The sequence below is a fragment of the Bos javanicus genome, chromosome 5 (assembly GCF_032452875.1).
Source record: "Bos javanicus breed banteng chromosome 5, ARS-OSU_banteng_1.0, whole genome shotgun sequence".
NCBI lineage: Eukaryota > Metazoa > Chordata > Mammalia > Artiodactyla > Bovidae > Bos > Bos javanicus.
Window position 1 is genome coordinate 115,458,694 of NC_083872.1, and position 141,591 is coordinate 115,600,284.

General features: G+C 55.1%; 1 protein-coding gene across 2 annotated transcripts; it reads right to left on the reverse strand.

Moving 5' to 3' along the window:
* Nucleotides 1-5,092: 5,092 nt before the first annotated feature.
* On the reverse strand, nucleotides 5,093-86,503 carry SHISAL1 (shisa like 1). 2 transcript variants are annotated; one of them, XM_061418816.1, is made up of 5 exons: nucleotides 86,088-86,503; nucleotides 56,510-56,605; nucleotides 52,659-52,872; nucleotides 42,580-42,897; nucleotides 5,093-10,932 (listed from the first exon to the last, which is right to left on the reverse strand). In XM_061418816.1, coding segments are annotated over exons 2-5 (597 nt in total). In that variant the 5' UTR covers nucleotides 56,574-56,605; nucleotides 86,088-86,503; the 3' UTR covers nucleotides 5,093-10,931. The 2 variants fall into 2 exon arrangements, with proteins under 2 accessions (XP_061274800.1, XP_061274801.1); XM_061418817.1 differs by lacking the exon at nucleotides 86,088-86,503 and adding an exon at nucleotides 85,329-85,478.
* Between the last annotated feature and the right edge of the window lie 55,088 nt (nucleotides 86,504-141,591).

Here is a 141,591-nt window from a genome sequence, read left to right on the forward strand (position 1 = left end):
GAATGTCATCCAATCCATGAACACATTATATCTCTTCATTTATTTAGAACTCCTTTGAATTTTTTAATTTTTTACCAATATATGCTCTTTAGCTTAAATTTTCCTTTAAGGACTAATTTAACTGTACCCTACAAGTTTTAAAGGGCTTCCCTGGTAGCTCAGCTGGTAAAGAATCTGCCTGCAGTGTGGGAGACCCCAGTTCATTTCCTGGGTTGGGAAGATCCACTGGAGAAGGGATAGGCTATCCACTCCAGTATTCTTGGGCTTCTTGGTGGCTCAGCTGGTAAAGAATTCGCCTGCAAGGCAGGAGACCTGGGTTCAATCCCTGGGTTGGGAAGATCCCTGGAGAAGGGAAAGGCCAGCCACTCCAGTATTCTGGCCTGGAGAATCCCATGGACTGGATAGGCCAGGGGGTCACAAAGAGTCGGGCACAACTAAGTGGCTTTCCCTCACAAGTTTTAATATGTATCATTTCTTTCATGCTCAAATATTTCTAATTTCAATTATGATCTCTTCTTTGACCTTAGCCTATTTGTTTTCCAAACAAGTAGGAATTCTCTAGTTATTACTTTTCTTCTTAGAGTTTTACCTTAATGGCATTGTGGTCAAAAAATGTCCTTTGAGGTCTGTTGACACTTGCTCAATTATGTGATACATGGTAACTCTTTACTTTATATATATCAGTTTTGGAAGAACTGGCATCTCTACCACCTTGGGTCTTCCAATGTTTCAACAAGGTACATTTTCTCATTTACTTAGATCTTTGATCAGCAGCATTTTGTAGTCTTAGTATAAAAGTCCTGTACATGTTTTCTTAGAGTTACACTTTAATTCTTGAAGATTTTTTATAGTCGTGGATTTTTATTTGTTTAATTGGCCGTGTCAGGCCCCCGTTGCCATTGTGGTGCACGGGTTCTCTAGCTGTGGTGTGCGGGCTGCGGTAGTTGCGACACAAAGTCTCTCTGGTTGTGACCTGTGGACTCCGGAGCATGCTGGCTCAGTAGTCGCAGAACTATGGCTTAGCTGCCCTGATGTCACGTCGGATTTTAGTTCTCCAACCAGGGATTGAACCCATGTCCCTGCATTGCAAGGTGGATTCTTAACCACTGGACCAGCAGGAAAGTCCCTAAAGCCTTTGTTGAATTTGTTACAATATTGCTTCTGTTTTGTTTTGGTTTCTTGACCAGGAGGCCTGTGGGATCCTAGCTCCCTGACCAGGGATTGAACCCACACCCTCTGCCCTGAAAGGCGAAATCTTAACCAATGGTCAGCCAGCAAAGTCCCCATGCTTCAATTTTTAAAAGAAATTGTAATTTTTTATAACCAGCCTAGATAGCATATTCAAAAGCAGAGACATTACTTTGCCAACAAAGGTTCGTCTAGTCAAGGCTGTGGTTTTTCCTGTGGTCATGTATGGATGTGAGAGTTGGACTGTGAAGAAACCTGAGCACTGAAGAATTGATGCTTTTGAACTGTGGTGTTGGAGAAGACTCTTGAGAGTCCCTTGGACTGCAGGAAGATCCAACCAGTCCATTCTGAAGGAGATCAGCCCTGGGATTTCTCTGGAAGGAATGATGCTAAAGCTGAAACTCCAGTATTTTGGCCACCTCATGCGAAGAGTTGACTCATTGGAAAAGACTCTGATGCTGGGAGGGATTGGGGGCAGGAGAAGGGGACGGCAGAGGATGAGATGGCTGGATGGCATCACTGACTTGATGGACGTGAGTTTGAATGAACTCTGGTAGTTGGTGATGGACAGGGAGGCCTGGCATGCTGCGATTCATGGGGTCACAAAGAGCTGGACATGACTGAACAACTGAACTGAACTGAAGTGACTCATATGGTCATTGCTAGTACCTAGACATACAGTTGGTTTTTGTGTGTTCATCTGTGATCTTATAAACTCACTTATTGGTTCTAGAAGTCCCTTTTGTAGCTTCCTTGGCTTTTTTTTTTTTTTTTTGATAGACAATCACATCTCTACGAATAGAGACAGTTTTAACCCTTCCTTTTTCATCTGCATGCCTTTTATTTCTGTTTCTTGCCTTTGTTGCACTGATTGGAACTTTGGGCTCTATCCTGACAAACAGTGGTGAGAGCAGACATTCTTGCCTTGTTTGTCTTTAAACCCATTTTGTCATTGTCCAGTCGCTCAGTCGTGTCCAACTCTTTGTGACCCCATGGACTGTAGCACGCCAGGCTTCCCTGTCCTTCACCATCTCCCAGAGCTTGCTCAAACTCATATTCATCGAGTCAGTGATGCCATCCAACCATCTCGTCCTCTGTCACCTCCTTCTCCTCCTGCCTTCAATCTTTCCCAGCATCAGGGTCTTTTCCAATGAGTTGGCTCTTCTTATCAGGTGGCCAAAGTATTGGAGCTTCAGTAAATTAAACCCATTTACTGAGATCTTAATTTTGGTAATTATACTTTTACTTCTACAATTTCCAATTGGCTCTTTTAAAAACTTCCTATATAATATTGTTATAATATAGTTATATGATATAAAATACTTACATATTTTATGCATTTGGTTTTCAATTTTTAGACATAATTTTATGGGGTTTGAGTATTTTTTGTTGTTGTTTAGCCTCTGAGTCATATCCAACTCTTCGCAACCTCATGGACTGTAGCCCACCAGGCTCCTCTGTGCATGGGGTTCTCCAGGCCAGGATACTGCAGAGAGCTGTCATCTTGAGCTTATTAAGGGCGGTTGTTTTGGAGCCTCTGCGGGCCTCTCCTGTGATCTGTTTCTGCTGTTTCTTATGCATATTGCTGCATCCTGTGCCTGGCTACCTCTGAGGGTATAGAGACTTGATAAATGGTTTGCAGAAATATGTTGAAGCCTGGGATGAGGAGATCCCTCTGGGGGAAGATCAGTGTTTGCTGCTATCAGTTACGTGGGCGTGTTAGCAATCTGGGATCCCCTTAAAGCGATTTCAGGATTTGGGTGTCTCTGGGCCCCCAAGGGAAGCAGAACTGAGCTGCAGGGGCTCACCCTTATTCTCCTGGTGCAGGCTTTGGGGTCCCCTCCAGAGGTCCTGGACTCCCACACTTTCCCCCAGCCTGGCTCATCCTCCCAGCCCTTCTTTCAGAATCAGTAAGTCCCCAGGGGAAAATCAGCCCAAGCCACCTCCTCTTTCTGTGTTTGTTTTCTTCCAGGCCTTGAAGTCAAAATTCTCTGTCACCTTGTCAGCTCTCCAGTGCTCTCAGGTAGTTTTAAAAAATGCATATGGCCTAAGGTTTCCAGCTGCTCTCACGGGCCGGGCAGGGGCTTGGGGCGCAGTCTGATCATTGGAGGTGCGTGGTGGGGTGTGCCTTTCAGACGGCTGAAACGAAGGCCTATTCGAATGCTGTGGTACTGACCCACCAGAGGGGGAAACCCACGATACGAGATTGAAGGGGGTGTTGTCATAGATAACGGGGGATGGAATCTTGAGATAGGACTCAGCATGGCCGAAGCCTGGCTGCTTCGTTTTGTGGTGGCTCGGAGCCGGGGTGGCGTGAGGACAGTCATCCTGGGAGGACCCCTTGGCCCGCTCCCAGTGTGGAGGCAGGTGGCCCTACTTCCTGCAGACATTTCTCTTGGGGAGGAAGTAGTGTCTGTCCAGTATGGACCACAGGCTGTGCTTCCTCGCTAAGGAAGCACCGGTCGGCTGTGCCCAATGGCTCAGGGACCAAGCAGGAGAGGAAGGGGGTACAAAGAAGTGGAGCGGGAGCCAGCACAGCTCAGCTTCTCCACTGTCGTCTCTGATGGCCTCCAGCCTACGAAGTTCTGCCAGAGAGTATCCTTTCCAGGCCCAGACCCTGCTGTCCCCCAGGACAGATTGATCTTGTCTCTCCTGTGCCCCCGGCCTGACCACGGCTCCGCGCTGCCCATCGGATCAAGTCTGAGACATTCGACTGGGCACCTGAGATCCTGAAGCCTCTGGAGCCACCACTGTCCGTTCTCATGTTGGCACCCCTGTCGGCAGTTGGAGCCGGAGCTAACCGTAATGGGGGGAAGAGACCACTGGGAGACAGAAGGCAGCTTTCCAGCGGAATCTTTATTCAAAAGGTTATTCTGTCCCCCTCCCAGCACCAAGGCAGGGAGGGGTGTGTGTGTGTGTGTGGTGTGTGTGTGTGTATGTGTGAGTGTGCATGTGTGTGGGCATGAGGCTGCATCCTGGCCTGGCCCTCCTTGCCTGGAAACAGGGGCATGAAAGACCCTCCCCACAGCCTCTCCAAAGATCCTAAACTTACCCCAAGGACGTGCCTGCAGCAGCAAAACAGTGACGTCAACCCTGTCCATCCCCCCAAGCTTTGCCTGGTCCTTTTCTCTGCTCCAGCCAGGAAGCTTGGTGCGGGTGCTGGGGGGAGGTTTGGGGAGGAGGAGGGTGTGTGCTCAGAGTCTGGACCTTGGGGTGGAGCTCAAGTCGGGTGGGCTGAGGGGGAGGGTTTGACTAGCACCTGAGCGCAAAACCCCCGAGCTGAGCTGGACCTACCAGAGGGCGGCCGCTGCTCTGGGCCAGGTGGGAACGATGGGGTTGAAGACTGGGGGAAAGAGGCTCCAGCGTGGCCCCCTTGGGTTGGAGGCACAGAACCCTATTTGCCCAGTAAGCGTGTCTGTCCCTGGTGGAGCGCGGAGGCTGGTCCTCCACCGCGGACCCGCCAGCCTGAGGGCGGCCCCGCTGTTGGGGGGCTGTCTTCCGAGCGGGGCCCGGAAACCCGCTGACCAGCAGAGCCGCCCTCTGCCTGCATCGTCCATGGGCACGGGCAGGGACGGCGCTGAGTCCCCAGCAACTGTCACTGACCCGCCCGCCACCCACCAGTGCCCCCCTGGGCGGCCCTGTCTGCTTTCCCACCCGGTTCTTGCCCTCTGGAAGGTGGTCATCATCTGCCCTCTCGATCTGCCCTCGGCTGTGGACTCTCTGAAGCTTTCTGGGGGGATCCTGTGTGACCAGCTGCCCCTAACGCCACCCCAGGCAGCTCCTCGGCTGAGACCCTCCAGGCCCTGGGGGTCCACCCTCCTTGATGGAGCAACAGCAGATGTGAGCGCAGCCGCCCCCCAGGGACATGGTGGAACATGAAAACAAATTTGAGGACAGGGAAGAGTTGATGTGACACTCCTTTATTAAAACCTAAGGACATCTTTATAAAAACTACTGTATATAAAGACAAAAGCAGTGCAACAGCGGTCCGTGTAAAACACATTATTGTTATTACATTATATTATTATTATTAGGAATATTATTGGTTTTTGGTTTTCCCGGTTATCAGCTCTCAGAGAGACCCCATGCCTGCGCATGTGAAACGGGGGCTTACAGGAGAGAGACACGTCTGTCTGTGCCCTTGTCCAGCTGGGGGCAAGGGGGTCCCGCCTGGTCAGGGGCACTGGGCCCCTCACCCTCGCAGTCCTCTCTTAGTTACTGCCCATCACCTAGACTCTGACTGGCTAGCTGACCGTGACATAGCCCACTAGCTTTAACCCAGAAGATGGGGAAGAGGCAGGAAGGAACCAAGGTGAGAACCCGAGGTGAGGCTCCAAGAAGAGACTCTCTCAGGGTCACCAGTTTGGGTCCAGTTGCAGCCACGCCGGATGCCCGCAGAGGCCACGGCATCTGCAACTTTTGGTCACGCGCGTGGTGACCCTCTTGGGGGTTCACTGGCTTCGATGGGATCCTGCACATTTCAGAGAGCACTTCAGGGCAATTCACAGGGCAGCTCACTGCACCAACCCAGGGGCAGCTGTTCACAGCGCCGTCTATAGAAATGGTGTCCCCTGGAGGCAGGCACTGCAGCAGCCCTGACTTTCAGTCCGTCAAGGGCACATGGTCAGGGCTTTGATGGGAAGATAGGAGTTTTAGGTGCAGTGTAACTGACAGTCAAAGCCGCTGACTCACCGAGCATCTATCTAGCACCGACTATCTGGCAGCGTCTTGGACTGGAGGCTTGGGGGCAGGGGGAACAATGTCACCTCCAAGGTCACTTATTCTCCCTGTGGATTTGAGCATTCCTAACCATCAGGCACAGCAAGTCATTTCACAGGAGGTCCCGGCCTCTCCCTCAGACACAGTGGGTTCCCCCGCCTTCTCCATCTGCAGCAGGAACTGTTCCCAGAGGGGCGCTGGGTAAATTTTTGTTGAACAGATGTATGAAAGCATGTACGAGCAAAATGGATTTTCTAGACTCTTCTGTCTCACCTGACTGTTCAATCAACTCAACTTTTGAGTGTTCAGGCCACGGGCCCCAGAGCTGCATACGATCACTTAAGTACCATCTGCCACTGCATTTATGCCCTCAGGAGTTGCTGGGGAGCTTGGAGTCGGTCACACGGTCACACGGTGTGAAGTGTGGGTTTTCCAGAGGGGACAGAATATCACCCCAGCCTGGTGGTGAGTTCTGGGGCTGCAGATGGCAGTGACCAGAGTGTCATCCAGTCACTGGGTGGGCGGCTGCCCCGCTGACCTTTCAGAAGGCCATTGAGAACAGGCAGAGGCTATCTGAGGCTCACTGATGAATGGTAAGATAAGAATCCCCCAAAGTTGCTGCAGAGAGGGGGGCCAACCCAGACGTCTGTGTAATGACACGGCTGCCCCTCAACACTGACAAGCAACACCGCCAGCATCTCTGCTTGAGGCTGTCAGGTCAACTGGGGTCACTGCCGAATCTGCAAATTCACCTCTCAGGACCACCTAGGCCAAGACTCCTTCTACTGGTGGGGGCCAATCAGCCAAACTGAAGAAATGAAAATAAACCAATAAACAATTTTTAAAAGCCTGAGACTCTGGGAAGCTTGTCTTCTTTCATGGCATGACCTCTAGTAGACACACTAAATGGGGTGTCAGAGGAGCCAGGAGACAGGGCTTGAGCAGGGATTATGGTCTGCAGAGATAGCCAAGTGGTGGGACCCCAGCCTGGTGTGGGCAGGGGTCTGGGCATCTGCTGGGTACATGGGAGATGGTGCCAGGTCCAGCCACACCCATAATCTCGGTGGAATGGCCTCAAGGGAGCCAGAAAGCTTCTCTTAAGAAGACTGCCAATCCCACGCCTGGTCATGTTTTCCCTGATTCCCCCAAGTCCTTTCCAGCCTGGGGGCTGAACTCGCCTGAAGGTGTTGGATGAAGAAAGGAAATGCCACCACTCCAGGAACACTAGCCGCCTACCTGCTATTTCACTATAAAGCGTCAGAGAGATGGGCTCTACCTGCAGATTCATGTGTGTTCACGTGTGTGCGTGCACACGTGTGTGTGTATGTGTTTTCAGTTAAGGACTGTTTCCTATGGGTCCCGGTAGCATCAGATGTCGGGCGGACATCTGGCGGTCCCGGGCCCTCCTGTATAGCAGGCTGCTCCTTGAGTTGCAGGGGGATCTCCGAGGTTCAGGCAAGGGCAGAGAGACCCATGGGTGCTACCAAGTACTGGTTCTGCGTAGAGATTCCAAAACGCACAATCACACTAAACACAGACGAGAAGGAAAGCATAAAACTGCTTGTGATAACACACGGTTCCCAGTGGGAAAAAGTCCTTACGAATACAAGGGGTTAAGGACAGATTCCTCAGCGGATATATTGCCATCTCCTTTCTCTTCTTTTTTGTTTTTCTTTCCATAGTATTATTATTGTTGTTGTTGTTATTTTTGCAAAGTACGTGGTAATAGCCAGAAGCTCACAGTAAAAAGTAAAAGTAGGCAGCTTGAAAAAACAGGTTTGGGAGTCACTAAAAAACACTAAGTCTGTAAATCTCTACTTGAACCTGTTGCTACCCTGAGCATCTTCTTCTCAGGGGCGCTCTACTCACTGGCACGTCTATCTGCCATGGTAGGATGGGACAGGTTTTTGCCAGGGTGGCCCATCCCCCAGGGGCTTTGAAGACCTGTGGACACCAGGAGGGACTGAACAGCATGCCTGCATTTCAAATGGGCATTCACACCACCCACACGGCCCCCACCCCTCAATCACTCCAGCCACGGCCCCCACCCCACACACTGGCGAACCTCAGAGAGGTGAGGCGACTTGCCCAAGACCGCCAAGTGGGGACGGGGCAGGGCTCTGGGTCCCCACGCTCTGCCCCTGCATCCCAGGCTGCCCCGCTGCTTTGCTGTCTGTGATGGCTGCCGAGCTACATGGTGAGGGGCCCCCTGCTTACAGCAGAGCGTTCTGATCCCTTACCGGCTGCGACCGTGAGCACCCAAGGGGTCATCAGTCCCTCCTGGAGAGACCTCTGTGGGGCCAGGAGCAGCATCCTGCAAGTTATCAAGCTGAGTAGCACAAACCAGGGGGCCGCAGCCCTTGCTGGCCTCTGTGACAGTGACCCTGGGCCTGGTGTTTGTGGCAGGGAGGCAGGGCCACCAGCTCCCTCTTGGCAGAGGAAGTGTCTCCATGTGAACAGCTGCATGAGCTCCACCCGGAACCTCAGGAAGCTGGAGATGCAAGCCCCTTAAACACCTGGTCCAACCCCTTCCTTTTAGAGATGGGGCAACAGACAGTAGAGGAGGCACAGGACTTCCCGAGGCCACCCTGATCTCCCTACAGAGCTGATGTCAGTCTGGGCCCGTGCCCAACCCCCTCCCCCCGGCTGCGATTTCTCTGACTCCCAGGGTTCTGTGCATGGGATGCAGGTGTGGGCTGATCCAGCTGTGCCGAATGGCTGCTGAGCAACCCTCCATGGCAACAGCTGCTCCACTTGGACAAGTCCCCGGGGCAGGTCCGGGGATGACTCAGCATCCAGGGTGAAGGAAGCAGCGCTGATCCCTAAGCAAGAGCCAGGCAGAGGTTCTCCAGCTTGGCCTCCGCCAAACTGTGGCCCTGGGTTCTGGCAGCACTGTCTGGAGGAGATGAGACTCAAGCCATAGGTCGGGGTCTTCCTCAGCTTGCCCTTGTGACCTTGGGCAAGTCACTTGATCCATCTGAGTCTCAGTATCCTAGTCCATGAAATGGGAAGAGTCCCTTCTCTATGGGGTTGATGAGCCAGGCTGGATGCAGAATGCTGATGCCCTTGAAATGTCCTTCTGCTTTATCAGAGGGTGGGTGTTACATCTGTCCCGCTTCAGGTGTCTCAGTGAACCACAGTGTCTGGGCTCTCACTTGCCTCTCTTCCCATCTTTCTTCTGCATCCGTGCCAGCCTGACTTTCTCTTGGTTCCTTGAGATCATCAAGCCGGTTGCTGCCTCGGGGTCTTTGCACTAGCTATTCCCTCTGCCTGGAAGTCTCTTCCCTCTTCAATGTCCATGGCTGGCTCTTGCTGACCATTCAAGTCTGGGCTTAACTTGCTCAGAAAGGCCTTCCCCGACTAGCCAAACTTAACCCTCACGAACGCCGTTTCAACTGAATTCTTGGCTTAGGGCTCACTGCTGTTACTACCTTCCTATTCACTGCTTATTTCTCCCCTGTCCTCTCCCCCAGCTGACCAGTACCACGGGTCTGCCTGCTCTCTGCCACGTGTGATGGATGGAGGGTCTGTTGGAGACATTGGGTCTAGCTGAGTAAAGGTACTTGAGCAGAGGAGCAGGGACCCACCCACCCGGGTGCTGGGGGAGATTCTGGCATCACTAACACCAGCGGAATGAGGGTGTCTACACTGCCAGTTTGGCCTTCAGGGATTTATGTGATCATTGCCCAGATCATGCCCTTCCACGTGTGCGCCCTGGGGCAGTGGGGTGGATGGCGGTGGTGGTGAGCTCAGTGGACAGATATTATGAACACCCAGGTTTGCATGGAAGTCTCGCCTTAAGTGGGAAGGGCTTCTAGAACCTTCCCTTCTGGGTTTCCATAGTGCTCATCACTCTGTCCAGCAAAGATTTGTGTGTCTCTTTCTTCCCTCTGGGGGTAAGGAGGAGGCCTGTCTGACTCAGCTCCTTTCCAGATCACTGCCCAGCAAGCCTGATATACAGTAGGTGCTTAAACAGAATATGCTGTAAGAGGGTCCCGGGGCAGCAGTGGTGGAAAGCTTGGGACAATGGCCCATCCACTGAGGAGCCACTGGGGAGATGCTCCAGGGACTGTACTGTGGGTACCCTGGGCTGGGGAGCTTTGCCTTTGGGTTCTTAGACCTCTGAGGTCAAGCCGAGAACTGGTCTCCTCCCTGGGCTGGGGAGCTTTGCCTTTGGGTTCTTAGACCTCTGAGGTCAAGCTGAGAACTGGTCTCCTCCTGGCTGTGAGACCCAGGCCATTTCTGCAGGGAGTTCATCCTACTCACTTCCCAAGTGATGAGAGTGGGTGTGTGTGAAGACAGTCTACTGCCTGCCCCGTAGATGGCCTGAGATGTGTCTCTCATTATCACTGTCATTACGGGAAAAAAATTCCATAAGAACGCATCCCCACTGGCATTTCCACATCCCAAGCACCCCTGGAGGCACAGTGGGGCTGTACCCCATGCTTGCCAACTCCATCTGGCTCATAGCTGCCAGCAAGAGCTGGCCGGGACCCCCACCACAAGCAGACCCAGGCCCATCAGAGAACTTGGGGGACCCCAATAAAACCAATCAAACAAAAAGACACCCCTAATCATACACACGCACACACACTCACGCACACTCACATTCAAAATTCTGACATGGATAGGCCCACGGACCACGACTGGAGGGAGCAGGGGCAAGGGAGCCATGGACAGGATGCACAGGCCTGAATCCTTCTGCTTCACTTGGCCTGAGCAGCCGTGTCGGTCATCCTGAGTCCACAGTGGTGCCACCTCTCAGAAGCCACCAGCCCAAAGTGGGACTATTGCTCGCAGACGGGTGGCTCAGAAGCCCCTTCCTGCACCCTGGCCCCCCACCACTGTTTGCTTCTAGTCTTAGAAGTCCAAGGAAGGGGGTTTGGGCACAGGTAGCATTTTCTCCTCCAGCACCGCCACAGCCGTCTTGGCTCTCCCTGGCGTCTTGAAGTTGTTCTTCTCGGAGGCTGAGCCGGGTGCTTTGGGTCTCACCTCCCCCATCCTGAGGCACGGCAAAAGGGTTTTCTAGGAAAGCAGAAGGGAACAAAGTATCACATGGTGTCTCCTCCATGGGGACATTTCTGTCTGGCCTCAGTGACAGGAGAAGCCAGGTTTTCCTCTGCACACATGCCATCTTTGTCTCCTAGACACAGAATTGTTTGACTTTAAGGCTGGAAGCAAGAAAAGCAGGTCTGCCATCACTATGGTTCCATACAGCACTACTGCCTCTGACTGAGTGAAGTCACTCAGTTGTGTCCAACTCTTTGTGACCCCATGGATGGTAGCCTGCCAGGCTCCTCCATCCATGGGATTTTCCTGGCAAGGATGCTGGAGTAGGTTGCAATTTCCTTCTCCAGGGCATCCTCCCCATCCAGTAACTGAACCCGGGCGGGTCTCCTGCACTGCAGGCAGACTCTTTACCATCTGAGTCACCAGGAAAGCCTCTGGCCCAAGCAATAAGATAAGAAAAAAGCATAAAGAGTCAGGAATGAAACAGAAAAACCCTAATTACCATTATTGGCAGATCATGTACATAGAAAACCCAAGAGAATCAACAAGCTAATTATTAGAACACAGGGTGCAGATATAAAGATACAACTTTCAATCTGTAAGACATCAGATCAACTTACAAAAACCAACAGCGTTTTTCTGCCTCAGTGACTACCAGGGTTATTATAATGTCTTGGCTTAAGACAGTCTCAGTTAATACTTATAATTTTCAATACTGTTCCCCTTTTATCCTCAAAAGTACTCTACTTTGGATATTAAACCATATGGTCACCCTTGTTATAACAAATAGAAGATATTAAGAACAGATGCTGATGACATCCATAATAAAAATAAAAGAAAATATTATGAATCTTGGAGTCACACCACTGAATATGACCATTATCATAAAAACCATGGAGAGGAAACCAGAACAATGCTGGCACCTGGATGGGTCAACAGATCATTGGGAGAAGATCAGGAGAGTAAACATCAGCCCATGCTTGGCAGAGTTCAGTTGCCATTGTCCTTTCTCTCCTGGAGGTCACCTCCAAATAAGGATAACGAGGAAAAGAAACACAAACTCCACCTGCAGCAGACACAGTAACCCCCCAGTCCTATATCCATTTATAGGAGCAATGACCCAGTCACAAATATTCAGCTTCCCATATTCCCTTGCAGACAAGGGTGGCCACGTGACCCACTCTGGCCAATGCCGTGTAAGCTGAAGTCTCCTGGGAAGGGAACGTGGATCCAGAGAAAGAGCACGAGAATGGCAGACCTTCACTGCTGCGGGAGGAGCGGGAAGGGAGCAGGAGGAAACCTGGCTCTGGTGACAGCCCCAGAACGTCTGCCTCCACACCACGGTAGCCGGGCTTCTGCTACGTGTATCTGATTGGACTGCAAGGAGGTCAAAACCGTCATTCCTAAAGGAAATCAACCCTGAATATTCATTGGAAGGACTGACACTGAAGCTGAAGCTCAATTACTTTGGCCACTTAATGTGAAGAGCTGTCTCACTGGAAAAGACCCCAATGCTGGGGAAGGCTGAGAGCAGGTGGAGAAGAGGACGACAGAGGATGAGATGGTTAGACAGCATCATCAACTCAATAGACATGAGTTTGAGCAAAATCCGGGAGATACTGAAGGACAGGGAAGCCCGGCGAGCTGCAGTTCATGGGGTCACAAAGTGTCGGACATGACTTAGCAACTGAACAACAGATAAATCATTTTCAATCAAGCTCTAGTGTGTGTTCCAGGGTCAAGGGTGTGGAGTTGATGGAAGGGCTCTGACTGAGCCAGTAAAGCCCATGTTTCCAGAGTGAGTGATGCTCTGAAGGGCAGAGCCAACACCCCAGTATGCATTACTGGGCTCTGGGCAAGAAGGTCTGTGGAGTTGTCTTTTCTATGTCACAAGACTGAGCCAGGTCCCCCAATCACCTGCTTTATCTTTCTCCCTAGACTTATCTCAATCCAGCACACCAAATATTTTACTTACTGGCCTAGCTTATCATTTGTCTCTCCCAACTAGATAATAAACTACATGAAGGTCATGGCATTGGTGTATTGTGTTCATTTTTGTTTTGCCAGGGTCCGGAACAGTAACTGGCACACTTTGTTGAATGAATGAGTGAATAAAGAATTTAAGGCCCAGATGAATCAGATTTTAAATATAAAGTCAGCAGAAAAACGTTTAAAACACATTTTTTAAATTGTAGCTCTCATGAGCCCTTCTTGCATAAATTAATAGAGGATACTCATAGGATTTCACATGCTAGCAAGATAATGCTCAAAATCCTTCAAGCTAGGCTTTGATAGTATGTGAACCAAGATGTACAAGTTGTGTTTAGAAAAGGCAGAGGAACCAAAGATCAAATTACCAACATCCATTGGGTCATAGAAAAAGCAAGGGAATTCCAGAAAACCATCTACTTCTACTTCATTGTCTACGCCAAAGCCTTTGACTATGTGGATCACAACAATCTGTGGAAAATTCTTAAAAATATGGGAATACCAGACCACCTTACTTGCCTCCTGAGAAACCTGTATGCAGGTCAAGAAGCAACAGTTAGAACTGAACATGGAACAACAGACTGGTTCAAAATTGGAAAGGGAGTACGTTAAGGCCGTGTATTGTTACTCTGCTTATGTAACTTCGATGCAGAGTACATCATGCGAAATGCCATGCTGGATGGAGCTCAAACTGGAATCAAGATTGCTAGGAGAAATATCATTAACCTCAAATATGCAGATGACACCACCCTAATGACAGAAAATAAAGAGAAACTAAAGAGGCTCTTGATAAAGGTGAAAGAAGGGAGTGAAAAAGCTGGCTTAAAACTCAACATTCAAAAAATTAAGATCATGGCATCCTGTCCCATCACTTCATGGCAAATAGATGGGGAAACAATGGAAACAGTGACAGACTTTATTTTCTTGGGCTTCAAAATCATTGTGGATGGTGACAGCAGCCACAGAATTAAAAGATGCTTGCTTCTTGCAGGAAAAGCTATGACCAACCTAGACAGCATGTTAAAAAGCAGAGACATCACTTTGCTGACAAAGGTCCATATAGTCAAAGCTTTGGTTTTTCCAGGGGTCACGTAAGGACGTGAGAAACAAAGTGAAGTTGCTCAGTCGTGTCCGACTCTTTTTGACCCCATGGACTGTAACCTACCAGGCTCCTCTGTCCATGGGATTTTCCAGGTAAGAATACTGGAGTGGGTTGCCATTTCCTTCTCCAAGGGATCTTCCCGACCCAGGGATCAAACCCGGGTCTCCCACATTGCAGGTAGATTCTTTACCGTCTGAGCCATCAGAGAAGCCTGATGTGAGAGTGGACCATAAAGAAGGCTGAGCACTGAAGAATCAATGCTTTTGAACTGTGGTGTTGGAGAAGACTCTTGAGAGTCCCTTGGACTGCAAGGAGATCAAATCAGTCAATCCTAAAGGGAATCAGCACCGAATATTCATTGGAAGGACTGATGCTGAAACTGAAGCTCCAATACTTTGGCCACCAGATGTGAAGAGCCCCTGATGCTGGGAAAGACTGAGGGTAGGAGGAGAAGGGAGCGACAGAGGATGAGATGGTTGGATGGTATCACCAACTTGATTGACATGAGTTTGAGCAAGCTCCAAGAGATAACGAAGGACAGGGAAGTCTTGTGTGATGCTGTGCATGGGGTTGAAAAGAGCTGGACATGACTGAGCGACTGAAGAGTAACTCTGGCAAGTGGAGTAACTCTGGCAAGAGTACTGGCAAGGACAGTCTGTTTAACTGTAGGACCATGTCTGAAACTAATGTACTGTGACTGTTATAAAAAAAGAACAAAAGAGATAACAGAAAACTGATATAAACTATAGGAGGGAGGTGGAGGTCAGAGGAGGGAGGTAATATATGTAAACTGTCTTCTGTGTTTATAGCTAGAAGTCCAGAAAATCGTTTCGAGATGGAAATAATATTAGAGGTACAAAGGCAAATGGAAAAACTAATATAATCAGCTAAAATCACTTGATGGAAGAGGGAGGAGGAGAGGGGAAAGCAGAAATATTCTGATTCGGGCATCACTCATAGTAGGGAGAAAATAAACATTGTCTAAAGAAACAGAGGATTAAAGGTGTCATATGACAGTATAATTATGAAGATAACTATGGGATGAAAAACACAGCCTTCCAAATTGTCAGAAGACATATACACAAAAAATAAAACAAAGAAAACAGAGAGCATATGGTGAAAACTGACAACCCCCACAAAAGCTATAAAAGCAGAAAGCATACCATAAACTATGATGCCAGAACTAAGACTAAATGTAGCTGCCATATTAGTAAATGTTAATGAGCCATACACACTTGCTGAGAAAAAAAAGACTGAGACTGGATTACAAACAAAAGTCACTAGGGGTAGAATGATTCGGAAAGGTTTCCTGTAGTAGGATGGGTAGATGACGGAAAAGTTTTAGAGACGGATGGTTGTGAAGGTTGTACAATGAATGCACTCAATGCCTGTGAAAAGTACAGTGGTTAAAACGGTAAATTTTGTTATGTGCTTTGCCATAATTACACAAGAAAGCATGGCCAGAAACAAAACAAATGCAAACCAACAACGAGTCCCAGAGCATCGTAGGTCCCTCTCGCTCTCTCACGTCCACCACCAGCCCACCAGTAAAGCCTGCAGGTGTGGCCATCAACCCCGCCCTTCCTGCCTCCTGCATCGCTCCTGCTGTGGCCTCCTCACTAGCCCAGCCCTTCTGTCTTTTCTCCATACAGCAGCCAGAGGGGTCCAGTGAAAATCCACGGTATGTCGGGCCATGTCACTCCTCCGCTCAAAACTCTCACTGGCTCCCATCTCACTCAGAGTAGAAGCCAAAGACTGTCCATGCTGTCCTCTCTGGTCACACCCCTCATCTCCCCTCTTCTGTTCACTCTGCTGCAGTCTCGATGGCTTATTCTACGTGTCAGCCTGACTGTGCCGTGGGGGTCGTTGCTGTTGTTCAGTTGCTCAATTGGGTCTGACTCCTTGGGACCCCATGGACGGCAACAAGTCAGGCTTCCCTATCCTTCCCCATCTCCCAGAGCTTGCTCAAATTCATGTCCATCGAGTTGGTGATGCCATCCAACCGTCTCATCCTCTGTTGTCCCCTTCTCCTCCTGCCCTCAATCTTTACCAGCATCAGGGTCTTTTCCAATGAGTTGGCTCTTTTCATCAGGGGGCCAAAGTATTGGAGCTTCAGTTTCAGAATCAGTCCTTCCAGTGAATTTTCAGGGTTCATTTTCTTTAGGATTGACTAGCTTGAACTCCTTGCTGTCCACCGGACTCTGAAGAGTCTTCTCCAGCCACAGTTCGAAAGTATCAGTTCTTCAGTGCTCAGCCTTCTTTATGGTCCAACTCTCACATCCATATATGACTACTGGAAAAACCATAGCTTTGACTAGGCCATCCCATCACTTCATGGCAAATAGATGGGGAAACAGTGGGAACAGTGGCTGACTTTATTTTTGGGGGGCTCCAAAATCACTGCAGATGGTGATTGCAGCCATGAAATTAAAAGATGCTTACTCCTTGGAAGGAAAGTTATGACCAACCTAGACAGCATATTAAAAAGCAGAGACATTACTTTGTCAACAAAGTTCCATCTTGTCAAGGCTATGGTTTTTCCAGTGGTCACATATGGATGTGAGAGTTGGACTATATAGAAAGCTGAGCACCAAAGAATTGATGCTTTTGAACTGTGCTGTTGGAGAAGACTCTTGAGAGTCCCTTGGACTGCAAGGAGATCCAACCAGTCCATCCTAAAGGAGATCAGTCTTGGGTGTTCATTGGAAGGACTGATGTTGAAGCTGAAACTCCAATACTTTGGCCACCTGATGTGAAGAGCTGACTCATTGGAAAAGACCCTGGATGCTGGGAAAGATTGAGGGCAGGAGAAGAAGGGGACGGCAGAGGATGAGATGGTTGGATGGCATCACCAACTCAATGGACATGAGTTTGGGTAAACTCCGGGAGTTGGTGATGGACAGGGATGCCTGGCGTGCTGTGGTTCATGGGGTCGCCAAGAGTTGGACACAACTGAGTGACTGAACTGAACTGAACTGACTGGGCCATGGGGGTGGTGCCCAGATATTTGATCAAACACGGTTCTGTGTGTGTCTGTGAAGGTGTTTCTGGATGAACTTCCCCTTTGAATCCGTAGACTGAGTCAAGTGGATCACCCTCCCCAAGGCAGATAAGCCTCTTCCAATCCACTGAAGGTCAAGGAACAGCCAGGGGAAGGGAGGGTTCCCTTTCTGCCTGCCCATTTTTGAGCTGGTCATCAGTCTTTTCCTGCCATCAGACTTGGGACTGGCATTTGCACCACTGGCTTTTGTGGTTCTCAGGCCTTGCAGACTCGGACCACACCAGGCCATCAGCTCTGCTGGGTCTCCAGCTTGCCACCTACAGATCTTGGAACTTCTGCATCTCCAAATCTGCAGAAGCCAATGCCTTAGAGTAAATCTCTTTATATATATCTCTATGTAGATCGTATACATTTTATCTATATTACAGAGATATCTATTTATATAGAGATATCTATCTATATCTAGATTTATATATAGAAACCTACATCTGCATCTTCACTCTATCTATATCTATCCTGTTCATTGCGTTTCTCCAAGAACTTGGACCAATTTAGCACCTGCACCAGCACACTGCCATCTCTTCTCCCAGATAAACACATGGCTGTTGATGCTTTCAAACTGTGGTGTGGAAAAGACTCTTGAGAGTCCCTTGAACTGCAAGGAGATCAAATCAGTCAATCATAAGGGAAATCAATCCTGAATATTCATTGGAAGGACTGTCACTGAAGCTGAAGCTCCAGTACTCTGGCTACCTGATGTTAAGAACTGACTCACTGGAAAAGACCCTGATGCTGGGAAAGATGGCGAGCAAAAGGAGAAGGGGGCAGCAGAGGAGGAGAGGGCTGGACGGCATCACTGACTCCGTGGACATGAGTCTGAGTAAACTCTGGGACTTGATGATGGACAGGGAGGCCTGGCGTGCTGCAGTCCATGGGGTCACAAAGAGTCGGACGCAACTTAGTGACTGAACAACAATATTCCCTCACGTCCTTCAAGTCGCCCATTACTGAGAGCCTCTCTGACCACCCCTTCAAAAGCTGGAGTCCACGATCAACTCTCTCCCTGCTCATGGGGTTTTTCTCCCTAGCACTTATCACCATCTGACACTCCATGCATTTTACAGATGCATTTTACATCATCTTTAGGCTCCATATAAGTAGGACTTTTCAGTGGTTCTGACCCACTACCCTGCCCCCAGGACCGACAACGACACTTGGTACAGAGCAGGTACTCCATAAAGATGGAGGGGACGGACAAATAACAGAAGAAAGAGGGGCCTACCCGCTCAACTCTGTCCAACAAAGTCAGGAAACTCTGATGAGATGGGTGAATTTCCAAGAAAATAGAAATTACCCAAAGAATCTCAGAAGAGAGAATCTAAACAAACCAATTGCCAAGAAGAAAGAAACTGTCCAATCGCAAAACCAAAGTTTATAATGAGAGGCATGCCAATGAAAGCCATAATGGGAAAGCGTTCCAGAGCACAGACCAGAGGAAACGTCCACATTCCTCCACTCAAGCAAGTCCCGCAAAGGTCGGAAAGGTTGAGAGAGCACCATGTGTGTGCTGGTTTGCGGGGGCGGGAGCCTCTGCCTTCTGCGCTGGTGGGAAGGACATCAGTTCACCTCTGGAAGGCAGCTTGGCACATACCAAAGTCACAGATGCACACGCCCTCTGACCCAGTAATTCCACTTAACCATCATCCAACAAACACACCCACAAGGGCAAAATTCTTCTAAGCTCATTTACTGCAGCACTGTGGGTACGAGTCGAAGATTAGGATCAAAGACTTGTCCATCATTCGGGAACTGGTTCAGAAACAAGGGCTTCCGTGCAAGGGAGACCAAAGCAGGACAGTGGCATCTGGCAGCCCCTGCGGGTGGCATCTTCTGCCAGGCCTGGGCTGCGTGCTGGGGTACAGACCTGCCGGGCATGGGCCCAGCCCTCCAGGACTCAGAACCAGCGGGGAGCTGCACTGGGACCCCCAGAACAAAAGCAACAGATCCAATCAAGTCAGCCCTGAGAGCCTGGGGGCGTGGCCTGGATGAGGGCGGGGACTCAGCGGAAAACTCATTGAGGGAAGTGGGCGAGGGCACTCCAGGAAAGGGAGCTGCCTTAGCAGAAGCCAAGCAGAGGGTCGCAGCGGGTGACATGGGATCTTCCAGGCGGCGTGAGTCTAGGATCAGCTCATGCGTGACCCCAAGTGCAGACAAGATCCTTCTTAATTCCAGGCAAGGCCAGTGTCAGGGCTGCTGTGATGGGGGATTTCTCCTGGACCGGGCGCTGTCCCAGCACTTTCCAGCCTCATCTCACTTTGCTTTCCAAAAACCCTAGAAAATGGGACTTTTACTTCCTCCATTTACAGATGAGGAAACCGAGGCAAAGGGAGGTATTGTGATTTGCCCAGAGTCGCAAAGTTACTGGGGAGACAAGACAAGCACCTGGCAATTTGAATAACAATGAACACTTCCAAAAGGCTGAGATCAGATCAGATCAGATCAGTCCCTCAGTCGGGTCTGACTCTTTGCAACCCCATGAATCGCAGCAGGCCATGCTTCCCTGTCCATCACCAACTCCCGGAGCTCACTCAAACTCACATCCATTGAGTCAGTGATGCCATCCAGCCATCTCATTCTCTGTCGTCCCCTTCTCCTCTTGCCCCCAATCCCTCCCAGCATGAGTCTTTTCCAATGAGTCAACTCTTCGCATGATGTGGCCAAAGTACTGGAGTTTCAGCTTTAGCATCATTCCCTCCAAAGAAATCCCAGGGCTGATCTCCTTCAGAATGGACTGGTTGGATCTCCTTGCAGTCCAAGGGACTCTTAAGAGTCTTCTCCAACACCACAGTTCAAAAGCATCAATTCTTCGGCGCTTAGCCTTCTTCACAGTCCAACTCTCACATCCATACATGACCACAGGAAAAACCATAGCCTGAACTAGATGTACCTTTGTTGGCAAAGTAATGTCTCTGCTTTTGAATATGCTATCTAGGTTGGTCATAACTTTCCTTCCAAGGAGTAAGCGTCAGAATGAGTCTTCTCCTTCTTCTCCAGTGGACCACAAACTTTCCTTCCAAGGAGTAAGCGTCAGAATGACTCTTCTCCTTCTTCTCCAGTGGACCACATTCTGTCAATGACCACATTGACAGAATGTGGTCCACTGGAGAAGGGAATGGCAAACCACTTCAGTATTCTTGCCTTGAGAACCCCATGAACAGTATGAAAAGGCAAAATGATAGGATACTTAAAAAGAAACTCCCCAGGTCAGTAGGTGCCCAATATGCTACTGGAGATCAGTGGAGAAATAACTCCAGAAAGAATGAAGGGATGGAGCCAAAGCAAAAACAATACCCAGCTGTGGATGTGACTGGTGATAGAAGCAAGATCTGATGCTATAAAGAGCAATATTGCATAGGAACCTGGAATGTCAGGTCCATGAATCAAGGCAAATTGGAAGTGGTCAAACAAGAGATGGCAAGAGTGAATGTCAACATTCTAGGAATCAGCGAAATGAAATGTACTGGAATGGGGGAATTTAACTCAGATGACCATTATATCTACTACTGCGGGCAGGAATCGCTCAGAAGAAATGGAGTGGCCATCATGGTCAACAAAAGAGTCCAAAATGCAGTACTTGGATGCAATTCCAAAAAGGACAGAATGATCTCTGTTTGTTTCCAAGGCAAACCACTCAATATCACAGTAATCCAAGTCTATGCCCCAACCAGTAATGCTGAAGAAGCTGAAGTTGAATGGTTCTATGAAGACCTACAAAACCTTTTAGAACTAACACCCAAAAAAGATGTCCTTTTCCTTATAGGGGACTGGAATGCAAAAGCAGGAAGTCAAGAAACACCTGGAGTAACAGGCAAATTTGGCCTTGGAATATGGAATGAAGCAGGGCAAAGACTAATAGAGTTTTGCCAAGAAAATGCATTGGTCATAACAAACACCCTCTTCCAACAACACAAGAGAAGACTCCACATGGACATCACCAGATGGTCAACACCAAAATCAGATTGATTATATCCTTTGCAGCCAAAGATGGAGAAGCTCTATACAGTCAGCAAAAACAAGACCAGGAGCTGACTGTGGCTCAGACCGTGAACTCCTTATTGCCAAATTCAGACTTAAATTGAAGAAAGTAGGGAAAACCACTAGACCATTCAGGTATGACCTAAATCAAATCCCGTATGATTATACAGAAGTTTAAGACTCGGTAATAATAATGGCTTCGGGTAAAAGCAGAGGAGTTAGACCAGCAACAGGACTAATTGCCAGGTGAGCTGCAGATAAAGCCCCTCAGCACTGATAAGAGCTCCCCCGGAGACCAGGAGCCAGGCACCGGGGACTGGAGTTTTCAGCTCAATTTCTAGAGCATTCTCACAGGAACTTTAGAGGTTACCATACTCACACTGTTACCACATCTCAAAGAAAAGAACAGTACAGGACCACTGCAGGGCTAAGAGGGCAGTCCCCCAACCCCACCCCAGCGCAGCGCTCTCAACAGCAAAGATGTGGTCATGGGGGGCTGCATGGAGGAGGTGTGCTCGTGGAATGATGATAGAAAACTACAGGGGGCCACCCTCCATGCCCCTGAAATAAAGGGCTAAGATGACAAAGACATGAGGAGCTGGGGGAGAAGGAACTCTCACCCACGACCCGGGGAGGGCAAAGAGGTTCAGCTGCTTAGGGAAACTGACCGACCACACGTGCTGAGGCTGAACATACCCCTTGTCCCATGACACTGTATGTCCCCCTGGGTAGGCACAGCTCAGGCCCCCAAAGAGGTCCCTGTCCTAATCCCCAGAAGCCGGGGATGTGGCTGTGTGATGGGGAGACTGGTTACCCAAGAGGCCCAGGGTCATCCCGAGGGTCCTTGAAGAAGGCGGGTGCAGGAAGGTCAGAGTCAGAGGAGATGTGCGGATGGAAGCAGAGGTCACAGTGATGCCACCGGAGGAAGGGTCTATGAGCTGTGGACAGAGGCTGCCCCTGGGAACAGATTCTGCCTGGAGCCTCCAAGGGACAAGCTCTACGAACACCTGGACATCAGGAATTCATAAGGCTCCTTGGGAACCTCTGCCCATCAGAACTACAGGAGGGTACATTTGTGCTGTTCTAAGCCACCGAGTGTATGGTCACTGTTTACAGCAGCCATCAGACACTCCTAAGCACCCAAGAGAACTGTGTCTACCTGTTCACCGGAGCATGTGGCCATGGGTGTTCAGAGTGGCCTTATGGATAATCACCCCAAGGTGGAAACAACCCAAATGCCCTCAACAGGTGAAGGGATAAGCAGTGTGATATGCCCAGATAGTGGAGTACTATACAGCAGTGAAGAAGAACAGATTCTTGATATGAGCAACGTCATGGCGGAATTCATTTCATCGAAAAAAGCGTTGTGTGAGAGGTGCTGACCCTAGGGTCCACACCATCCAGTTCCAGCCCAGGGAGAGCCTACAATGGGGCAAAATGACTTAGGGGCTGAGTGTCAGAGAAGTGGTACTCAGGGGTCGGGAGGAAGCCTTCTGCATGTTAGAACGTTCACCATCTCAGACTGAAGTTCACCAAACTGTACTGTTAAGATGGGCACTTCATGTACTTTAATTGGGAAAGAGTGAACAGCCTCCGGAAATGAATTTCTGGTCTCAGCTTGCACACCCCAATGATGGGGAGCTCACTACCTAGTAAGCAGAGCAGCTCTGCTGTGAAGGAAGGCTGCCTGGAAAGAGGTTCCTCCTCTGCTGACCCCACAACCCGCTTCTGGCCTGCTCCCCTGCTGCCAGCTTGGCCTCCCTCCAGTCCTGCAGACACAGCCAGGCTCCACGACCCCCAGAGCGATCAGGCTTCTCTGGGTCAGGGCTTCCTTTCATCCTTCCCTGCTTCCAGCGAGAGCTGTCAGGAGCAAGGCAGGCCGCAGGCCCCGGGGGTCCCTGCAGACCCTTGGCGAGCGTCCGTGTTCACTCCTACCACCAGCCAGCAGTCACCCGCCTCTGGGAGCTTCCGTTTACTTTTCTGCCAAGTGAGGACTTTGCCAAGGTCACAGGAGGCAGAGTGTTAAAGCGCCTCGCACAGAGTGAGCGCTCAGTGCATGGCTGTCTTAAGTGGGGAGAAAAAGTATTTCAAAAGGGGGTTTAGAGACCCTCTAGGGCATTTTTATTTTGCCTTTAGCAAGACATCTTGTTGGTCCTCTAGACAGTGAAGATGGGCAGCTCTGGGTTACCAAGTCTCCCAGAAAAACGAGAGACCATCAAACTTGGGTCTTGTTTGTGGACAAATTAGAATGATTTGGGGTCTTCTTAGGCAATGCTTCATTTTTAAGCATCTAACGTGAAACCTCACTTCCTTCCCCAAAGGGAGAAGCCTGCTGTCATCCTGGGATCATAAGAGGCCTGGCGGATGGGGGTGGTCATGGCGTGTTCAGAGGAGCCCGCTGACTGTATCTCTGCATCAGGCACGGGGCATCTTAGGAGCAGTGGGCAGAGGGCGGGGGTCTTAGGTCCTGGCATTTGAGGCTGGGTCCCCACAGCCCTTCGGCCCGACCCTGCTCCTGCAGGATCACGCCCCTCCAGGCCTCCTGCGTCCCTTCTGCCTCGGGACTGCTCCCCCCACACTTCCTTGCTGGCGTCGCTGGTCCCTCGCCCCACACTCCATCCTCGCCCCAGGTCACCTCCCGCCCCTCCACAGCGCGATTCCGTGACAGGCCCCTTGGCCAAATCCAAGCTGGGATTCAGCCCACATTCCCCACCCTGCCCCCCACCCCAAGCTCCTCCCTGACTTGTCTGCAGCATCACCCCGTCCATGCTCACAGACTCCAGATGGCTTATCCCCGAACTCAGGCCTGCCCCTGGGTCCCCATCTCAGGAAATCCCACCAGCATCGCCCCAGTGGCTCAGGCCAGAGTCTGGGACACGGTCTTTGGAGCCCCTCATTTCCCCACCACCGCCTCCCCAATCCACAGCCAGTCCTGTGGGCTGTCTGCCCCCACCTCCTCTGCTCTGGCCACAGCCCAGCCTGTGAGCCAGTGCTGGCCTCTGCTGGACTCACTGCCAGGGGGAGCTTCTGAAAAGGCCCCTGACCCTCTCCTGGAGGGCTCCCTCCACCCCTGCATCAGGAGCCTCCTCCTCACCATGACCCTGCACCTCAGACCCCCGTGTGTCTCCCACCCCTCCCCTCCTGTGCTCCCCTTCTCTCTGCACACTCCAGCACCCTGATTTTGCTTCTGATGCATGAATACACTGCATCTGTCTGCCTCAGTGCCTTTGCACAGGCCACTCCCAGTGCCTGGAACATCCCCTGATCCCACCTCAATCTCCTCCAACCTCAGCAGCTCACTCCTTTCATCCTACGGGACTCAGCTGCCCAGAGAAGCAGAAGCCAGATCACGGAGGGCCATGGAGGCTGAGCCGAGGGCCTGTTCTTATCCTGCAGGTCACGGGTGCCTCAGAAAGGCTTATGGCCGAGGAGGGCTACCCGCATGCCTCTGCAGACACAGGGCTGGAGGCCGCTTTGGCAGGGGGAGTAGAGGAGGGGTCCGTGGGGAGCAGTGCCTGGTTCCGGGGACATCATTGCTCACACCCTACACACACCCTCTTGCCCATCGTTTCGCCCTCCTGCCTTGTAGCATTTTGCAGGAAGCTCGGGGTCTTTAAACCTCTGCATCCTAAAGGTGAATTTTTAATGCTGCTTTAGTAAATATTTGATGCCGTTGCTTTCCCGGGCGCTCTGCATTCCACATTAAATGCCACAAAGAGCTCCGGAAGCGGTCCTTTTCATCCGCAGCTCTGTCCGCAGCTCCCCTCTCCTCCCACCCCACAAAAGGAAAGCCTCTCTCCCTGGCCTTCCTGCTATGAATTTTTCAAAGCGCTTTCCACATCTGTTCTTGTCCCTGTCCGCGTCTCTGTTAGCCAGGTAGAAGGTCGGGGAGGTTTTAAATTTAAAGGCACCACGGAAGCATTCTGTCCCTTCCCCTCAACTGACACGGTGAGGACAGTAAGGCTCGGGGAGGGAAGGGGCTGCCCAAGGTTAAACAGCAGTCAGCAGTGTGCTGGGGGAACAAGCCACTCAGGGCTCGTCAGCCACCCTGACTCCCAGCCCAGGGCTCTGCTCCGGGCCCTGGGATCCCCAGCAGGACTCAGACTGTCCTTGCTCTTGCCCAGTCTAGTGGGCACAGAGGAGACAACAGACCACGTGGTCCTGCCTGTGATGGGAGCAGGGACAGAGGTCCTCCAGGGGCTGGAGGAGAGCGACCTGAGTAAGGTTTTGAGGGTTAAGTAGGAGCCCGTGGGGAGCTGGGAAGGGAAGCCACAGAGGCCAGGCTTGGGTGAGGGTCTCATGGGGTCTGAGACAGGGGTCTGATTCATTCCGTGTCCATAGTGTGGCCCGGGGCTCAGGGTTTGGTCCACTCTTTTGTAAATCCCTGGGAGGTGAAGGTGCCTCCTGGGAGCGTTTGCACCTTATCCTAGGCTGTCCGTGGCTCCTGGCCCCAGGCCCTGGCGCCATTCACACCGCTGTGCTCCCGCAGGCTGGGCGCCGAACTGCCTTGTTTCTTTCTTCCTTCACCCCTAGCTGCCCTGGCCCCTCCTCCATGCCCCTTGCCCATGGCTCTTGGGTCAGGACCGAGGCGGCAGGAGGGGGCAGAGGGGGCAGAGATGAGTGTGCACACTACACACACATCTACACACACATGCACACCACGCCCAAACCACACCCCTGCACTCTGCATGCACACATACCCCCACACACTATACGCTATGCATGTACACGGCACCCACACCCGCCTGGCAGCGGGGCCCTGGGCATGGCGGCACCACAGGGCTAAGCACCGGCTCTGTGTCAGGCTCCTAACAGGCACCCCCTCTGTCCTCTTGGTGCCACTGTTTTCACCGACAAGCAAGCAGGCTTGGAGGAGTGAGCGATTTACCCAAGGTCACAGGCCCCACGGATCTTGTTGGCCGGACCCAAAGCCCTCACTCATGCACCTCGCTGAGCTGCATCCTGGGCCCAGAAAGAGTGGGTCTAGTTCACTCTGGAAGTGCACTCTCAGGGATTTTTTCCCCAAACCCTGCCCGAGGTATATTCACCCCGAGGCTGAATACCTTGATCTTCCAGGCAAAGCAGGCGGAGGGGCAGGATCGATTTCCGGCCCAACACCGGCCAGTGTTCCCTGCAGGCAGGACTAAACCCATTTCATCTTTCTATCCCCAGCACTCAGCACCGGCCACGACCTAGTGCCGACCTTGGATAAAGCGCTGGTTGAATAAATCTGGGAGTTCACGGTGCCTGCTGCCGGCTCTTTCAGAGAAGGAAGGGCAGATGGAATCAGAGGGTTTGCAAAGGGATGCCGAGAGGTCTTCCCCGGGGGCTGAGAGCCAGATGTGTGGCCAGAGGCCCGACCAGGCTCTGTCTCCTGGCCCCACCCACCCCCTTATTCCCTGCACCTGAAGGACCAGAATCTGGGAGGGTGGATGAACCTCCCCCAGAATCACCTTGTTTCTCATCCTGGCTACTGCTGCTGGGATGTCCCCGGGAGCGCCAGGACCCTGCCTTCACCTAAGAAAACGTCTGCTTCTCCACAGTAAGCAGACCACTGGGGCAGGCAGACCCTGGGAGGTGCCAGCATGAGCCATGCCGCACAGCGGTGAGCTGGTAAACATTTAGCGACCAGTCCTGCAGGGGAAAAGCAGCCTGGTTTGTAGCATTTACTGCCCATTTCTATGGCGCAAACATAAACACTGCCAACATGATATTGCTGAGTGCGGAGCCCCGAAGGGGTGGGCGGCGGTCACCATCCTGCCCGTTTCCACCACACAGATAAGCAGACCTCAAGAGCACAGCGAGGAGCAGACACAGCAAAACAATCAGGAAGTGAAGAGTTTTGAATATCTGTCACCTTTGCGTTTAATAGGATCTACTGAATTGGAAGTGTCTATCGTTGAATTTTTATAGTGGCTGTGTTTTACAACAGGCTCCGAAAATGTCTCAAGATTTAACTGCCAGTTCTACTGAGCTTCCCTGGTGGCTCAGCTGGTAAAAAATCCACCTGCAATGTGGGAGACCTGGGTTCAATCGCTGGGTTGGGAAGATCCCCTGGAGAAGGGAAAGGCTCCCCACTCCAGTATTCTGGCCTGGAGAATTCCATGGACTGTATAGTCCATGGGGTCGCAAAGAGTTGGACACGACTGAGCGACTTTCACTTTCACTTTCTGTTGAGGTGGCCCCCCCCCCCAACTCCTGGGTATGTTTATGGGTTTGTTTTATATATACTAGGAAAAATGTAACTTTTTAAAAAAATTGAAGTATAGTTGATTTACTGTTAGTTAAGTTGTGTTAGCTTCTGGTGTACGGCAAAATGTTTCAGTTATATGTATATAAACATATATAATGTCTTTCATATTCTTTTCCATTATGGTTTATTACAGGATATTGAATATAGTTCCCTGCGCTCTGCGGTAGGACCTTATTGTTTGTTTTATATATACTAGTGCGTATCTGCTAATCTCAACTTCTAATTTACCCCTCCCCGAACCCTTGCCTTTTGGTAACTGTAAGTTTGTTTTCTGAGTCTGTGAGTCTGCTTCTGTTTTGTAAATAAGTTCATTGTATCACATTTTAGATTCCATATATAAGTGATGAAAGTGCAAGTCACTCAGTCATGTGCGACTCTTCTCAACCCCAAGGACTTTAGAGTCCATGGAATTCTCCAGGCCAGAATACTGGAGTGGGTAGCCTTTCCCTTCTCCAGGGGATCTTCCCAACCCAGGGATTGAACCCAGGTCTCCCGCATTGCAGGCGGATTCTTTACCAGCTGAGCCATAAAGGAAGCCCAAGAATCCTGGAGTGGGTAGCCTATCCCTTCTCCAGAGGATCTTTCCGACCCAGGAATCAAGCTGGGGTCTCCTGCATTGCAGGCGGATTCTTTACCAACTGAGCTCCCAGGGAAGGGATATCGTGTGACATTTGTCTTTGTCTGATACTTCACTTAGTATCATAAGACCCATCTCTAGGTCCATCCAAGTTGCTGCAGATGGCACTATTTCATCCTCTTTTACGGCTAGGTACCACCCCATGTACAGATGCGCCACATTTTCTTTATCCATCATTTGGTGGCAGCACAGGTTGTCTCCATGTCTTGACTATTGTAAATAGTGCTGCTATGAACACTGGGGTGCGTGTATCCTCCTAGATTAGAGTTTTAGTCTTTTCCGGCTACATGCCCAGGAGCAGAATTGCTGGATTGTGTGATAGTTCTAGTTTTACTTTTTTAAGGAACCTATACACTGTATTCCAGAGTGGCTGCTCCAATTTACACTCCCACCCATCGCATAGGAGAGTTTCCTGGGGAAAAAGTAACCCTGAAATCAAAGATATGAGTGCTTAGAGCAAGTCTGGGTTTTCTTTTTTTTAAAATGGCTTGATTTAAGATCAATAAAAAATGTAGTAAGTAAACAGTACAAGGGAGAGAGGCACACAGGCAAGGGGAACACCCAGGAGCTGAAGTTTAGGAAACACGTGCTGATGGAAATGGCTTCAATTAGTTCCTATTTGGGGGTCATGGTGAAATATGTGGGCACCCCCACAGGAGAGGAGGCTTCCCAGGTGACGCTAGTGGTAAAGAACCCGCCTGCAATGCAGGAGATGTAAGAGACATGTAAGAAGTTCCCCTGGAGAAGGGCATGGCAACCCACTCCAGTATTCTGGCCTGGAAAATCCTATGGACCGCAGAGGCTGGCAGGCTACAGTCCACAGGGTCTCAGAGTCGGACACGAATGAAGTGACTTAGCACATACAGACGCCACAGGAGAGGAAATACAATTACTTAACAGATGAAAGGCAAGGTGTTTGACCCCATTAATAAAATAATAAAAAAAAAAAAGCAAACCTCAGGCTGGAGAAGGGGCTACATCCCCAGAAGCTGCGGGTGGGGACAGTCCGTTTAGGAATGAGGCTGATGCTAACACAAAGAGCCATAAACCTGTCACACGCCTGCACTCAACAATCCACTGGCCTGGAATCCATGCAGAGGACATACTTCAAAAAAGGGAAAACCATAAACATGTAAAAGTGTTTGTTGCCATTCCTAACTTGCCAGAGTATGTTCCTCCCCTTTGCAATGTTTTCATCATAGTAAAAAAAAAAAAATACACACACACACACACACACACACACACATATATATAGTTAAGTTGTGTAAATGCCTTGCTGGGGTGAAATGGCTGATTTAGTGCCAGCATATGGAATCTGGACCACCGAGAAGCTGCTACGATGATATTTAGAAAAATTAAGTCAAAACCACAGGGTAACGGCTAATTTAATGTTAGGTGAATAAAATCAGAACGCAGAACTGTGAGTACAGTCGTCCCCCCATAACCATGGAGGAGATACATCCCAAGACCTCCGTGGGTACTTAAAACCACAGAGAGAACCAAACCCTACGTAGACCATGTTTTCTTGTATCCATATGTGCCTATGATAAAGTTTAATTTATAAACTAGGCACAATTTAAGGTTAACAACAACTAATATTAAAATAGAACAATTATAACAATACACTGTAATAAAAGTTATGTGAGTGTGGTCTCTCTCTAAGTACCTCATCATACAGATTTAACACCTTTTCCGTCTACAGTAAGCACTGAGGAGGCCCTGCGGCTGTTACTTTTGCAGTGCACAGGTTCCTTTTTCCTTTTTCACAATTTCCCGGGTAGAAGATTCATTCTTATCATAGAGCTTAGCAAGATCTTAACTGTGTTTTCTTTCCTTATTGAGAACTTCCATCCTTTCACTAAGAGGAACCGCTTACGGCTTCCCTTTGGCACAGCCAACCCGCCAGCATCACCGTTCTTGCCCCGAGAGCCCATTATCCAGCACGTGAGGGTCGCTTGAACGCGAGCCCTGCAATGACCGAGAGGCCCGAGAGACGGATGGTGGAGCACCCCACATGAAGGGACGTTTCACATCCTGGGTGGGACGGCGTGAGATTTGATCATGTCTCTCAGAATGGTGAGCAATTAAAAACTTGTCAATTGTTCATTTCTGGAATTTTCCAGTTAATATTTTCAAACAAGGTTGACTGCAGGCAACTGAAACTGGGTAAAGGGAACTTTGGATAAGGGGGCCTCCTGTACATCACTCATGGAAGTGTGTAAAAGCACACGCACGAGAAAGCAGAAAATGCAAAACACCTGTGTATGTGTGTGTGTGGCGGGGTCGGGGGGCAGTGATTCTGTGGCTTTTCTTCTCCACTTTCATTCTTGTACTGATAACACACCAATAATTACAATGAGCATTTATGGAGGCTCCCATCACAGGCCAGGCCCTGTTCTATTCCTCACAGTCAGCCAGCAGGGTCAGTCTACTGGGCCCATCCTACAGATGGGAGAGCTGAGGCTCAGAGAAGTGAGCTAATTTGCCTGAGTTCCCCCACTAGCAAGTGGAGGCACAGACTGAACCCAGCTCTGACTCCAAGACCATGCAGCTGGGCTCTCTGCAAGCTTGCTGGCTGAGGCCGTGAGATTCTCGAGGCAACGTTTTCTATAACCAGCCTGCACTGCTTTGCTGCTGTGTAGCCGGGACCTCCTTGGATGGGGCAGGGTGCCTGGAGGAAGGAGGCAGGTGGCGAGCAGCCAGGTGGGGGCGTGGGGCTCCTGGCTGCTCCAGCCCCTCTTTGGGTCTCCAGAAAGATTCTGAGGGCTGAAAGAGACCCTCACAAATGGTGCAAGGGCAAGGAGGAAGACCCCAAAACCAAACCCAGCCAAATCAACCACGTAACCCCACCACGTACGCGTGGCAGCCTTGACGGAGCTGGTGCAGAACCTGTATGGTTTCCAGTCGATACTGCGTCCAGGCCAGAGAGGGCTTGGTGGGCCAGTGCCTGGAGCCCCAGATCTCATACCCTTTGGGGGAACGCTCGAGGTCCTGCCCCAGGGATGGGTAAGGCCTGACTTGCACAGGGAACGCATCATCGGGTTCAGTACGGGGCTGGGCACTTCATGAGTGCCATCTCGGGGCGTCACTCCCACAGTGGGAGAGGTACTGGTGAGACCCCGCTTCCCAGTCCAGGGAAGCCCACTGCTCATGCACAAGCAGTGGACTTTGAGTCAGCTAGACCTGGGCATGAATGCCGGCTCAGGCACTGCGCAGCTCTGGGGAAACTGCTAACTCTCTCTGAGCCTCAGTTTCCTCGTCTGTGCATGGAGCCTGGGGTGGCCAAGCTAGGGACATGAACTGGCATGGTCCGCTGAAGTTGCTTAGCTCACTGGTTCCTCAATAGACAGGAACTTCTGTTGTCAACAATGATGACGCCATTCACTCATTGGTCTGACATTTACCAAGTGCCTACTGTATGCCCAGCTCCAGGCAGATAAAAATGCAGTCACTTGGTTATTGAGCACCTACTTCCGGGTGCTGGGGGCACGGCCGGGCACAGGACAGACTAATCCCATCTCCCTCAGGATTCCTGACAGCAAAGGAGACAGCAGACAAGAAATCAAACTCAACAGAGGTGGTGAGCTCCACAGAGAAACCAAAAGAGTAAAAGGGGGAGGAGAGGAGGGTGGGGGGTGGAGGAGGGGGGACTGTTGCTATTTATAAACCTTGGTCCAGGAAGGCCTTTTGGAGCAGGTGACATCCGAGCAGGTGTCTGGTGGAAGGAAGGGAGCGAGCCCCACAGGTGTCTGGGAGGAGAGCGTTTCAGGCAGAGGGAGTGGCAGGTGAAAAGGCTCTGGGGTGGGGGTGGGCTTGGCCAGCTCAGGAACCAGGGAGGCCAGTGTGGCTGGGGCAACTGGGAGAGAGGAGGGCAGAGGGACTGGGGAGGGGGTCTCAGGTCAAGCTGTGTGCCCAGTGAGAGGCTGCTGGATTCAGCCCCTTGTGAGAGAGGTGTCGGTGGCTGTTGAGTCATGTTTGAAGATCTCCCTGCTGCTGCTGGGCTTCAGGGCGGGTGGGAGGCAGAGGAGAGAAGCAGAGAGGTTTAGGAGGGGAGAAGACGGACTGGGACGGCTGGTCTGCGGAGAAGGGTGTGGAGGGAGGGTTCTGGGCTCATGTGGGCATATGGTTGACGACAGGGCATGTGAAGTGGGAGAGGAGGGTGCGCTCCAGCTGGCTCCGAGATTCTGTCCCAAGCAGACAGCGGGAGGGGGCAGGGGTCCCTGGATGCGCTTGTCCGCCGTGTCTACTGAACATCCGAGTGAGTCTGGAGTCAGGGGAGACAGGAGATGGGGGTGGAGATGGAGCCAGGCAGGGGTCCGGGGCAGCTCAACAAGACCGGAAACATGGACCGGGTGGGGTTCCCGGGGTGGTGAAGGTGGGGAGAAGAGGGTCAAAGAGCCCTCCAGCGTCCAAGGCTGGGGAGACGAGGATGGAGCAGTGCACTCAGGCGCAGCCAAGGAGGGCCTGGGAGCCACAAGAGGTGGTGCCCAGGACCTGGGGCTCCCTGGGGCTCCCCGCTTTTCCTCAGCCTTCTCCCTCGTCTGACGCACTGCCAAGCTGCTCTCTCTGCCCTTTCTCTACTTCCAGAAAACTCCTACTCATTCACTGAAACTCCTTCTCGTGTTGATTGCTCTCTGGTACTCGGCCAAGAAGGCTGTGAACCTTGGGGACAGCTGACTGCCATCTTCAATATCCTGGAAAGCCCGCCACACCCCGATGAGATGCGGGGAGAGCTGGAAAACATGTGTACAGCCATTTCTATACATCAGGCTCTTCGTATGTCTCGTTTAGCCAGCACCCTAGTGAGGCTGATTTCAGCACCTGCTTTCTAGGTGAGGGCACTTTGGCTAAGTCACCTGTTGGAGGTCTTCCAGCCATCAGGAAATAGGGGAGCAAGATTTGAATCCAGATCTGTTAAGCCTCCAGGTCTGCCCCTCATCACGCTGCTTCCTGCCTATAAAGAACCAGCAGGCAGCTGGCTTCGGAGGGGTGAGCACTCTATCACCAGGGGACCCGTGTCTGGGCAGGGATGAGGAGGGGTTTTCCTGGAGGCCGAGGGATCCAGGGCACAAGCAGAGTGATGCTCTGAGAAAGGAAGAGAAGCATCACTGGGTGGGAGGTTAAAAGCCCCCAGGTGGCCCAAGATGAAGGCGGGTCACGGAGAGATGGACCATCGCCTCTCAAGGCACGACGAACACAGCTATTAAAGCAACGCTTATGAAAACTTCTCAGTAATGCAGGCAGCCCTCCGTGACATAAAGCTGAACTAAAAACCCGAGACACACAGTCTTATGTGCAAAGGCAGCAACCATAAACATGAAGCAGGCGCTGGTGACCAGCGAGGGCCCGAGGGGAGACGGGGCCGCGTTAGGTGGAGAGCCCCTTTGGCCTACTCCTCGCCTGCTCTCCATTGAGCAGGGGCGATTCTACGATGGGAAATTTGGCACGAAAAGAAAGGAAACTGTCATGGCTACTTGGTGGAGGGCTGAGGCAGAGGAAATGGCTTAAACAGGGAAGTGATAGCCAAGACCAGAAAGAAGGGCCCTGGGCTCTGGCTCCCCGCAGCCCCACCTCCCCAGGCCTCTCATCACCCTCTCCCAAGGACCCTGAGGCTTGAGGCGGGGGGCAGGTAGGGAGGGGGCGAGAACCGTCCTGGTCACGGGATTCAGGAGGGCAGCCATGGGATTTGAACTCTGGGCTGCCCGTGGCTTTCCCTCCAAACCACTTCATCCACCCGCTTCCCTTATGCTCCAATATCACAGTTTACTCGTTGGTACGAGTGGAAAAACCCCCAGCAGAGCCCCAGGTCTCTTTGGAGGTGACCTGCTCCTCGCTTCTGGACCCTGGGGGCTCGGGGGTCTTCAAGCACCCAGCTATTTCTTTCAAGAGCTGGGTTGGGGGTCTCCGTCAGGATTTGTGGCTCTCTGCACAGGGAAAGAGCAGAAGGAGAAGGCTCTGAACCCCAGAAGACTCTCTTGGGGGCATTTCTGGCCTCTTGTGGAATATTGTCAGTGAAGGGGGTTGCACCAGAAAAAGAACCTGATGCTCTGATTATTCTAACAGAGAGAAGAACTCTGAGATGCACTGTGTGCCCTGACAGCTGCTTCCTTTGCAGGCTCTGTGGGCGTCACCCCACACTGCGGCCTGTGGACATTCTGTTTTTCCTACTAGAATACCCTCCCTGCTGTATTTTTTAATGTTTGCCCAACTCCTACTCATCCTTAGAGACCATTCTAGCCATCACCTCCTCCAGGAAGCTCTCCCTGATGCCCGGGATGGGCAGGTGTCTCCTCTGGGCTCCCTCCAGTCAGATCTGATCCCTCATCGCCACGGTCTGCACTTGAGTCAGTTTCACTGTGTGTTCAGGTGCCTGACCCAGGACAGGAGTGCAGGAGGTCAGCTCCCATCCCTGCCCCTCGCTGGACCAGAATCGGATGCCACACACCCGCTCTTTCTCCCAGTCCCTTCCCCTGCCCTTGGTCCTGCCCTGGCTGGACTCTGCCTCAAGGAGCCAGTTCCTGCCCAAGGCTTCAGGGGGATGTGGAGGCCCTCAAGCTCTGTCTCCTGACTCCAGCTGCTCCTCCCATCCAGCTCCCTCGACAAAGGGACCAGGCTGGAGACCCAGCCCTGACAGCCTGGGCTGGAGCAGATGGCCTGGGTTCAAACGCTGAGGCTGCGGGTGACCAGCAAGGTGACCTTGGACCTATTACCTAACCTCTCTGTGCCTTGGTTTTCTTGCCCTTAAGATGCTGCTGCTGCTGCTAAGTTGCTTCAGTCGTATCCGACTCTGTGTGACCCCATAGATGGCAGCCCACTAGGCTCCCCCGTCCCTGGGATTCTCCACGCAAGAACACTGGAGTGGGTTGCCATTTCCTTCTGCAATGCATGAAAGTAAAAAGTGAAAGTGAAGTCGCTCAATCATGTCGGACTCTTAGCGACCCCATGGATTGCAGCCCACCAGGCTCCTCCATCCATGGGATTTTCCAGGCAAGAGTACTGGAGTGGGGTGCCATTGCCTTCTCCGGCCCTTAAGACGAGGATTCATCAAATAAGTATTTGAGAGCTAAGAGTGAGGCACGGAGTCAGGCAGACAAAACCCTCACTCACTCTTCTGTCCTAGCGGGGCTGGGGCCGGACACGGGGTGCTGGAGCAGTGCCATCTGCCCCTGCGCTCCCCACCTCATGTTCAGTCCCCAGCGCCGAACCCAAGTGTTCCCTCTTGGCCCCCACGTTGATTTTCCCCAAGGAGAAGTCAGGCTCTCTGCCCTCCCCGGGGTAAGGAGGGACAGGCCAGCTGCTGAGGGGAGACGGGGTGCTCCCTAGGAAGAGCGTCCGTGCTCCCTGCGGTCCTACTGTGCGCTGAGCCCTGGGCTGGGCCCTTCCGTGTACCTGCCTTCACCTCTCATCACCGTTGTCCAGAGCAGGTACGGAGACTCAGAGAGGGCCAGCAATGCCTCCGAGGATACACAGCAAGTGAGGCCTCCGGGCTGGGCTTTCCGTCACCACCACCCCCGTCCCTCATGTATCCCCCCAAGTCGTCGAGTCACGCTGATGAGCAAACACTCTCCCGGGCTTCCACCAAAGCCATGCGAACAAGATGCAAACTGGGAGAGCTGGCAGAGGGTGGCTTCCCGTGTCAACCAGCCCGGGTGGGGGAAGGCAGGGCCCAGCCAGGAAGGACGGGATGCGAGGGGACAGGGCCGCGGTGTCCTGGCCCAGCCGGAAGCCCCGAGCACTGAAACCCCAGGCCGACTCTGAATCCACTGCCTTCGGAATCCCAGTCACGGAGGCCTCCTCGGTGTCTGATGTGGCGCCAAGGAAAGAGGATATCTCATCCTCTCCCTTTGTTTCCTAATTTTCTGGAATTTCTCGCCGTTGGCTGGTTTCCCTGCCGAAACCACACACCACAGACTGTGGTCGCAGAGCCGGGAAGAAAGCGATGGCTGTGCTCTGCCTGGTGTTGGGGGAGGCTCCGGAGTCGGGTGAACTCCAGGGACCCCACAGGGGAGGCACGGATGAGTTCTGCAATGAGCTGGGTGGGTTCTAGGTGAGGGAGCGGGAGACAGAAGAGGCTCTGAGAGTGACAGGGGCTGCGGCGGTGGGCTCGGGATTGGACTTTGTTCCGGGAGACTTTGGACTAGAGAGACCCTGGCTGAGGTCCGTGGACTTACTAGCGTGGCTGCAGGCAGGTCACTTAGCCTCTCTGGGCCTGTGTTTTCTCATCTGTGAAAGGGGAGGAAAAAGCTGCACAGCTCAGTTCTCAGGGGGGCTGTTAGCAGGGAAATAACGATAGGGGTGGGTCTAAACAGCAATTGTCACCAGGGTTTCCAGTGCTCGACTTGCTCACTTGTGTCTTAGAGGGAAGAGGGCAGAGCCTGAGGCTTCAGAGAGACTGAGGTAGGCTGGGAAGAGTCTTGGGGACCAGAATAGGAGCTGAAGCCCCTTACCTGGGGCTGATGGGGAGGTGGGATGAACCAGAGGGGACCAGGCAGGGACCAAGGGGCGGGGGGCGGGAATCCTAGAAGGCAACCAGAACGTCAACAAGTCCCAAGACCTCACTGTGAAGTTAGGCTGTGATTGTCCCCATTTTACAGATGAGGAAAACGAGGCTCAGACAGGTCCAGAGGAGTCAAGCTGGGATTCAAAGCCAGGAGCGTCTGACCGTGATCCCCAGGGACAACGACTCACGTGAATACGACGATACAGCAGCAGGGGGCATAACACCATGTCTTGGGTCCCCTCTCCCCACAGCTGCAGCAAGAAGCCAGGGCGGTTCCCGCAACACCCCAGGTCCCCTCCTCTTTCTCCTTTAGGGCCCCCACACCCCTGGGGGGGCCGGCACTGGCAAAGAGCCACACAGCCTGAGGGCTGGATGACACGGCAGGGGTGGGTAGCTCCAGATCTGCAGCTGCCATGTCAACCAAACAGCACTTGCTGAGCACCTACTGTGCGCCCTGAACACCAGACATGCCTGCAGTGGGTGCAGGGTCTAACCCCGGGAACCGTGGCACAGTGACAGAGACGAGACTCACCGGGAGCTCGACCCTGAGCTGGGGCAAAAAGCTGACCGGGTGGGGGGAGACGCAGAGCCCAGAACTGTCCTCCCGCGGCCGGTGAGCCAGCTGGCGTGTGAGGGGCATCAAGGTGAAACATCCCTACACACGGAAGAAAACCAGCATGCCAAGTGCACAAGGGAGAAGCGTGAGCCACCCAGTCGTGCCTGACTCTTTGCGACCCCGTGGACTGCAGCCCACCAGGCCCCTCTGTCCGTGGGATTCTCCAGGCAAGGACGATGGAGTGGTTTGCCGTTTCCTTCTCCAGGGGGACGTGATGAGCAAATATCGGGGGCGCCGTGTCACCACTTTTCAGAAGGAAATGAGCCAGGACAGACTGAGCCTGCAGTGGATCTCAGTAGGAAACGCTGCAGTCTGGGGTTGTTAACATGCAAACGAAGGGAAAGCTGGCTTCCTCCTGAAATGAACCGAAGGCAGCTGCCCTTGATCACCTGATTGTCCCCAATCCCGATCCAGACCAAAAGCTCCATAACTCAGGGGCTGTAGGGTCCCTGCTCTGGACAACAGTGATGAGAGGTGGCCCTGGTCGCCCCAAGGCCATTCTGAGAGGTGAAACAGGTGGTGAGGATACAGCATTTCCAGTGAAGGAGATGGAGGCAGCGTGCGTCCGCCGGGACTCAGGCACGTGATGCTCGGAGATGCGGGCTCGGCCTCTGAAACTGCCTTTTAAGGAGCAGCCTGGGGCCACTTCAGCCCACACGCTGCTGGAGGACTTTCTGATGAAGAGGCTCCTGCCCCCTCCCATGGAAGAGGCCACCCCTCTCGAGGCTCTGCGAGCCCCCAGCAGAGAGGCCACTGGCTCTGGGCTGGGGCCCTGCTCAGTCTCCCCTTTCCTGGCTGGCCTGAGCAGGTCAACGAACTCCTTCTAGCCCCCACCTCCCAGCTTCCGTATCCGAAACTGGGGCTCAGCACCCCTACAGGACAAGTGGCGTGTGGCTGGCCCGTTCGGGGTGGAGACTGCTTCTGCCTCCCCGTCAATCCTGGCAAGGCAGGACCTAAACCGTGTTTATTTACCCAAATGTGAAATGACCTCAAGAACCGCCGACACCTGGGGGTCAGGCACCAGGCCGAGTCCTGTACCAGGATCGGCCCGTTTACTTCTCAGGGTGGTTACGACCCCTGCCTGGTATTTACACGGGGACACCGAGGCACTGGCCAGTGGCAGGGCCTGCCTGAGGCCGCAGAGCCCACATGTGGTGCCATCCGACTCCTGCCCCGAGAGATGAGCTGCTTCCAGCAACGCCAACAGCGATGATGACGCTAACATAATCCACTGACGAAGGATGATGGCTTTACGATCGACAGGTGCCAACCCCACTGATGGAGCCCGTGATGGGTGTCTGGGACGCGGTCAGCACTCAGCAGTGGCCACTTCCTTCTCTCTCCTGTCTCTGACCTTGTTTCCATCTGTGTCTCTGTGCCCTGACCACCTGACACGGAGTCAATCCCTGCTGACTGTCTGGAGGGGGCAGCGCCCATGGCCTCCTCCATGGGTTTCTGGGCGTTCACTGAGCCCTGCCCCACACAGGACTCCGCTGGAGTGCTGAGGATCAACTCAGTCCACTGCTGGGTGTCCAGGCCCAGCCCTCCTCCCAGCCGCTGGACCGGGAAGCAGCAGCCCCCTGGGGCCTCCCCTCCGGGGTGCCTATGACAAGCCTCCTGCCTCAATCTCCCTTGGAGTTGTCCAGAGCTGGAACTTGACTCCAGAGTCCTCTGTCCCCAAATAAGGGCCAGAACGGGTGTGTGAGGCCCCCAGAAGAGGGAGGCATCTCGTGATGGAGACTCCGGGAACCAAGCAAGACCCCCTTCCTCCCCGGCCCCTGTTCTAAGAGGAAAACCTCTGGTCCTCCTCCCCGTGTGGGGAGAAGCTGGGCTGTGGGCCAGGAATGGAGGCGCCTCCAGGAGCTGGAGCAGCTGGGGTCATCCATGTAGCACAGGACTGGGATGGGGTAAGGGGAGAGAGAGAGAGGCCACGAAGAGTTCTTGAGGTGAAAGTCGAAAGAGAGAGAACGAGACAGGCTTAGGGAGCAGCTGATGGGCTCCGTGCTTGAGGAGACGCGTCTCGGCGATGCCCCGGGGAAGCACTCACAACGGCTGGAACGTGGGTGTTTGGAAGATGCAGGTGACAATTCGGAGCAAAGCGGCACAGACTCGAGCTCTTGTTCCAGGAGAAACACTGATGGCAGCAACCCAGCCCGACTCTCCAGCCACCCCCGACCCCTGGTTTGACAGCACCCGTGAGCACGCCACAGCCCTCCCCCTGCCTGACCCCCGCCACCGCTGCCCACAGAGAGAGGCTTGTTTGACCTCGGCCAGCTCAGCCCCACAGCCTGCCTGTGCCCTCCTGTATGGGATGGCAACCTCCATCCCGGGATGGTTGCTCTCAACTTTGACTTCGTTTGCCCTGCTTGCGTCTGCGTCCCCAGCTCCTGCACAGAGTCAGGGAGGGGCAGGGGCTGTTTGGGGAACTTTAGCCAAACCGAAAGGCAGACAGGTCCACACCAGGAGGGGGCAGGGATTCCTGGCAGCCCAGAGGGTGGGGAGCCGCCGTCCAGTGGCAGGAGGGCAGGGGCTGGAGCCAGACTGCTCACCTGCCCGCCACCCCCATCACGTGCTGACCCTGCTGACTGGGGACCTTGGGGCTGGTGCCCGTGCAATGGGCATTTAGCCCAAGGGATCCTGGAAAGGACGAAAGGATACAGACAGTGCCCAGAACACAGCAAGCACTCAGTAGACATTGCTGGAGCCAAGGGTGCTCACTCCTTGAATCAAGGAGGCCCAGCAACACGAAGGTCTGCTCCATCCCTTCTCCCCTCAGCTGGCAAACCAGAAGCCCAAGCCAGAGGCCCCGGCCCAAGGTCACGCAGGGAGTGGAGGGCAGAACGGGAGGCCGGCAGCACTCCGGGGACCCCCACCCCCGTTAGGTCCTTGCATGTTCCTGAAGCTTGCTCTTGAAGGAAGGCTCACGTAGTGATGGAAACTCCGTTCTGAGTCTGCCTATGCGACCCAGGAGGGCATGCAGCGGCCCTGAGTTCCAAAATGAAACGTCTCCCCCTGCAGACAGCAGACCCTGTGGGCCGTGACCTCAGCCTTTCATATAGTTGCCACGAACTCGAACATCACGGACCACCCCCCAAAGCTTGCATGCTCTTTCCTGTCCACAGCCGCTTGCCTCGAACCTTATCTGGATAGCACAGCACAGCGCCTGGCACACAGGAGGCACGTGGTGTGGAAAGGGGGAGACCTTGGAGACAGGCAAGGGTTAACAGCAAGGGAGAGACTGAGAACTGTTAGGACCAGACGCAGCAACTCAGAAGTGGACCAACGCAGTCCCTTATGGTGCAGGGAAGCCATCCGGGTTCTGAGGAGCATGCGTGCGTGCTAAGGTGCTTCAGTTGTGCCCAACTCTGCGACCCTGTGGACTGTAGCCCGCCAGGGTCCTCTGTCCCCGGGACTCTCCAGGTAAGAATACTGGAGCGGGCTGCCTGCGGGCAGAACGGCACCTCCCCAGAAAGATGGGCTCACATCGTGGTCTTGTCAAGTACATGGGGAGGGATGGAGGGATGAGGCAGAACTACCTTCATCTACACAGTAGATTCTCAGCTCTCAGAACACTCGGCTGCTGGGAACGACATTTTGCAGTGGTTCTCAAACTGTCATGCCTACAGGCATCACCTCCAGAGATTTCTGATCAGGAGGCTCTGGCTGAGACCCAGGAATTTATTTTGACAAACACCCCAGGTGTGTCTTCAGTGAGAGACCCACATTTCAGGAAACCCCACCTTTGGGGCTGAGCCAACAGCGGTTTCATGGTCTGTAGCTTTGGGTGGGCTTGTGCGTCCCCTCCCCGCTCCTCAAAGTGAAGAGCAGCCCCTTCTCACCCATCACCTCCACATTACCGGGAGCCCGGCTCGAGTGCCCTGCCCAGAGGACCCACCCAGTCCACATTTGTCCAACTGAGCTGAGCACGCCTGCCTCTTTGTCTGCTGTGTGACAGATGGGGCAATTACTCGATCAATAAGCACAAGCTGATTTAAGTGTATCTTATTAATTATTTAAGTCATCCATTATTGAAAAGGTCACAATCTGTTAGCTACTTAAACGATCATGAACTAGCTGGGCTGCGTCTCCAACAAAGAAGCAGCAACGGTTCACTGAGCACCTACTATGCGCCAGCCATTTTGTTTGATCCTCGGGACACCCCTCGGAGAAGGCAATGGCACCCCACTCCAGTACTCTTGCCTGGAAAATCCCATGGACGGAGGAGCCTGGTGGGCTCCAGTCCATGGGGTCGCTAAGAGTCGGACACGACTGAGCAACTTCGCTTTCACTTTTCACTTTCATGCATTGGAGAAGGAAATGGCAACCCACTCCAGGGTTCTTGCCTGGAGACTCCCAGGGACGGGGGAGCCTGGTGGGCTGCCGTCTATGGGGTCGCACAGGGTCGGACACGCCTGAAGCTACTTAGCAGCAGCAGCAGCACACCCCTGGGGCGGCGGGAGGTGGGGATGGGCAGTGCAGGTCCTTACACTCCGCTCCTTCACAAGGATGGGCAGTTGAGGAGGGTGACGGGGCTTGCCCAAAGTTACGGAGCTGGTAACTGGCAGAGCTGGGGCCGGGCTGCCTGTCAAGTGCATGGACTCGGCAGGGGTCACCGTGTTGGAGGTTTCTGCACAGGATCTTGCAGGCTGACTCGGTGCTGTTACGTCCTGGGATGACGTACCCCATGTCCTGTGTGTCCATGGCTGCAGCCCCGCCCCTGCAGAGCACCTGAACCCCACACCTGACTCTGAACTTGAGCATCTCTGCTCAGCTTGGCTGCTCCAGGGGCTGGTGCCTGTGCTTGGTGCTGGTCGTCCGCACAATGGGGTCCTGCTCCAAAACACACAGACCCCCTCCCCTTTCCCTCCAGCCCTGCACTGCCCAGGGACCCCCAGGTTAGGGTATCCCCCATCCCCCACCAGACTGGAGACAAATAGATATGAGAATTGCAGTGACCATGAATGTGCTCCTGGGGCAGGATAATGGGGGCTCTGCTGGGGTAGCCACCCTATCAGGCTAACCAATATCCCACAACCCCCTTGCCGACTTTCTTCCCTTCCCCTGAGCCATCACTGAGCAGCCTGACTGCATCATCCTCAGATGCCTTTCTGTGACTCAACATACATGCACGATGGAACCCAGTAATATGCTTATTTTCAAACTTGATGCTGGAAAAAAAGCTTCTCCCTCAGCCCCTGGCAGATCAATTTGCATCCTCTGACCAGACTGTGAAAACTTGGAAAGCCATCCAATTTCCCTTTTTGCCTTGGCAGCCAGGAAACTCACAACTCCATTTCACGCTCAGTGCCAGCAGCTCTCACACTAGAATCTGAGTAAAACCAACTTGCAAGCTTTGTTCCTAAGCTCCATTTCAACCTTTCCATACAGGCATATGTTATTATTAGGAGCCACTTTAAACTTTTCTTGGCAAATAAGGAAATAGTCCAGTAATCGATGAGCCAGACCCAGCAGCAATAACGATTCAGCATTTTCCAAGCTCATCAAAGACAAGCGACGGCGGCCACTCACCAGGCGGACGAGCTCTGGAAAGTCATCAGCGGTGGGGTGTGGCTGTCTCTCTGCAGCGTGTGCACGGCCTGGGGGGCTTGCGGCAGGGGGCCCGGGGGAGGCTGGGGCTGCGGGGCCGGCTGCCCTGGCCGGGGGGCCCGGGCAGGGTTCCCCCATCGCCGGGGGTCCTGTTTCATCCACCGTCCGTGGATGCCCCACCGCGCCAGGTAAACCTTGCAGATGTCGTAGTTCATTGCCGAGTAATACAAAAGATCCAGGACCAGCAGCATCAACACGAAGAAGCCGTAGATCCACACTCCCAACAAGGCTGTGTAGTTGCTGCGGGCAAACAGAGAGAGGCTGAGAGACGCCGGGACCCCTGCCCCGCGGGGGCTGCAGTTAAGCAGCGGGGTCCATTAGAAGACGTGGTACGGAAGCTGCTTTGGGGTCTCAGAGAGGGTGTTGGGCCCCTCTGGGGGGGCAGGGAATCTTGGCTCCCTCTTCTCATGCCCACCCCCCATGACTGCCTCTCCCCCACCTGCCCTGCTGGCCACCTCCCGGATCCCACTGTCCTGCACCCTGTCCCACCCAAGCACCCCCTCCAAGATTCCACATCCTTGGGTAGGAGCTCCGGTGGGGAAGGAATTCTCAGCTGGACATCTGGGGCTCACATGGTGTGGGAGCCCTTACTTTCACCCTCCTTCCCTCCCCCCATGTGGGGGCTACGCTCAGACCGGCCAGCTGTCTCCCGCAGGTGGCCCGCGCTTGCCCACCCTCCTAGCCCTTGCTGAAGCTGTTCCCACCACCTAGGAGGCTCTCAGCACCCCCTCTCTCACCAACCTCTCCCTCCCCCCTCCAGCTCTTCCCCATCCTTCTGAGCCCAGGGCAAATGCAGGAAGTTCATTGTCTTAGGACGCACAGACCCAAGTTCCTGCCTCGCAGAGTCCACCTGGGGCCACCGGGTACCTGGAAGTTCTGCGTGGAATGCAGCCGGCCTCCCCACCTGGGGCCAGCTCCGCCCCAGCCTGCTCCATCACACCCCCTGCTCCCGCCCCTCAGAAGCCCAGGACTCAGGGCGTGGGCTCAGCTACCCTCCCCCGACCCCATGCAGCACACACCGGTCCATCTGCTCCACCAGCCACACGCCTTTCCAGCCTGCCCCACGGCCGTTCCCCGACACAGTCCTCCCCACCAGGCACCACAGACTGCACAGCCAGGGGTCTCAGGGCCCCTGACCTCGGTTCTCTTATTCTTCACCCAGCACTTCCACGCTGAGGTCTAGTCTGTCCTCCAGAAGCAGAGACGATGGGGGTTCTGAGCCGTAGATGCTTCTTTGTGAAGGGGCACAGGCTTCCTGCCAAGGCGTCTCCACCTTCGAGGAACTTGCAGGCACACCGGGCCTTCCCAGGGCCTGTACCTTCAGCCCGGCCAACCCTTCCAGTGCCCCCAGTCCCTTACTTCCTCTCCTGCCTGACTCCTACCACCGCCTCTTGGAGACTGCCTCCCCCAGGAAGCCTCCCGGATACACTGCCCCACCTACCCCGGCTGGGAAAGGCTTCTCTCTGGCCTGAGGGCCCTTCAAACCCTCCCCCGCCACCCGGGCCATGCTAGCCGGGTCGTGTGTATCCTCCCGCCCAGGCCAGGGTCTGAGTCTCCCCTGAGTGCCCAGATGGTCGGGGAGGCTGCTTCCTGGCCTCGCCATGGCAGCTGGGGTAGCTGAGCTCCAAACAGTGCTCGCTCGGGACAGCGACTGTTTAAAGGGACCTACTTATTAATCACTCAATGCCTCCTCCATCTGCTGCCTGCTGCGGGCATCTGTGCAGGTGGGCATGCACAGGCAGTGGCAGAGAGGAGGCGCTCCCAGGAGGCAGAGCCGGCATCCAGCCCCGCTGCCCCACATTCCACGGGGAGAGACCCGCCCCAGCTCCCAGCAGACAGGCTCCCTGGATGTCCTGGGTCGCCACAGCAGGGCCCCCTAGATGCTGTCTGAAGCCTGGAGCCTGGAGGCCCGGCTCCGGCCTCTTCTCGGCCTGGCTTTGCTGTGCAGCCTGGGAGGACATGGGTGTGTCTCTGTTTCTGGAGGAGATGGAGTGGAGCTCCTCCTGGTCTTGGCTTCCAGACTCTGGATCTTTCCCGCTTGGTTCACCTGTGCTCAGCCTCGGCCTTTGCAGTGAGATGGGGGCTGCTCCCCTCCGAGTCCTCCAGCCCCCTCCCCGGGCTGGGCCCCAGGTGGAGGGTGCTGACTTTCACTCACACACACACACACACACACACACACACGCATGCAAGCCCTCTGACTGGAAGGCCTTCCCTCCCCACACGTGGGGCGGGGGGCTCCTCGAGGGGAGGCTCTGGGTGTCCTGAGCACCTCACGTCCAGCAGGCACTGACAAGTGCCTGGGGCTTCCGGGCTGCTTAAGGAATGAGTAACCCCACAATTCTGCATCACAGCCCCTTGGATCCCTCCTGCAGCCCCACCTCCAGCCACCACCTCCCTGAGGCCTGCAGCTGTCCCAGGGGCTTGTTCTTGCTAAGGTGTGAATGACTGACCAGCAGTCTTCCCCACCACATCCCCCTGCTGCCTGATTTCAAGGGGAAGCCAGCTCCGCCTGGAGACATGTGGATGTGAATTCCTGCCAGGGAGCAGAGGCCAGCAGTGCGGTCCGGCATCCTGAGACAGGAGTCTGCATGGACACGGGAGGAGGACCTGACTCCAGCCCCCGGCACCCCTGTTTTCCCCAGCACCCCTCTCCACCTTCCCCTGGAGCCCCCACAGCGTTGCTCGAAGCGCCAGGCTTTTCCTGGGTGGTTCCCATGGCAGCAGCCGCGGGGGCTGGGGGAGGGGAGAAGGGAGGGAGAGGCAGGGCCAGCTGCGGGCAGATGCTACCCTGCAGAGAGGGAGTCCACGATGCCTGCAGGGGCTGGGAGCGGGACCACAGCTAGGCCTAAACCACCAGGGCTAAGAAACAACAACAGCAACCAAAGCAGCGGCTGGCGGGCATCGCTCTAATCACTTGACACATCCTAGCCTGTCCGACCCTCACGGCGTACTAGGGAGGAACCCTTGCTGCCGTCATCCTCAGCCCAGAGATGCAAACCGAGGCTCAGAGGAATTAAAACAGTGTCTGAGATCTCACAGCTGTGAAGCGGCAAAGCCAGGATTTAAGCCCAGCAGTCCAGCTCCAGAACACACATCCCTAACCACAGTACCACACTGCCTAAGTAAGGCAGGTGCCACCCACGTTCTCTGGGCAGACAGCCCCCTTCAGGCTTGTATCCATGCTGCTTCTCTGCCTGGAACTTGCCCCCTACCTCCTGTGCATGCAGCTGGCCCCACCTCCCTGTCTTCCTGCAGCTTCCTTCAGGAAGCCTTCCTTGATGTCCTCCTGTGTTAAGTCCAATCCCTCTCCTTGGGCCCCCAAAACCACTGGGTTTCCCAGAACACACTCTGCTGTCTTTGCTGTCTTGTAGGACTATTTGCATCTCGAGATCAGATCTCCTTGAGGCTGAGTCAGGGTCTAACTTATCTTTGTGTGCCCAGCCCTCAGCCTGGGGCTGCTTCAGACATTCCTTAAGCTAACACATACTGAGCACTCATAGCAAGCTGGTGACAATGGCAGACTTTATATTCATAACCTCTTCACTAGATTTTACTTTCTCTATACGCATTCTCTGGAGAAGGCGATGGCAACCCACTCCAGTGTCCTTGCCTGGAGAATCCCAGGGACGGGGGAGCCGGGTGGGCTGCCGTCTATGGGATCGCACAGAGTCGGACATGACTGAAGCGACTTAGCAGCAGCAGCAGCAGCAGGCATATTCTCTAGTGCGTGCATGTATGCTAAGTCGCTTTACTCGTGTCCATCTCTTTAAGACTCTTGACTGTAGCCTGCCAGGCTCCCCTCTCCATGGGATTCTCCAGGTTGCCATGCTCTCCTCCAGGGGATCTTCCCAATCCAGGTCTCGAATCCTTGTCTCCGGCATCTCCTACACTGGGTAAGGCGGGTTCTTTACTACTAGCGCCACCCAGGAAACCCATATTCTCTAGTTAGTTAAGTCGCTCAGTCGTGTCCAACTCTTTGCGACCCCATGGACTGTAGCCCACCAGGTTTCTCCGTCCATGGGATTCTCCAGGCAAGAATACTGGAGTGGGTTGCCATTCCCATATTCTCTAGTAGTTAATAGTAATACTAGCAATCACCACGTCCTGTGTTTCTGAATCTTTGCAACAATACTGTGAGTTAGGAGTTGGTCTCCCTAATTTACAGATGAGGAAATGAGGCCCAGAGAGGCAAAGTCATTGCCAAAGGCTGCACCGCTGGGGAGGGGCCGCGCTGGGATTTAGACACAGGGCCATGTGACCTCAGAGTGTGCGCAACTGGGGGGAAATCCCAAGGTCGAGTCTGAGACAGATGTCCAGGCAGGAATTCCCCGCATCTGCTTGGCCCATGTGTCCTGGCTCACCCTCTACCGGGAACTGAGGACCGGGTCCAACCTCCCCAGCAAGAGCTTCCTGAATCTCAGGGTGTCATCGCCATGGCAAGCGCAGGCGCTGCTGGGCTACAGGCCTCCGCAGCCAGCTCAGTCTAACTGGCCTGGGGGGTTGGGGTGACAGTGTGATCTCACGGCCCCCCTCCAGTTCAGAGGAAGTAGAGGGGCACTGGAAGGAGGTGCCACCTTTGCTGACCCCCTCTTACCTGCAAGGGAGGCCACCCTGGAGCTGGTAGCCAGCACAGAAGCCTGGGCCACGGACCCCATCCCCAGGCAGCTCCCCGCCTCTCCATGGTTGGCTGGCTGTGAGCATTCTGGTTTTTATAAAATTTAATTTAGAAATGCGATCTGGAAATTAATTTCATCCAGATGCAGGGGCCTTTGCTGAGTGTGTGTGTAGGGGTGTGTGTGTGTGGGTGTTGTAAAGGTCAAAAGATAAAACAGAGGCTGTTTTATGAAGCAAGATAAGAAGCCAGCCAAAACCATAGATATCAATTTTTCAGTATCTTTTGGGATATTTACTGATTCACATTCTTTTGGTGCTTCTCAAGCAATAAACCAAGCCTTCTCTGATGGAGAAATCTCGCTGAATACCTTCCCAGACAGGAGCAGGTATGTCAGCCGACTGAGGCCAGGTGGTGGTCCCATCACCACCCGTGGGCAGTCCCGGGCAAGGATGGAGGAGGTATGCTCCTGAGACCATTGTGTCTGCGTGGCCGGAGCACCTCTGGGTTTGGGGAAAGGAAAGCTTTTGGAGGAAAGAGGTTTCACTGCAGCCAAGGGAAAACTGACAACCCATCACTTCCCATGGTGAGGCCTTGAGGACTCTGCTGTCTTCTGAGAATTCCTGTCCCAGGCTCCCACCTCTAGCAGCCCATTTGCCTTGTGAAGGAACACCCATGTGCCGCACAAGGACTCCGGTCCGTGACCCACTGCCAGAGGGGCGACCTCTGCCCTCAGAGACCACTGATCGCCGACCGCACAGGCCCCGTCCCAGCCCACGCCCTGAACAGGTGACTGATCACCGACCACACAGGCCCCGTCCCAGCCCACGCCCTGAACAGGTTGCTGCTGTTGCTTGTCCAGGGCCCTGGGTGGTCACTGCTGCTAGCGTCCTGCCCAGAACCTGGCATGGGAGGGTGCGCACACACTCCTGAACACCAGGGCTGCTGCCCGAGTGGCTAGAAGTGGCATCTCCCTGAGGTGGTGGGCTTGGCGAGGTTGCTTCTCTCGCTCTGCCTGCCTTTCTGCCAAGCAGCCAGAACCAAAACAGACCGTTCTGTTCCTCCAGAAAAACACAAGTAAATAAGTCATCAGAAGCACTCTCCTTTTGCCTGCCACCAGCCCCGCCTCCCGGCTGATTCACTGGGAGGGGCGGGCAAGTGTCAGGCGGCCCTTGCATCTTCATAAAGCCCTAGTGGGGGTCACAGTTGCGCTGGTCCATCTAGATGGGTATTAACCTTCATCTGGCCTCTGGGCTGAGGTCTGGCATGTTCCCCAGCATCAGACAAGCCCTGGCTTTCTAGAGGCACCCAGGGGTGGCAGAGCCCGCTGGTGGAACAAGGGCCCTGGCATCCCTTGGCCTCAACTGTGGCTGCAGTAGGTGACCTGACCAGCCTGGGCCCAGCCCCTTTTTCCTTGCTCTCAGAGTAGCTGTGAGGACTAACGAGACAACACAGGTGTCCTGCCCAGAGGGATCAGAGCCCCAGAGGGCAGGACGGTCCTAAAGGCGGACTTTACCTGGCTCCCCTCACACACCTGGAGCACTCAGGACCTCTCAGCCAGCCAGGCCTGTCCCACCCCGTTCACCACTGACCTATCCTCCCACTCCCACCAGCCCATCTTCCAGTTGTCCCCTCTCTGACACAAGCTCTGGCTGGACACAAGGCCCTGGTCCAGCTCCCTGGGCTCAGGCCTTCTCCCCAAGGTCCCTCAACTCCGACAGCTAAGCGGGAGGCCCTCCGGGGCCTCTTATCTGAGCTCTGATTGGCTCTGTCCTGGGTGTCCCCGGCCCATCCTCTCTGCGGGGCCCCCATCTTGTCCAGGTCAGCATCATAGTTTCTGCAATGTCCCAGGTCCTTGTCCCTGCACCATCCATGAGTACAAGCCTGACTTGAAGCCCTCAGGGCCCCGTGCCACCCTCAAGAGGAAGCCCAAGCGCCACCCCCTCTGCTCCCAGCCCAGGGGCCCCCAGCCCAGCATGCCAGCCCCTGCTGCCTCTCCACACTCTTCCTCTGGCATTTCATATCAGGCTACCCAGAAACGCTCCTTCCTCTGTACTGCGTGACTCCCACTTTCTTCTACACTTTTGGATGCGGGAGACCAAGCACCACGCCTCCCTCGTGAGGCCCAGGAGAGCTGAACAGCCCAGCTGAGGAGTGCAGCCCAGCTCTTCTGGGCTTCTCTCCACGTCTGTGGGAAGGGAGGTGACAGGAAGCTCAGTGGAGAGTGACGAGGAGGCATTCCTTCAGAGCAGTGCCCTCAACCAGGAAAAGTCCCGCATCCCGTGCTTAGCAGTCAGGAGACTCGGTTGGGGGTCACAGCCCATCAGTGGGGAGGGGGTGCTCCCTGCCTCTAGTGAGTGGTGGCCAGTGTCTCACAATGCACAGAGAGACCCCCAAAAGGAGGATGAGGCCCATGTGTCCATGGGGTCATGGTGGGGGTCCCTGCTCTGGGGCTTGCCATCGACAGAAGTCTCGGATTTATTAAAGCAACTCTAGATCCAGTTCGGCTCTAGGCTCCACCCGCACTGGCTGCCTCAGTCAGGCAAGTTATCCAGCCTCTCCACACCTCGCCTTCTTGTACATCAAGGAGACTAAGGGTGGGCTCCCAGGTGACTTCAGAAGGTTGACACAGAGCCGGCCCCATGCTGCCTGCTCCAAAAATGCTTGCTGAGGTTCCAGAATAAAAACCAAGCTAAACTTCCTCAGTGTGGCCATGCCTCCCCAGGGAAGAGCTTTGTTTTGTGGTTTGACACTTTATTATCCGCAGTCGGGACCCATTGTGCTGAGACGGTGGAGAATTCCACGTGCATCCTGTGTGAACGTGCAGACCACAGAAACCTGTGTGTTCAAAACGAGGATCCCAGACGCCAGTCGCCAGGGCCTTGGAGAAGTCTGGCCACCTTGCCAAGCCTCTGTCTTCTGTCTGGCTTTCAGCCAGCAACTACAACACTTTGGGGTCCTAACCTCAGTCCTGGCACCACCCTCCTGGCTTAAGAAATTAGTCTTTGGTCTTATAAAAAGGCTTGGGTCAAGTTCCAGGCTTGATTCCAGCCCTCGTGACAGAAGAGGCTTGCTGAACTACTTCACACAGAATTATTCTAAGGTCTGAGCAGATGGCAAGATATTCAAGGGAAGCACCCATGCATCTGAGGAAGGCAGGCTGGGGAGCTGGCCTTGGTGGGAGGAGAAGAGATTTAGATGATAGTCAAGCAATTTGCATCTCCTGCCTGATCAGAGGGAAGAGGCAGCTCCCCCCAAGAGAGCATGGTGTGGTGGCAAAGCATCCAAGCCCAACATCACACAGAGACTGAGGCTCAGACCTTTCCCACCACCATCACTCCCAGCAGTGACACTGATCCCCCCACTAGTCACTCAACAAACCCACTCCTTCCAAGTAGATTTTTTTCCTTACCACGAAAAAAATATATCTACCTCAGGAGTCATCCTCAGGCTTACTGGGAAAATATCTGAAGCATCCCCATTAAAGTCAGGAGGGAGATCAGAGTGCCTGACAATTTCAAAGATGGTCTTAGAGGTACTAGCCAACATGATTAGACAAGAAAAAGAAGTGAGGCACAAAAGTTAGAGAGAAGGAGATGAAATCATCATTATTTGCAAACAGCATAATTGGACATGTAAGAGAGTCCACCGAAAAAGTACTACAAATATAAGGAATTACAGTAAGGTGGCTGAGTAAAAAAGTTTATATTTAGAAACCATTAGGTTTTAGTATTTAAACAACAGTTGGTTAGAAGATTTAGTGGAAGAAAGTGAAAGTTGCTCAGTTGTGTCTGACTCTTTGCAACCCCATGGACTATATACAGTCCCTGGAATTCTCCAGGTCAGAATACTGGAGTGGGTAGCCTTTCCCTTCTCCAGGGGGATTGAACTCAGTTCACCTGCATTGCAGGCAGATGCTTTACCAGCTGAGCAACCAGTAGAAAAAAACACCTCATTATAAAACAGCAGCATGAAAAGAAATAAATACGAATAAATGAAAAGATATGTACAATCTCTCTGTGAAGAAAACTCTCAAACACTATGAAAGAAAAGCTGAACAAACAGAAAGGCACCCTGTATTCTTGGAAGGGAATATTCAACGTCAGGAAAAGTCCATTGTCCTTGAATTAATCTACAAACCCAACACAATCTCCATAAAAAATACTACCTAGATTTTTGTTTGGCAGAGAGACTAGACAAGCTAATTATAAAGTTTATATGACAAACAATCTAAGGGAATAGACTAAGAAGATATTAAAACATATCAAAAGCAACAGTAGTGAACACAATGAGGTGCCAGCAAACATAAACAGGCCGAGGAAAGCCGCCCCAACCTACCCAGATACTCACGGTTAGTATATTATCGTATACAGGAAGCTGGCATTTCGCATCAGTGAGGAGAAGACGGACAATTCAGTCATTCCTATTGGGATAACTGTCTACCCATTTAGGAAAAAAGTAAAGCTAGATTCCTAATAAACATCCACACGAACTACTTGCAGGCAAATTAAAGAAAGAAATCTTACATCCAAATAAATTCCTGACACATCAAATATCTAAAGGTAAGAAAATAAACATACAAGAAATAAAACATGAGGGAATCTTTTTATGATCTCAGAGTAGGAAAAGCCTATCTCAGGACGATATAAACCCCACCGGGCATAAACGACAAAAATATGGGTACAATTTGACTGTATAGTAATTTAAAACTAAGCATGAAGAAAAAAGCAGCACAAACTCAAAGACACTCTGAGAAAATATATGAAACGCATCCCATTTCCTTCATATATAAAGAGTTCCTATGATTCAATAGGAAAAAGGCCAAAAATTAAATAGGTGAAGGCAGAGGACACAATGGCTTTTAAAAATGTGCAATCTGCTCAATCATCATAAGATGAATAAGTGGATACTGTTTTGATACATGTGCCCTTACTTAGCATATTCTTACTGCTTTTCTACCAGCACACTCCTCCTCTCTCTCTACATTCAGATCCCGCCTATCAGGGCCCTGGTCTCATGTGTTCCAGTCACCTTAGGGAAAGGGGCTGCGTGGGAACAATTTCTGAGTCAGGAATGTCAACCAATATTTGTTGAACAAACAATGAATGAAAAAGGAACTTGGGTCCCGTGGGCTCCAGGTCCGAGCACCGAAAGTCTTCCATGTCCTTGACTTCACTCCGCTTTCCCATCAGTCCTGAGAGGCAGGTATTGTGTTGTCGTGTGCCCATTTCTCAGATGAGAAGGCATCCCAGAAAAGGACAGAGCAGCCCAGAAAACCTGTCACCTTCCAGGCCCACCCATCCTCACACTGATTACCCCACAGCTGGCTGGGAGGTTGGGGTGTCCTGGCAGCACCCTGGCTTGACCGGGGCCCCAGCGTGGTACTCACTTGTGCATGTAGCCCTCTGAGCCGGCCGTGAGGTTCGCCTGCATCACCGCCTGGAACTCTGTCTCGTTGCAGCAGTATTTGAAAACTGTGTTGTTATGGTGACAGCAGAGGATGAAGGTTTTGTTGTCCGAGAGCCGGGGGCAGTGGAAGCCGAAGTGGTAGCGGCCTTTGTGGTCTGTGTACGGCTCACAGACCCGGAAATGCGCGGACAAGACTGGAAAACAGAGTCACCAGGCTTGGTGGGGGTCCCTCACCAGGCCCAGCTGGCCCAAGACACCCGTCAGTCCGTGAGGATCGTGGGCAGAGCCTGGTTGGTCTATTTTAGGGTCTTGCTGCCTCTTCCCTCACCAGGAGGCTTCTGTGGCCCAGGGTGAGCCTCCCCTCTTCCAGGAAGCCTGCTCCTGACCCCTCCTAGGCCCCCCTAGGCTACCATCCTGCTTATACTGAGCCCCCGGGAGCTCCTTGCAGGCCCAGCTGATCTTAGCCTCAAGGACATCCTTTCCCAGGGTTTTGCATACAGCAGGCACCCAATCAGGAAACAACACGAACTGAGCACCTACTCTGTGCTTCACCGGTTCTATCGGATTTAATCCACTTGGCCATCTTAAGAGGCAGGTCTGGGATCCCACTTTACAAAGGGAGAAACCAAGGCTCAGAGGCCTACAGTGACCTGTCTGAGCCAGTCAGAGGTGGTGGAGGGGGAATCCAATCCAGGCCTGCCTGGATCCAAGGTCCAGGACCCTCTCCACTCCTCCGTCACTGGGCGGACTTGGTGGTGGACTCGCCAACAAGTCCAGGCTGGCCCAGGTGGTGAGCGACAGGGATGCGAGAACCAGGTCCTGCTTGTGGAGAAAGCAGTGTCTGCTTGCATCTTAGTTTCAACTAAACTGACCCCCTAGAACCAGAAGCCCTCACGGGGCTGCCTCAGTGGCCCCAGCTCTTATCATAAATAACTCAGCCCCCTAGACCATTGAATTTAAACACAATTTCTCCCTCTGCATCTTCTGACACACAAAAGACCATCAAAAAACTCAGTCGGTGACAAAGCTTCCCTGGCCTCGGACCCTCATTCCCCTGACTCAAGGCCAGAGATCGGTGTTCAGCCACTGGTGACGCCGTCTAAGCCCAGAACAGTATTTACTAGTCATGCCGATGGTGATAAACAGGAGTGAAAGCCTGAACAAATATAACAATGGAAAAAAACCTGGAGCCCGCTGACTCCAGCTTAATTAGTATCTTCATAAAAGGGACTGCTGTATCTAATTTGTATCGCTCAAAAGGGGCTTCGTAGGCTGAATACATTTCTCCAACCACAAAGGCTCTGGTTCTGCAGAAGCGCCTCAGTTGGTTGAAAGCTCTGTCTCTGCTGAGAGGTTATTAGACTCCAGCCCACACAGCTCCCAGCGCCCGGGGCTGCTGAGGGGATCCCAGCTGGGTGGTGCTGGCCGGTGGGTGGGTGGGTCTCATGTACTGGGGTACCGAGGCTGGCTTGGGTGGCCTCGTGAAATCCCGGGCCCCTTCCTCAAAGTACAGCACCCTCCTCTGTGGGGATGGGCAGGACCACTGCAAGAGAAGGGTCCCAGCCTTTCAGGAGTCAGGGGAGCTCTCCAGAACCCCTTCTCAGCCTTGGAAAAAAAAGAAGACCATCTTAAGGACACAGAGCTCACTAAGGAAGCCTTTGGTGAATTCACCATCTCACTTGATCTCGTGCATTCCCGAGTACAGAGGAGAAAACCGAGGCTGAGCGCATTGGTCTCGAGGTGCGGTCCCTGACCTGCCACATCCTCAACCCCCAGGGACTCGTCACAGACACAGTGCTTCGAGCCCCGCATTCTGAGACAGAAACTCGAGTGGGAGCGGGGTCGGGGGGAGCACAATCTGAGTCTTAGCAAGACCTGCAGGGGTTGCAAAGACTTGGTTTGGGACCCACTAGCCTGGAGGAACAACGTACCGGAGGCTGGAGGTGAGGGGCAGAGGCAGGAAGTGAATTCTAGCCACTGTTCTGGGCCGTGTTCCGGTCAATGAAAAAGCTCCATCTTCGGTTGGGGGTGGGGGTCGGCTCACACTCAGCGCACAGGGGCTGAGTGTGTCAGCAACTCCCGGTGGGGAGTCAGGAAGACCAGCTGGGGCCCTGAGGCTGGGCTGAGAGGCTGTGGCTGCAGGACCCTGGGAGGGAAGGGGCAGAGCTGGGAAGGGGCCTTTGAGCCCGGCTTTGGAGGAGCCGGAAGTGCCGCCATGGAGGTGGGGAGGGGAGGCGGACAAGTCCCCGGAGGCTCACCCTGGCCACCCTGGAGGGCCGGCGCCACCTGCTTTGACCATCCGACAGAGACCAGAAGGCCACTGCTGCCTCCTGAGGAAGAATGTGAGGGAGCCCGAGGCGCCCTGGGCCCCGAGCTGGGACACTGGTCTGACGCCTGGAACGTACAGGACCACCTGAGCCATCAGGGCCTTTCTGCGCCTCCTTGCCCCTGGTGATGGGAGACCAGCAGTCTCCCGGGGGCTGGGGGCCCCAAGGAGCACCTGTGAACAGCACACAGGTCCCGCTTAGGGCAGGGAGGGGGTAAGCAACAGAGGGGATGACAAAGGGCCATGCTTCTGGCCTCAGGTACGGGCACAGCAGGGCCCTGGGGCCTGACGGCAGAGGGATGGTGGTTAGGAAGCCAGCGCATCTTGAGTCACCAGGAAAAAGGGCCCAAGCAGAGACGGAACACCAAGGAACAGCCACTCTCTCAGGAACTGGGGTCCCCGAGAGGGGACCATGATTCCCCCTATTTGCCAAGTTCAGGGTCTGCAGGGCCATCACTTAACAGCCAGGTGACTATGTTCTCTGACTGCGTGGCCTGGGACTGGTCTCTTTCCTGGCCTGAGCCTCAGCTTCTTCATCTGTAAATGGGTGAGGAGTCCCTCTTCTCCAGGGATAAGAAGAGCTAACTCTCAGGAAAGCCACCACAGGGAAGGAGTTCTGTGCATGGTGGCCACTCCCAGACCCCTGGCCTTGGCCTGTCTTGGGCTCTGCCCCAGGGGCCCTTCATGGCCTCCTTCTGAGCCACAACGGCCAGCAAAGGGGCAAGGGACCTGAAGCTGCAGGCTGGCACCCACAACCCTGTCAGAGCAAGAGGCGAGGAGGGGTTATGTGCATGCCTGCCTGAGAAAGACAGAGACAAGGGCAAGAGGGGGAGAGGGACAGGGCAGAGGGAGACACCAAGAAACAGGCACGCAGACAGAGGGAGAGACACAGAGCCAGCAGGCGCCTTGCTGAGAGCAGGGCCAGCCCCAATGGCAGAGGCGGGTGCCCCTTCTCCAGGCGGCCAGCTTCACCCGGAGGCAAATGAAGGACGCGGTTTATGTTCATCTTGGTGAAGGGGTGCATGAGAGCCCTCCTGCTGGGATCGGGGAGGGGCGGACCTTAGAGACTGGCGGGTGCTGGGGGCCGGGGACCTGGCATGATGCTGCCTGGGTTGGAATCTAGCCCCTACACCAGTTGTGCCATCTCAGGCTGCCCAGTTCCCTCTCCAAGCCTCAGTTTCCTCCTCTGCACAATGAGGTGACTACAACATTGCCTGACTTCGACTTGCCAGGCCCAGGAGAGAAGTCACTGCACCTAAGGGCTTCTCCTGGGGCTTGATGGCAGCCTGCGATACCCCCACAGCATCCTCGAGAATCTTCCAGCGGAGCTCCCCGAGACAGACACACATGGGGCCTCGCCGAATGTTAGCTCCTCACGAGGGTGACTCCCGTTAGCACCCATAACTCTGGCTGGGCTAGCAGTGACCCCGGAAAGGAACCTCCTGTCCCTGCCTACCGCCCGCCCCCACTGCCCACCTCCCATCGAGCATCCTGGGGGGTCCTACCTGCAGAAATCAGCAACGAGAGGACGGCGAGCACGTTCAAGGGCTGCTGGCCACAACTGGTCATCGTTTGGCTTGCATCGATCCGTCGAGCGCTGCCTGTAGAATGAGAGCCGAGAGAGACCAGCTGCGGGCCGTCCTGCCTGTCGAGTGGACCACCGGCTCTGCTGCCCGCGGCGGGGCCAGCAGGCACGGGCGGGGACGCGAGTGTGCCGGAGCAGGGGCCAGGATGCGGATGGGGGCAATGCCGCCATCCAATTTCCTTTCTGGGATGAATGAGTTCCCCAACCAGTCAACTGTCACCTCCCTTTCTTTTCACGGCAAAACCAGACTTCATCAAAGGGGTGCGGATGGATCAGGTGGTGGAAATAACCAGCAGGCTGAGGGTGGTGGGCACGGGAATGAGAATGGGGGTGAGCAAGGGGACTAGAAGTGAGCTCGTGCAGCTGCTAGGGGCCGGCAGGACCCAGGTCTCCCTGCTGTGTTCTAACGAGGACTTCCCTCCACCGCCCCTGCCCTGACCCCCTCCCTGCCCCACCCCCCAACCCCCACCGCAAGCATGCATCCAGCCAGCACCTTCCAGGCATTAGGGACCCAGCAACACACTCAGCAGAGCTGACAGGGCACAGACAAATGGATGAGGAGTCCACAGGCTACGAGCCCCCTGGGGTCACACCCCAAACACCGAAAGCAGAGACTCGGATACGTGTCCACCCACGTCCACAGCAGCACAGTTCACAGCAGTGAAGGGAAGGGACAGCCTGAGCGCACACCGACGGGTGATGGGTAAACACCACACGGCAGGTGCTAACCGTGGAGCATCACTCAGCCTTCAAAAGGGAGGAAACGCTGCCACAGGCGGCAGCACGGATGAGCCCCGAGGCGGCTATGCTCAGTGAAACAAACCAGATGCACAAAAAGACACATACTGGGTGGTCCCGGTCATCCGAGGTCCCTAAAGGAGTCAAGTTCACAGAGACAGGAAGTAGGATGGCGGGGTGGGGGGCTGGGGGAGGTGGAGAGAGTGCTCCTTGGGGACAGAGCTCCCGTTTGGGATGAGGACAGAGTTCTGGAGGTGGATGGTGGGGGTGGAGGAAGTGTTGCAGACCGAGGCGGCAGCAGGTGCAAAGGCCCTGAGGTGAGAGCAGCAGGGAGCCAGGGAAGGTTGGGGGAGGGGCGGGCACCCGCAAGCCCCCTAGGGCAGGGCCTTGGCTACTTTACATCAGGTTGTTGGGGCCTCAGGAAAAACCTGAGAGACGGGTTCCCTGACTATCATCACCCCCACTCCCCAGGGGTTTGAGAGCTCAGGCTGGGGAGGAGGCCCAAGCGTGCCCTGTGTACTTGGTGTGGACTGCTAGAGCCCCACCGGGGTTGTAGCTGCATGTGGCTGGGGATGGATTTGCTGAGCACCTACTATGTGCCACGTTCTGGGTCAAGCGAGGTCCTGTGCGCCACCCTCTGCCCTCCCAGCTCTCCCGACCAGGGAGAGCTCGGGGACCCCAGCATGGTTCTGGGGCAGCTCTGAATCCTGAGTGGAGGCAGGAAGCTACCGGGGGGTGGGGTGGGGGGCAACTCAGAGGCTGGAAGTGTCGGACCAGGAGAGGGGGTCAGATTCACCACCAAACACGGGGTACCCTCAGATCCCTGCCCCTGCTCTGCGGCCCCTCCCTGGGCAGCTCACTTGGAGCAGGGGCGGCAGGGAGGCACCAGCGTGTCAGGGCGGCTCTGAAGTGTGGTGAGCCAGAATAGGAAAAGAGGGTGGCAGGGCCGGGAGACGCAGCCCGAATGCCTGAACACAGTGCTCACTCACGGTGACGTCGGTGCCAGCCCCTGGGGAGGGCCCCCGCCCACCCCGCCACCCAGGCCTCTCTGCTCCCCCCCACCACGAGCAGCCCTGCCCCCACGGGCTTCCAGCTTCTTAATTGCTCTGAGTCTGGGCCTCCTCCCCGCCTCCCTCAGGGCACTCCTGGGAGGATGAAGGAGATTAAAGCATTTGAAAGTGCTTAGGAAAGGATTTCATACTGGGGAGACCTAAGGATCACCCCGGGACAAGACCCTGTGAGGGGTGGGGAGTGACAGGTCCTGAGCCCCCATCTGCAGGTGGGTAAGCTGAGGGTTTCCTGAGGGCCAAGACGGCCTCCAGACTCTGGGCTCCTCTGGCCCCTGTAGGGTGGGGCCACCCATTTTTTGAGCCGGGGCTGCAATCTGAGAGCTGGTGGGTTCACTGAACAAATGCTAGGGTGGGGGTCCTCCTCCGCCACGGGCCCAGCCCTCCCTCATGCTGCCCCTACTCCCTACAAAGCCCTGCACGTATGGAGGGGGGCTGTCACTCACACCTGGGGTGCCCTCCTCTCTTTCCTGTGAGACCAAATCCTGTACTGCCTTAGAAGCTGGTCTAATGCCACCTCCTCCAGGAAGCCTGCCTTGATTCTATCAGCTGGAAGCAGCTTGTCCCTCCATTGAGGCTTATCATATTCCAACTCATCTCTCATTAATGTGTTAATTCAATGATTCATTTATGTATTCTCTCAGCATCCACTCATTGACTGCCCCCCCACCCCCAGCCTGCCCCGCTCTGGGCCAAGGCCTTGGCTGGGTTCTAGGGACTCAGGGTGTGCTGGGTGAGGGTGCCCACCAGCTCTATCTTATAGGACTGGTCCTCACGCCCTGTTCTATCAGACCATGAAAGTCCGGGTCAGGGCTTGGCATAGCCTGGGTGAGAGCCCCAGCCTGGATGACTCTGATTCTTGGCTTCTTGGGGGCACTGAAACAACAGTGGCCTCAGGGCCTGCTTTGGGTGTGAAGGTCCCGCCCAGCACAGGTGTACCCACCACGGGGATGTGCTGTGCCTGCCGCGTCCATCCCCCCGTCCAGCGGAGCCCTCCTGTGATCTGCTCAGCCCCCTCCCCCATTCATGCCTCCAATCTCCACCATGTCCCCCTGTGTGGCCGCCTAGGATGAGTCAATGGGTGACGGATGCCACAGCCCTGCTGGTGGGACAAGGGTTGGGGTGGGGGCTGCCCACCTCCCCAGGCCCCCCCGGGCAGCTGAGGTGTCAGCACTGAAGGCTGAATTTGTGGTGGAAAGAAAACCCTGCAGAGAGTTACTGGGAACTTACATAAAAATTCCATTTGTCACGACCCAAGACAGCAAAGCTCGAAGCCAGCCAGCGACTCTGTTCCCGGCCGGGCCAGAACAAAGCGGCTTTGGATACCAGCCCTGCGGGGTTCCCATGAGAAGGCCAGCCCAGAGGTCACGCCATCTGTAGCACCCACATTTGCCAGAGCCTGCAGAGGGGGACCTGGGTGTGTCACACTGGTGACATTTGGGGGCAGCCCCCCCAGCAGAGGCAGGAGTTGGGGCTGGCAGAGTGAGCAGCCCCCCCAGCCCCGCCCTGCAGGGCTGGCCCTGCCTCTGGGGCTGCGCCCCGGGGCTAGCTCAGACCAGCCGGCTTCTCCATGGGTGCTGTGTGCTGGCTTTTCACCATGTTTTCTCAGATGATCCCCGACAGCCCGATCAAGCAGCCATCAAACTCCCATCTGGTAAAGGACACTGAGGCTCAGAGAGGTGAAGTGACTTGCCTGCGGTCACACAGCTGCCCACCGGCTCCACCAGGGAGCAAGCCCAGTCCCCAAGCAGGCGGTTCCTCCAGGCACTTAGGAGTTTCCAGGGCCTCCGGAGCCCCCCAACCCCCAGAAGGCACATCTACTACAGACAAATTCAATTTATCATGGTGGTTTAGTCGCTCAGTCGTGTCCGACTCTTGAGACACCATGGACTGTAGCCCGCCAGGCTCCTCTGTCATAGGATTTCCCAAGCAAGAATACTGCTGTGGGTTGCCATTTCCTTCTCCAGGGGATCTTCCGGACTCAGGGATCGAACCTAGGTCTCCTGTACTATAGGCGGATTCTTTACCGACTGGGCTATGAGAGAACCTCTAATTGATCGTCCCTGGTTCTATTCCTCTGAGAACCAGTAAACTGCCCACCGTGGGAGCTGGTGGCCGATGGTAAAAAAGCTCGCATCGCAGGGAGAACGTTCTGGGTGAGCGGGACTCCCAGAGCGGATGGCCTCCAGAAGCACGCGTCAAGCACGCATCTCCGCGTCCACCCCTCGGGTCAGCCGGGGACTGCTGTTCCCAGATCCGAGGAGTATTTTTAAACACCGAATTTGGCAAGGCCTGAGTGTAAGGGAAGGAGGGCATGTGAAGAGAAACAGAGCCGGAGAAGATGAATTAAACCCCACCAGCAACAACAGATCGGTTCTCGAGTCAGCCAGGCCAGGCAGGGCTGGGGACAGGGGCAGCGGTGGGGAGGGGCGCTGGGCCTTGGGCGCTGGGCAGGGGGCCGCTGCCCCAGACCCCCGCCCCCCAGGACCCTGCACGCCTGGTGACCACTGGCACCACACCTAGACTCTCCTCTTCTCCCAGCTTCTCCCAGACCCCTGCTCACCCTACCACGAGCTCCCCTAGGTGTGGCCAAGAGCATCAGTTCTTGCCTGGACCAGGTCAAGGCCAGTGGGCCTCGAAGGGCAGGCCTTGAACTTGGGCCACACTGCCTGGCTCCACCTTTTGTAACCACTCCCTGTGTGTCCTGGGACAAGTCTCCTTGGCCCTAAAAGGAGGATAAAAATAGTAGCTAATTCACAGAGTCCTTGGGATGATTGAACGAAGTGACGCATCTGAGGGCTTGGAAACGGGGCTTGGAACTCAAAAGTGTCCGTGGGGAGCGCCGCTCCTTGCCGGCCCCCAGCTGGCTCTGCCCCAGCCTCGCCCACCAGGCCAGGTCCTACGGGCCTAGGACCAGCTTCCCAAAGTGCCCATCCGACCACCCGCCCGCCTCCTCAGGTTCAAGTCCACGCCCTGTAAGCCTGGAACCAGCTTTCAAGGTTCAGCGGGGGTGCCCATCTCTCAGTGAAGCTTCCCTCCCTCTAATTCTCTCACTCCCCTGGGTGGGCTCCAAAGGCTGGCACGGTTGAGAGCATGCTGCCTGCTCGGTTTGTGTCCCGACTTGAGAGCAAATGGGTTGGAGAAAAACAAGTGGCAGGCAGAGGGGTGTGGAGAACCCAGACCCCTTGCCGAGGGGGCGCCTGGCCTCTTCAGACCCCGCCACCTGAGCCCTGTGTTATTTCACAGCATCGAGGACGAAGAAGGGCCCCTGACTAGTTACGCACCTGTCACCCAAACACGTCCCACCTTGACCCATCCCTGCAGGGCTGCAGCTCTGCGGGGCGAGGACAGGTCCCATGCCAGCTTCTGGGCGCCAGGCACAGGTGGCAGAGCACAGGAGTCAGGGCCTCTGCTCAGGCTGGCCCTTCCCTGGGCATCCCTTCCCCAGACTCCAATGTCCACATCGGACCTACCACAAGGCCCAGCTCAAGTGCCACCTGGCCCAGGAAGCTGGTGAGGCGGCTCACCCTCTCGACCCCTACTGTCCAGGGAACGGGTCCTCTTTTGCATGCCCATCAGTGAACAGGCCTCTGCTAGGGGCCAAACCCAGGGCTGGGTGGCATTGGGGTTCAGCCACAGACAAGAAGGACCAGGTCTGGCTGCCACGGGATGGCACGGGGACTGTGGGGGAGAGTCAGGAAGCAAGTGATCCCATGACGAGCTAGTAACTACGCCTGGGTGTTCTTCTTATTAACAGCAATATGAGCTCTGTGAATTAATAATGAAACAAGGGCAGAGCCCTCTGGGGCCTCATGAACAGTCCTGCGGGCAGAACAGGTGCCCACCAGACGGGTATCGGAACTAACCCTGGAGACAGCGGCCGGGCGCCCGCCCTGGGCCGGGAGGCGAGGACTCTGACAAGCTCACCTACTTCTTGACACCCTGAGGGCTATTCCCCTGCCGTCCCTGGGGTGCAGGTGGAGAGGCAGGCAGGGAAGAACCAGGATTCAAAGCCCGCGCTCTGCTCCTGCACCCGGTCCTCATGGGCAGGCGGGTGTGTCACACTCCAGGCAGCCCACGTGTCCACACACATGTCTGCAACTGCACACACAGGCACAGGCGTGCACCCCTCCCCGCCACGACCCACACACACTGGGGACCGGCACACGCAGCCCCGGCGGCGAGTTTACCCCCCAGCAAGTCCTCAAGCGTCCAGGCCCTTCCATAATCCTGGGTTTGTGAACCTTTGTGTTAAGGACAACGCCCACTTCGAGGTTATGAAATCTCAGTCCAAACGTGAAGTCCAGGAATAGACGCCAGTGTGAAGCAAGATCAGAGCGTGTCCTCCTGACCCTGAGGGCCTGTGGAGGGCAGGCGGGAAGCCAGGAAGTGGGCCGGACTCAGGCCAGCAGTCATGGCCACGGCCTGTGTTGGGTGCCCTTCCCCATCTTCTCAACCTCACGTAGACCCTGAGGGCCACGCTGCACCCGCCCTGATGGCCTGCACTCTCTCCGTGAATCAGTCAAGCACACGGGGCCTCCCGGCATCCCTGTGCCTGAAACCCACCCTCCCCTCAAAGTCAGAGAGCTGCCTTTCAAAATGCAAATCCCATTGTACCATCACTGATTAAAACCTTCCAAGGGGGTGCTTTCTTGGTGGTCCAGTGGTTAAGACTTTGCCTTCCCTGGTGGCTCAGCTGGTAAAGAATCCACCTGCAATGCAGGAGACCTTGGTTCAATCCCTGGGTTGGGAAGATCCCTTGGAGAAGGGAAAGGCTACCCACTCCAGTATTCTGGCCCAGACAATTCCATGATCTATATAGTCCATGGGGTCGCAAAGAGTCGGACACGACTGAGCGACTTTCACTCACTCCTGATGCAGGGACCGGGGTTCGATCCCTGGTCAGGGAACTAGATCCCATATGCTGCAACTACGACCCAGTGCAGCTGAATAAAACCCCCCACACAAAACACAAAAAACCTTCCAAGCGCCTCCCACAGCACTGGGGTGAAGGCCAGATTCCTGCCAGGGTCCTGACCCCTCCCTGGCCAGGAGGCCCACCTTCCAGCCACACTGACCTCCCTGCAGCCCCTTTACCACGGCGCCCACCCAATCCTGTGCCCACCCCTCTCCTGGCAGATTCAGATGAATCCCCCAGAGCCAGTGTCCACCAAGAGGTGTCCCCCCGACCCAGGTATAAGGTCAGGAACCCTGCTGTGTGTGCTCACAGCCTGTCTACCTCTCCGCATACAGATGGTGGTTCATAGTTGCATGCTGGGTACAGTGGCTCTGTCTGAGCTATGTCTGTCTGCTCCCCTAGACTGCAGACTGTAAACTGGAGAATGGCTGAGACCCAGAACCGGTGACATAGTTTGCAGGGCCCAGTGCAAAATGAAAAATACAGAGAAATATCTTCGTTCAAGAATCACCAAGCATTTGTAGACAGCCAAGGCAGAGCATTAAACCAAGTGTGGACCCTCTGAGCACGGACTGCACACTGTGAAGCCGGTCCGGCTGACACTGCTTGGTTTTGCCACGATGTAACATAGAGCCCCTGAGAAGGCAGTGGCACCCCACTCCAGTACTCTTGCCTGGAAAATCCCATGGATGGAGGAGCCTGGTGGGCTGCAGTCCATGGGGTCGCTAGGAGTCGGATACGACTGAGCGACTTCACTTTCACTTTTCACTTTCATACATTGGAGAAGGAAATGGCACCCCACTCCAGTGTTCTTGCCTGGAGAATCCCAGGGACGGAGGAGCCAGGTGGGCTGCCATCTATGGGGTCACACAGAGTCAGACACTACTGAAGCGACTTAGAAGCAGCAGCAGCAGCATAAAGCCCAGCACATGGCAGTGTCAGTCGCTCAGTCGTGTCTGACTCTTTGTGACCCCGTGGGCTGTAGCCCGCCAGGCTCCTCTGTCCATGAGACTCTCCAGGCAAGAATACTGGAGTGGGTTCAGTTCAGTTCAGTTGCTTAGTCGTGTCCGACTCTTTGCGACCCCAAATGGAATGGGTTGCCATTCCCTTTTCCAGAGAATCTTCCCGACCCAGGGTTCAAACCCAGGTCTCCTGCACTGCAGGCAGATGGAAAGGACCAGAATTGGTAGCAGGGCACCCAGCACATCTAGTCAATTAGCAAATGCTCCATTAATGGCACACAAGTAAGCCCTTTTAAACACTTGTTGGAGTGGTTGAATGAATGCAGATATTATCATTTCTATTTTTCAAATAAATTGAGCTCAGAGAGCCTAAGTGGCTTGCTTAGAATTCGAGGGTGGCAGGCCTGGGTTTCGAACTCAGGTTTGTCTGACCCCAAGCAGGGGCTCACAGTGGGTTCCGGGGAAGATGGCACAGGTTTTGGAGCTGGTCTCCCCTGGCCTAGAATCTGGGTCCTGCTGCTAAGTAGCTGAGTCTTCTGGGCTTCCTCATCTGTAAGATGGGAACCATGACCCTGCCGCTTGCTGGGGTGAGAAAGACGAGAAGCACCAGAACTGCTAGCAGGGCAGCCAGCACATCTAGCAAGTTAGCAAATGCTCCGGAGACGGCTCTCACCTGCTGGCACCTACTGTTGTTTCTAAAGCTGATGGGTTCGGTCCCTGAGAGGTTGCTGTGTGCCCTTGAGCAAAGCAAAGTATGTTTGAATTCTTCCTTTCAAGAGTAGCGCCCTTAAGCTAGCACTGACTTCCTTTCAGCTTCCCAGGTGGTGGAGTGGTAAAGAATCCATCTGCCAACGCAGGAGACACGGGTCCAATCCCTGAGTCGGGAAGATCCCCTGGAGGAGGAAATGGCAACCCACTCCAAGGTACTTCTTGCCTGGAAAATCCCACAGACAGAGAAGCCTGGCGGGCTAACGGTCCATGCGGTCGCAAAGAGCCGGACTCAACTGAGTGACTGATCACGCGTGTGTGACTTCCTTCCGCTTTGTCTGATTGTTAATTGCTTCCCTGTGCGGCACCAGCTCCTTGGGGTGGGGTGGGGGTGTTCTGTGCCTCTCTACCCCCCACAGAGGATGCTCTGCACACAGTAGGTGCTGAATACATGTTTGCTGCCCCAAGAGCAGGAACTCTGCCAACACTCATGGACCTGAATGCCAGGTTGGCTTTACTGCAAAGAGCGCATTCCCGTGGGCACAGGTGAGATGCAGTCCGGGGTCTGAGCGTGACTCTCGCTGAGACAGGAGGGCAACTTTCACTGCCGACACCAGCAGTGACCTCAGGGGTCAGCCCTGGGTGGATGCCACACACCCAAGCCAAGAAACCAACTCCAGAGTCTCGGAGAGCCCAGGTGGGACCGCGCAGAGTCCTGGATCTACATCCCCTGACCCCACCCACCGTCCCCGTATCAGGCAGGCTTGACAGTGCTTGCTCTACATGGCCAGTGTAGGGTCAACTCAGGAGGGGGTCGGTGAGCTCTGCAAGGTGCCCTGTGGGGTGTCAGCGCGGGTGTGACCATGGAACTGCGTGCAGGGCACCAGCAACTTGGAAACCACCTGCTCGCCCAGTCCCTCCCTCGAGAGAACATTCTAGCTGATCCCCGGAAGGGCCTCCTCCCCACCCCCACCGACCCAGTTCTGTTTCGAGTTCTAAGCCTGGCTAGTTTCCGCCCACCCTTCCTGCTCTCACCAGGCCCTCCATGCAGGCCCCTTCCTTGAATGTTTGAGGCGGGCACTGCTGCTCCCCCATTTCACAGGTGGGGAAACTGAGGCCCAGGGAGGGGAGCCATCCACCCAAGGGCATGCAGCTGAGGCTGGGCTGGAGGCCTGGATGCTCTGCTCCCTGCTTGGGGCCACGGCCAAAGGCACGTTGGTCCCCCGCTCCCGGTTAAGGAGAGGGCTTAGCTGAGAGCTCAGGAAGCCCTCTGCCTCTATGTTCTCTCGAGTTATTTGGCTACACCATGGAGATAAAACAACCAACCCCTGGAAATCCCAGCGGTATTTTTTTCCCCAGTGGAGAAACACAAAAATATCACATGAAGAATGAATCACTTAAAAGTGTCAGGCCAGGGAGAAGAAAGACAGACCCGCAGACTGTCAGAGGGCGCCCTGATTTCTCTCCCCACTCTGGGGGCCCCTTTCCAGCTCCTTCTGTGGGAGGGGGCTCTGGCTCCAGGGACCCTTCTTCACTGAGGAGAACAGAAGTAAGCACAGCCTCAGTTTCTTGTCTGTAAATGGGGATAACATGCCCCCCTTGAAGGACTGTTGGGAACGGCCACGGAGGTGGGGGAGGCCTCCATCCAGCAGCATTGGGCTAGGGACCGCAGACACACTGGTGGGCTGAACAGACCCATCCCGTCCCCCATGGAGCCAGCCAGATTCCATGTGCCGTGACTCGGGGCCCCTGCGCACAGAGGCAGGCCCTGACCTGGTCTGGATCAAGGGTGTCCCCAAGGAACATGAGATCGGTGAGATCAGCGGGCTCCTCCAGACCGGATGAGGTAGGCCTGGCAAGGGAGCACGCCAGCAGGGAGCCGGGCGAGTGCAAAGGCCAAGGGGTGGGACCGGGCTCAGGGAGGGGGCGGCTGCAGTGGGAGCAGGAGGCAGGGCCCTGTGAGCACCCCTGGCACACAGTAGGTGTGACGGGACTCTGCGGGGCCTGCCCCCAAGGGTCATAAACCAGGGGTTTGGCCCTTTCAGGTGAGGAAGGGGCGGGAAGCAGAGATGAAGACTGAACCCGATGGGTGAGGGAAGGCAGGCAGGACTGGCCCACGCTCACGTGGAAGGGGCGGCGGCCAACCATGGCCTTGGGGTCTGCCTACCTTGTCCTCTGCCTGGACATGCCAGGCTGGCCAGCTGGGTGCGAGCACGGGAAGAGACCATCAGGGGAGCTGGGTGTGAAGGACAGGTGAGAAAGGGTACCGACTCACCAGGGCAGGGCCCCAAAGGCATCCGGCTTTGGGGAGGAGCTTAAAGAGGGGATGGGGGCTAGGGGAGGGGGCTGGAGCTGCCCTAGGTCAGAGTCTCATGCTTCTTCCCCCACTCTAAATTCCCTCCCATCCCAGCTTCCTCGCTGGTCCACAAAGCTCAAGCCTGTCTGGGCATTTGACCCTCTATTCACCCGCCAGCTGGGCTAGGCTCTTGACAGGAGACACCAAAGCACAGAGATGGTCTGCAACTTGCCTGAGGTCACACAGCCTGCAGGCAGAGGACCTGAGCTGGTGGTCCGGGACCAGCTTCTGTGTACCCCATATGGGGTTGCTAGCTCTGCCCAGAGCCTGCTCCCCACCCCACAACCTGCCCTACACAGCCTTCACTGGGGCCCCTCATGTCCTTCTGGGACTGAAAGTCACTCCATGGCCTGGTCCGGTTCTTCACCCAGGCAAGGCTTGTCCAGGGCGGGGACCCTGGCTCCTGGCCGGGCTCAGGGGGGTTTGCTCCAAAGGAAGTCGTACCTACACAGTGCGGATCTGGGAACACCCAGGACATCACAGCCCCGGCCTTCCGGACTCCCAACCACGATCAAGCCTACATCCCAATGAATGAGAGCGACTCGGTCAGGCCTCATACAGGCCAAGGAGTATGGCTGCTGGCCAGTGTGGATGGGAGCTCAGCGGGTCCTTCTGGGGCGGGAGGAGGCCGGGCAGCTGGAGAGAGCCTCGGCCCTGCCTCAGTGGCGGGGGCCCAGCTCAGGCCCGGGGCCGGGAGTGCTGCCTGGAGACTGTCCCCAGGGCCAGGCTCAGATCTCCCCACCTTTCTGTCTTCACAACACCCCACCAAGAGTCCCATTTTACAGGTGAGCAAACCGAGGCTGGTCCTCATGATGTCTCACGGCTCAGAAGCAGCTGAGCTGGGGCTGCAGAGGCACATCTGGGCTAACATATCACACGATGAGACTCCCAAGGTCTTAGCCAGATGCTGGTCAGTGATGTCACTTCTGGAGGCTGTCCTCCGTGCCGGGCACTGCCCCGGCGAGACACACTGGTGAATACGTTCAGCCTGCTGCGCTCTGGGAAAGGAACCCCAGCACGCAGAGCCCGAGGAGGAGGGTATGTCCACCTGACTCCACAGCTGGGCTGGCTTCCCGGCTGCCCCCTTCCATACACACCCCACCCTCCAGCACTTCCCCCGCTGGCATCAGGAGCCCTCTCTTACAGGGAGAGCTGCCTGCATCGGCTGCTGTTGGAAACACATCATGTGACCCTCTGGACATAGTCAAAGGGCCCGTGGGCCTCTACAGCCGGGTCTCCCTGCTCCAGGCACCATCTCCACACCCAGGGCCCTTTGTGTCTTGTCCCACTGCCCCGTCTGTAGCTGGCGTTTCTGTTGTGACTGGTCCCACAGTGGCCTTTAAAGCCAGGCCAGAATGGAGGCTGGTTCCCTCTCCCTCCCTCCCATCACAGGACCCTGCCTGCCCTGAGCAGGGCCAGAGATAAACCTTTCTTGTCCCCTGAAGTCACAAGTGCTCTGCTTACAGCAGACAGAGCGCTGGGTCCAGATGGGCCCGGGTGCCCCTCATCTAGTCACCATCCAGGTGGACAGGGGCAGTCCAGGGTGACCAGCGCTGTGAGGGTGAAGCCAGGGGGCCGTGGGAGCCCAGAAGTGCCCGAGCCAGCCTGGCTGCATGGAGGGTGGGTGTTAATTTAATCCTCACGATCAAGAGGTGTTGAGTTTACCCTCAGTTTATAGATGAGGAAACCGAGGCACAGAGAGTTTAAGTAACTCACCCTGGGTCACCCCGCTAGCTGGAGTGAAGCTGAGACTCAACTCACACCAGAGCATTCGGCAGTGGGGACGGGTAAGAGAGGAGGCAGAGAGATTAAGACACGCAGGAGAGAGGGTCCCTTCAGTGCAATAAACACAGGACTGGTTTGGGGGTGGCAGTCACCCCGGGAACACGGCTTCCCCTGCCTCTGGTCTGAGGTGCAGCACAGCTGCGGAGAACCAGAAGGAAGGGATCCGACCTTGGGCTCTGCCGCTGCTCGGCTGTGTGACCCTGGGCCAGTGCCTTGACCTCTCTGAGCTGGGCTGCCTCAGCCAGATCCTGGGCACATACGTCATCATATGAAAGTACGGCGGCATCATGGCATTTACCGCGGGTGACGACCCTACAAGGCAGGAACTCCTTCGCTCCTCTTTAAAAGAGGCTGTAATCACAGCACATCTGCCTGGAGGGCTGGCAGGGGTCGCTGGAGGGAGCAGGACCCCACAGCAAGCTCAGGGCAGCCTCCTGCGCACGGAGGCTGTGATGAGCAGTACTAATGCCCCTACCCCAGGCTCAGCAAAGGCCCTGCTGGCCGCAGGCGCGAGGTGCGAGAACCTTCTCGGCCACCCTGTGTATGGGATGGAAACCCTGGAGACAGTCCAGCTGGAGGGACCGGAGAAGGATTGCAGGATGTCCAAACACCAAACACCCTGCAGCCGCTCAAACGAACGTCACGGGGTGTTCTAGCAACCCTGGGCCGAGGGAGGAACTTCTGTCCCCAGGTCACATCCTGCACGGTCTGAAAGGACTACGAGAAATGTGCTTTTGAAGAAAGCCTGCAGCTGTGACAGGGGCACAGAGGGGAGTGGGGGTGACGGGGTGGCCCCAGGGGACGTGGGGCTCCTGTTCCGGCCATCATGCTGGCTGGCGGGGTCAAGGATGTTTATCCCCTGCTGCCGGGATGTTCCAATTCCCGTAAGGATCTGTCTCTGTGTGATTCCCACCTCCTCCCGGGCTAGTCCCAGACACTCTGCCCCTTCAGGAATTTCCTGGTCATGAAACCAGGTAACTTGGCCTCCTCATCCATAAACTGAGGACACTGGTCATGACCGATCCTCCTATGCTCAGCAATGTGCCCCCAAACCAGGTGGGACCATCTAATGTAGCCCAACCTCCTCAGACAGATCGCCCAGCCTCTGTAAGTGGGTGTCCTGCGCCTCCCCACCCCCCCCCCCAGGTCACGGGAAGGTGACGGGTGAAGAGGGTGCTGGGTTGAGGCGCCCTCGATCATCCACAGAGCGACAGCAGGCGATTCGGGGGGTGGCAGCAGGGTCTCTGTCCCAGCGGGGAGATGACACCAATCGGACGCTGGGAACCTGGTGGAACCTGGTACAGGCGTCAGGGGAAGGGGAGGCAGCTGAGTCCCCACGAGGTGCCCTTGACACCCTGATTTCCTGCGAGCACGCTCCCCCAACCCAAGGAAGACTGACATTCTCACTTGCCGAGGAGTTAGTGTTACTAACGGCAGACCCCAGTGTAGATATAGGGAACCGACCAAGCCCGGTGAGCCAGCTGGGGGCCTGGGGTACCCTGGGATATGCTGTATCTGGGGAGAGGTGTCTGGGTCAACGGCATAGCAGGTGGTGGAAAGAGCCAGAATTTGTCAGCTCAGGACTGTGCAGAAGCCGGGGACCCCTCAGACCCTTGGTTTCCTCTTCTGTCTAATGAGGATGGTGTTCAGAATGGGGTGAGGTGATGGAAACTGCCGTGAGGGACCCTGGAGCTGGCTGGACCAGTGTGGCCTGGAGTGTGGGCTTGTACTTCATTTGGGAGCTGGTTAGAAATGCTGGCTGCAGGCCCCCTGGGACCTGTTGGACTAGAACCGGGGTGGAGACAAGGAATTTGTACTTTGCCAGTTTTCCGAGGGATTCTGACGCCCGCTCAGGTGTGAGAACCTCTGGGCTAGGTCAGAGGAGGGGAAATTTTTCTGTGAAGGGCCAGATAGTACATATTAAGGGTTCTGTGGGTCACAATGACTCAACGCTGCATTCAGAGCAAGAAAGCACCCCTAGACAATATGAGCTGCATGGCAGAGGCTGTGTGCCAATAACACTTTATTAAGAAAACTGGGCAGCCCAGCTTTCGCACCCCCACATTGTAGCCTCAGTGCCCAAAGCACAGTCCACAGCCCAGCGTGGTAGCATCTCCCGGGAGCTGGCAGGGCCCCACGGCTGCATCCCAGGCTGTCCACACACAGGGAGAAGGAGGCACGTTCCCCAGGCAGCTACAGGCCCCGCGGGTTCCTTCTGGGCCTGATAAGGAGGGCTGGGAGGTGGGGAGCTGGGAGAGGGGCTGCTGGGAGAGTCTAACAAACCACGGCACCAACACGGCTAATTGGAAGCAGCTGCCGTTGCAACCAGAGACTTGTCAGCTGTGATTAAGCGAAGTTGCCTTCAGGCCAATCAACTTCAAAATTATGCAAATAGGGCCGCAGCAGCGACCACAGGGGTGGTGCGGAGCTGGTTCCCCCACCCAGCCTGGCCTGAAAGGGCCCCCCATCCACGCATCTCCCCTGAAGCAGCTCCACTTCTGGGGGTTAATGAGCCTCCCGCCCACACTCTCTGTAAATTGGCACCGAAGCTGCTAAGCAGAGCCGGAGGTGAACATGCAGCCAGCCGCCCAGAGCCAGGCCAGGCCCAGACCCCTCTCTCAAAAGCTCAGCTGCCCTCACTGGCCTGGGAGGTCACCAGGTCACCAGCCTGGCCGGCCACACTGGCCCTCAGTGAGCCAGGCAGGGTATCTCCTGGGAGGCTGCATGCCAGGAGGGTTCCCTGGTGGCAATGGCTGGGCAGAGATAAAAGAGGACGCTTCCAAAGGTGGCAGGAGGTGGCTTGAGGCCACCCTCCCTATGGCTTGCTAACACTTGCTCACCCCTACCAGCTCTCCTGGGCCCGGACCTGGACTGGGTGGCCTCCTGTTCATCTCCATTCCTGGGACCTCCGGCACCCCACATGTGCTGTACCCCAAACTTAACTCCTCAGTCATCCCATCCCCAGAAGAACAAGCGATCAGTCACCAGACTGGGGTAGGGGGCCAGGAGGGAGGGAAGACCCCGCTCAGGCACGCCCCTTCAGGTGAATTCCCTGAGTCTCGGAGGGTGGCAGCGTCACGTGTCTTAGGAGACGGGAGGGGAGGCCAGCTCAGGCCCAAGGTCATCGTGTCCGGGTGCCGGCAGGTGTCTGGGTAGCAGCTGGCTTCTGGAATCAGACCAGACCCTCTGAGCCACTCCACTGGCATTTATCTCTTCCTGTCTGCTCTCACACCTTCCCAGCCTGGGGGCACCTCCCCAGCAAAGCTAGGGTCAGCCAGCACGTCCTCTGTTTAAACCTGTCCTCCCCCAACTGGTGACCCATTCTGAGTTTGCACACTGGAAACAAAAGAATCCATAATAAAAGTGTCTGCAGGCGTTCAGAGTGGCCGGAGCCCCCTGACATCCCGCAGGTGGGCTCTGACCCCGGGGCCTTGACACCGAAGATGCTTAAGAAGGACCCGGACAGCAAGGGGCAGAGCACAGACCCCGGCTGGATGGAAGACCCCACCCTCAGGCTGACAGCGACCTGCCCCCCCAGGGGAGGTCCCTGCTTCACTGGGCAGAGCCTGGGGCCAGGATGAGCCTTCCTCCAGGGGTCCTCCAGGGGCTGAACACGACTCCGGGACCATCGTGGCAGGCTTCCTCCTTTTTGAAACTGAGCATTGCTTATGGTGCAGAAAAAAAAAAGATTGCAAAATTTTATAGCATACGTTGACATCCCGGTAAACAGTGTTATGGAGGTCTAATTAGTGCACTGCGGTGGGGAAAACGCTGCTCCGAAATTTCTGGGGAATCGAGAGGTAACATCAAAAAGCATTGATGAGAGAGCCGTCGACAGGAAACCGGATCAGAACTGGGGCATGAGGACGGGTCTTCCTGGGGAGGCGGGTGCTGGGCCCACGCCTGGCAGAGGGCAGCCAGCAAGAGGCGGAGAGGTGGGGTTGGAGGGGGACACGGTTGCCCTGTGACCCTGGACACGTCCCTTTGCTTCTCTGGGCCTCTCCCCATAAAGTGGGGTGCTAACCCCCAGCCTCCCATGGGCAGGTGGGATTACACGAGACAGAATATGTGAAACCCAACTGAGCTGGGACCTCAGGACGTGGGTGCAGATAGAACCCAAACAAGAGTTAAACTGAGTCTCATGACTTGCCTTCCACACGTGGAAACGAGAGGAAGAGACGATTCTCGAGGACTTACTATGTGTTGTCTGGCCCGCATGACGGACATTTGACAAAAATCGTCTCCTTTTAATGTTTTTTTTTTTAAAGGGTACTACTGCTCACAGTCAGCAGATGAGAAAACTAACACTCAGAAGTGTGAACCTACACAAGATCACACAGCAGCTGAGCTCCTGGGACTTGGGTCCAAGCTGGTCTTGTTTCCAAGTCAAGGTTCTTCCTTGACGGGCCTTTGGCTCTTGGCCTTGGTATCTGGGGAGGAAATAGTGGGTGGAGGAGGGAGTTGCCACATTCTCAAACAGAACCGGAGAAGGCAATGGCACCCCACTCCAGTACTCTTGCGTGGAAAAGCCCATGGATGGAGGAGCCTGGTAGGCTGCAGTCCATGGGGTCACAAAGAGTCGGACATGACTGAGCAACTTCACTTTCACTTTTCGCTTTCATGCATTGGAGAAGGAAATGGCAACCCACTCCAGGGTTCTTGCCTGGAGAATCCCAGGGATGGCGGAGCTTGGTGGGCTGCCGTCTATGGGGTTGCACAGAGCTGGACATGACTGAAGCGACTTAGCAGCAGCAGCAGCAAACAGAACCACTGAGAATTTCCCCCTCTCCCAATGCCTGGGGGAAAAGAGAAGAGCCCATTCTCTGGGGACTGGAATCAGCTGATTCCATTTCCTACTGGGCTGGAGCCCTTCCCAACCCTCCACACTCAGGACTTGCCAGTGATCCAGCCCCTGGTTGAAATCCCCCAGAAGTCAGTGCACCACCACCTCTGGGGATAGACTGGAGAGTGGGGAGGGGGGACCTGCCTCCCTGCCTCTCTGCACAGCACCCTCTGCCCGCTCCGGTCTGGCCCCACACCAACCCGTGGGCACTTGGCCCCCGTGGTGAAAGACCCCGTTCAGGAGTTGTGTCTGCAGGAAAGGAAAGCACCCGTGCTGGGGGAAACCTGTGATGTCTCAGACCTGCTCCTGGCCCCAGGGATGGCAGGGGAACGTCTGGGTCTTGGGGTCACAGATCTGGTTCCAACCCCACCTCCACCACTTACAAACACAAGACCATGAGCGGGTCACTTCATTCAAAGCCTCTGTTCCTTCCTGTCTCCCTCCCTCCCTTCCATCCATCGCTCAGGCTGGAAACCTGCCAGATGCCAATCCCAGATCTAGGCCCTGAGGATACAGGAGTGAGGAGACGGACGCAGCCCGCCCTTGGCATGGAGACGCCTTGTCTGCCTGTCCCGAGCATCCATGTGAGTCCCCTGCAGACCGCTGCCTCCCCGAGGCTGCCGCCAGGGAGGACGGCCCCTCTGAGACCCCTGGCTTCCCAGCCCAGCGCTGGGCACGGAGGAGGAGGCGGCGGCGGCGGGGTGTGGGGGTAGGAGTGGGGCAGGGCAGTGGCAGAACAGGCAGCGAGGGGGTGAGAGGCCCTGGCCACGGCCTCGGACAGTCCACAAATAAACTCCAGCTCGTCGCCTCTTCCCCACTGAGAGAGAAAATAGCTTTCACACTATATTTTCTGATTTTTTTTTTCACTTCACTGCTTCTAAATCGATCCAGAACAGATTGTCCAATTGTCTGAATTTCAGGAGAAAAGCCTCCTAATCTTCCCCAGACTTCTGCCAGGCCCCGACCCCCTCCCCCGGAGACCCCACTCCTTGGCCAGACCCCAGTCAGACATCCAGGGGCTGCCTGGGCTTATCTGCTAGCCTGACCTGCAGGCGACGGACAGGGGCCCCCTCAGGATAGGTGGGCGTGCACTCCCAGAAGGGTGCTTGTGCCCGGACCCACTGGACAGAAAGACTGTTTTCGCAGGAAGGATGGAACTTACCCTACACTGTGGGACAGTGGAGCCTGGGGGCCTGGGGTGGAACCAGAGGCTACCACCTGCCTCCTTTAATCAGGAAAGGACTCTGGGTGCTGGATGAGCCACACACCATAGGCAGCTGTGAAGGACCGTCATGATTCCCGTTGACAAAGGCGGTAGGGCAAACAGGTGTCATCGAGTGTGCCTACAGGATCAACTGGTCAGGACTGTGGGGGTGAGGGGACTGGGCCGGAGCACATCCTGACTCCATGCTGTGATGGATTGATTAGCCATGTCTGCCCTGGGTGCGGCAGTGGCCGGTGGCGGTACTCAAGCCACACATCTGCCATCCCGCGCCTACAGAGTAAAGTCCAAACTCCTTAACTAGCCCGAGTCCTTGGAGATCAAGCCACTGCCAACTTCCATGGGCTCACCTCAACAACTTTCCAAAAACACCACAGGACAGCCATGCCATCCAGACGTTTCCCAGACTTTGTCCTCTGGGCTCTGTATGCACTGTTTCCTCTTCCTCAAGATCCCCCGACCCCTAGCTCAGCCGCCTGGCCAGCTCATCCTCCATTTCCTTTGGCGCCACCTCCTCCGGTGAGGCCTCCTTGATGTTTGGCCCTTTTCCCCCAGGCAGAGTCTCTACCCTGCCCTCTGGTCTCACCCCCATCAGGGCCGTCCCTTATGCGGGACTTGGACCCAGGCAGAACAGTCTTTCTGGGGACCCGGAGTCCCAGCAGGACAAGCCCTGAGTACAGTCTTGGGAGTGAATAGTCAGTCACACAGCACACACACAGGTAAACGCTTGCCCGCTCCTGGCGGACACCCGGCCCCTTTGGAGAAGGTCCCAGGCGCAGCAGAAACCAGACTCCAGACATTAAGGACCCACTGGCCTCGAGCTCCAGGCCCAGATGATGCTGAGGCAGCCCCAGGGCAGACCCTCGCCGGCTCCTGCCACGTCCCACCCATCCCCAAGGACTCGCTCCCCCATTCGTCTCTGCCAAAGAGAAGGAATGCAAATAACAGTGACAAATGGGTGGGGCCTGTGGAGGCCTCCCTCCTGGAGTGCTTTGCCTCCGTGGCCCTCTTTCAGACACACTGCAGGAGGGTCTGCTGTGGACCCTGCTCTGCAGAGGAGGAAACTGAGGCAGAGAGGATGGAGGTGGCTGAGCAAGGCTACCCAGATGTAAGGGGGCGCACAGGAGCATGGTGACCCACACCTCCAGGCCAGCACCTCTCCTGACCACAGAGGGTGCCCTGCCTTCTCTTCATCCCGCATGGGAAGATCTGAATCCTGGCTTCGCTCCTTAGCAGCTATCCCTGGGGAAGCTTAGCTGTCCCTGGGGAAGCCACAAGTGATCCATCCTTGTTCAGGTGTATTACAAGTATTAAATCAGGTAGTATTTGCAAAGCACCCAGAACAGGGCTAGGCAAAGTTGGGGGACCTCCCGGCAGGTCAGGGCTCCAGGGCCCAGCGCCCACTCTGTGGCCTCAGCAGGTTGGCAGTGCCCTCGCCCCTCACTCTTTGTCAGAACCCATGTCTAGCGCCCTCTTTGGAAGGAACCAGGTGGCCCACAGGCCGGCGGTCCGCACTGCCCGCACCGTGCCTCCCCCAGCCTCAGAACCTTCCCGCAACCTGCCGTCCACTGCACGGAGTCCAAACGCTTCCTCCGACTTGCCACGCACCTTCACAAACCACACACCACGCTCAACGTGTGAGCTTCGTGCATCACCACGCCCCCAAAGGAAACAGCGTTCCCCCATACTGTGGAGGAGGAGACAGAGGTTCCAGGAAGCACCAGGACTCCTCTGCCCTAAAGAGGGGAAGCCACAGTCTGAATACAGCTCTGTCCAGCTCCCAAGCCAAACTGTCAGGGACATCAAGCAACCTGGGTCTTCAGCCTCGGCCCCTCATCGCCAGTTCCTGGAAGGTGGATAAATGTTCACGCAGAGAAGAGAGATCATATCCGGCTATAAAACTCATTCTATCTCATCACTCAGCACTCAAAGAGAAGACTCTGCCCGAGTCCTTGGGCCCCTTCCCGAGCTTCCCTGATCTTAGGCTTTCCATGTTTCCTGACAGCCATCGCTCACTCATTCATTCGTTTACCCATTCATCCATCCACCATGCATCAACCTGTGCATCCATCTACCCACCCATCCATCCACCCATATATTATCCATCCCTCATCCATCTATCCACCCACACATTCATCCGTCCACCCACCCACCCAACCATCCATCCATCCATACATATGTACATACATCCACTCATTCATCCATCCACCTATCAACCTGTCCATCCATCTACCCATACATTATCCATCCCTCCATCCATCTATCCACCCACACATTCATCCATCCACCCACCCACCCAGCCATCTATCCATCCATCCACCCATTCATTCATCCATCTGTTCATTTACCCATCCATTCATCTTTCCTGGTGGCTCAGATGGGAAAGAATCTGCCTGCAATGCTGGAGACTAGGAGTTGATCTCTGGGTTGGGAAGATCCCCTGGAGAAGGAAATGCCTACCCACTCCAGTATTCTTGCCTGGAGAATCCCATCAACAGAGGCTACCGTCCATAGGGTTGCAAAGAGTTTAACACTCCTGAGCAATGAACACATCCATCCAGCAGTTCATCCCTTCGTTCACAGACCCACCCAAAGCATGCCTGAGCTAGAAGCTGCTACACAGCTAAATCAGGAATGAGTGGTCTCTACCCTTCATGGACAGAGAGAAAGTCCACTGCTTCTGTGCTCTCCGGGTGTTCCTGTTATTAAATGTAGTTGATGACAATGTTAACAGTATTATTTACTGAGTTCTTATGCGCTTGGCTCTGTACCGGATATGCTCCTTGAGTCAACTCTTTTCATTCTTGCCAGAACTCTTGCTAGGTGAGTGCTTCTCCGTTTTTAGAGGAAGAAACTGAAGCTTGGAGAGGTTTTATAACTTGCCTAAGGTCACATAGCTATTAGGGGTTGAAACTGGGATTCAAATCTTGACGGCCCCTTCCAGAGTTTGGGGATAATAAATAATAGTTATCACTGTAATTGATCCAGGAGCCTGGAATGTCACAGTCCTCACCTTGAATCCTCAAAACCACCCTTGTAAGGCATTATTATGACTATCATAAACATTATCAAGCTTATTTTAAAAATGAGGACACTGAGGTTCAAAGAGGGAAATAAGCAGTCCAGCATTGGCCGCAGGTAGGGTATGTAAACCCAGGCAGGTGAGCCCAAGAGCTGGCTATCTCGCCGCCCTGCTCTGTGGTTGCCATGGCACCGGGCAGGCACCAGGGCAGTCTAAGGGGCCACTATATTCACTTCTTCACTTAATCAACAACCACAGTCTTGGAATCCCCTGCTCTGGGGGTTCCTGGATGATCAGGTTTGGGTCCCTCCCAGCTGCTTCATCAAAAGACTGGAGAAGTGTTCACAGAGTAACAGGTAATAAAGTGAGATTACAGAGAGCTGACGTGTCTTTGAATACACACAATGCGCTAAGCTGCAAATCCATCTTATCTGATTCACGCAACAACCCATTTCACAGATGAGGAAACTGAGGCTCACAAGTTATATAACCTGCCCAGGGGCATAGAGTTAGAAACAAGCAGAGAGGAGACTGGTTCATGGTGGAGCCCCAAGTGCAGCCTCGGTGGTCCAGGCTGCTCCCCTGGGATCGGAGCCAGGAGCTTCCCTGCAGCTCTGCTTGTTGCCCTGACGATGGGCCTCAGCACAGAGGCCCTGCTTATCCTCCAAAGGCCTCAAGGTATCAGGGATCAGATTCTGAGCAGTGACAGCCAGATGATGCTGTGTTCCCCATCTGCTCCCAGAAAAATCTAAACAACAGGGCTCTTTAGAGGCAAGCCCATGGGAGGGTGGGTTGGGTTCCTCCTGAGCTGAAGGCTGAACTCCACTGACCAGGCCTCTTTGGCCAGGCCTCTGGGGCTCAGTGATGATCCCAGGCTTTCCACAAATGGGCAGGGAGAGGCTCCATCTTCCCATTTTCTGGATGTAGAGACTGAGGCTCAGAGCCCATAGGTCTGGCATGGACATCCTGGGACTCCTGTCCTAAAGCCGAGCCTGGGCTGTAGCCGAGAAGGAAGAGCAGAAAGAGGATCTTGTAGACTTTGGTATTAGTAATTCTGTTATTCTTTGACTTAATGTTTAGAATTTCCATTTAGCAGGTTACAATATGTTCTGCTGGCCCCATGCTGCTGCTGCTGCTAAGTCGCCTCAGTCGTGTCCGACTCTGCGACCCCAGAGACGGTAGCCCACCAGGCTCCACCATCCCTGGAATTCTCCAGGCAAGAACACTGGAGTGGGTTGCCATTTTCTTCTCCAATGCATGAAAGTGAAAAGTGAAAGTGAAGTCACTCATTCGTGTCTGACTCTTGGTGACCCCATGGACCGTAGCCCACCAGGCTCCTCTGTCCATGGGATTTTCCAGGCAAGAGTACTGGAGTGGGGTGCCACTGCCTTCTCCATAGAGCCCATCTAACCCAGAGCCTCAGGTTTCAGAGCTCGGACTGGGTTCCTGGCCATTTGCCTCTCCTCTCTGGCCTCTGTTCTCCTTAGGGAAAAGGAACCTAGGAAGGTAGCCCTGGGGTTGTCTGAGGGTGCTGGAATATAACGGGCAAAAAAGGGCTTTGTAATAAAGGAATCTGCAAACATTGAAATCCCAAGATCCAAAGATGTCTGAGACCCATTTTAAGACTTTCTTCAGGCGCTCCTCTGCCTCCTGAATGCCCTCTGCCCCCTTGTGCTGGCACACTTCTATCCACCTTTTAAGACCCAAACCAAAAGTTACCTCCACCAGGAAGCCTTCCCTGACCCCTCAGGTATAGTGGGACCTCATAGGTGTCTGTGTTTTTTTTGTTTTTTTTTTCCCTGCTCTTCTGCCTCCAACAGACACACCACAAAACCCAGCAGGGCAGGGTCCTGTTTTAACCAGCTCTTGTTCCCCGGCTCTGGCACTGTGTCTGGTACAGGATAGGTGTCCCAGAAAGGTGGAATGAGCCAGAGCTTAAATGCGTATTCTGTTGGTCTATAAACCCAGCTGTGCGTGGACAATTCTCCTGACAAAGAAGAGGAGCCTGAAGTGAAAGCAAATCACCATCATTTCAGTAACCCGCTCAGGGAGCCGTGGAGGAAATTCTTGAGCTGGATTATGGAAGGAATTTGCCTTTATTTTTAATTTGTGCCGATATCTAAGAAAGCAGCACTTTCTTTTCAACCCGTCAATCTGGCGCAGGAGGCAAACTTTCCCAATTTCCCGATGCAAATCTCGCAGCCTCGGTAAAGCGGCCGTCTCCGCCCTCCGCCGGGCATTTCTCAGATGCTTGCCAGCAAGGAATAATCAGATTATGTAGCTGGGTTTTAAAAGATCACGGTTTGTCTCATTTTCCAGGGAAGTGTGAACCAAAAAAAAAAAAAAAAATTCTTTTTTTCCTCCCAGAGCTCTGTTAAAAGCTTCCAGAACTTACTTAATTCAGTGTTAAATGGGTGTAATTTGGGAAACTCATGCATTATTTCTTAATTTCTTGAAGGCGAGTGCGCGCTCATCTGCTGGGGTAGGTGTGCGTGTGGACAGATGGGCGGGGATGGGAGTGTGTGCCCCAGACCGGGGAGGAAAGGGGGCAGCAGGTCCACAGCATGCCAAGGAAACGCTCCATTCATGGCTGGTGGCTGGAAACGTGTGACAGGAGGCGTCTGCATTTCATCTCACGGCTTCTGCCTCTCCACTTGCATGGCCAGGGAGGGCGAGATTCTGAAGACTTTCCCTGACGGTTTCACGTCTGCACCCCTCTCCCCCACGCCAGGCAGCAGCCTCAGATGCCCCTGAATGATGCCGACAGGGCCGGCATCATATCGTGAACATCCTTGACTTTCCAGGATGCCCAATTCACTGTGACCTTGAGCACGCCACCAGCCTGCCCTGGGCCCCAGGGTCCCCACTTACACGGTAAGTGGACAAGCTTCGAGCTCCCTATCAGGCCCTAAAGCATCCCAACATCACGGTACAAGACATGGGCCTCTGAGATGCTGGGGTCCCTGACTTTATCTGCCCCTCCCCCAGCTGTAGGATGTGGAGGGTAGGGGCTCCCACGTCCCAGACTCTGCCCGTGACTTTCCCCACCGCAACCCTCATGAAACCCGTTAGGCAGGCGCTAAGTCGCTGCACTGTTGAACGAGAAAACCCAGGCTCAGACAGCAATAGCTTCGGCAGTGAGTGGTCACATCAGGACGTCCAGGGAAGACCCTCTGGAAAATTTTCAACCTGCTCGCAGCTAAGGCGGAAAGGAAAGAGCAGCTCATCACATGTGGGCCAAACTGGGGTACAGGGGGGTGCACCAGCAGGTGCAGAGGTGCTGGGACAGCCACGGTCTCAGCTCAGAGAGGTATTTGTTCGTATAGTCAGTCGTCAAACAGATCCTGCGCCCTGAGTCACGTCTCGGGGCAGGTGTGAGGGGGCTTGGCTGCTTCTTTACCTTCTTAGGGGTCAGACCCTGGAGAAGGGGGCCAAGGAATGTGTGTGCTGGAGGGAGGAGGGGAGGGAGGGATAAAAGAAAGGGAGAAGGAGGACGGAGCGGGTGGGGCCTCTCCCCTGCCAGCAAGCCCTGTGCGGGGTGAGGCTGACACCAACAGAGTGGGTAGCACCTGGCATCCCCCGGAAGACTGTGGCCAGGGTGGGCAGGGCCTCTGGTCACCCTCCCCACTTTCACTGGCTCCAGATAGTCAAGACCCCACCTGCCAGAAGAGCGTTTAGGAACCAAGGGCCCACAGTGCTCAGGAGTTGACTTCAGCAACTTCTAGAAAGAGTGGCTGGGCTGGGGAAAAACCACCCTGGGAGAGCTAGAGATAGGCTCTGAGTTCATCCTAAGATTGATACGAATCGTTGTGTGACTCAGCCGGAGAGAAGCTGAAACAAGAGGTTGCATTAATAGAGGTAGAGCATCCCCAAGGAGGGAGGTGATAGTTTTCCTCTGAGCCTAAGACGGGCCACACTCTGCATCAGTCCAGAAGAGAGTGAGCAGGGCAATGACTAGGAGGATGTGAGACTCAGCAAAGTGTCTGAAGAGCCACCAGGGTCACCATCGGGCACAGGCTGAACTCCGGCTGGTGGAGCGTAGTGGTTAGGGGCATGGGAGTAGCCGGGTTACTTTTAACCTCCCTGAGCCCATTTTCTCAGCAGTGCAACTGCATCAACAGCGGCTTGACTCAGGGTTGGTGCACAGAATTAAATGGGCTCAGCGCCTGCCCAACACAGGACCTAGTGCACAGTGGGCCTCTGGGCTTTCATGGTCAAAGGCAATCCCATTGCTGTTCAGGCAAATCCTTATACTTGTGATAGTGAAGTCTGTCATAGACTCACTCAGGCAGTTGGAGCTGCCAGATCTGGTGGCCACTTGCTACCTTCCCCTCCCAGCAGCAGCCAAGGGCCAGGCCAGGAAGCGGTCCTCTCCCACCATGTGGCCGGGAAGCAGACCCCTCTTGCTCTTCCAAACCTCCCTCTGCCCACCCCAATCACAGGCTCCACCCACAGACCATGGACTAGTCCAAGGGCTGAACCTGACCATCCCTCCCTCCTCCCACTACCTAACCCACACCCAGAATGGGCGGCGGTGGCAGTGACCTGCCCTCCTGACCTAGCCCTGCTCCAAATGCACCATCTCCCCCTGCTCCCTAGTCCTGCAGCCCCCTCCCCGCGCCCCCCACGCCCCCCCTCTGAGCCCCGCCCACCTGTCCACAGGATGCCTCCCTCCCAGCTGTGTGTCCACATCTGTGCCCCTGGAGGGGCTCTGCCGGGAAAACACCACGGCTCCTCTCTTCTGGCTGATTCATGCCTGCCTGCCTTTCAGACCGGGTGCCCCTAGCCCTGAAGCCACCGCAGGGTCTCTGGGCAGACTCTCCCCACTTGCATCCCCCCTACTCAGCCTCCCCCGGCTCTGGGGAAGCCCGCCCTCCCTCCCCACTGGCTTCTCCGGGCGGGTTTCCCTTGGAACCGCCAAGGGCAGAGCTGCTGCCCTCCAGCAGCAGACGTGGGGGCTCGCTGAGTTTGGCTGAAGAGGAGGAGTGAGGGGAGGAGGAATGATGCGTGGCATCCTCAGCTTCCTTGGGACCTTGCTCTCTCTCTCACTCACAAAGGTCTGAGCAGCGCTGGCCCTGCCCCTACTCAGCCTGTCCAGCCCAGCTGCCCCCGATAAGCTCCAGGCTGGTGGCCTGGGAGCGGCAGGGTGGGACACACACATGCACACACACACACACCCCCCACACGGCTCAGAGCCAATCTCCCCGCTCCCAGCTTCCCCTGCCAGTCCCATACCTCCCAGAGCCTGAGACGGAGCGGAGAATTCAGTGTGATGTGACAGCAGGGAAGCCCCTCCCTAGGGCTTTCAGCTTGAGCCTCGAGGGGTGGGGGCTGCCTGGCCGCAGTGAACTTTCTAGCCACCTCCTGCCCCACACTCAGCCCCCGGCCTGGACAGGCACAGACCACAGCCTCTCTGGGGGAGGCGATTCGTGCTCAGGGACGTGTTCCGCCCTGAGCGGACACCGGTCTAGGGGGTGGTGGGGGATGGATCCCAATCCCGGGCAACACTGACCAGCATGGTTACGCTCCTGGCTGGCCCCAAGGACTAGGGCTGGATGGCCAGCTTCCCTGCCACCTTCAGCCCACCTGGCGGGTGAGGGAACAGGGGGTGAAGGAGGAGCTCCCTTTAGCCTGATCTGAAGGCAACTTACTGGCTCACCCGTATTTCCATAGCAGCCCAGAGTGAAATTCGTGGGATGCCAGTGACTAAAGACACGCTGGGGTCCAGGCCCTCATTCCACACTAAGAAATAGGCCCAGAGCAGGACAGGCGCCTGCCCAGGGTCACACAGTCAGAACTCACAGGGCTTTCTCGGTGTGACCTCACAGCAACCTTCAGAGGTGGGCATGGTGCCCGTGCTACTTTACACGAAGGGGAAACAGGGGCTCAGAGGGGTCAAGCGCCTTGTTCAAGGTCACACAGCGGCGGGGAGAGAGGGGTGGAGGCCTCCGGCTGTGATTCCTGGGGCAACGCACCTTTCCCTCTTCCCATCCCGGCCTGGGCTTGCCTGGGCAGGAGCAGCAGGCGCTAAGACAAGGGATCAGAGAGGTCAGGAGAGGCACAGTAGACACAAGGCACGCTGGCAGATTATATAAGTCGCCTTCCCAGCCCCACTGCCCCAGGGGTGCTGGCTGGGGAAGCCGCACAGGGCACCAGACCCGCGAGGTCGGGCCTGGCCCCCCAGCCAGCGTCGGCTCTCTCTGAAGAGATGACAGTTGGAGGCGCCAGGACACACTGGCTTCTCTTCCTCCTTTCTGGTTTCCTCTGGCTGAGTAACAAATACTAACACTGATAATGATAATAATAATTAGAATAAATATAACCTGAAGACGCTCGGGGTCTCGTTGCCATGGCAACCGTTGGCGCTAATGCGCTTCGGAGGCCGCCGCCAGGCCACCCGGCCCCCGGGCGCGGAATCAATATTGATTCGGCCCCAGGAGGCGGCGGCGGCTCCTCCACTGGGACCACGCGGCGGGTGCCGAGCGAGGGACACGCACTTGGAGAGGCCTTCGTGATTGCCCGCGCCGCCCAGCCGGGACCCTCGGAACCGGTCGGGTCCCCAGCCTGCCTCCGGAACCCTGCCCGGCGCGCACGGGGCTCCGGGTTCGCCCAGTTCCCGCACTGGTCCTCGGACGCCGGTCCCCGCCTCGGACGCGAATGCCGGTCCCGGCGGCCGCGTCCCTGCACGGTGCGCCCTGGACTGCTCCTCGGACCCGGCCCAGGTCCTCTCCAAGGTTCAGCGACCCCGACCTTGGTGAGCCCTGGCGCGGACCCCAATGCCAAGGCGCCGGCTGTCCGACGCGTCTCCCACCCCCAGACTCTTCCCCGGGCGTCCCCGGCCCCCTTTCCACAGCACCCCGGATCCCTCGATGCTCCGAACTTGCCTCTCCCAGGGCGCCCACCTCTCCCCGCCCGCCTCGGGCGCCCGACCCCCTTCTCGGGGAGCCGGGGAGCCAGGGAGCCGAAGATCCGCGCCCACCCCCCGCACAACTCGCCGGGACCCTCCTCCTCCACAAGCTCCGCTCCGACCCCTCTCGGCAGCTGCGCTCGGACCCCCGGCCCAGCGCGCCCCTCCCCCGCGCGGCCCCAGCCCGGCCCGCCCCCGGGGCGCCGCTCACCTCCTGCCCGCCGCCCGCTCGCTCTTCGCTGCGCCGCGGGGAGTCGGCGCCCGCGGGGCTGAGCCGCCTGCCGGGGCGCCGGGCCGCCCACGCCCCCGCGGTGCCCCCGCCGCCGCCGCAACAGTTGTCCCGGCTCCGGGGGGCTCCGGGGCCAGCGCCGGGAAGGCGGCCGCTCTTAGGCGCGCGGGGCGCGGGCGCGGGCTCGGGCTGGGGCTCCGGCTCGCGGACCGGCCGCCGGCCGCATGCCCCGCCGCGCGCCCGCCCGCCGGCTACTGGGCGGCCCGAGCCGCCCGCCCGCCCGCCGGCCCGGAGCCCCGCGCCGCGCCCGCCGCCGCCGCCGCCGCGCTCATGCTCGCCGGCCCTGCGCTCGCCGCCGCCGCCGCCGCTGTGCCCACTTCACTCTTTGCCGCTCGCCGCTCGCCCTCTGCTGCCCCCTCTCCCGGCTCGCGGCGCCCCGCGCTCCCGCCCAGCGCCCGCGGCTCCCTTCTCTCTCTCTCTCCCCCCGTTTTTCCTTTCGCAATCTCGCTTCCTCCCCGCGCTCGCCCTCGCCCCGGCCGTGTGTCTCTGCGTCTCTTCCCTTTCGCGACCTCCTCTTTCTTTTCTGCTCCCCCCTTTCTCACTGTTTGCTCCCCTCCTCCCCCCTTCCTGTCTGCTGTCCCCTTACCGCTCTCCTCCCGCTTTCTTTCCCTTCTGTTCCTTTCCTTTCTTCCTTCCTCCTCCGGCACCCCATCGCCGTCTCCCCAGCCCCGCCACACTCACCTGCCTCCTTCCTGGCCGCTCCCCAGCCCTCGGGCCGGCGCAGCTGTTGTAGAGGGGCGGGCGAGGGGCACGCCAGCCCCGCTCCGGCCACCTGGCTGCTGGCCGGGCGGCCCCTCCAGCTTCCCCTCCTCCGGCGGCCGGCCGCTGGAGGGCCCCACCTGCCGCGCGCCTCCCGCTGCGGGTGCTGAGCCAGACATCCCTTCCAGGCCGCCCCTCCTCCAGAGGTGGTCAGGGCCGGGGTCAGGCTGAGGTGGCCCCTGGCAGGGTCAGACTCGGGCCGGAGACTCCTTCGCAGCAGACCAGATCTGGCCAGTTTCCAATGAGGAAAACCCCGACTTCCTCGGGCCTCCGTGCGGCGTGGGCTCCCCGCCCCTGTTCCAAACCCCCCTCCTCTCCACTTCTCCTCCCCAGCAGCCACCCCCTCCCCCGTTTCACCCCTCACCTGCAGACCGGGGCCAGACTGAGCCAACCTCACTAAGCCCCAGTTTCCCCCGCCTGGCCCTGGCCCAGTGACCTCTGAGGGGTAAAGCTGGTCGTGTAGGGGCCACTGCAGCCTCTTCCAGGGCCGGGCAGCGGGCTGGGAGTGAGGATGGCTCACTGACTGGTGGATCAGGGAGGGACAGTGGCTTTGAGTGCCCGGGGGGCAGGTGGACCTCACCCCTGCAAACCCCACGTCCGCCGTGTCCCTGGCTCTGGCTCCATTTTTACAGACACTGAGTGCACCTCTCCAAAAACCAGGCTGAGCCCGTCACTCACCTTGTTTGACTTATTCCTCACCACAGTGCTGGGTCTTGGCTTCCCCATTTTACAAGTGAGGCAGTTGAGGCTCAGAGAGGTTAGGGCAACTGCCCTGAGCCACACAGCTGTAAAAGGACAGGACCAGGGCTCCAGCCTAGATTCCCCACCACCACCACCCACCCCTGACTTCCAAGCCCAGATTCCACACCTTTGACAGCTTTCTTCTCTAAACAGGTCACAGCATCATCTCCTCGAAACATTTTAAAGATTAGATGAGGCAGGATATTTCACGCACTTTGCCCAGCTCCTGTAAACCCTCCCAAGGAGGAGGACCATGATTATCCCATGGGATGATGGAAACGAAGGAGCAAAGAGGTTACAAAACTGGCTGAGGGCCCGGTGCTGGACAGGTGGCGGGGGGACTCAGGTTGAGAGGTAGCTGTTCCCTGTGCTGGGCTGGGCTGCCTTCGGTGTGCATCCAGGGCCCTGCACCTTCCTTTCCCTACAGGTCAGGCTCCCTAACAAAGCCACTTCACCTCCCTGAGCCTCAGTTTCCTCACCTACAAAATGGAAATCATTCTACCCCTGCAAAGAGTCATCATGGGATTAAATGAGAGGCTGCATCAATAGTCCCGTTGATTATCCCAAACAAGTGAGTGCCGTCATCTATATCAGCAGCCCTTCTGACCTTCCAGAAAATGGCAGAGTGGCCAGAAAGATGTGTGGGTTTTGGAACCGGTCAGACTTGGAGTTGACTCTCAGCTTCACCACTTACCAACTGTGTGCCCACAGGCAAGGTCACTTCTCCCCAGTCCTGGGCACTGATTTCCCGAGGCTGTGATAACTAACATCCATGAACCTGGTGGCTTAAAACAGCGTATCGTTATATTCTCACACTTCTGGAGGCCGGAAATCCCCAAATCAGTGTCACTGGCTGAAAGTGTGGGCTGCCCCCTGGGAGGTTCCCCGGAGCGCTCTTCCACTCCCTAGTGGCTGCCGGCACCCTTGGCTCGTGGCCCCGTCAAGCCAAGCATCTTCCCACCTGGCTGCCCCGTCTCCATGTGGCTGCTCCTCTGTGTGTGTCTGAGCCCCCCACCCCTGCTCCTCTGTGATTGCATTTAGGGCCCACAGATAATCCAGGATAAGCTCCCATCTCAAGATCCTGACCTTAATCGCATCTCTGAAGCCCCTTTCTTCCTGTCCTATCTACAGTAAGGTCCTCAGGTTCTGGGGATTCTTCGAAGGCTATCTTTGGGGGCAGGGGCAGCATTTTCACCCTCTCACACGCTGTGCATAGAAGCAGGACAGAGCAGACTCTTGGGACCTCTGGGGGGATCAGGTGAGACCCATAAGAATACTGGCCTATGTGGACCCATTCAACAATTATTTTTGTATTTCTACTCTGGGCGGGGCTGGGGGAGAAATGAAGGGGGCTGGGCTTTGCCGGCAATGACCCCAACCCTGCTACCCACATTTCTGAGCACCTACTGTGAGTCGAGTTGGGCGGGTGCTCCACTCCTCGCCTTGCCTTTAATCCCGGCCCTATTTACTATTTCTCTGTCTTCGGGAGGCCTGCTCCCCCGCAAACGCTGCTCACCCAGGCGGGCGGCCTGGCGGATGACTCACGCGCTCCTCGCTCTCCACCGAGAGAGCAGCCTTTTCAAAGGGCTGGCTGGGGAGGGAGCTAAATTTAAAGCCAGGCTTCCCGAGAAGATCACCTGCCACGTCAAAATTGCTGCTGTTTAATTAGAAGTGGGGAGTCGTGGGGGGGGGGCGCGGCCGAGGTCCGGCCCGGTGAGCCCCTCTGGGAAGGGGGGAGGGAGGCGCGCGGAGGCTGAGCCCCTGGGGTGGGTGCGGGGAGGAGCCGATCAGCCGGCATGCTGGCTCTGCCGTCATCCCACACGTCCCTAGGAAGCAGCCCCCGGCCGGCCCAAGGACCCTAGAGTCCTTCCGCCTCCCTTCTCCTCAGGCTCTGATTCAAGATCTTAGGCTTCTAAGCCCCCACTTCCTAAATTCCAGATGTAAGGAACTGGGGCTCTCCCTGACCAAGTCATCCGGCCAAGCTGGGGTCCGAACTGCAGGCCTGGCTTGGGGGCCACTTGGTTCCTCAAGGAAGTGGGTGGAGGTGGTGGGCAAGGTGTTCAACTCTTTGAGCCTGTTCCCTTCTCAATCCAAGGAGGCTGAAGCCCCCAGGCCGGGGCCTGCCTACCACGGGAAGGCACTAACTACAGCCTGTTTCCCTGGGAGGAGATGAGGCCGCCGGAGGAGCCTGCCCTCGGGCACTCTCCTGCCGCCTGGTCCTGCCCCTTGGAGGCACGAGGGCTGTGTCCCTGCCATCTTTATGCCCTTGCTGCTCCCACTCTCCCAGCTGGCTCTGGGAGTCACGGGTGGTGGCAAAGTCCCAGGCTCCTTGTGGCTGCAGGGCGGGGTCACGGGGACAGCTGGGCATCCCAGTGATGAGGAACACCAGGTCTGGAGCAGGGTGCTGAGCTGGGAGCCCCCGAGGGCCTGGGTCATGCTCACAGCATCAGTTTGCTCTTCTGTAAGATGTTGTGAGTTTTGATTTTTCCAGGCCAGGCACATAGTAGGCGCTCGGTGTGTGGAAGCCACTGCCATTGTTCAGTCGCTAAGTCGTGTCTGACTCCTTGTGACCCCATGGACTGCAGCACGTCGGGCTTCCCTGTCCTTCACCATCTCCAAGAGCTTGCTCAAACTCATATCCATGGAGCTGGGGATGCCGTCCAACCATCTCATCCTCTGTCGCCCAGTTCTCCTCCGGCCCTCAATCCTTCCCAGCATCAGGGTCTTTTCCAAGACCCCACCATAACTGCCACGGCTGAGTGTTCCTCTCGAGACTTGTGAGAACAGTCAGTCATCTGGTTCAGAGGCCTTCCTAAGGCCAGACATGCTGTAATGATGCCAAGTTGTGCCAGGCGAGGGGGTATAAACTCGCCGGGGCCTCCCCGCCGCCTCCCTCCTGGGCCACAGGGTGTGTGACACAGCTTCTCCCCTGGCGCTGGCAGGAGGGCTGGCAGAACCGTTCACCGCCCTCCCAGCCAAGAGGAAACAGGGCTTCTGTTTTCTTTGAAAAAGCACTTGGCAGACCCAGTTTCAAGAGGGCCTCATCGCCTTCCCCCGGGTGTTACTCTGCTATGGCCAAAGGGGATTTGCAGATATAATTAATGTTATTAATCGGCTGATTAAGAAGATCAGGAGATAAGGAGATTGTCTGGTGTGCCTAAGCCAGTCACAGGAGCTCTTTAAAAGTAGAACTCTTAAAGAGTGAGTTTTCTCTGCTGTCAGCAGAAGAGGATGTAAAAAAAGGGGAGACTGACATGCTGAGATGGAGGGGTCTCGGCAGGGAGGTGAGAGCAGCCCCCAGCCAACACCCAGGATGAAACGGGGGCCTCAGTCCTGCAATTGCCAGGAGCTGCACTCTGCCAGCACCATGAAGGAGCCTGGAATCTCCCCAGACTCTCCCCGAAGAGCCCAGCTCCTGAGACCCTAAGCAGAGAACTCCCTGAGTCCGCCCTGACTCTGCCCCCATGGAACTGTGAGATAACACAGGGGCGCAGTTTTAAGCTGCTAATTTTTTTTTACACAACCACAGAGAAGCCAACTGACCCAGCAGCCACTTGTATCAAAATTCTTTAATTTCTAGGGGATAAAGATCTTTACCTTCTTGATTACCAGGTAAAGAGGTAAAGACTCCCACCCAAAGCCTCGGGGCCCTCACCCCCACCCCACCTGTAGCCTTGGAGGCATTAGCTTGTGTGAACGAGACAGAATCCATCCGTGCATCTGTCCTGGGTTCAGTTCTGCTGCAGCTGGTGGCTCCCGTGGCCTCACTGTGTCTCACCAGCCTCTCAGACCCAGTGTGCAAATGATGAGAATTAATGTGATGCAAATCGGTAGGTTGAGCCAAGCACCGAACTGGAGGCCCAATTTCCACACAGCCCAGCCCTCCCCATGGGCAGCCCCTGAACAATAATAACAACAACAATGATAATCAAGATAACTGACGTATGCAGAGTCTCCCAGTCCCGTTTCCTCCACACTCACTTATACCTCAAAAAACTGCAGGAGTGGGACAGGGAGCACCCTCATCTTGGAGAGGTAGGGAGGGGGCCCAGGTAGGTCGTGTAATAGACCTGAGGTCACACAGCTTGTGAGAGGCCATCCTGGGACAGAAATCTGAGGTCTCCAGCTCTTTCTACTGCCCTGGCAGCCCCTTCTCAGGAGCCTCTGTCTAGGGGGTGGGGTGGGGGCTTTGTTCTAAAGATTCACTTCAGTTCAGTTCAGTTGCTCAGTCGTGTCCGAGTCTTTGCAACCCCATGGACTGCAGCACGCCAGGCCTCCCTGTCCATCACCAACTCCCAGAGTTTACTCTAACTCACATCCATTGAGTTGGTGATGCCATCCAACCATTTCATCCTCTGTTGTCCCCTTCTCCTCCTGCCTTGAATCTTTCCCAGCATCAGGGTCTTTTCAAATGTGTCAGTTCTTTGCATCAGGTGGCCAAAGTATTGGAGTTTCAGCTTCAGCATCAGTCCTTCCAATGAATATTCAGGACGGATCTCCTTTAAGATGGACTGGTTGGATCTCCTTGCAGTCCAAGGGACTCTCAAGAGTCTTCTCCAACACCACAGTTCAAAAGCATAAATTCTTCGGCACTCAGCTTTCTTTATAGTCCAACTCTCACATCCATACATGACTACTGGAAAAACCATAGCTTTGACTAGACAGACCTTTGTTGGCAAAGCAATGTCTCTGCTTTTTAATAGGCTGTCTAGGTTGGTCATAGCTTTCCTTCCAAGAAGCAAAGATTAGTCATTTTAAATCCCGCAGGGCGGGACAAGGCAGCTTAGACCATGATAGATTTTGTAGCAGTAAAGCCGTGGGCGAGTCACCTAACCTCTCTGGAATGAGGATCTACCTTTTCTTCCACTTTCTGGGTGCTCTGTGGCCCCCGCTGTCACTCAGGTGGTCTCCTTGAACCCTCATGACCACCCCAGGACTTGCTTCTAGTCATCCCTTTTGACAGATAGGCCCAGGGAGGTTAAGAGGGTCACACAAGTAGGAAACGGCATAGCTGGGATTTGAGCCTGGGTCTTTCCCTGCCGTGTCCCTGCCATGACCTCGATGCAAGGAAGAGTGGAGTAGAGGGCCCTGGACTGGGAGCACGTCCTGGCTCTGCTTCCCAGGCCTCAGTTTCCCCACCTGCTCTGTTCTTGATGCCGGCCAGGCCTCTCGGGCTCAGGGAGGGTGAGGCCCTGGCTGGTCAGCCCAAGGCTGGCTTCTTGTACTTGAGCCCAGCTGTTGGGAGGCAGGTTGTCCGGGGTTTGACAGCTCAGGCCCGGCAGCCAGGCTCGGAATTTCAAACTTCTTTGATTCTTCTGAGCGGCCTCTCCCAATGTTATAAATGATCTGGCCCCACCTCACAGAGGGACCTTTGTTATTGCAAAATCTCATGTTTCCACAGAGCCCAGGGAAAAAAAGGAGCCTTTGGTGGTGGGTTCCAGCATCTGTCTGCACTCTGTTCTGGTGAGGATCCTGGCCGTGGGGATGCTGGCCCCAGCTTGGCCACAGAGCAGACCCCATGGCCCTGGCCAGGTAGCCCCCGCCTGTCTGGCCACCTGCCAGCCGTGGCCTGTTCACCAGTCAACATCTGTGATGAATCAGAACCTCTGAACAGCTACTCAGGGGCTTGGTGGGGAGTATGAAGGTTGGGGGGCGGTGCCTTCAGCCACAGACTAGGGCAGCCCGCAGCCCCTGTCCAAGGGCTCCCCTGGCTGACCCTGGCTCTATTGGAAGAGGGGAAAGGACAGGAGACTCCAGCTTTCAGAGTCTGGATTCATGCACCATATGCTAGGCCTGGGGCTTTGCAAACATTTTCTCCTGCATCGCACCAGCACGCCCCAAAGCAAGGCACTATTATTTTTGCCTCATTTCAACTGAGGGTAGGGAGGATTAGAGAGGTTAAGTACCTTGCCCAGGGTCACACAGCAGGTGAGTGGCAGCTGCTGCCTGCCCTGTGTTAGATTACCAAGTTCAGAATGCTTTATACTATTTGCATCACTTTCTTGAGCAGAGAAAATGTGGCCCCTTTTTGGTGTCCAGGAGATAGATGCCTTTGTCTCAGTCCTCCTAGATCCAGAGCACGTGAGGGGCCAGGCCCTCTGCAGTCAGCCTTGCTCACATATTGCTCTAAGACCTTCTCAGAGCACCATGCCCGGTTTTGGAGCCCAGCCAAAGAGGATATGGGCTGCTTTCCACCCCCAGAGCATCATGGGAATATCCTGGGGTGCTGCCTGCAGAGATGGAACCTCAGAACAATGGCTTGCTGGAGCAAGCTTCCAAGGTCAGCAGCATGAGCCCAAATTGCAGATGAGGAAACTGAGACCCAGAAAGACCCAGTGACTTGCCCAAGGTCCCTTAGCATATGAAGCCTTCTTGCTGCCTTAACATCCTATCTTAATGTGTGAAAATTACAAAATAAGCCCCCAGCTTTGGAGTCAGACTCTTGGGTCTGCCTTGCATCAGAAGAAGTCACCTTCCCTCTCTGAGCCTCAGTATCATCATCTTTGAAATGAGGATAACAATTCCTGCCTTCTTTCAGGGACTCTAATAAATGGTGTCTGGCACACAGCAGGGCCTCTACTTGGCTCTCTTCACCTCTACCCCACTAGTAGCTAATACCTGTAGGCTGGTATTTACTGATTATTATAATAGACATGAGGCCTTAAGCACCTGGCGTGTGTTACTCATGACACTGGGCGCTCTGGGTCTTCAGCTGTAAAAATAAGCACAACCAGCGGCTTCGAGCCTCGTGCTGGTCATGTTCTGTGCATCTGACGAGCCTCATGTGGCCTAATGTGATGCAGACTAAAATCATGCCCATCTCACAGACCCATAAACTGAAGTCGGAAATAACTTACCCAAGACTCCTGAAACCCAGGTCTGCCTGATCCCAGAGCCCAGCTCTCAAACCCAGGCCAGAATCTCTGGTCAGAGAAGCTGAGGTCACCTCCTCCACCCATAAAGGATGAGGGGATCCCTGAGCAGGCTAGGGGAGGAAAGAGGACTCGGGGTCCTCATCAGATGCAGCAGGGAGCAGGGCTGGATGTGGGTGGACAACAGCTGCAGCTTGCAGCCTCCTGATACCTCCCCAGAGGTGGAGTCCACAGGGCTGATGCTCCACACACACACTTGGCCAAGGCCCCACCCTGAGACCCGGAACCTGGCAGTCAGAGCAGGATGCGGTCAGTGCCGTGGACACAGGGACCCATCTGTGTGGGCACTCTGCCCTTGACCACGCCTTTGCCAGTCATCAGGCATTTTGGCTTCATCAGGCAGGGCCCCAAGAACCCTCCGCTTCCAGCCCCTGAGGCGGTCCTGCTGGTATTCACCGGCGCTGCCAGCCCCAGCCTCTCTGTCTCCTGCCTGGACAGTACTGCAGTGTGCAGTGGCCAGCAGTTGCCCTGACTCAATTCCCCCACCTAGTGGACCACTCTCCAGTGGGAGCCAAAGAGATCCACGCGGAACTCAGGCCCGACAGCAGCACCCTCCCGCTTAACGCCCGTTGCTGGCTCCCCCCTTCCTTCCGGATGAAGTCTGCCTTCCACTGGCCAGCGAGCTCCATCTCCTGCCTCAAGGCCACCCTAGGCTTGCTTGGCCCTCCTCTTTTCCTGAATTGATGGTGCTCTCAGGCCTCCAGATCCCAGCTCTCTCTGTTTCCTCTTCCTGGCCTGTCCCTCTTGGCTTCTTTTTATCTTGAAGACCCAGGTCATCTGTCTCCTCTTCCCGGAAGCCTCCTCTGAACCAGGTGGATCCCTCCGTCCGTCACAGCTCTGGTCACGCTGAGCTTCTGTCTGTGCTCCTGTCACCGCCGGGAGCTCCCCGAGGGCTGGCCTGGGTCTGACTTGCTCCAGGACGCCCACACTGCCCACCACCGGGCCCGGCCTGGAGCAGGCCTCGGTATGAGAACTTGCATAAGCGGTTCTCATAGGCCCAGCCCAGGAGCCGGGAGCGGTTGACGCCCCTCCCAGCGCCCGCCGGGACGCCCGGTGCTCAAGCTGGCCTCGTCGGCAACTGGGCACCGATATTTTATTAATAAGCACATTTGGCACTTGCCTTGCACCTTTCATCCTCAGCTCTCCGAGCGCCTCCCCAACTTTAATTAATTCTCCCCACACCCCAAATAAGCTGCTCTTCCCACGGCAGATAATGATGTGTGAAGCTCCTTTCTGTAAAGGTGCCGTGAGTCATTCCAGGGTGTAATTAGAACCCTCTCTTCCCTGTCTCCTGGGCGCTTCCCAGTTCTGCTCCTCCCTCCCTGGGGCTGGCAGGTGGACTCAAAACCTTCAGGATGGAATGCTTATTTATTACTGTTATGATAAAGCCATGCAAGAGCTTGCTGTCTCAACAGCTTAGATGTGTCATAAGAAAAAAATGACAAGATAATTTTTGCAGAGGTGAGAGGCAACCAGAGGGGTGGTGGGTGGAGTGGAGCACATTGGAGCCTGATTTGTGCAAGCTGGCTGGTGAGCTGGTATTGGGGAGGGCCCTGAGAAATCAGTTCTAGGCAACTCTCCTTCCTCCAGGAAGACTCCCCTGATAAGTCCACACAGATTGGCCTTTTCTGCGTCACTATGGCCATTAGAGCAAAGACTCATGTTTTGGTAGGTGATTGCTCTGTGTGGGCTTGCCCTTCCCAATGACACTGAGAGTCCTTGTGGAGGATTCATGGTTCCATGTCTTCGCCTCCTGAGAAATGAACAGAGGACTGGGCATTCAGTGACGAGTACTTGTGACTGTGTAGGGGAATGTGGGAATGGGGCAAAAGCTGGATGGATGAATGGAGAGATCAATAGATGGGTATCTAACGGGTAGGTGGGTGGATGGGTGGAGGGATGATTGATGGATAGATGAGTGGGTAGGTGGGTGGATGGACAGATAGATGATGGATGGATGGATGGGTGGGAGGTGGGTGGATAGATGGATGATGGATGGATGGGTGGGTAGGTGGGTGGATGACGGGTGAACAGGCCCATGGAAAGATGAATATGCAGGAAGAGGTTTAGCTAGATGGAGAGCTTCATGGAGAAATGAATGAAGGGGGGGTTGATGGATAGATGGATGAGAGAATGATGGATGGATGAGGGATAGATGTATGGCTAGATGGGTTAACAGGTGATGATGGCTGGGCATGTCTTTGGATGGACAATAACAACAGTAATAATATTCTACCCAGAGCTAATTTTTGTTGGGGGTCCAGGCACTCTTCCAAGCATCTGTTCCAAGTATATTCATTAAGTAATTTAATGTTGGTAACCATCATTAGAGGAGACTGCACGCTGGATTGGGAGATGATGGATGCCTGGGTGTGTGTTTTGGTGGGCACACAGATGGGCAGGTGCCTGGCTGGTGTGTGTTTGTGATGGAGAGCTGGACAGGTGCTTGGTCAAGCGGATGGGGTGCTGGCTGGGCAGGAAGATGAGGCGGAGGGAGTAGTGGATGAGAGATCAAGGTTAAAGGGAAGAGCTTGGATACTTCATCTGTTTCCACCCCATTCCCTCCAATCCCGCCTCCGGAACCTGGCATCATCCTTGGCCGCCGTCTCACCCCTCACCCCACCAACTCTCAGAGCTCCAGCTGTTTACACTCCTGACAGCCCTGGCTGGATTTGGTCCTGAGTCCCCTTAGCTGTCCTGGCCCTCCTGTGTCCCCTCCACGTGGCAGCCAAGAGGATCTCACCAAAACACAGCCCCAAGTCCTCCTATGGCCCCCAGTGCCCGTGGACACCCAGCCTTTCACTGTCAGCACCTGCAGACTCACTAAAGGGCCCGGTTTCCTCCCACAGGTGCCTTCAGGCTCCTGGGCCCATTGCTCACGCGATGCCCCTTCTGGAAGCCAGACCCCACTGTCCACCTCGGGGCCCAGGGAAATCTTTTCTCCAGGGTCTCCCATCTCTGCCCGCCCCTCTTCAAGTCAGCACAGAGGTCCCTGTGGGAGGTGACCTCCAGCTTCACCAGGGCTGGCCTCCTCGTGCGTAAGACCAGGATTCTCGCCAGTGGGGTTGTCACCAGGATTGATGAGATGTGGCCGTGCTCATTATGCCAAGCTGACCGCGCTGTGCTCACAAACAATCAGCTACAGTTATTATTAATAACGTGTCTGCCTTCCCCCACCAGACAGTACATATTTCTCAAAAATAAGATTGGGGCTGGTGCACGGACTAGTCAGCTCATGCAACAAATATTGCTGGAGCTTCTCCCGTGTGCCAGGCACTGTCTGGGTGCTGAGATGATACCACCGTAGTCGGTGGCTACGGGCATCCCAGGCCTTGGGGCCTTGGCACCTTCTGGGGAGTGATGACCAGTGACAGAATCGTGTGCCCACTAAATGAGACAGAACCTGGGTTCCCACCTAGCCGCTCGCCCTGGCCTGTTTTCGGGACCAGAAGTGGCCCTCGCCTTCCAGAGCAAGGCAGGCCCTCTGTCTGTGTGTCTGAATCTGAGTCACTTCTCTCTCGGGGACAACGGGGTGACCTTGCTTGTGGGCCCCGAGCAGCTAAGAATAGCCTGGAAACCCGAGCAGTCTGCTGCCCTCCCACTCCGTGTGTGTGCGGTGTGGGGGGGCGCGGGCACGTCCTGTCTCCCCCCATGGTGAAGCCAGCTGCCGCTGGCATCCTTGGGGCACAGCTGAGCCCGGCCAGCTGTTTGGGAGGAGAGGAACGAGAGGGAGGGGACAGTTTCCATCTTCGAAAGTGCCAAGCCAGCACACGGCTGCAGTCCCGGGGGTCCACCTGGAGCCTGGGAAGGTGTTTGAATCCTGGCTTGGCCACTTATTCGTGGGTGACCTTCAGCACCTGTCCTCTGGTCTCTGTTTCCAAGGTGAGGATACTGTCATGCCTCGCTTTAGGGTGTGGAGCTGCCTTGAGTCCCCACCCCGATCCTACACCTGTGGGTGGACTTGGAGGCCCTTGTCCCAGGCCCCACCTCCACCGTCCAGCTTTGCTGAGAGCACACTCCTGCCTTGGCTTCCCCTGAGTCCATGTGAATAGTCAGGAGCCTCCGCAGCTCAGAGCCTTACTCTGGAGCCCAATAGCCTGCGGCAAACCCCAGCCACTCACAGGCTGTGTGACCTCAGACCGCTCACCTGACCTCTCCCAGCCCATTTTCCCCACCATGAGATGGAGGTAATGGGCCATCTCACCTGCCCATCTGTCTACCCACCAGAACACACATTCAGACATCCCTCATCTCCCAATCCAGCTTGCAATCTCCTTTAATGATACAAGCATTAAGTTGGTGCGTGCATGTGTGTGTGTGTGCTAAGTCATTTCAGTCGTGTTCGACTCTTTGTGATCCTATGGACTGTAGCCTGCCAGACTCCTCTGTCCATGGGACTCTCCAGGCAAGAGTACTGGAGTGTGTGCCATGCCTCTACATTAGTTAACAAATATACTTGGAATGAATGCTTGGAAGAGTGCCTGGAACCTCAATAAAAATTAGCTCTGGGTAGAATATTATGACTCTTGCTATTGTCCAGCCGAAGACCCACCCGCCCATCATCACATGCCACAGCGCTGTGGAGGGAGATATGCATGCAAAATGACACATAGTAGGTACTTCTGGAGCACATAGTAGGTGCTGGTGCTGGTGTCGTGCTTCTTTGTGGGCAGAGCTGGGCGTGGTGACTGGCACAGGAAGTGACCTCTGGAGACCAAGCTGGGAAGGAGACGAAATGGACGCACTGTGTGTGTTTCTGGCAGCGAGGGCAGGGGAGGGGGTGGTGCCTGGGACTGGCAGGGAGACCATTTGAGCAGGTTTGGATAGAGGAACAGCCTCAACTCTCAGAGATGAAAGAGAGAGAATAGGCTGTCCCCTCAAGAAGAGAGTTCCCCATTCTGAGAGGCAGTCAAGTATAGTCTGGTTCCCAGAGATGTTGCAACAGCAACTCACACGTACGTGGACAGTATCTACGCTGGGGTTCCATGACACGGGGATGTATGTGGATCTGGGGCCGGTAGAGACAGACTGTGTAGCCTGGGAGGGAAGGTGGTGCTGTCCCGCAGCTTCCAGTGGTAGCTCTCCGGGCTGCCCACCTCCCAGCCCTGGTGCTGCACCGTCCCAAGCAGCCGCAGATGAGCAGACGGCTTCCTCCTCCCGTGGACGTGCTGGAGGTGAGGGCACAGGTGTCTTCCCGCCCCCACGGTGTCCTTGCCCTGCAGCTCAGGGCGTCTTCCCAAAGCCGCTGACCTGTGTGCTCCTCGGCCTCCTCCAGACGGTATCAACGCCCAGCAGCCTCGGGTATTTTACACAATCAGTATAATGAGAGCCAGTTTCTGCATTAGGGTCTCAGCTTAAAACCCTCCCACCATTCATTCATTCCACAAGGCTACTGTGCTGACTGCTGCAAAGCAGGGACTGCTCCACCTGGAGAGAAGATGTCAGGGAGGGGGCGATTCTTGGTTATATTCATAACTGGGCCACTTCCTCCCTCTCTCGTCCCTCTGTGGGCCGTCAAGTCCCAGGTCTGGGCCTAAATCTCTCCTGAACGCCAAACCCGCATCAGCAGGTGCTCAGGCCCCGGGTCTGCAGGCAGGCCCAAGGCCCGCTGCCCCAAACCCACCCGCTTCTGTGGCCCTGGGCTCCCTCCTGCCCTCCAGTCGGATGCCCCTCCCAGGCTCTGTGGATCCCACCTCCGAACCATTGGCGGAGTCTGTCCACTTCTGGCCACAACAACCCCACTAAAACTCCACTGTCCCTCTCGCCTAGACAATTGACAAGTGCAGCAGCGGCCTGGGGTCGGCCTCTCCCATCACCCCTCCATCAGCTAGTGTCACAGACCGGTGTCCATCCGGCACTTGCGATGGACAAGTAAAGCTGAAGTTCTCAGCAGCGTGTCAACGGGGTTATCAGTGAGGTGGTTCCCCAGGCATAGAAAATGAGCAGGGACCCTTCTCGGGCGCCCCAGTCAGACCAGAGCAGAGGGAGACTGGAAGGACAAGTAGCTCCTGTCCTACTTCAAGTCCCCAAGGGGGAGGGGCTGCTGCCCCCACCTCCAGCCTGGGGGACCAGTTGGAGGGTCTGTCCTGTGCTATTGGAGCCTCGGTGCCCGGGGGGTTCCCTCCAGGAGAGACCAGGAGAGAGGGTGGGTCTGGACATGGTGGTGCCCCCATGGCTGTCCTGGCGAAGGTGCCTGTCTTGAGTCCCGTGGACCAGGCCCGGGGCCCAGAGCCTGCCTAGGAGAACAAGGGACCCCAGAGGAGAGGCTTCTAGGCGTGGACAATCAGAGAAGCAGGAGCTGGCGTGGGGAGCAGCTGCAGCCCAGAGCCGGCGATTGCATTTGGGAAGCCTCCGTGGCGGAGGTGCCTTGCTGGTGTGCAGAGGACCAGAGAGGGGAGACAGGTGGCAGCTGGGGTGGCGTTGCGTTAGGGGCCCAAAGAGCCAGCGGTTCAGCTGACTCGCTTCCTCACTCCAGGAAAAATGCCCAGAGCTCCGACTGTCTGGGGCTCCCCTCCCCTCTCATCCACAGACGGAGCAACCCTGGTTTCTGGCCCAGACCGTGAAGCCATGTAGCCAGGCTGGTGGGGCTTGCTGCCCTGCCCATCGAGGTGGGATGTGTGGGGCCCTGGACTTTCTCCTGCCTGGGCCTGAGTCTCAGAGGACCCGGAGGTGCCTGTGTTGACCTGCAGACATGTGAACTGACTGTGGAGGTTTCTAGATGGTGGGCTGGGCTGGGGCAGCATCCCTTTCCAGCCCGGAGTCTGGCCTCCGGTGTCTCAGGCACGGGCTTGAGTGAGGCAGAGCGGAAGGAGGATTTGAGCCTCTGAAATCATCCCTTGCTTATAGCGAAATCCCTGTTCGTGGCGACCAGGTGGTCCCCCACCCCTACGCCCTCTGCCTCCCAACAGGTGTGCAGCAGGTACGTACGTGTCCACCTGTCCCTTTGAGAACTCAGCAGAGCCAATCAGCAATAACCACAATTAGACGCACACCCTCCACAGCCCCATGGCGCCCAGAGCAAAGCTGGCTCACAGAAACTTCCCCGCTGGGCACTGGTCCTGGGACCACACAGCAACGCTGCTCACCTCCTTCAAATCCTTCCTGAAATGTCAGCTCTCCAGTGAGCCCTCAGGGGTCTCACTACCTGTTCCCCTCTGAAGATTCCCTTTCTCCGTCTGGTTTCTGTTTTCTCTGCCCCCTACCATGGCCGAAGCGCCTCCTGACTGTGTGTGTGCTGTGTCCCTTTGCTCTGTCGTTACACATGCCCCTTTGATCCAGCGGTTCCACCGCCCGGGAGCCGGGCTCACTATCTGCTCGCCTTCCACTATTCCCCCTAGGGCCCAGCACACAGTAGGCCCTCAGCAAAAATCTGCCGAACGAATGAACCAACTAGGATTCTGTGGAGACATGCAGCAGAACACGGGTGGGTATCTGGGCCGGCTGCTCTCCACCACGCAAGTGTTTTTAAAATATTTTTGTTTCATTTATCAGAAAATCAAGGCGGTGTCAAGCACGGTAATACATCTAAATTGGTTGAGTAAAGCGCAAGGAAGAAAATGGTATTTTGTGGCAATTAAACAGAAGCCACGGGAAGATTTAGAAATATTGTGATCCCTGGTGAGGTTTTTGCAAATGGGGTTTCTATTCATAGCAAGGCCGTCATCATCTTATTTCATTATTTCTGGGGGCTTTCTTCACTGCTCTTCCCCTGGGTCTCTTGATATTGTTATATAAAGTGATTTCAATCATGGAAATCACACACTGTTTGTTCTTGCCGGCTTGGGAGCCAGGCCTGTTGCGCAGACAGAGGTGGCCTGGGGGTCTTGATGAGGATGTTGCAGCTCCTCTTGCAACAGGTGGAGGTCAGAGGCCGAGTCCCGGGCCAGGGGCACACAAGGTAACCAACTCACCTCTGAGGCTCCCGTCCCCGACCCTTCCCCGACTCCAGCAAGCGCACTCCTTCCTCAGGGCCTTTGCACTGGCCTGTCCTGCTTCCTGGACATTTCTGCTGTCCCCAGGTATCCCTGAGGCTGGCTTCCTCCTTCCTGCCTGCCTTGGTGGAAATGTCAGTTTTGAGAGGAGGCCTCTCTAGAGCACCCCTCACCTCCTGAAGCTTCCACTTGCCTTCTCAGCTTCTTTTTCCCTGGGACATTTATTGCCATCTACTATATGATACATGCACTCGCTGAACTGTAAGCAGTAAACAGACTCAAGTGTTCTTTAGGTGGGTGGGGGCTCCGATCTGGGGGCTGAGGGAGAGGGACGGGCAGAGACCGACCCAGGTTTCTGGGCTGAGGAGCGGGATGGGGGATGGATGGGGAACCAGGGCCACACTTCCCTGAGCAGCGGCTGGTGTCCCGGGCACAATGGTGCCTGCAGAGCCCCCATGTGACCCCGCCTCTGGCTGGCCTGTCCCCAGGGCCTACCTGGCACTCAGCCTGGCCTCCCTAACCCTGTGACTGGCCCCTGATTACCTGTAGCAACCGCTAGCTGCCCTTGGATTGCTGTTAACACACTGAACTGTTGTTGATAGTTTCCAGTCGCTAAGTTGTGTCTGACTCTGCGACCCCATGAACTGCAGCACGCCAAGCTTCCCTGTCCTTCACCATCTCCCCGAGTTTGCTCAGACTAATGCCTACTGAGTCAATGATGCCATCCAACCATCTCATCCTCTGTCGCCCCTTTCTCCTCCTGCCCTCAGTCTCTCCCAGCACCAGGGTCTTTCCAGTACATTGAACTGAAATGAAAGTGAAAGTCACTCAGGCGTGTCTGACTCTTTGAGACCCTACGGACTATACAGTCCATAGAATTTTCCAGGCCAGAACACAGGAGTGGATAGCCTTTCCCTTCTCCAGGGGATCTTCCCAACCCATGGATCGAACCCAGGTCTCCCGCACGGCAGGCAGATTCCTTCCCAGCTGAGCCACCAGGGAAGCCCACCGTGAACTGTGTCCCTCCGGGATTTACGTGTTGACATCCCCACCCTCAGTGCCTAGACTGTGGTACTTTTTTTGGAAATAGGATTGTTGCAGATATGGGTAAGTTCAGATGAGGTCACAGTGGAGCCAGGTGAGCCCTGGTCCAGCGTGATCAATGCCGTTATAGAAAGGGGACATTTGGAGACAGACACACGGGGAGAAGGCCACGTGAAGATGGAGGCAGACATGGAGGCAGCGGCTCCAAGCCAGTGAACACCAAAGACAGCCAGGAACCCACAGAAGCTGGGAGAGGGGCTCAGGACAGATCACTCCTCAGAGCCTCGGAGGCAACCGGCCCTGCCCACACCTCGAGCTCCGATTCTGGCCTCCGGACTGTGAGCTCACGAATGTCCACTGCTTTGAGTTCCCAATCGGTGGTGCTTCACTACAGCTGCCCCAGAACGCCGGTGGCACTGCAAGCTCAAACTGCCCAGCCCCCGACCCTCACTCGGCACCCTTGCAGCCCCACCCCGTCTGGAACTGTCTGTCTGGGAGCGACACCCTCGCTCATCAAGCAAAGAGGCAGCTGTCCGGCCCTCGTTCTGCCTTTAAAAATTAGGATAATAATACCCACCTCCCACGGCTGTCACGAGCCTTCAGGAAAACGCAGCGGCAACGCACCTGGTTTGTAGTAAGGTTCAGTCCTTGGTGGCAGCCGTGCTGCGGTTATTTTTATTATTGTTGTTATTAATAGTATGATTGTCATTGTCTGCCAGCTGCAGGATCTGAGCTAGTGTGAGGGGGGATCAGAGAGCTGGGCAGTGGGGCCTCTGCCCACCACCCTGGGGGGAGAGTAGTCCACCTGCAGGACACGGCCAATGTGCGTTCACACATTCAGCCGTTGTTGCAAGCTCTGTGTCCAGACACGTCTACACCCCCCAGGAGGGAGGTGCATCAGTGTTGGGTGAAATGCAGCAGGGCCTGGGCTCTGATGATAGCATCCAGATGGGCTGCGGGGGCCCAGGGGGCACCTGATCCAGCCTGGACAGGGTGGTAGATGCAGGGAAGGCTTCACAGTGTAAGTGACTTTGAAAAGGGCATCAGAGGAAGGGAATCTGCATATCCAGGCTCCCAGCTCCCACACCCGTGTGCTGTGTGGCCTTGGGCTGGCCCCTCATCTTCTCTGGGCTTCCATCTCTCTGCATGAAAAGCAAGCACCAATCCCCTAGAAGAGCTTGGAGTGGTCACGTCTGCCAAGTCTCATGGCTGTTGGTGGTGTTTAGTTGCTCAGTCATGCCCAATTCATTTTTGATCCCATGGACTGTAGCCCACCCGGCTCCTGTGTCCATGGGATTCTCCAGGCAAGAACACTGGAGTGGGTTCCATTTCCTTCTCCAAGGGATCTTCCCAACCCAGGGATCGAACCCACGTCTCCTGCTTGGCAGGAGGCTTCTTTACCACTGAGCCAGTTAGGGAAGCCCTGAGTCTCATGGAACCCAGCCCCTGTTCTCCAAAGCCAACCCAGCTAAGGACCCATACATATCTCCCTGGAGGCGCTTGAGCCCAGCAGGCTCAAGGCTGACATTTTGGCCAGTTCTGAGAGCCGCGTGCCTGCGGATAAGAAAAGAAACCTCTGGACAAACATCTAAAGCCTTTCGCGACCCCCTGCCCCGCTGTTCCAGTTGAGGAGAAAACAAATAGCCGAATCTATCCTACTGAAGACCCACACCCTGCCGGGCTGAGCCTGAACCATCCAATAAGTTCCCGGTTCCTTTATTCAATTTCAGCTCTGCAGCTGGCCACCTGCCTGTCCTTTTGAGTACTGAAATAGAGCGATAAATGGGAACGCCGGAGCTGGGCAGATGTCACTGTTTCTGAGAGTCGCCCCTCGCCTGCCACCTGGGATTTTGTTTTCCCTGTTGGAAGACGGTACCCTTAGTGACACGGACTCTTTCTCTGCAGGCAGATTTAAGGCATCTTGTAAACGGGAGCCAGACATGGAAAAGGGAACTCCAGTTTGCTGAGCACCTGTTCCACTCAGAGAGCTGCCTTCTGCCCTCTGTGTGTGGTTTCTCTTCTCCCCATCCCTATTTTACAGATGTGAACTTCGGGGCTGGGTGCTGAGAGATGAGAGAGCCTGCCTGCGAGGGGAGCCAGTAGGGAAAGTCAGGGGCTCTAACTGTCAAGCTTGCTGGGGAACAAGACCCAGAGTAAGATTTTGAGGCTGAGCAACTTCAGGAGGACGGCCAGGCTGGGGGTGAGGGTGGAGGTGGCGGGGAGGAGGGGTCTCGGGGCGTGTGATCAAGAGAAAAATTGCACTGGGCGCTGGCTAAAAATGGCAAGGAAGCCTTTATCCAAGGTTGCTGGGATAGGAGAGTGAGAGTGAGCTCAATTTGTGGATCCAGCAAGGATCCACATAGCTGGGGAGGATTTAGAGCCAAGGAGCGAAGTGAGGGGGTCAGCGGTCGGAAAATTACCAAGAGGAACTTATTAGATCTCAAGGGTAGGGGAATTCTTGCTAAATTGTTCCAAAAGGGTGGTGCCTAAAGGTTAAGGACTCAGATACCAAGGGGCGGAGAACAAGGCTGTGAGGGGTGAGTATCCTTCCTGAAGTGGCTTAGCAGGCTTCTCAGCCAAAACTGGGCTTGGCAGCTCAAGGTCAAGGAGAAGAGGGCTCAGGAAGCCTGACGGAAGTTTGGTTCAGGAAGGAGTCTGCCATGTGGAAGTGGGGAGACCCTTAGGAGAAGGAGGTTGAGTGTGACTGTCCAGGCCTCCCTGGAGACTTGGCAGGGCTTGGAGACGCGCCAGGATGCGGTGAAGGGATGGCCAATGTCCGGGGCCTGGAGGAAGGCGGCTGGGGCTGTGCTTTGACCCTCTGACTCAGTCCTCCGTCTACCAGGTGGGCTCCTGGTGTGTCCTGAGAACACCCAGGGGCAGCAGCTGCACGTGAAAGGGGCCTGACAACCGTGAACTCGCCTCTGGATCCGGCACCCCAGAGCCTGGGGTTTGCACCCTGAGTTGCCACCCAGAGGCCCAATGCCTCCAGTGCGATTTGGGGCGAAGATTCCAACTGGGACAAAGACACATGTTCTTTGCTACTGCAGCTCCTGGGCCCGTGGGGCCGCCTTGTTGGGCTGTTTACAGCTGGCCGCTGGCTGGGACCATAAGCGGTGAGGAATTCGGGGCTGGGGCCAGCGGGGCTTGTCATTCTGCAAGGATGTGCGCTCTCTGGGTATTTCTGGGGGCTGCAGTGACGGGCTAAGCTCCTGGCACCGATGGGGGCGCAGGCGAAAGCACGTGGGGGCCAGATGACCCCCGAGGAGCCCTGCCAACCGCCCTCGTGACTCAGCTCCGGGACAGCTGATGGCTTCGGGATTAACTTGAGCTCTGCCAGCAGACGCACTGAGGTCAGCTTCATAGCTCGGAGCGATAGTGGGCCCCAAACGGGAGGGGAGATGCAGCCGGCTCTTGGCTGCCTGTCCCCATGTGTGGCGACGTGTGCTGGCTCGCTGCCCGCTCCCAGAAAGAATGCGTTCCTCCCGGGCAGTGACCACGCCTGAGTCACCCTCCGATCGGTCCGACAACCCCTGAGCAGCTGCGGAGCCAGGCAGGGGTGGGGCACCGCCGTGCCAGATAAATAGGTCCTGAGTTCTGTGTCCTCGAGCTCCTTCCAGGAGTGGGCCCCTGGCTGGCACGGGCAACCTGATATAAAGCAGTTGGCCATGTCACCGTCCCTGAAGGCAGCTTGTGGGGAGTCCAGAACCTTCCCTGACCATTTTAAAGGCTGTTGTAGCACATGGAAAGCTGATGGGCTCTGGAAGGAGCCAGGCCCGAACCCACGTCCTGCTCAGCCTCCGGCTGGCTGTGTGACCATGGTCAAGTCATAGTCTCTCCCGCCTCGGTCTCCCCATTGGAGGCAGAAGTCTTGTTGTTGCTGAGGGGTAGGCGTTGCTGTTTTTACAGGAGTCACCGGGGTCATGGTCCATAAATTCTAGAATGATGATGAATCACCCATGCTATGGACTGAATGGTGTCCCCTCCCAAATGCGTGTGTTTAAGTCCTAACCCCCAGTACTTCAGGGAATGACTGTATTTGGAGTCAGGGCATTTGAAGAGGGGATTAAGCTAACATGAGGTCATTAGGGTGGCCCTCTTCCCACAGGACTGGGGTCCTTATAAAGAGATGAGTAGACGCATGCAGAGCAACGACCATGTGAAGACACGGGGAGAGAGAGAAGGTCGAAAGGAACCTACTCTGAAACCTCGAACTTCAGGCCTCCAGGACTGAGGGGAAATAAAAGTCTGTTGCTTAGGCCAGCAGGCCTGTGGTGGCCTCAGCAAATGACTACAGCCAGCACTGATGTCAGAGGAGTGAAATGAAGATCAGAGCCTCTCGGGCTTGAATCCACCCGTGTCCTGCTGCTACCTGTGTGGGACGTCGGTGGAGCCCCGGGTCTCTCAGGGCTGACCTGAGCTGGTCCTTACAGTTCGCACTCAGAGCGCCCCAGATGCTTTTCTCAAAGGCAATGCCTTCCATCGTACCCGACGGGGGCAAAGCCAGGGCCTGGTCACAACCAGGCCCCGGCTTCCGCCTCCAGGGACCATCCGTGGGGAAGCCCTGGGTACAGAGAGGCTCGCTGGGGTTATCACTGTGGCAGATCGCTCAGAGAAGCAAAGTGAGCCATGCAGATCCGCTCAGTAGAGTCTAAAATCACTTGAACTCAGCCTATCTGAAAATTACAGAGGGAAACGAGGGGAGGGAGCTGATGGATTTCGAATGGCTGTCTGATTATCTACTTTATTTTTCATATCATCCTAAGTAAGATAGATGGTTTTTAATCCCATTTTGTGAGGCTAGAAAGCATGCCCGGGGCCACGTGGCCACCGGGAGTGGAGGGCGGGTTTTAAAAGGAGCAGAGGAAGTGGGGCCAGCCCACGATGGTGGCGAGAGGGGGTGCACCCTGGGGGCGCAGGGCTGGGGACAGGGGTCAGAGAAGAGGCCTTCTCTCCCACACTCGACTTCTACACGCCTGTTCTATTCGCCACAGAAAGGAAGCAAAAGTCTGATCGTCGGGTCCTGGCCCACAGCCCCTCCCGGGGGAGGTCCCCCCAGCCCCTGGCACCTGCTGGTGTCTGGCAGGCAGGCACTGTGCCTCTCTCTGTCCCTCCCGGTATCTGGCACAGGCTCTGCCTGGCAGGTGACCGTGACAGCAGACGCGCTCTGTGCTCCCACCTCATGTCCAGTACCTGCGGCAGTGCTGTGATCCAGCCCGTTTCACAGATGGAGAGACTGAGGCCCAGGGAAGCTGAGTGACTTGCCTGAGATTAAACACCTGGAGGTGGACACCAGGACTCACCCGCGGCACTTTGGCCCCCGTGGTAGGGTGTGTGATCGCTGGGCCACCTTGCCCCTCAGCACACGTGTTGAGTGACCCAGTAGAAGAGGGGCCCAGGGGTCTGGGGCCCATCCCTTTGCCTGGCCCGGCTCCCTTCCTCGGTTGTAAAACAGGCCCGCTCCCCACCATGAGGCTCCTGGCCGGCTGCAGGAGAGGCAGGGGAGGGCCAGCCTGAACTGGTCAGTCCTGGGCCCTGTTTCTAGGTGTGTGGACCTCTGGGAGCTCAGGGAGGGCACCACCCTGAAGCCTGGCTCAGAGCTGACATCCCGATCCCAGATCGGCCTCTCTCCCTGGGCCTCCTTGCCCTCCTTGGCCCTGGGCAGTTGCCTTGAGGAGCCTCCGGTCCACATGTTAGCAAGCCCAGGGCTCAGAGAAGGAGCGGGCACAGGCCGGCATCCAGGATCTGAGACCCCTCTGCCCAGCACAGCCCTCTGGAAGGGCCGGCCCGCAGGATCGGGATGCAGCCCAGCAGTAACGAGGGCTCCCTGCACAGCGGGTTGGCAGCGGTGTCTGGATGCCACCTAGCATCCTCCCAGGGGGTCCTGGAATCCCGCTTGGCTCTGCGTCTGACTCTGGTTGAGTCAGTGCTCATGCCCGCCGCCAGCTCTGGGCCGGCCCATAGATAGAGGATCAGAGAAGAAACGGTGGAGTGTGTTGGGGGTACCTGGCCCAGAACCCTCCTTGGTTACAGGGGCCTGATTCACTGCTCCCTTTCACAGATGTGGAGACTGAGGCCCGGAGAAGGATGGCTGTGCTCCTGCAGGCCCTCCCCCAACCCTGGCCGCCCCTCCAGCAGCTGCTCCCCTTGCTCGAGATCACAGAGGTGGGACCACTCGCACCGCACCTCCTGCGTGGGGACAGGCCTAGTGTAAGGAAAGAGGAATTGGGTGGGACCCCTGGGTCTTGGGTGTGGGGTCAGAGGGTCATATGACTCCTCCCTAGGCAGCGGAGCAGAGCAGGGGGAGCTTCCGTGGGGAACCAATCCCCTGAGGTGCAGCGGCTGCCCCCCTGACCCCCCGAGGTTCTGGCTTCCTGGTGCCCAGGATGGAGGGGCCCCATTTCATGGACAGCTGGCTCCCCACCAGCCCACTCACTCAGCTGACACTTGGGGAGCCCTTTCCTGTCCAGGAAGCAGTGTCTGCCTTCAAGACCTTGTGTGAGAGTGGTGGTCAATGCTGATATGGGGGAGCATGGGGTGTCAGGAGAGCCTGAAGTGGAGGCATTGGAGATGGTGCACACCAAACTGGTCTGGCCCTGGGCACAGGTCCCAAAAGCAGCCACCACTTTGTGAACAGGGTTGAACTCCAGGCATGCCGCGGGGTCGGCCTGGAGGAATGGGTCTGGCTGTAATTTGCACGAAGCACTGGGGTGTGCCAGTAGTTGCTGGAGGAACGTGGGTGGAGGAAGCAAACAAACCACCCCCCAAGGTCTGCCCAGTGTCCCCTGGAGTCCTCTGGGGATATAGGTTTGTAGACAAGAGGCAGCTGGAGGTGAGCCAGGAGCGGGGCTGTGCTAGAAGCTGAGGGACGAAGGGGCTCATTCTTGGAGCCAAGTTAGTCCTTGAAGAAAGGGGCATCCTGGAAGCTGAGGCAGAGGACAGGCATTGCCCAAGGAACCACAAGCTCTGGGGCCCTTGGGGAGGGTCCCTGAAGATGGCTGTGCCCATCTGGAGACTCTCCCTGCCCTGCTTCTGGCCCTGTTGTGAGCCCGGTCACTGAGGGGTAAGAACCACACCCAGCAATGGGGGACGAGGGGGACAGAGGAGAAAGTGACCACGTCCCAGCCCCTAAAACCATGTTGAGCTGGGCTGGGCCAGGCGGAAGCTTTAAATTCCATGAGACTCTGAACTTTTAATGTTGGACTTGCCTGGACTTTGTATTATCCCAAAGTGCCTGGAAAAACCACAGGAAATACCCTTAGTGTTCATGCCAGGATGGAAAGAGTCTGCCAGGTAGGAGTGAGGAGCTGGAGGAAGAATGAAGCCTGTCCCACCCCCAGGTCCCCAACCCATGGTGAGTCCGTCATGGGCGTATCTATTGCTGAGGGGTGAAGAGCCATCAGCCAGTTGAGTGGGGCTTGGGAGGCAGACCCTTGGGAAGGGGACGGGTTTCCCCTGGAAGCGGGGTCAAGCGGGAATGGAGTCCTGTGCAGGGGGCACGTGGGCTTGTGGGCAGAGCCTGGAGAAAGGCTGCAGTCACCAAAGACCCAGCCCCCCGAGAGGAGCCCCCCCACCCACTTGTTACCAAATTGATGAGTCTGTGGTCCTAGCTGGTCCGTGTCAGGGCAGGGACTCCAACCAGCCATCACCTCAGACTGCATACCAAGTGAGTCTTTCCCAGAATCACTCGCACCAGAATTAATCCCATTCCCCTCCCCACACCGACAGAGAGACAGACCCATCTCCACTGGACCCATGGGCCACAGCCAGCCCCCAGGGCTCCTCCTCTGCAGCTGAGAATGATCCGCAGCTGGGGTGGGAGGGCAGAGCCCCTCTGGCCAGGGCAGTTGTCAATAAGAGCCCAGCCTCCCACTGTTCCTTGGGCTGGTAGTTGGAGATAATTGGATGCAGGCTGGGGTACCTCCAGGATGGATGGCACAGTGTGGGGGCGGCTGGGGCTGCATCCACCCAGAGCAGGAAGATGGGGTGGCTTGTGCAATGGGTCTGGGCCTTTTCAGCCCATGGGTACGTTTGTCAGCTGCTTCCAGCTTGATTAATTCCTCCTTGCCTTGGAGGGACCTGGAGGCCCAGAGAGCAGCTGGGGCCCTTCTCAGTCTGTCTGGGTGGAGTATGCAAGGTGGGCAGGCATCAGGAAAGGGGACATGTGTGTGTGCACAGGGGCACAGGGAATGCGGGGCGTGGGGACAATCTCCTTCCTCCTCTTCAGGAGGAGCTTTGGGAACTGATCAGCTGAGATGAAAGTCTACCTCTGGCTGCCTTGCACAGCTGTGCTTGCAAGTTACTCCCCAGGCAAAGCTCCAACGTCCACTGCGCTGGGGGCAGTGGCCAGCAGGGCATTCAGGCCTCCTGAGGGCTCAGCCAGCCCCGGAGTGCAGTTCATTGTGGAGGGCGCCCAGCAGCCTCTGCTGGCCTCATCCTCAGTGCCTTGTCCAAGATCACATAAAATGTTAAGGGGCACAGGGAGGCTGGAGCCCAGATTCAAGTCTGCCAAGGCCAGAGATCCCTCACATAGTCATTCAACAAACATTCATGGAGCACCAAACACATGTCGGGTACAGGGATAGTCAGAGGGATACAGCAGTGAACCAGCTCTTTGGGGGAGCTTGCAGTCCCTCGAGGGGACGAAATAGTATGTGACTGCAAACTGAGGAGTGAGGAGTCCCACCTGAGTACAGGACATTCAAGCTGAGACCCCCAAGGGCGTGGAGGAATCAACTGGCCACATGGAGGGTGGGGAAGAGCCTTCTCAGCCTGGGGAACAGCTTGTGCAAAGGCCCTGAGGCAGAACCTCAGGATGTAGCTGAGGCAATGAAGGGCTCTCCGGGTGGCCCAAGCCTAGAGGAAGGGTGCTGGTGGTCAAGGGTTGGGCCAGAACCTGCGGGACCTTAGCCCCGCTAAGACGGTTGCTCTCTACCTGAGGACAAGCAGAGAGCGTGAAGGTTTTATGTGCAGTGATGTCATTCGGCCTGAGGGCTCTCCAGCTGGACACTGGGGACTCTCTGGCCACCAGCCCTGCTCTCCTGGTAGCCCAGGCTCCACCGGCATGACAGCGCTCCGGGCGTTTCTCCTGCAGTATCCAAACCAGATGCTTCAGGCACAGCTTGTGTTTCTGACCCGCTGATGCCTCGGATGTTGGGGACCAACTTGCCATTGTTCGATGGCCAGAAACTGACCGCAAAGGCCCTAGAGAGGGCAGCAGCACGCCCGTGGCCTCATGGGATGGCCCTGGGGAGGCGGCCGGCTGCTCCATGGGTGGATCTGCCTGTGTTCTTGGCTGCCAGGCAGCCATTGGTTCCTGGCCCCTCTCCTGGGTGGGCTCCGGTCTCTGATTCTGAGAAGCCCCAGATATGCTTCCTAGAAAATATCTCCCCTGCCTGCAAACAAGCCCTCAATGGTCACCCCTTCCTGTGATCTCTGCCCTCTCACGGTGGGGACAGAGGCCCTGACGTGACCTGTTGGGAAAATGACCCATCAGTTAAGGGAAGTGGCTGAGCCTCAGAGAAGCAAGGAACTGGGAGCTGGGGGCACAGCATGGGATGGGTGAGGCAGACTGTCCTCATGGTGCCCACATCTGGGCAGTGGCCGGGGAGACTGATGCAGGGACCGCCCACCAGCATGAAGTCAGATCAGGGAGGCATCCTAGAGAAAGAATGACTCCTTTTCTGGGAGGGGTGGGGAGGCTCAGGAAGGCTCCCCGGAGGAGGCAGCCTTGCAGTTTTGAGGAGTGAATAGGAGTCCATCAGGTGGCCAGGGTCTGGAGGAGGCAGTGGGTGGTGGTTAGGAGTTTACCCTGGAGCCAGAAACTGCTGGAGCTTTTGGAAAGAATGAGAATACAGCCCCTGAGACCCCAGCCCACTTCCCTCAGGCTGCATGACCTGGTGTACCGCCTCCTCTGAATTCACCTCCCAACTCTGCCCCCACACCTGTCTGCAGCGTCTCAGAAAGTCTCCATCTGAGACCAAAAGGAGTTTCCTGTAGCTGTGCCTGCCAGGCCAGCTCTTCCGTGAGCATCCTCTGTCCTGTGGCCCCTGCTCTGTGGGGACTTCAGCTCCACTGCCCAGAGGAGGCCCAGATGGTCAGAGGTGAGTGGTAATTTGCTGCACCAGCTCTTCCCTGTGTGATCAGGAGAGAGAAGGAGTGGGCCATCGGGGAGGGCCTGGCAAGGTGGGAGCATGGGGGTGGGGTGCATGCACCAGGTATCAGGTTGTTGGTCTAAATCCGGCCTGGAAGGAGAGGCCAAGGGAAGCCAAGTCATAACAGGTGGTGGTGTTTTTATCTCTTTCCTTCCTCCAGGCTGCTGCAAGCATGCACTCTCCAGGTCCTCCCATCACCAGGGAGAGGCTTGCCTCTGGTACACACCCCCTCTGACCGGATAAAGGGGTGGGGGTGCTGAGAATGTGGCCTGGACAGGAGTGGGTAAAGGCTGGGCACAGCTGGCAGCCCGGGGATTGCCTTGAGAATTGCCTTAAGACTCGTCCAGTGACCCAGTTAGAGCGGAGTCCAGGCATGCCAGCTGCCGGGGGAGCAGATGGGTTGGGGCCTGGGGGACCTCGGAAGGTTCAGCCTCACCACGCTGCACTCCCACCGGGGCCAGAGCAGTCGGCTCCAGGTGCGTTTGGACCCAGGAGACACTCGTCTCACCACAGGTCTTTGTTAGACAAATTCACATTTCTTTAATGAACGCATTCCCTCAGGGGCCTGCAATCATCCCAGTTCTGGACAACGCTGGGGACACAGAGCTCCCAGCTGGTGAAGGACGTGGCTGTTGTTTAGTTGCTTCAGTCGTGTCCAATTGTTTGTGACCCCATGGACTGTAGCCCACCAGGCTCCTCTGTCCATGGGATTTTCCAGGCAAGAATACTGGAGTGGGGTGCCATTTCCTTCTCCAGGGGATCTTCCCGACCCAGGGATCAAACCTGTCTCTCGCATTGCAGGCAATTTCTTTACCACTGAGCTATCAGGGAAACCTGAGGGAGGTGGATAAGGACATAAATGATGCCCATGGCGGGGTCAGGACTATAACAGAGGGTGCACAGGGAAGAGATTTAGGCATCCAGAGAGGAGCCTGCGGGAGCCTCGTGTTGGTGAATGTGTGCCTGGCATCTCAGACGTACAAAGAATCTGCGTTCATTATGCGTGCCTCCTCCCCCGCCCCCACCCCTGATGAATCGCCACGACCTCCTCTGTCTCAATCCATCTTCTGCCATCTCCACTGCCTCCAGCTGAGTTGAGGCCAACATTGCCTCTTGCCTACCCTCCTTCCTGATCGCCCAGCAAAGAGCAAAGTGAGATAAAATGCCCAGAGCATCTGTTTAAAGGCATGAGAGAGCTACAGAGGCAACCGGGACCAAAGAGACCAAATCCAGAGAGGAGGGAAACTCATTAACGCAAAGCTAAGGGTTCACTCTGATTTTCCCCAAAGACATCTTCCAGTTTGTAGGCAGCTGTTCTGAGGGGCCAAGGAGCCAAGCTTTAAAAAAAAAAAAAAGACAAAAAGTGGCAGCTCATCAGAGCTCTTAGAGATCTCTTGGGGCTGGGAGATGAAACTTGGAGTTGAGGGCTGTCAGGGCACCCAGAACCTGACGATCTAAATTCCAGGAGAGGAGAAGCACAGAGAAGTGAGTCCAGAACTCTCTGCATCTACTCTTCCAAAAAGGTACTGTATCCTAAGCAGAATGAGCCTGGCAGAAAGCGGCTGCTAAGAAACTAAAAATCTAAGCTGAACTTTCAGCAGATTTCTGATCATGAGAAGAAAAGAAACACGAGTTCAGCGCCCACCAAGGAGGAGTGTCAGCGCAGTCAGACTGTTGAAGGTGGCTGAGGAATAAGGAATAAGGGTGTGTATACATGATCAGCTTAGTTGCTTCAGTCGTGGCTGACTCTTTACAACCCTACTGATTATAGCCCACCAGACTCCTCTGTCCCTGGAACTCTTCAGGTCAGCATACTGGAATGGGTTGCCATGCCCTCCCTCAGGGGATCTTCCTGACCCAGGAATCAAACACATGTCTCCTGCACTGCAGGTGAAGTCTTTACTGCTGAACCACCCAGGGAAGCCCAAGAATAAGGGTAAGTCAGAGATAAATATGGCCTGAGAAAGTCTAAGACCCAGCAGACAATCAGCCTGCTTGGCTTAATGTTTTCTCCTTATAATCTAAATGCCTCCAGAAGCTAAAGTCAACCCTCTCAAGAGGATTATAACATTATACAGAGGCTCTACAAACTTGTACACAGTGTTCAACATTCATTTAAAAGTTTGCGGGTATACCAGTAGCAGAAACAAGAGAGAGGAGGAAAAAAAAAGCAGACAAAATACTGACCCACTGGTGATGCAAATTCTGGAGTTATCAGGTACAGATATGAATATTATTGTAATTAGTAAGTTCAGAAAATTGGTGACAAGATGGAGAATTTCAGCCAAAAACCAGGATGTACAAAAAAAAAAAAAAAAAAAAGCAAAGGGAAACTCTAGATCAGAAAAACATAATAACTGAAAACAAGAACTCAGCCAATGGAGTTGAGAGCACAGTGGACTAGGCAGAATAGAGAATTAATTAACTGGAAAATGAATGAGTGAGAAAAATCTGTATTATATATAGTGCAGAGTGACAAAAGAAGGACCGATACAAAAAAGATGATAAAAGACACAGGAATCAGTTAAAAGATCTGAAAAAGAAACGTGTTAGTTGCTTAGTTATGTCCAGCTCCTTGTGACCTTATGGACTGTAGCCTGCCAGGCTTCTCTGCCCATGGAATTCTCCAGGCAAGAATACTGGGGTGGGTTGCCATTTCTTCTTCCAGGGACTCTTCCTGATCCAGGGAATGAACCCATGTCTCCTGCATTGCAGGCAGATTCTTTATCATCTGAACCACCAGGGAAGCCCATAAAAGATCTGACATACATATAATTGGAATCCCAGAAGAGGGAAGAAAAGTGGGTTAGAAACAATACTTGACAAGATAATTTCCAAGAATTTTCTAAATCTGATGAATAGCCTCAAGCCAAGATTCAAGATGCTTAAAGGGCCCCTGCTACTGCTGCTAAGTTGCTTCAGTCGTGTCTGACTCTATGTGACCCCATAGATGGCAGCCCACCAGGCTCCCCCGTCCCTGGGATTCTCCAGGCAAGAACACTGGAGTGGGTGGCCATTTCCTTCTCTAATGCATGAAAGTGAAAAGTCAAAGTGAACTCGCTCAGTTATGTCCGACTCTTCGTGACCCCATGGACTGCAGCCTACCAGGCTCCACCGCCCATGAGATTTTCCAGGCAAGAGTACTGGAGTGGGGTGCCATTGCCTTCTCTGAAAGGGCCCCTAAATCACCCCTAATACACTATCACAGAACCAAAGACAAGGAGAAACTCTCACAAGCAGTCCAAGAGAAAAGACACATGACCTTCAGTAGAACTACGATAAGACCGACAGATGACTTCTCAACCAAATGATGCAATCCAGGAAATGATGGAACAGAATACTGAAAGGATCAGATCAGATCAGATCAGATCTGTCGCTCAGTCGTGTCCGACACTTTGCGACCCCATGAATAGCAGCATGCCAGGCCTCCCTGTCCATCACCAACTCCCGGAGTTCACCCAGACTCACGTCCATCGAGTCAGTGATGCCATCCAGCCATCTCATCCTCTGTTGTCCCCTTCTCCTCCTGCCGCCAATCCCTCCCAGCATCAGGGTCTTTTCCAATGAATCAACTCTTCGCATGAGGTAGCCAAAGTACTGGAGTTTCAGCTTTAGCATCATTCCTTCCAAAGAAATCCCAGGGCTGATCTCCTTCAGAATGGACTGATTGGATCTCCTTACAGTCCAAGGGACTCTCAAGAGTCTTCTCCAACACCACAGTTCAAAAGCATCCATTCTTCAACGCTCAGCCTTCTTCACAATCCAACTCTCACATCCATACATGACCACAGGAAAAACCATAGCCTTGACTAGACAAACCTTTGTTGGCAAAGTAATGTCTCTGCTTTTCAATATGCTATCTAGGTTGGTCATAACTTTCCTTCCAAAGAGTAAGCATCTTTTAATTTCATGGCTGCAGTCACCGTCTGTAGTGATTTTGGAGCCCAGAAAAATAAAGTCTGACACTGTTTCCACTGTTTCCCCATCTATTTCCAAAGAAGTGGTGGGACCAGATGCCGTGATCTTCGTTTTCTGAATGTTGAGCTTTAAGCCAACTTTTTCACTCTCCACTTTCACTTTCATCAAGAGGCTTTTTAGTTCCTCTTCACTTTCTGCCATAAGGGTGGTGTCATCTGCATATCTGAGGTTATTGATATTTCTCCCGGAAATCTTGATTCCAGCTTGTGTTTCTTCCAGTCCAGCATTTCTCATGATGTACTCTGCATATAAGTTAAATAAGCAGGGTGACAATATACGGCCTTGACGAACTCCTTTTCCTATTTGGAACCAGTCTGTTGTTCCATGTCCAGTTCTAACTGTTGCTTCCTGACCTGCATACAAATTTCTCAAGAGGCAGGTCAGGTGGTCTGGTATTCCCATCTCTTTCAGAATTTTCCACAGTTTATTGTGATCCACACAGTCAAAGGCTTTGGCATAGTCAATAAAGCAGAAATAGATGTTTTTTTGGAACTCTCTTGCTTTTTCTATGATCCAGCAGATGTTGGCAATTTGATCTCTGGTTCCTCTGCCTTTTCTAAAACCAGCTTGAACATCAGGAAGTTCACGGTTCACATATTGCTGAAGCCTGGCTTGGAGAATTTTGAGCATTACTTTACTAGCGTGTGAGATGAGTGCAATTGTGCGGTAGTTTGAGCATTCTTTGGCATTGCCTTTCTTTGGGATTGGCATGAAAACTGACCTTTTCCAGTCCTGTGGCCACTGCTGAGTTTTCAAGGAAATGCCAAATGAGAAGTTTACACTTTATGAAAATACCTTTCAAAAATAAAAGTGAAATGGGGACTTCCCTGTTGGTCCAGTGGTTTAAAATCCACCTTACGATGCAGCGGACCCTGATTTGAATTCTGGTCAAGGATCTAAGATCCCACACCAAACTACTGAGCCCACATGCCTCAGCTAGAGAGCCTGCATGCCGCAACTGAAGAGAAGCCCGAGCGCCACAGCTAAGGCCTGGCACAGCCAAAAACGAATCAATGATCGGATGAATGAATGAATGTTTTTTTAAATGTATACAGTGGAAACAGATAATATTCCTTAAAAAATAAAAGTGAAATAAAGATCCTTTCAGACCTTTATTTCAGATCAGCTCAGAATTTATTCCCAGTAGACTTTTGAGAAAAGAAATACTATAAAAGAAGTTTTTCAGGAAGAGGAAAATTGCCCTCAGACAGACATATAATGATATAGGCAGAAATGAGCTAATGAAGTGTAAATGTGTGTACAACAGAATAAGAAAAATATACAGAAAGAGCAAATAAAGTTAAAATGCTCCAAGGTCCTTGCCTTTTTGCATTTTCTAGGAAGCGGTAAATATAGTCACTAAAATTAGTTTATAACAAGTCACAGATGCATGGTATAATCTCTAGAGTAATCAACAAAAGAACAAGGAAAGGGTAACTAACAAGCTAATGGAAAGGATAAAATTAAATAATAAAAAAACTTTTGATGTTTCTAAGATAAAGTCAGTGAAGGGACATAGAACAGGTGGAATAAATAGAAATTAAAAACTTTTCATATGAGATAAAGATCATCTCACTTAAATTGGCTTAATTTTAATCCAACCATATGCTGCTTGGAAAAGATATCTTAAATAAAAGGACTTGTATGATAGGCTGAAAGCAAAGAAATAGAAAGAGATCATGCAAACTCTAGCCAGAAGTGAGTGGGTTTTGCTATAGTATATGCATGCATGCTAAGTCACTTCCAGCTCTTTGCAACTCTGTGGACTGTAGCCCATCAGGCTTCTCTGTCCATGGGATTCTCCAGGCAAGAATACTGGAGTGGGTTGCTGTGCCCTACTCCAGGGGATCTTCCTGACCCAGGAATCGAACCCACGCCTCTTAGGTCTTCTGCACTGGCAGGCAGGTTCTTTATCATTAGTATCACCTGCCATAGAAGGAAATGGCAACCCACTCCAGTGTTCTTGCCTGGAGAATCCCATGGACAGAGAAGCCTAGTAGGCTGCAGTTCATGGGGTCGCACAGAGTCGGACACGACTGAAGCAACTTAGCCGCAGCAGCAGCAGCCATAGTAACATCAGATGAAGTAGATTTTAAGACAAAAATCATAAAAGGTAAAGATGAACAATCAACCAAGAAGACAAACACTATTCTAAATGTGTATGCACTTTATAATGTAATCTTAAAAAAAAAAAATAAAGCAAAAAATGGACGGAACTAAAAGAGGAGAAGCAGCAGTCATGTGGGAGAGCAATTGGTTTTTCTCAGTAACTGACAGAATGAGCACACAAAAACTTACTCACAATATAGAAAATTTAGAGAACACAATCAGTACTCCTGATTGAGCCCACATAGAGAGAATTGTGTAAGCATTTATGTTTGCAGCACAATTCACACTTTCATCAAGTGCACCAGGTAGATTTACCACAACAGCTCAAACGTCAGACCATAAAGCAGGTTTCAGTAAATCTCAATTAATTAAAATCATATGTCCCTTGACTACAGTGGCATTTTACTGAAATCAAACACAAAAAGACAACTAGAATATCCCCACCATTTCTTATCAGTTAAATACACTTCTAAATTCAGTGAGTTGGACAAGGAATCACAATGAAAGTGAGAAAATAGTTTGAAATGGACAATAACTACAATTAATCATCAAAATAAGGGATGTCTCTATAGCAGTGCTTAGAGGAAAACTGATAGTCCCAAAACAAGTATTTCAGGGGGGAAAAGGCTGGAAAGAACTTGTTTAAATAAATATTTCAAGAAGCAGGAAAAACAACAGCAACAAAGTGAATTCATAAAAATGAGAGGGAAAGAAATGAAAGAGAGAGAGAGATCTTAAATAATAAAATGGAATATAAGTAATAGTAAAAATCCACAAAGTATTAAATTTGTTTTTCTAAATGCATAATAAAATTGCTAAATCCCTAATATGACTGATCAAAAACACAGAAAGAAGTATCAAGAATAAAAAGCTGATATCTCTACAGGGCTTACCAGCTCTAAAAAAAAATGTATTGTGAACACCTCTTTTGAGCAGTAAATTTAAAATTTCAGTTGAGATGGATAAAGTCCTGGAAAAAATAAAACCAACCAGGAAAAATAAAAATTTTGAATAATCCTATATCTATTAAAGAATTTGATCTATGCTGTAAAGCTTTCCCACGAGGAAATCTCCAGGACCACATGGCTTCAGTGATGAAAGCTTCCAAACAAGTAAGGAAGAAATAACATCAATCACGTACACACTAGACACAGAATTTAGAAAGTGGGAATGTTTCCCTACTTATTTTAGAGACAAAGCAGGGCTTTCATACTTGAAACTGAGAAGAACTTTACAAGAAAGGGGGAAGAATGTGTTTTTTAAAGGCAGACATACCGAGATGTTTGCCCTGCCTTACGACAAGACTGACCCTCTTCTCACTCCTTCTGTACCTGGAAGGAGTCTGGTGACCTCCTTGAGCAAAGGAAGGCTGCAGAAGGTGAGCTAGGTGAGGTCACAGGCTAGGTCTGCAAAGGATGAAAGAGCATGGCGTAGGCCTCTCTACTCTTCTCACCTCCTCTCTCCCTCTCCCCTTCTTGGAACATTTGATCTTGGACTCAGGCCACCATGTTGTAAGGGGGCTCAATCCAGCACCTCAACAGTCAGCATGCAACTGATTGAAACTTTCTATAAATTCCTGTCCCCAGCCTCCAAAGCTTTCAGCTGAGGCCCCAGACACTGCAGAGCAGAGACAAGCTGTCCCTGCTATGCCCTCGACTGAATTCCTGACCCACAGAATCCATTAGAGACAAGATTAGTGTTTTAACCAGTAGTTGGGGGTGCAAGTTTTTATGCAACAATATGTAACTAACACAAAAGACTCAATGTCCAAAAAAATGAAGGACACAAAAACCTTAAAGAAAATATTAGCAGAGTAGAATCTGACTATAGACACAAAGAACAGTATGTTATGATCAAGTTGAGTTTACTGCAGGTTGAAAAAGTGACTTGATTTTGACAATCTGTAAAATTCGTCACATTAGGAGAACAGAAGACATAACCGTATGTTTATTTCAATGAATGTAGAGGACTTCCCTGGTGGCCCAGTGGTTAAGAATTCACCAGTCAATGCAGGGGACACGGGTTCCACGCCTGGTCTGGGAAGATCCCACACGCTGTGGAGCAACTAAGCCCGTGCGCCATAACCACTGAGCCTGCGCTCTAGAGCCCATGCTCCGCAACAAGAGAAACCTCCGCACACGACGACTAGAGAGCAGCCCTCTGCTCGCTGCAACTGGAGAGAGCTCGCACACGCAATGAAGACCCAGTGCAGCCAAAAACAAATAAATAAATAGTCAATAGTTGTAGAGACAGAATTTGATACTATTCAACAACTATTCGTGATTTTAAAAAATATTTAGCACTCCAGGAAGAGAAGGAAATTTCTTTAATCTGATAGAAGATATCTATAGATACCTTCAGCAAACACCATTCTTAACGATGAGAGATTAAAAACATCCCCCACTGAGGTCAGGAATAAGTACAAGGCTACCCATCGTCACTCCATGTGTTCGACATTAGGCTAGTACAATAAGACAATAAAGAGTATAAGAAGTGGGAAAAAGCTGTCAGTATATACTGATGATGTTATTGGTTATGGCAGAGAACCCAAAAGAATGTACAGATAATCTATTAGAACTAATAGATTTTGCAAGTTTGCTGTCTATAAGGTCAATATGCCCAAACCAACTGTACTTCTCTATAACATTCACAGATAACTAGAAAATGACATTTTAAATCTAACGAAAGAAGTGTAAGACATTCTTGGAAAAATCAGAACATTATTGAGCAAAATCAAATAAGACCTTTAGAAAGGTGGAGAAATAAGACCTTTAGAATGGTGGAGAGATAAGCCGTGTTCATGGATAAGAAGACTCAATATTGTAACAAGTTGAAATTGACCCAAATTTATCTGTACATTGAATGCTGCTGCTGCTACTAAGTCATTTCAGTCGTGTCCAACTCTGTGCGACCCCATAGATGGTAGCCCACCAGGCTTCCCCGTCCCTGGGATTCTCCAGGCAAGAACACTAATCCAAATCCCACAGGCTTGTATGTGTGTTTGGGGGGAGGAGATTGATAAGTTGATCCTAATATTTATACAGAAAACAAAAGGATCAATAATATGCAAAACAATCTCAAGAAAGAAGAACAAAATTGGAACTCACAGAGCTGCATTTAAGACCTGCTATCAAGCTAGACACAAACATGCATGTGACCCCAGTGTCCAAAATCAGGGGTGCCTCGTGGGGGTAGGAGTGTCAGTGTGACTCCCTGAGAAAGTGACAGGGGTGGGGCAGGTCAGGGGAGAATGGAAAGAGGACCCACTGTTTGCCAGGCACCTGACTGAACTCTGCAAAGGCTCTCTCTGAATTCTCAGTGCAGCTCTACAAAGCATGTGTTACTACCCCATTTTGCAGATAAATAAACTGAGGCTCAGAGAAGAAACCTGTTGCCCCCAAATCACATAGGGCTGTGATTCAAACATAGACCCAACTTGATAACCTGTGCTTCCAGCAACAGAAACTTGCCTGGGCTGGAGTAGAGAAACCTCTAGAGTGAGGAGGGGTAGGGCACAGGCTGCTGCATGTCCTGGCAAAGCAGGACCCCCCAGCACGGCATCTCCAGGGCACGGCTGTCCCTGTCTTCCTCTTCCTGGTAGGCCTGAGGCTGGATCACGCACAGCCCAGATGTTCTCTGCTTCCAAACAACACTGCTTCTGGGGTGGCCTGGGAGGGGAGGGGGGCAGGGCGTTAATGGCACAGCCCCAACTTAAGAGCTGGCGAGTGGATCGACTCTGTACTCTTTAAGCTGAAACCTGGCTGGTGCTCAAAGTTGCAAAATCAAAATTATTCTCAGCAAATCGGGTGTGTGCTTCACTCATCCAGTCAAAGCCAATCGTGCCAGGAGAAAGCGGACCCAAATGTCAGCTCCAAACAACTTTCTCTCCTTCTGTGCCCAGGGTCACACAGGGCCCTGCGAGGAACGCCGCTAGAGAGCCTTGGGAGTGAAAAGAGCAGCTGCTGGTCTGGGAACAAGGGAAGGCTTCACTCCAGACCCCGGCCTGCACTGGGAACTGGAGGCAGCAGCTGGATGGCCGACCCCATCCCTACTTTTCAGGCCTCATTTTCCCTTTTCTGTGAAACGGGACCATCACTCACCTCACGGGACTATAGACCAGGAAGGCAGAAGAAGGCTCCAGGAGTCCAGCACAGAGCAGGTGTGCAGGAAAGAGAGACCTGGCCCTCAAAGCTGATGGGACTGAAGGGGCCGTGGACCAGAAGCCGCTTGCTCGAGGCGCATGTGGGGCCCTGAGTCCTCCTGTGCCCTCGGACCCATTCACTGCTGGACTCAGGGGTACAAGCCAGGGACCTCTGAACCTTGTAAATACTCGGGGATCAAAGGGGTCCCAGCATCGCACAGGCCCTGAGGAGAGCCTCTGGGCCCTTTTAGTAAACATCTGGCCTGGTGACAGCATGGGCTTAGGGGTGTTCTGCTCTGCAGAGAAAAGGAGTTGGCATCGGGAGCGGGAGCACAGTAATCTGTTTGTCCCAGACCCCAGGAGTAGATCCAGCTCTGGGGGAGGGCCACACTGCTCCCCAGAGTCAGAGGCCCACTCAGGGACTAAAGGGGCCTCTGGCTTCATGATCCCAAGCAAACAAGAGCAACTCTTCCCGGTCCCCACACCTAGGGAGCTGTGTGGCCTTGGACAAGTATCACAACCCATCTGATGCTCAGGGTCCTCAGCAGTGGCCTAGCATCAAAACCATGGGTTCTGCATAGAATAGGGAGAAGATTCCAGGAGGTGATGCGTGTGAACTGCTCCAAACAGGGCCTGGCGCCCGCAAACCTGTTAGCCGCTGTTATTATTGTGGTTGTCATTGTTGTCATCATTGCGATTTCCTGGCAGAGCGTAGGGAGGAGGTGTGGGAGGGGCAAGGACTCAGAGGAGTGGGGCTTTGGGACAGAGGAGCCAGCTGCCAGGTGGCCCTGTGTGCCACTCCCCAAGCCCCTTGGACAGGTGAGCATGGGCCCAGGATGATCTCAGTGTAGGAGAAACACAGGGACGCTGGGCTGCAGGGCACACGTGACTCTTATCCACCCACTCGGTCCCCCCGGGGCTCCTGGGCCAGGCAGGGAGGGACGCCGGAGTGGGCAGCACAGAGACAAAGAGCTGTGACATCCTGCACCCACGTGGTGGGTAGTTAGAGCCGCTGGATCACCTGAGGGACTGTGGAAAATGGTGGTGAGCTCCCCGTCACCAGAGGTGTGCAAGTCTCGGTGCTGGAGGCAGGGCTGGGACTCCCAGGTCAGGAATCCCCCGCTCCTGAGAGGCAAGGCTGGTGGTTGGCACCAAGGATGAGCCCACAGGCAGCCCGAGAACAGCGGCCCCCTTCCTGCAGGGGGAAGGCGTTTGCTCCTGGTCGCAGAGTCCCGGGCAGGGTGCTGGCACGGAGGGACACCAGGTAGGATTACCGTCACACACGCCTGAGGGCCAGTGTGGACGGCTCAGAGCTCACAGCCGGGGAGCTCTCTCTCCATCGCGGGGGCTGGGAGTGGGGAGCGGCGGACGCTCTCTCAGCCGCATTAAGTCTTGTTCCCCGGATCTCAATTATCGTTTCTAGACCACAGGGTGACTTTATGGAGTGGAAAAAATCCATTAAGGTTTTTTAAAGCAAAGCTCAAGACATAATCACCTCATTGTCAGGCCCCTAGTGGCAACAGTCCTGCTCCTCCCTCCCCCGTCGGCCCACCGTCTGGCTCGGGTGGGGGCGGTGGGGGCGCAGGGAGGTGGCAGGTGAGGCCTGGCCACACTCCACCCAGTGACTTCCCGGGCTGCCCTTCCCCCAGCTTTGGGCAGACTGTGGGCTGCCCTTCCCACAGTCAGGCCTGGTTGCTCCTGGCTCATCCATCCCTCCTTACCTAGTAACCTTTAAAAAAAAGTCCAAGCCTAGCCTTATTCTTCTGCCTACAGTCTCCAGTGGCTCCCACTGCCCTCCCAATACTGTCTGGACCTTCCTTGATGTGGATCAGATACGCCCTGGCCAGGGTCTGCCTGTGGTCTGTTGTGGCCACGCATTCTGGGAAACAAACTCACCTAGGACGATGCAGATAGCAGAGTGCAGTTTATTCCACGGGCGGGCCCAAGGCAGAGTCTCCTCTTAGCCAAGGACCCCGACCAGTTTTTGTGAAAAACTTCTGTATCCTAGGTGTACGTGCCCAAACCCACCTCCCCAGATTCCCTGAAACTAGTCTGAATAAAGGAAAAGAAAGATACCATCAAAGTTAATCCATGATTCATATGCCTTAAGCCTAGGTAGTTAACAGTGGACAATTATCAATAGGCCTGTGGTCATACCCCAATAAGCATAATAGAATGTATGATTCTATTCGGTTACACAGATAATTAGGGTATTCTTTTAGGCAATGGAGAGTCTAGGTACGAGCCCTGCGGCTCTTCCTTGGGGAGTGGGGGTGGGTCTGGTTTTCGAATTGGTAAGTCGTTTCCATAGATACTGGGCATATAGCTCAGAGTCCACAGTCCGGCCCAAGCTGGAGTCTTGCTTTCAAGAGGGAGCCTGTTCTGTCTGTTTCCTCCTTCACCACGGCCCTCGCCGGGGCAGCCTTCCCTAACCCTAGCCTTGGGTTGCTGTTCCCAGCAGGCCACCTAACCTCCCAGAACTCCAGGGCTCTATTCTGTAAACACTATAAAGTAACAGCTGCCCAGAGGGGGTTGCTGAGAAAATTATCAAATACCACAGAGGGAGAGTCCGGTTCAGTTGCCGGTACAAGCTAGACACCGGCGATAGTTCACACACCTCCTGCTGCCCACCACCCTCAACCCCCGATACTCCTGCAGCTCAGTCCAGCGGTACCATGGTCTTTGTGTCTCCTTCCCGGCCTGCCTGGCTTACAAGGTTCCGTTCAGGGTGTGCCCTTTTCCAGGAAGTCCTCCCTGATTACCCAGAGTTAGCCCTGGGCTTCCCCATCACAGAATGGACAGAGCTCGTGACAGTGAACAGAGGAGGGGTCCCTCAAGGCCTAGAACTGGGTCCCCAGCACTCGACACAGGCCTGCACACAGAAGGGTGTCCCTGGACACTGGTCGATCTGGAATGGCCTATGGAAGCTTCTGACTCAGCTCTGAACACATCCGAACCCTCCAGGTGCTGGTCCTCTCTCTCCTGCCTCAGGTCGTGGCTCAGGCTCCTCCCCTCTCCCTGCTCTTTTGCCTGCAGATGTTCTCTCTGGGCTTCATCTCAGTCGCTCAGTCGTGTCCGACTCTTTGTGACCCCATGGACTGCAGCACTCCAGGCCTCCCTGTCCATCGCCAACTCCCGGAGCTCGCTCAAACTCATGTCCATCAAGTTGGTGATGCCATCCAACCATCTCATCCTCTGTCATCCCCTTCTCCTCCTGCCTTCAATCTTTCCCAGCATCAGGGTCTTTTCCAATGAGTCAGCTCTTCACATCACGTGGCCAAAGTATTGCAGTTTCAGCTTCAGAATCAGTCCTTCCAGTGAATAGTCAGGACTGATTTCCTTTAGGATGGACTGGTTGGATCTCCTTGCAGTCCAAGGGACTCTCAAGAGTGTTCTCCAACACCACAGTTCAAAAGCATCAATTCTTCGGCGCTCAGCTTTCTTTATAGTTCAACTCTCACATCCATACACGACTACTGGAAAAACCATAGCTTTGACTGCATGGCCCTTTCTTGGCAAAGTAATATCTCTGCTTTTTAATATGATGTCTAGGTTTACAGATTGAAGCCGCCTCCTCCATGAAGCCTCCCGGGCTTCCCCTGTGTTCAGAGTTACCCTTCCTTCTCTTTGCCCCCTGGCTCAGCCCAGAGCAAGAGTGCACACAGAGTAGCTGGTGGGGGCGTATTGTCCTGGAGGAAAGGAGCTGAAAGCTGGGACACCCCGCACAGCCCACCTGAGGACCCTCAGGGTGTCACTGGCAGACTCAGAGGCAAGGACTGGCTCAAGGTCACGCAGGGAGATACCAGGGAGCTGGGATCTGCCCTTGGCCCAGCCCACCCTGCCAGCTTCTCCCACTGCTCATCCTCCCAGAGCGCTGCCCTCTCCAGGCTGGTGTGCTGGGCGCGGTGGGGCAGAGCAGCCCTGCGCCCGCCCTCGGGAGAGATAAAGAGCAGCTGCCTTGAATTAATGAGGGAACCCGCTTCCCTGCTAATCGCCCTAATTCCAGTGTTTACAAACTGCTGGTTTCCCCGGGCTCCCTGAGTCTGACTTGCAGGGAAGAGTGTTAAACCCCTGGTTTCCAGTAGGTTCCCTGTGGGGCAGCTTCTCTGTGGGGTTGGTGTGAAGTGGGCAGAAGGGTGAGGACTGTCCACCATGTGGACAGCCCGGGGGGAACCATCCGCGAGCTTCCAGAAACTTGGAGCCAGCAGAGAGCTGCGCTTGAGGAAGAGCCAGGAGGTCAGAGTGGCTGGATCCCGGTTGGGGATGGGGGTGGAGCTCTGGATTGGGTAGGGCTCCTAAGACGAAGACACGGTGCCAGGGGGACATGGCACAGACCCAGGTGGCCTCCGTGTTTATCCCGAGTGCACTGGCATACCTCAGAGCTGCTCCGGAGAAGGGCCGTGACACCAACAGTATTTTACAGAGAGTCTGTGGGCTTCCCTGGTGGCTCAGACAGTAAAGAATTTGCCTGCAATGCGGGAGACCTGGGATCAATTCCTGGGTCAGGAAGATCCCCTGGAGAAGGGAATGGCAATCCCCTTCACTATTCTTGCCGGGAGAAGCCCCATGGACCAAGGAGCCTAGCGGGCTACAGTCCATGGGGTCGCAAAGAGTTGGACACGACTGAGCAACCAATACTTTGACTTCACTAAATGGGCCGTGTGAGAAGCCCTGGGGGAGGGTCCACAGAGAGCTGACTAAGGAGGTGGGGACACTCCTGACTAAGGAAGCAGGGGAGAGGTGAGTGGCTGCAGAGAGCTACTTGGCCAGAGCAGCAGGCCCCTCGGGATCCGCCTTGAAGGTAGGGCTGGAGGACCCTTCATGGTTCGGATGCTGGGGGTCGAGGCTCCCGAGAAGTTGGGGGAGGGGCGATCAGGGAACAGCTGACATTTGTTCAGCGTGACACCTGCCAGGGGAGACCCCTCAGCTGAGCCTGCGGGGGATGCCGAGAAGGTCAGATGTCAGAACTGCACTCCTGGGAAAGGCCTGCCCACCTCCTGGATCTCAGAGCCCCCGGGACCCCTTCCAGCTGCCCGGCCATGGGGCACCCTAGCACTTCACACATAACTGGTGCTCAGCCAACCATCCTCTCAGAATCTTGCCCTGGCCTTTTGGGGGGCTCAACATCCCCCCCCATTTCTTAGATGAGGGCTCTGGGGACTAGCAGGACATGGGACCTGCCCAAGTGCCAGAGTTGTGAGTGTCGGTGACGCATTTACGCTGCCCTGTCCTGTTTTCTGATCTAAGCGGTTGGGGTGCTCGCCCCCACCCACTTTGCCCCTAGCTCTGTGGCGGAGGTTAGCCAAAGCCCCCCAGAGGTCCGGACCCCGAGCCCTGCATCCTCCTCCCCTGTCTGTGTCCATGCCCTGCCTTGGCCAGCCCCCACCCTGGTTTTACCCCCACTGTACACAGAGGGTGCCCACCAGCACAAGGCCGCTCTGAGGTCTCCCTGAGCTCCAGACCCACTCTCCCAGCTGTCAACCCATCTCGACAGCAGCCTTGATGGCCAACGTGTGCACCTTTGCATCCACAGAAACACTGGGATGGGGGGGCCTGCCTACCGGGGGAGCCTATTCCCCATCCTCTGGCCCCCTGAGCCAGACATCCCCTCGCGACATGTTCCACAGAGAGAAGAGCTGCTTTCCTTATGTCTCACAGCCAGCAGGTGGCAAAGCCGGGTCTCAAAGCAGCATCCCGCCTGCCAGGCCAGGGGCCTCTCAGGACACCCTGGCGTGCTGGCTGGGTGTCTGCATTCAGCCCACTCCTGTGCACCAGCAGGTAAGGGCTCTCCCCGCCCTGGTCTCCCCGTCTGCCAAGGGACGCGTGGTCTTTGTGTCCGTTTTCACACCTGCACGTGTGAGGATCCAAGGGCGGTGTGCATGCACAAGCGTGGTCTGTCATGGACCAAACACTCGCAGGATTGGGGTTTCTCATGGCTCCTCCGTCCCGGGCCTCAGACTCAGAGCAGAGGGGACACGGCTGAACGGAGCTCCCTGCCGATGCCCCAGGAGTGTCTGAGTGGGTCTGGCCTTGTGCACCTGTGTGTGTGTGTGTGTGTGTGTGTGTGTGTGTGTTTGCTGCTTGTGGTGCCTGCTATTGGCAGGGCCACAGGGAGACACCCTCATTTGTCTGGAGTCTGGGCCAGGCAGGGAGTAACGATGATGTAGCAATTCCTGGGGCCTGTGACCTCCTGGGGACAGGACCTCGGCTGGCCTGGGAGGGAAGCAGGCTGAGAGGAGGCCGGGGCAGGACCTCCTTCCAGCTTAGCTGAAGGCTATGTGACCTTGCTGTGACCTGTGGCCTGTCCCGTGACCGTGCAGAGTCACACCTGGCTCCGTGCAGATGTTGGCATCCTGGTGCCAGAGGGTGGACTCCTTGGCCTGGCATCACTGGGCTTCCTGGGTTCAGGCGGCTCCTGGCACTCAAGTCCTCCAGGCGGCCAACCTGCTCTCAGCTTTGGGGGTGCGGGGGGCAGGGGCGAATGGGGACGGGACTCTGGTCTTGTGTACACGGTGGCATTGAGTTTAATCCCAACTAAGCCTCACTTGTTCAGCGAAGGGGACGTCTCCAGCCAGTGCCACTCAGCTGGTCCACACGGAGGGCCCTCCCTGGGGACAAACGTGGACGGAAAGCTGCAGGCCGCCGAGGGGGCGCAGACCCCATGCTCACTGGTGAGCAACATGCCCTGAGGGCTCCAAGGGCAGGCATGTGTGTGCACAGTGGGTGTGTGTGGTGCGTGTGCATGACACACGGGGAGTGTGTGTATGGCGGGCCTGGGGAGGCAGACGGCTGGGGCTTCCCTCCCAGGCCAGCCGCGGTCCTGTCCCCAGGGGAGGGGAGGGGCTAACAGCGCCCAGGAGTTGCTACATCATCGTCGTTACCTGCCCGGCCCAGACTCCAGACAAATGAGGGTGTCACTCAGTGGCCCCGACAACAGCAGATGTGCTCTCATCACAGGGAGGCTGAGGCAGGAGGTGCACGTTGAAAGGTGAGTAGGAGTTGCCCAGAGGAGCTAGGGAGGGAAAAGTGTAGACAAGGCACGAGGGGCGCCGCAGGACGTCTGGGCGTGCCAAGGGAGAGGGCGTGGGGAAAGCAGGTCAGACAGGCCCTCGCAGGAGGGTGGGCTTTAGCCCTGGGGGTGACAGGAGCCAGGGAAGGGTTTCCAGCAGGACAGAAGGACCTGCGTCCATCTGGGTCTTGGGGAGTTCCATCCAGCCCGGTCAGGAGGCCTGGACCCCGGCAGGTGGCTGGTGTTTTCATCAGAGAGCTCAACCAGCCTTTCCAAGAAGGACAGAGAGAGATGGAGACAGGAAGGGGAGAGATCCAGAGGATGTTCGGAAAGCGGCTGGGAAAAAATGCAGGCCTGCTTGTCCCAGTCTCCTGCCTGCAACACTGACAAGGGCCAGTGTGGTTCCAAGAAAGCCAGCCTCTCCCCCACAAAGCGTTTGAAAGTGTTCCTCCCGGAGAGCAGGACTGAAAAAGGAGGAATTCAAACACAGTCAATCCCTCCCTTTGCTGGGATTAGCTGCCAGGAGTGTAATGATTTTCATTAATACCATCAGCTTTCCTCAAACTTGATTATAATTACTCTCCTTCCCCTCCGAGGAGTGATGCTGAGTGGAATGTACATTAATCAAATCAACCGATCACATCCAAATGCTGATGGCCTGAACTCGGGACCCACGGCCAATGGGAGAGGCCAGGAGGGGCTGGCAGGGCACTCTCTCTCCCTGGGGCGAACATCCATATGGATGGTGGAATTAATGAATGCTAATGTGGCCGTGATGAGCTGCCTCCCTGCAGCCACGGGCCTCCCGTTCTCAGGCTCTGTTCTCATTTATCACTTGCAGGGCCTGGCACAACAGCTCCTGGTAGCAGAAAGAGTTTGTGTTTTCAGACGAGCAAGAGCCGTGGCTCAGAGAAGTCAAGTGACTTCCTGAAGGTCACACAGCATGTTGAAAGTCAGTTTTAAACCAGAGTCTAGTGATCCTTAGCCCCCCTTCTTTTCCCTTTATAGCCTGATTGCTCCCTGGGCCTTCCCAGGTGGCACTAGTGGTAAAGAACCCGTCTGCCAGTGCAGGAGACATGAGAGACCTGGGTTCGATCCCTGGGTGGGGAAGATCCCCTGGAGGAGGGCGTGGCAACACACTCTAGTATTCTGGCCTGGAGAATCCCAGAGGAGCTTGGCAGGCTGCAGTCCACGAGGTCGCAGAGAGTCAGACACGACCGAGCAACTGAGCCCACACGTACAGTACCCAGCCCGCATCCCCCTGGCCCAGCTCCTCTGGAGCTGCCAGAGAGCGGGTGAACTACGCGTGCCCGACAGGTGCCTGGGTGACAGAGGACTGGCTTCCCGATTAAGCCAGGGAGAGGAGCAATGCCTTAATATTTACTTTAGAGGAAAGAAACAGAAACATCGTAAATTCACTTGGCAGGAAAAATAGCCAAGACCCCTGTTATGGCAGCAGGCTGGGCCCTGGGATGCTGCCCTCTCCACCCAGGGCTGCTCAAGCAGGAAGTGTGCAGGGCAGGGACTCCCCTGGCTGGCCCCTGGCAGGGACTCCTCACTTTCACTGCAAGGGGCTCGGGTTCGATCCCTGGTCAGGGACCTGGGATCCTGCATGGCAAAATACTTTAAAAAAATTTTTTTTAATTAAAAAAAAAAAAAAGAAACTGCAGGGATAAGGATGACCGCCTTATGGGGGAAGGGACCCGTAGTCGGCCCCCCTGAGGGCTGGATGGCATAGACTGGAGAGACCAGAGGAGAGTCAGCCTCAGCCAGAGGGGAGAGGAAGCCTGGGTCTCCCCAGCAGAGAACTGGTCAGAGGGTGATACACAAGGGACCCACTGGGGATGAGGGGTGCCCTTCTGGTCTCTCCTCTCTTGTTGACCAGAGTTGCTGATGACCATGACCTCTGACACCACGCCCCCAACCCAGGGCCAGAGTCTTAGGACCGGTTCTGCATGGGTGCTGAGCGATGAGAGGAAAGAAAGGCAGGAGAGAGCCGTGGGTTCACTCAGAGCCCTGGAAATCGCTTAACCGGAACAGGCTAGCAGCTGGGTTAAGGACCGCACAGCCTCCGCGGGAGATCGAGCTGGCGTTCTGGAAGAACCTTCAGCAAAGTAACCTCCGAACACAGGACAAAACGACAGAAGAGACGGAGGTGAGAAAGGCAGATGAGCGTCTGAGAGCAGCTCCTGGGAGAGGGCAAGGATGAGGAATGGAAAGCGGAGTTTAAGAAATAATGATGAAAGAGGTGCCCCCCGTGAGCCGCAGCGAGACCCACATTTCCAGGTCAAATGTGCCGATGAGAGCACAGCGGGTGGAAAAATACCCACACCTGGTGCAATTCAGAATGGCAACAAGAAGAGAAAAAACCCTGCAAGGGCCCTCTGGGAGAAAACAGCCCAGCCTGGGGGGTGAGAGCCAGCCCCAGGTCAGAGTTCTCCCCATCGACCAGAAAAGCGGGAGGACAGCAGAGTCAGAGCTGCAGTCTGGAAGGCAGAGGTTTTGAACAGAACCCTGTGCCCATGAACCGTCCGCAGGATGAGGGTGGACCAGAGACTTCTGTGGATGAGGAGCAGGCCTTTGGGGCCGCCATGCCCGGCTCGCACACCTGAGGCGGGGATGTGCGCGCACGCACGTCCAGGCGAGCGGGCAGTGTGGACCCGGGCTGGCGCTGCCCAGGCCGCGGAGCCGCAGAGAAGCTGAGCAGGGCACCAGGTCCTGGTGGTGCTCGGCGCCTGGCAGGCTCTCCTCCCAGGGGTGCATTTTCAAGAGTCGGAATCATACCTGCAAGTCTGCAGTCCCAATCACGCTTCACAGCTGCTTGGGGGATAGCATTTACATCGTGCTAGCTTCATAAACCTTCTTTATTAATTCCCGACTCTAGGCTTGGTCCACTGACAAAGCACAGATGGACGGTTCCTGTTTGTTCTATCCTCCCCCGCCAGCAGAGTGGCCGCTGGAGAGGGTGGGGGCCAGACAGGAAACGCTGGACACAGGAGAAAAGTGAGGGGCGGCAGAGAACTGCCAGGGGTCATTGGGTAGAGAGCATCTCGGCGGTGGGGGGGCGGCGGGAAATCCCACAATGGACTTGCAGGGGGCACTGGGCAGGGGGCACTTGAAGCTAGGAGTGGGTGGCAAGAAGGAGCCAGCAGGGGAACCGGCTTTCTGCCCAGGAAGCAGCCGGTGCAGGGCTAGAATTGAGGAACTGCGAGCGGCCAGTGATGCTGGGCTGGGGGGTCACGGAGGGTGGGGAGAGAGACATGGAGGGGGAGAGACCCCAGAGCCGGGTCACATCGCTCGAGTCTGGGTTTGTCTGTAGGTGCAGCTGTGCGGGTTGGGAGCTTTAAGCAGGAGAGAGTCCTGACCCAACAAGCTCCCCAGCTGCTGGCTGGATGGGGATGAAACAGACGAGGAGGCCAGAGTCCGGAAGCAATGAGGGGTGCAGGACAGAGTCCGCAGTCCACGTGGTCAATCCCAGAATCAATGGAGCCGGTTCTGAGAGGCAAAGCCCCGCCCTCTCGGAGGTGGAGAGGCAGGAGCGGGGAGCGTGGGCGAAGGAGGCTGCAGTTCCGAGCAGGAGCCACAGCAGATATTGTGCGAAGTCGATAAGAAAGAGGTGGAAGTGTATTATTTAAAGTTATAAAGGGAAACGGAGAACAGCCGTTGGCTCACGGGAGAGGGTCTGCTCGGGGCGGGGGATGGGAGTGGAGGCGGCTTTTACTCTTCCTTCTACACGTTCCCATAAGATCTGCATATGCATTAGCCATGATCATGGGCATATGTAACTTTTCTAATTAAAAAGGTGGGGGTGGCGGGGAGAAATGAAGACGGGGCGGGCCCTGCTTCCAGAGTGAGAGGCCAATGTAACGTCAGGGGAGGAGATGGGAGTCAGGCGGGAGGCTGTGCCGAGAAGCGTGATGAGGGGCCAAGGAGCCCCCCTGGAGGTGGCACTGAGGCTGAGCCTGAAGATGGAGTAAGGGGGTGGGCAGACCTGGGCGGGGGGCTTCCCTGATAGCTCAGCTGGTAAAGAATCTGCCTGCAATGTGGGAGACCTGGGTTCGATTCCTGGCTTGGGAAGATCCCCTGGAGCAGGGATAGGCTACCCACTCCAGTATTCTGGCCTGGAGAATCCCATGGACTGTATAGGTCATGGGGTTGCAAGGAGTCAAACGTGACTTTCACTTTCACTTTTTCATCTGCGGGGGGAGGGGTGGACAATCAGGGGAAAGGGACAGAGGGAAGAGTACCCTTCCCCAGCAAGGGCGAGCACCGAGGCCTGACAGGACCAGGGACATGGTGGTCCAGCGGGAAGCAGGTGTGAGGCCATGGAGGCTGTGGGTAGGCCAGTGAAGTGGTTGCGCCCGGGCCTGCAACTTCTCCCTGGGCTCTCTGACGGCGATGAGTTACTGTCATCATTCAGAATAACATCCCAAGAACAGCTCACACCGCCGGTGGACACTGGGTGGGTGCCACGCCCCGAGAGGAGCATTCCAGATGGACTACTTCATTCACTCCCCACCAAAAAAAAAAGCCCTGCATAATTTCACCCATTTTACAGATGAGAAAACTGAGGCTCAGAGAGGTGACTTAGCTCACCCAGAGTTGGGGAGCTGGTAAACAGCAGAGCTGGGATTTGAACCCAGGGAGCCCAAGTGCCAGTTCTCCACTACCACGCCGTGCCAGGGACAGGCCCATCCCCTGTGGCTCCCTAAATGGCAGCCGGCTGTCCCCTGACAGCACAGGCAGCAGGTGAAGGCTGAGAGGCAAGTTCTGCTCCTGCAACGAGGCCCTCTGATCCTGGACCGTGCATCTGGGAGCTCCCCCAGAGTCTGAAATTCAATTCGATTATAAATACATTAAAAAATCATCAGAACCCAGAAGGCTTCTGGCTGCAGGAAGGCGGCATCAGGGGGCGAGGCAGAAATCGAGTCTATCGGCCCCTGTGGGGCTGCCTGCGGCTCTTTGAGGAAATGGTTCCGAAGTGCTCACTGAGGCAGAACGGCTCCAGCTTGTCGGGAAATAATAGATGCTAAACACTGGGTTCTTAGGATGGCCCAGGGGCGCCCCTGGCTGAGCAAGGGCAGTCAGGCACCTGTAGCCTGAAGCGGGCGAGGCTTCCACCCTTCCAAGAGCAGAAAACCAAATATTTGCTGGCTCCACACGCAAACACCACGCAGGGCGCGCCTTGGGTGGAAATCGCACAGGACAGAGTCCACGACCCGCATCTGAGCCCCCTCCGCCTCTGCTGTGTGATCTTTGGCAAGTAACTCTGTCTGCCCCAGCCTCAACTCCTCAAATGGGATGACGTAGCCGGCTTCCCAGGGCTCTCAGGCCCCGCCTACTGGGGAATCCTGGCCCCGCAGGTGAGCTGAGACCGGCCCACCCCCAGGTCTCTGCCCCTGCGGCTCCCTCTCCCAGGAATGCTGTTCAAGGACTTCCCCAGCCCCCTCCAGCAGGACTCAGCAAGGGTGCTCCTGGCCTCCCGTCCCGTGAGGACATTGCCCTCCCCTGGTCTCCATGCACATCTGGCCAGGCCCTATGGCCATGGGGACCCAGGAGGGCCAAGCCCCCACACCCGGCAGCCCTAACCTAGAAGTGGAAGAAAGTGCAGAGGTCACACAGGGAAGGTCAGTTCCTACTGCTGGCTGTGCCTTGAGGAAGGAGTGGGATTTTAACAGAGGCCAAGGAGGAGGGAACAGCCTGGCAAAGCAGAGAGGTGTCTGATTATACAGAGAACTCCAGAGCCAGGTTATAGCCTGGCATGACTGGCAGCTTGAGATGATAACGCGTGAGCAGGGCTACAGACTTAAACCTGGGAGTAGTGGGGCCTGGAAGGAATCCCGCGGTGGTGCACCCTCTGAAGAGCTCACTCACAGTCAGATGGGAGTAAGCGGGGAGATGGGGGCGCCTCCGGGGTATGCTCCTTTGGGGTCCAGCTCCCGCCTGGGACTGTCACCCCAATCATCTGGGACTCGGTGCCAGTCACCCACAGGTCCTCAGCCCAGGAACTGCACTCTGCCCCGGTTGCTGGTCCATGCTGCTGGGTGGGTCTGTAGGCTCGGAAGTGTCGGGAGCAAAATTTTCCAGCCCAAGATGTGTCTCTTTGGCAAGAGGATTAATTCGGGCTGATTGTTTTTAAGATACAGAAGGCTCAAGGAAGATTTTCTTTTGACCTCCTGTCAGCTGCCTAAAGAATTTAGAGAAAGGGCCAGTTCCCAGAATAGAGCTTCCCCAGCGCTGTCTTCAAAGAACCCCAGACAGATGTGGTGGGGACGCACTGGGGCGGGGCTTAGACATCAGAGTCCACCCGGGTCCTATTGTCTCTGCAAGGCCCTCAGACATTTGTTTTCCAAACATTTGCTTTTCCATCTTCATGTGAACTGCCTTCCTCCCCTTTGAAGTCCCAAACCACTTACCGCTGACATTCTTTTTTGTCTTTAGCTGTGGATGGCATTTAAGATAAGAGTTTCAACCATTTGGGAAAGGGTGGGTCTCTCCCATGTACTGTGTGCCTGAGAGCTCGGTCATTTCAGTCGTGTCTAACTCTTTGCAACCCTGTGGACTGTAGCCCGCTGGGCTCCTCTCTCCATGGGATTCTCCAGGCAAGAATATTGGAGTGGGTTGCCATGCCCTCCTCCAGGAGATCTTCCCAACGCAGGGATAGAACCAGTGTCTCCTTCATTTCAGATGGATTCTTTACCACTGAGCCACTGGCGAAGACCCTCTCCCATGTATACATGTTATTAAACTGTTTGATTTTCTCCTGTTGATCTGTCTCATGTTGGTTTAATTCTTAGACCAGCCAGAAGTGAAGAAGAAGTGAAGTCACTCAGTTGTGTCCGACTCTTTGCAACCCCATGGACTGTAGCCTACAACGCTCCTCCGTCCATGGATTTTCCAGGCAAGAGTACTGGAGTGGGTTGACATTTCCTTCTCCAGAGGATCTTCCCAACCCAAACCTGGGTCTCCCACACTGTAGGCAGACACTTTACCATCTGAGCCACCAGAGAAGTCCTAGACCAGCCAGAAGAACCTAGAAAGGTAGAGGGAAACTTCTTCCTTCGCAACAGAAGCAAGGCAGGCTTGAATCCTAGCCCCTCCCTGGCATTAATGGGTTCCAGGGTCTTGGCAGGCTGCTTGGCCGCTAAGCGTCTGTTTCCTCAGCTTCTGATGGATGCAATGACATTAGTTGACTGAGGAGAGAGCAAGTGTGAACGAGCCCAGGTAGGGGCTCTGGGGGGTGGGCACTGAGGGTCCAGAGTGGAGACCACCAGGTACAAAGGCTCGCGCCGTGGTTTTGTCTCGCCGTAGGGCGGCAGACCTTGCCAGGGCTGGAGCTGCTGGGCAGGACAGGTCAGAAGGGGTTGGGCTGTATGAAGGGGCTGGGGAGGGTCATGGGAAGCTGATCAGCTGGAGAGCAAATGACCAGAGGTCCCTTCCAGAGAGAAGATGCTGGCTGAAATGCGGGGGGTGGGCTGGAGGGGCTCTGAGTCTTAAACTTGGCGGTGGAGGCCAAAGGCACCAAGGAGACGCATAATGTCTCAGAATGATGGCCGTCACAGCACGTCTTTCAGGCACTTGCTGAGAACCAGGGTCTGCACACGAAGTCAAATGTGGTGGCTTCACCACGTTGCAGCTGAGACACAGAGAGGTTGAGCACCTCACACAGGGCCACACAGCCCAGGTGCTGCACACTCACATGCAGCCCCCCAGCCACCAGCCATCCATCCAGGAGCGCCTGCCGAGCCATCAGACACCAGCGCAAAGTCTTTCTTAGCCCAGAGCCACCCCAGGCTCCACAGATCACTGTTAGCAACTGTCATGAGATTTGCCTTCTGACACTGTCCATGGGGTTCTCCAGGCAAGAATCCCTTGGACTGCAAGGAAGTCAAACCAGTCAATCCTAAAGGAAATCAACTCCGAGGATTCATTGGAAGGACTGATGCTGGAGCTAAAGCTCCAATACTTTGACCACCTGATGTGAAGAGCCGACTCATTGGAAAAGACCCTGATGCTGGGAAAGATCGAAGGCAGGAGGAGAAAGGGGTGACAGAGGATAAAATGGTTAGATAGCATCCCTGACTCAATAGGCATGAAAGTCTGAAAATGAAAGTGAAAGTGAAGTCGTGTTCGACTCTTTGCGACTCGTGGGACTGTAGCCCATGAGTCTGAGTCTAAGCAAATTCTGGGAGATGGTGAAGGACAGAGGAGCCTAGCGAGCTGCAGTCCGTGGGGTCACAGTCGGACGGTACTGAACGACTGAACGTCAACCGCATGATATTTGCACAGCACTTCCTTTACAGCTTGCCACGCATCTTCACCTGTGTCAGCTCGTGAGGCCCATACCACAGCCCTGTACAGCCATGTCAGTTCTGGTTTTCAGATGTCAGGAGACTGGCCCCAGCTCACACAGTGAGCAAGGGTTACATCTGGGCCTCCCTCCTGGCCAGGTTGGCAGACCCTACCTGGCAACAGCGTGGCCCCTCTTCACAGTCATCACTGTTCACTTAGCCTCTGCTATGCAGACGACCCTTCTGCTACCTTCTCCTCCCAGTCATCCGTCCCAGCCACTCCAGGGCACGGGCATTCTGGGCCTGGCTTTACAGATGATGCTCAGAGGGCTGGAGTCCCTTGCCCAGGGCCCCACAGCTCGCATGTGGGGGTGTTGGCTTGATGGAGTCAGGCTGCTAAGTGTGATCTTTCGCCTCTTCACCCCGCCGAGCCGGGGCCCATAAATCGACCAATGCCTGGGCTGGCGCCTTTGCAGCCGCCCCTGCCTCCCGCCCAGCACTGCCCACCCCGTTTCTTGATTCTAGATGGCAGGGCCTGGGGAAGCGTGTCTTAAAAGGGCAGAGAGTCTCCCACGGAAGCAGCCAGATGACATCCACGCCCTTGTTGGGAGCAGGACTGCATTAGCGAGGAGGCCCGAGGAGCCCTGATTGTCTTCTGGTCTTCCATCATTTATGAGCCGCTTTCTCTGCAGATTGCAGCGGAAGCTAACTGGCAGGCGGGTGCGGGAATCTGGGAGGAGCAGAGCGTCCTGTCAGGTGACTCATCTTCGAGAGATCACACAGCTCAGGAGCTGCGTTTAGAGGACAGTTTGGCTCCTGGACGCGGACCTCCCAGTGCCTGCGGCAAGACGGAGGCTGTGGCTGGAAGGCATTTCTGGGACACTCCTAACTGGGAAGCAAGCAGGGTTCAACCTGGGGGTTGTTGGCCTGGTCTAGAGGACTATGGGTGTTCACCCCAAGAGGGGCATTTGCGGTTCAGTACAGGCTGAGAGGCATTGGGACAGCAGGACTCCTGGTTTTTCACAACACAATGTAACCCAAATGGATCCCACGGCCCCATGTGGCCCAGTCTCAGTGCAGAATCACGTGCATGCTAAGTTGCTTCAGTCGTGTCCGACTCTTTGCAACCCCAGGGACTGTAGCCCACCAGGGCTACAGAATGGGGATTCTCCAGGCAACAATACTGGAGTGGGTTGCCGTGCCCTCCTCCAGGGGATCTTCCAGACCCAGGGATCTAACTGGTGTCTCTTAAACGTCTCCTGCGTCGGCAGGCAGGCTCTGTATCACCTGCGAAACCCAGGGAAGACTCACATTCTGCCCCAAATCCCTTCTTTGGCCACCCTTGCAGCCCTTCTGTGTCTGCTCCCACCTGGGCCCCCAGTTCACTGTCTGCTTCCTGCCTCAGCCTGTCTCAGTTTTCTCTCCACCTGCCTGTGATCGGAATCCTCTAGAACGCAGGAAAGCACAGGAACTGCCTGGTGGTCAAGTTCTTCCCTCTTTATCTTTCTCAACTTACTTTCCCAGCCGCATAGCTCAGAAGCAGCTGGTTCCTCTAGACCCTCACCTGGAAGCTGAGAGGTGGAGCAGGTGAGTGGAGACAGACGGCCTTCTCTCTAGCTGGGAGGACGAGGCGGAAGTTTCCCCACGTCACGGCAGAATGGTTGTGTTGAGGCAGTAACGCTCCATCGGCCACTGTCCCCTCCTCAAGGACTTCTATCTCGTGGCAGAGAAAGACAGGCATCCTCCAGGGGGCCACTGTCCCCAGTGCCTTCCTGGAAGTCCGCACAGGTCCAGTGGGGAAGAGGGAGGAAGTCAGGATGGCTTCATGGAGGAGGTGATGTTTGGATTGGGACTAGATATTTACCAAGAAGACAAGTGCCTTTGGCACAAAGGGAACAGGACGGGCACAAACTGGTGGTGCCAGGTGCCAATGGGTGGCGGGGGGACAGTGCAGTGGCATTTAGTGGCAGCCTAAATGCCACCCTAGGAGGGGAGAGGAGGGCGCAGTGATCCTGGAGGAGGGAACAGCATGTGCAAAGACCTTGGAGTGGGAAGGGCCTGGGACGCTTGGGTCCCTGGGGACCTGTGTGCCGGCGGGGCCTGCCACTCCAGCTGACGTCCCCACGGGATGGGCAGAGCGGGCTGCTTCTGTTTCACAGCTAAAGATGTGATGGCTTGGCCCAAGCCCCTGTGGTCAGGGGATCTGTCGGGGTCCATGCCCACAGGGCCTGTCAACCTCATGTCTCCGAGCTCCCTCGCAGCCCCCAGCACCTCAGGAGAGCTGTCTGTCCGGTGGCACAGGGCCTGGGCTCACCCAGCCCTGGACCGCCCTGCGCACTCAGCAAATGCTAGGCAGCCTCTCGTGCAAGCTCTGCTCCGGGCCTGCCACCTGCCGAGAGACCCAGGCAGGCTCTTCCCAGGCTCTGGGGCTCCTCTGCCACGTGGGGATGACCAAATGGAACATTCTGGGAGCAAGCGCCCGGGCGGGGCCTGACCTGTGCGGTGACCGCACCTGCTGGAGGAGTCATGCGTGAGGATCCTGGTCAGCCAGCCTGCTTCCAACACTCCTCTGTGCAGACGTTCAAGCCCCGCCTCTGTTACACACTGCCTTTGACTTTGGCCATGACCCCTGGCCCTTTGGAGCCTAGACTGTCGCCTGGAGCGACAAGATCTCAAAAGTGCCTGATGGGAGGATGGGACTTGGGAGAGGCCGAGGCTGCCGGACCCTGCTGAGGCCTCAGGGACCCGGACGTGCAGGTTCCAGGCACTAAGCGCCCCCTGCCACGCTGATGGGACTAGAGTGAATGAGGACAGGACCCCGGCCTCTGTAAGGAGGGCGGCAGGAGAAAAGAATCAACTCGATTCGCTGGCTTTTGATTTAGAGACAAAGAGAAAATACCCAACTCGTGCTAGAAAACGTTTAATATATTTGAATTGCTAATTGGAGAAGGAAATGGCAACCCACTTGGCTAAAGAGGACACTTTAGCTTCATTTCAGGCCACTCCAGGCTGAGAGAAGGAAGGACTAAAAGGGGGAGGGAAACACAGGATCTGGAGAGAGAAAAAGATGAGGGGGACTCGGGACTGGCCCACACAGGG

Bases quoted from the DNA above. Each gene is read 5' to 3' on its own strand.
- SHISAL1 (XM_061418816.1), bottom strand. From the start codon at position 56,573: ATGACCAGTTGTGGCCAGCAGCCCTTGAACGTGCTCGCCGTCCTCTCG. The intron at 52,873-56,509 runs GTAGGACCCCCC...TCTGTTTTCCAG, and splicing joins CTCGTTGCTGATTTCTGCAG to TCTTGTCCGCGCATTTCCGG. The intron at 42,898-52,658 runs GTGAGTACCACG...GTTTGCCCGCAG, and splicing joins TCAGAGGGCTACATGCACAA to CAACTACACAGCCTTGTTGG.